The sequence below is a fragment of the Chrysemys picta genome, chromosome 8 (assembly GCF_011386835.1).
Source record: "Chrysemys picta bellii isolate R12L10 chromosome 8, ASM1138683v2, whole genome shotgun sequence".
Taxonomy (NCBI): domain Eukaryota; kingdom Metazoa; phylum Chordata; order Testudines; family Emydidae; genus Chrysemys; species Chrysemys picta.
Window position 1 is genome coordinate 95627964 of NC_088798.1, and position 144179 is coordinate 95772142.

The 144179-nt window shown below is 43.9% G+C and overlaps 3 protein-coding genes across 9 annotated transcripts; 2 read left to right on the plus strand and 1 right to left on the minus strand.

Annotated features, from left to right (window-relative positions):
• Window positions 1-311: 311 nt before the first annotated feature.
• Window positions 312-63457, plus strand: SEPTIN8 (septin 8). 4 transcript variants are annotated; one of them, XM_008171216.4, is made up of 10 exons: window positions 312-866; window positions 31370-31484; window positions 37963-38158; window positions 39586-39772; window positions 51665-51826; window positions 54190-54286; window positions 55538-55706; window positions 55972-56104; window positions 57552-57742; window positions 62016-63457. In XM_008171216.4, the coding sequence occupies exons 1-10, from the start codon at window positions 837-839 to the stop codon at window positions 62017-62019; spliced, it is 1284 nt and encodes a 427-aa protein (XP_008169438.1). In that variant the 5' UTR covers window positions 312-836; the 3' UTR covers window positions 62020-63457. The 4 variants fall into 4 exon arrangements, with proteins under 4 accessions (XP_008169438.1, XP_065411994.1, XP_065411996.1 ...); XM_065555922.1 differs by having other exon boundaries at window positions 39592-39772; XM_065555924.1 differs by lacking the exon at window positions 312-866 and adding an exon at window positions 30515-30822 and having other exon boundaries at window positions 39592-39772.
• An 11253-nt stretch (window positions 63458-74710) lies between these two features.
• Window positions 74711-86755, minus strand: CCNI2 (cyclin I family member 2). Of its 2 annotated transcripts, none has more exons than XM_024107823.3 (7): window positions 86220-86755; window positions 82952-83108; window positions 81664-81798; window positions 80675-80749; window positions 79320-79460; window positions 78041-78271; window positions 74711-77165 (listed from the first exon to the last, which is right to left on the minus strand). In XM_024107823.3, exons 2-7 carry the CDS (start codon window positions 83063-83065, stop codon window positions 76761-76763), a joined length of 1101 nt encoding a protein of 366 aa, XP_023963591.2. In that variant the 5' UTR covers window positions 83066-83108; window positions 86220-86755; the 3' UTR covers window positions 74711-76760. The 2 variants fall into 2 exon arrangements, with proteins under 2 accessions (XP_023963591.2, XP_065411997.1); XM_065555925.1 differs by lacking the exon at window positions 86220-86755 and adding an exon at window positions 84036-84055.
• Window positions 86756-86884: 129 nt separating this feature from the next.
• On the plus strand, window positions 86885-129075 carry KIF3A (kinesin family member 3A). Of its 3 annotated transcripts, XM_024107822.3 has the most exons (18): window positions 92594-92761; window positions 96362-96644; window positions 98071-98215; window positions 98510-98594; window positions 99911-100016; window positions 101138-101277; window positions 101945-102142; window positions 104424-104598; window positions 107022-107123; window positions 111327-111335; window positions 115037-115193; window positions 116308-116488; window positions 118149-118259; window positions 119416-119541; window positions 121436-121489; window positions 122836-122904; window positions 123769-123893; window positions 125218-129075. In XM_024107822.3, the coding sequence occupies exons 1-18, from the start codon at window positions 92756-92758 to the stop codon at window positions 125264-125266; spliced, it is 2121 nt and encodes a 706-aa protein (XP_023963590.1). In that variant the 5' UTR covers window positions 92594-92755; the 3' UTR covers window positions 125267-129075. The 3 variants fall into 3 exon arrangements, with proteins under 3 accessions (XP_065411993.1, XP_023963590.1, XP_008169433.2); XM_065555921.1 differs by lacking the exons at window positions 92594-92761; window positions 111327-111335 and adding an exon at window positions 86885-87067; XM_008171211.4 differs by lacking the exon at window positions 111327-111335.
• Window positions 129076-144179: the final 15104 nt, after the last annotated feature.

Genomic DNA, 144179 nt, shown 5'->3' on the forward strand with positions numbered 1-144179 from the left:
GCCTGGGGCAGCGAACCGCGGCGAGTGGGGGCCGCAATCGGCCGAACCTGTCGAGTCAGCAGGTAAATAAACTGGCCTGGCCTGCTAGGGTGCTTACCCTGGCGAGCCGCGTGCCAAACGTTGCCAACTCCTGCTCTAGAGCACTTCCCCTCTCTGTGATGTGACTGGACTCCTTCACCTCCTGGCGGGCCTGGTTACTCACCTGTTTGCTTCACTGTTACAGCTAAAGTGCCAGAACCTCCTTCGCGCCTCCAGCGGCCCGTGGCAGGAGCACGTTCTCTCCTGGCATGCCCGGGTGGAGCCAACCCTCTGTCACAGCCCGGCACATTCCAGCAAGGAGGGAGGCGGGCAGGGCTCCCTCCGTTCTACCCAGGCTCGCTGGGATTCTCTGCGGCTCCCCAGGGGAAGGTGGCTCTGGGCCCTCGAAGCTCGTGTACTGATGCCACTGGCTGCGCCCAGTACAAAAATTAACCTGTCTCTGGCACGGGGTCCGCAAAGGCGCGGGACTACAACTCCCAGCATCCCCCCACGGGGCGGCACAGCCGCGGCGACCGCAGCCCGGGTGCCCCCCGGCCCCTTTTGCAGAGGAGCTCAGGCTGAAGGGGCGCGGGGGAGGGTGTCTTTGCGGTGGCCCTGAGCCCCCCCTCCCTCGCTGGCTCCCCCCAGGCTGGGGGGGCTGAGGGCGGCTCCCCTTGGCCTCTCCAGCCTGCAAAGGGGAGTTTCCAGGAAGTGGCCATATTGGATTCATTCAGCCGCATCGATCCGGGGAGAAGAGCGGGGCTCCGGCAAGGCAGTTTCCCGGCCAGAGACCCGCACCAGGACCCCCCGCTCCAGCCATGGCTGCCACGGACCTGGAGCGCTTCTGTGTGAGTGCGAAGCCTCGCTCGGCGCTGCCCGGCGGGGCGGGACCGGGCAGGGCGCTGGGGCTCCGGGCAGCTCGCCCCCAGCCCGGGCTGCAGGCGGGGCGGGAGATGATGTGTCACTCGCCGCTTTGTGCCAGGGCGCACGGGAAGTTTGGGGAAGACGCGCTGGAGGCAGCTTCCCCCTGGGGCCGCACCGGCAGCCGCTGCCCGCCTCTGGCCCCGAGGGCGGAGCGCAGCCCGGAGCAGGGCTCAGCTTTCCCTGCACGGAGCTTGCGGCCAGGGGTCCCGGCTCTCCGCCAGCCCCGGGGCGCACAGCCCAGCCCAGCGCGCAGGGACGGTCCCTCTCTCCCGTGCCCAGCAGCGGCTCTCCCAGCGAGCCCAGGCCCTGCGGGCTGGAGGGTTGAGCCCCAGTTTGGGTGTAAAGCCCGGACCCGGGCTGGGCTCTGCTGCAGTAGGATGCTCTGGGACTCGGGCTGCAGGAGGGTCAAGGGGAGGGGGCGGTGACAGCGGGGCGCCTGGCGTTGCTAGTACGCGGGGATCAGGAACTGATCCCCCGTTGGGCTTTCGCTGGGCGTGGGGAGTGCTGAGCTGAAAGAGAGGATCCGGGGCGGGGAGGTGATCAGGATAATGCCTTCAAGAAGAGGGCTTGGGTCTGTGCAGAGCTGGGTATTTGCAGACGTGTTGCAATGTTTAACTCTACAAACCCGAAAGGTTCTTCTGTTGCATTTCGCAAGTTCTGACACAACAAAGGGACAGTCCCGCTGAATTTAGGTGGAAAGTCTCCATCCAGTAATGAAGAGCCAGACACTAGCAGGCTAGAAGGGCAGTCAGATCATTCTGGGCCCAATCCTGCCATTTTACCCTGAGCTCTCTCAGGCTCTGGGGAGAGTCACTCTGATACAATCTCAGGGGGCTGGAGATAGATAAATATCCTTTGTTATTCTGCTCATGGTGTAAAGTACTGCTTGGCATGATTAAGGGTGGCAGAATCATGCCCTATTTGAACTTGTCCTGGGGCAAAATATTTGTAAGTACTATATTCTGTAATTCACATTAAGCACCACACTGCTTCTTGGGCAGTTCCATTTAAATCAACCCCAGGAAGACAAAATCTGGCCTTTAACTTGTGTTGTATATTGTAGTGCTGATTCATTCTTTCTCTGTGTTACTTTTCATTTATCCCTATAAAAAGAATGTTAAATCTCTGTTTCTCCAGCCCCATGAGATGTTGCTGTGTTGTACAGCTATAAATCCTACTCAGTGTTTTCTACAACAAATAATTGTTTTCTTCAGAATAAAAGAAAAAAGCTGATTGTTGAACTCCTGTGCATGCCGTTATCTTATCTAGAATATAGCAAACGTTTGTTTAGTTGGCAGATGTGTTCGGCCCTTGCAAATCCTTAATTGTGTAAATGTTGGCATCTAAACAAGAAAGAAGCAAAGGATATTTCTATAACCAATCTTGTGGGTGCTTCTGGATGATACAATTAATTTACAGTTTGACCTGCACTTTTATAAACAAAATCAGCTATGATTTAGTGTGTGTCTTAATAAGAAGAACAGGAGGACTTGTGGCACCTTAGAGACTAACAAATTTATTAGAGCATAAGCTTTCGTGGACTACAGCCCACTTCTCTAAGGTGCCACAAGTCCTCCTGTTCTTCTTTTTGTGTGTCTTAATGTTAGGTTGGAAGTTTTAGAGAAACATTGCAACATTTCTACAAATACCACTGCAATGTTTTGATGTGCTTGTTTTGAAAGAATAGATTACAGACCTGTAGGGAACAGGTGGGATGTTACATACATAAAATCACAATATAAAGTGTGGGTGTAGGCTCAGAGCCAAATGGCAGATGTTGGTATTGAAGCTTCATTTGATAGATGCAGAAATATACTTCCAGCAAACAAATGGTCACTCTGCAATGGATTTCAGGATGCTCTATACATTTCAGAAGAAAATTTCCATCCAGCCTATTGTATAGTTTCAATGTGTGGTTTGATGCTTAAATGATTCATAAAGATGTTTATAGTTTGTGAATACCATTGTCATGCCAAAAATGCTCGCAGAGGAAGTTGAATACTCATGTGTTCATAGGTATGGATTTATATAGGGATGAGAAAAATAAATAAAGTGAGTTAAGGCCTTGTTTACAATAAGAATTGTTTGGATACCAGTTGTATGTAGATGTCTTGAAACACTGCCAAAGGCTTGCTCTCCATAGCTAATAGTATATTTTACCATAAAGAGTAATTGGCACAAAGAAAAATTAGCCTTGTGCTTGAAGGTGCTTTTTAAAAGAGTACTTATGTTTTATCTTTGTTCTTGAGTCAATGTACAAAGAATATTGTATAATAAATCTGAAACATGACTTAGGTGAGGAATAGAAGGGTGGCAATACATGTTGGATAATTGCTACCAGAAGTTGATCTGACAGAAATCTGTTGGCTTAAAGTTGTTTTTTATTAAAATTGTATTGGAAGGGTACTCTAAATAAACAGGCTGCTGATGTATCTTTCTACCTTTTGAGAACGGAAAATGTCTTCTCCACATTAAATAGCATAGTTCCCTAAACTCACCGTTTTGCATTTTGATGTTGCTAAATAAATGGGGCTGGAAGCGATGGTCATTTGAATTATAGACATGTCAGTTGTGCTAACACAGATAAGTTCCTTCTACTATTTTGTATAGAAAATCCTTTCTACCAAGAGTCTTCAGCTCTGCTTCATTGCTCGGCAACCTGGCATAAAATTTCTCAGCTGGAGAGTGAATTTTTAAAAGTGATACTTGGGCCACAGAGAGAAATTCCCTCTCAATGTAATTGAAAAACTGTAAATTGTTTAAAGTTCACATAATGCAAGTACAGCTTTGTTTTTTAAAATTAGATGTTTCAAGATTTTTTTGTTGTTGTTGAGGGGATGGGGTAGAAGTGGAGAATGGAAACAGAATCATTTACATGGAATGGGGATGTAATTTTTTCCCGTTTGATATTTATGTAAGAATTTCTAGAACGTTAGCTTGCTGTGTATGTGTGACATTAACACTGACCTGGTTTAAAACGAATCAATAATAATTGCAGATAGGATCAAGCTGGAACACCAGATGCAGCACTCACTGAACTTCTGAGAAAACAGGGTTCATACCTGCACTTTGTGGACTGAGCCTTTCTTTAATAATAAATAGTTGACCTTTAGGTAGAGCCAGATTTTCAAAAGAGCTTAGCTCCCATTTAGGCACCTACCTGAAGTGGCTGGATTTTCAGAAGAGATCAGTGCCCAGCAGCTGCCATTGAAAATCTGTTCACTTCCTTTAGGTGCCTGAATGGTAACTGAGCTCTTTGGAAAATCTGGCCCTATCTAAAGGCCAGGGATGCCAGATCAGGTGGTCTCAGTATTGCCCAAGTAGCAGGAGAGAACATTTTATACTCAAAAGAAACAGGGAGGGGAGAACTAAAAATCTCACCGGTGTGGTTTCTAATTTATATTGGAAGAGCCCCGACCCATTTCCTCCCCATGTTGACGGTGGACCTGCCTAGATGCTCTGTTACATGAGACAACACCTATGGGTGATTGTGTGGTTAAAGTGTTGTGTTGTGAGAGCTGAGTCCTACACCCAGCTCTGCTACAGATGTTGTCACCTTGGTGACACACTATGGCACACTTCCTCAACTGTAAAGTTCAGATGATAATAGTTCCCTATTGCTAAGGAGCAATGAGGCTAATTTCTTTCAGAATGACTGTAACGCTCTAAGTCCAGAGTCCTTATTTACACAGTTAGCATGTCCTCAGATATACTGTGAGGAACATCATGGAAAAACCCTATATATATATATAACTAACTTTCAAAAAGCAATCTGATTAAATACTTAGGGATTGTATCATGTAATGGTGCCATCAGTTAGTTGACACTGACACCTTACAATGTTACGACTCTTCAAATTAAGAATCTGTATTAAAAACTCCCCAATTGCATACGTCTCCAATATAGTTCTCCACCATGGCTTAACAGCCCCTTCCAACACAATGAAGTTCCTTTGAAGTAGTACTATTAGAAATAATCAACAAAAACAAGTGAAAAGAAAATTCACCCACAGAAAGCTGCATTTAAGACTGCATTCATTCTAGGCTGCAGAACCACACCACCAGTGCTCAAGAGTGCTTTTGTTCTTGTAAATATAGTGCTTGTAAGAGATGTTGGCTTCACAGCCCTGGAGACTGTAGTCCTCTGTTGATCCACACAACAGTTACAGCACAGGCATTGGCAGCACTAGCTTTCTATCAATGTGCTCCTGCCCTGACCTGGAAGGACCTCCTCTACATAGGGGAGGCTAGTTCAGTCTCTGTGCCCATTACTACCCTGGTGTGTCTATTAACATGGTCAACAAATAAAAACCACCCAGCTGGTTTATGATGTGGATATCTCTCCCCTGGGAATTGGACTGAGACCCGCAGTTCATTTCATATAAATTACCAAATATCCATCAGATGTTACTGAGCTGGAATGCACTTGAACCAACATCCTATACATGAAAGATATTAATTTCATTATCAGTCCCCCAAGCCATCCTGTGCTTAAGAGGTGACACATGTGATTGATTGTATGCTGGCACAGCCACTGGCAGTAGTAAAAGGATGTCGGTATATCTGCTGGGCAGCAGCCAATCACCATGCGCAGGAAATGCGAGACGCAAAGCAGGAGGAGGATAACAGTGGCAGGGAAATGCAATGGGTCTGGAGAGAGTTAAAACAGGTGGGTGGGGAAGAAGTGGGAGAGCAGGCACTGAAGAAAAGGGGTAGAGTAAATGGAGCTCAAAATGGGACAAAATTTGGAGACCCACAATTAAAAATAGTCCCACTCTTTGCAAGGCCTTTGAAAGCCAAAGAGCCTGGCTAATTTCATTTCAACAAGTAACATAGTTTAGGCTAGGTCTACACTAGGGGAGGGGATCGATTTAAGATACGCAAATTCAGCTATGCTATTTGCGTAGCTGAATTCGACGTATCCTATTCAACTTACCCTGCTGTGAGGACGGCGGCAAATCGACCGCTGCGGCTCCCCCGTCGACGGCGCTTACTCCTCCTGACAAGGTTGGAGTACGCGCGTCAATTCTGGGATCGATTTATCCGTCTAGATGAGACGCAATAAATCGATCCTCAAGAGATCAATTTCTACCCACCGATCCGGGCGGGTAGTGTAGACTAGCCCATAGAGTCCGATTAATCCACTAATACATTAATTGGTAGTTGCAAATGCAGTAAGTCACTTTGACCTTAACTCAGGCAGTCATGTGCCCTCACAATGACACATTAGTATGTGTTAGAACCAACGTGTCATGCCTGATATTCAGCCTTAACAGTGAATGTTCGGGCATCTGTTGTCCTGTCAGTCCCCTAGGCCCTGGATTTTGAAAATGTCATCCCTAATCTATATGTGCAAATACTGTGACTGCACAGATTGGGGATTTGTGTATGCTGGAGACCAGTTGGAATAATAACCCAAGCGGCGAAAAGAAAAGAAAAGAAAAACTTGATTGAGTCACCGCCGAATTGCCGCCGAAGACTGAAGCAGAGCGATTGAGCTGCCGCCGCGAGGAGGAACCGAGGGAGTGAAGGCCCCTCCGCCGAATTGCTGCCGCAGACCCGGACGTGCCGCCCCAACAACGGACGGACTGCCGCCCCTTTCTATTAGTCGCCCCAGGCATCTGCTTCCTTCGCTGGTGCCTGGAGCCAGCCCTGATTTGCGCATAGGTATACCTGAGTTGTATATGCGGAAGGGATGGTGGAATTTTTGCTGCTAACCTCATGTGCCAGTTTGATTTTGGCAGACATTTAAGAGAGTCCAGCGATTGTTGCCTGTTGGAAAAACTATGAGCTCTGTTGTATTGTTGCCACCTGTTCATTTGTGTAGCTAATGACCACGAGGAACCACCAGGAAAAACCTTTAAAATATCTCTAAGGTTTCACCAGTATTGGATGAGTCTTGTGGGACTTTCTACATTGCCTTCACTGCTGTTTTTGTTTAAACAGGAGTTTTCTCCATAACAGCTGGTATCCTCCTGCCTACTGCATGTAGTCACTTCACAGTCTGGTGTTTGAGATATCACAGTTCCTCTCCATGAAAAGGATTCTGCTGTCAAACACTGGCTCGTGTGGCCTCACAGAAAGATTTGGGCATGAGGAATAGGCTGAGAATAGAAGGGAGAAAGCCGCATGTATCCAGTTTAGGACTGAACAGTTGCCAATGAAAAGGCCACTGTTGGGGCAATGCAGGCCCCGAACTTAGGTTGGATATTTTTGAAAATAACATTTCAGAAATATTCCCATGACTTAAACAATTCCAGTGAAAATACTTTTTATTTGGATACAAACATTCTCCTGCAGATTTTATAATCCAGCCCATTGCAGCATTTTGCTAGGACTTGGGAGCCCTAGAGAGAAACTGACTAGTCTGTTCTTATTGTCCAACTTGAATGTTTACCTTTGACCTTGTGCTCAGTTTGGAAGAGTGAGATTATTCAAACAGGAACTTCAAAAAGAAGTGAATTTTAAAATTGGTAACAGATCAGGAGACAAGTGCAGCTGCAGATCTGCTACTCTGAATCGGAGTGTGCAGCATATTTCCTTCCATGCACTGGCTAGATCAGGGGTCGGCAACGTTTGGCACGTGGCTCGCCAGGGTAAGCACCCTAGCGGGCTGGGCCAGTTTATTTACCTGCTGACGCGGCAGGTTCGGCCGATCGCGGCCCCCACTGGCCGCGGTTTGCCGTCCCGGGCCAATGGGGGCAGCAGGAAGCGGCGCGGGCGAGGGATGTGCTGGCCGCGGCTTCTTGCCGCCCCCATTGGCCCGGGATGGCGAACCGCGGCCAGTGGGGGCCGCGATCGGCCGAACCTGCCGCGTCAGCAGGTAAATAAACTGGCCCGGCCCGCTAGGGTGCTTACCCTGGCGAGCCGTGTGCCAAACGTTGCCGACTCCTGGCCTAGATCTTCTAGCTGGGGTGTGTACCTGCCTGAGGAGAGAGGATGGGAAATGATCTCCCTCACTGTTCTCCTCCAAGTGAGGTTGGCACTGCTGGCTGCACTTCTGAGCCACAATCTGTCCCCAAGTGGCCTGCACAAGCTCATCCTTCTCTGACCCACAATCTGTCAGGCTACAAAAAAGAGTGTTTTAACTCTATGTTAAACAGATGTCTGCTGGAAAAGTATCAACTTTTTCAAATGCATTGCTGTTTCTGTCAGTGCAAATCCAATGCGTCTCTTCCTCCTGTAATATAGATACGTTACTCCAAGTGGGAGTTCGGAGCTTCTTTTTAAATACGTGTGATCACTGCGAGCTCTGAGGCAGTGGGAGTAAGAACACACGAACTGGAGAATCCTAGAACCACCTGTCCCCGGCATGCCCTCTAGAGAAGCAATAACACATGCAAACCTGAAGAACAACTCTCTCTTTCTGGGACAGGGCCTCTTTTTTGGTTTGTGGCTGTGAGATGTCAGCGAATCTCCAGCATTGTGGGGAGTGGTAATGTTTTGGGAACTACACTATCTTTGGGAAGATTATACCAATGTTATTTCCAGCTACAATCAGGAAAACTGGCCCTCGGTCTTTTCCTCCCACTGTACCTGCTGTTCCTGTTTCCTTCATCTCAAGGTTTGATGTACCCCAGTGGGAACTATGGGTGCCTACCGCCTCTCAGGATCAGGTCATTCCTGTCTGTGGAACTTTCTCTATCATGCCTGTTCTTGTGCTCTTGCAATATTTCTTCCTGATAATCTCCCTACCCCTTTCCCGTGTGCCTCTTTGCTTGGAGTGGGAGAGGAGGAAATGGGACATAGTATGTGAAAAAACAGATTGATTCCTTCTGATTGTGCAATAAATTGAAGGAATCGAGTCTCAGGAAACGGAGAATAGTGCCCCGTTCGTTCAGGGCCAGGATATCTGCACCATATCACTTCCAACTTCATCAGTTGTGCAAGGGAGGAGTGAGAGAGTTTTGATTTGGGAGGCTGGTGGTGAGATTTGGGGGCTTTTAATTTGGACATTGGTCAAAGACATTTGTATTGATTTTTGACTGATAAAATACCTACAGTCATCTAGAATTTGAGTTGGGCCCATCTTAAATAAAACCAATAAAGTCTGAGGCAAAGGGACCCTGAAACAATGGGATGTTGGATAGCAGGAGCGCCCCATGTTATCTTGTAGAACAGCTTGAGAGCTGAGGAACTCGAGGAGAAGGTTCAGGAGAACAGAATCGCCCAAGTCTTGTGTCTAGGCCTTGAAGTCTCCCTTTCAGAAGCTTGCTAGCTGGCATAAATAGCTGTGTAGGCTCTGAAACATGACAGACATTTTTGGGGTGGAGCAAAGAGTGAAGGGGTAGGGGTGACCAATATTCTTTGCAATGATGTTATAGGGAAACATTATTTTCTGGAAAAAATCTGGGTACAGGCCTGTCCCAACAATGGGATCTGTCAAGTTTCTGCCAAATATATTCCCTGTTGTGCTATGAACTCTCTTAAACTCCCAATCTAAATAGGATTCGGGGGAGGGCAGATTTGTCAGTACTTGGATGGGTGACTTTGTTTAGAAGTTGAAATTCCTTATTGTAGCCAAAAAGTGTGTGTCTCACACACATGAAATTTCAGATATGTCAAACAGCTACAGTAGAAGTTCCCATGAACTGTCGTGCCTTAGAACCAGAAACAACACCCCTGCTCTCTCCCACCCATCCGGCTCTGCACTAACTTACTTGGGAGCGGTTGGAGACGCAGGGAAAGATGAGAGAGTTTGTACAGAAGGCGCTCCTAGGTGCGTGGGCATGTTCCCATCCTCTCCTGAGTTCTGACTGAACGATTACTAAATGACGTGTCACAATAAGCCCCTGCTTAATTACCACTGCATTATCTGACCCAGGAAACTTTAAACTGTGGATTCAGTGTGACATGTTCCCCACAACTGAATTCCATTTGCCCTAGGGTGTGCAAGGAACTCATATGCTGCCTTGGAAGTTTGAACTCAAGCTGAACCGTTCAATAGCAATAAAAGAGAGAGATCAAATCAGTCCCCAGAAAAAGGGCCCTTTTAAAAGGTTGTTAAATGATGTGTATTCCAACCAAATGCCCTGGTGAATGAGGGTGGAAAATTGTTGGACTCTAATCCTACCCTTTCTCCCAGCTCACTTCAGGGGTGGGCAAACTTTTTGGCCCGAGGGCCACATCTGGGTATGGAAATTATATGGCGGGCCATGAATGCTCACAAATTGGGGTTTGGGGTGCAGGGGATAAGGGCTCCAGCTGGGGGTGCAGGCTCTAGGATGGGGCTGGGGATGAGGGGTTTGGGGTGTAGGAGGGTGCTCCGGGCTGGGACCAAGGGGTTCAGAGGGTGGGAGGGGGATCAGGGCTGGGGCAGGGGGTTGGGGCATGGGAGGGGGCCAGGGGTGCAGGCTCTGGGGGGCGCTTACCTCAAGCAGCTCCCAGAAGCAGCGGCGTGTCCCCCCCTCCGGCTCCTACACGGAGGCTCAGCCATGCAGCTCTGTGCGCTGCCCAGTCCATAGGTGTCACCCTTGCAGCTCCCATTGGCTGTGGTTCCCTGCCAATGGGATCTGCGAGGGTGGTGCTTGGGGCGGGGGCAGCGTGCGGAGCCCCCTGACTGCCCCATGCATAGGAGCAGGAGAGGGGACATGCTGCTGCTTCTGGGAGCCGCACGGAGGGGGGCAAGCCCTGGACCCGGCTCTCCGGCGGGAGCTCGAGGGCCGGATTAAAATGGCTGGATGTGGCCCCCGGACCATAGTTTGCCCACCTCGGCATACAGTATGGGTTCAGTGGGAGTTTTGCCTGAATAAGAACTGCAAGAATGGGCCCTGAGAGAATATTTCTGCTTTCTCCATCTTCCATAGGCATTATTCTGCAGTATCACAGCTGAAAGGACTATGTTGAATTTCTCTTCTTGTGTTTCACTTTTGCGGTTAGATGCTTTTTGAATTGTATTGACTCTTCAGATTAAAGGTATTTTGCAGCTTTCTAAAGGCCTCAGTTAATAGGATATGTAGTAGTCAGCTTATTAGCCTGATGATTTGATGTAGCTCTTGGAGCCAAGTGGTTATGGTGTATATGTATAGCCTTGCCTTAAAGGTTAGGTTACTTGTCGTCTTCCTGCTATTTGCCATTAAGCATCAAAACACAACATACAGTAGTGGTATTTGGACTGCCTGAATTAGCAGCCAAAGAAAGAATAGTTTATCACTATAGAGAATAATTATATGAATTCAGAGAAATTTGGGCCCGATTTCTAGATGTTTGGGTACAAAATGTTGACATGGCTAAAACAGTTCCAGACTTCCATTCCATATAACCCCTCTGCTTTTTCTCTCCTCATTCCACCACCACAGCCACTTCCTTCCTTCTTCTGCCTATTCATGTATGTCTTCTCCTATTTTATCACTGTTAACTCCACCCTAATGTGTTACGTTTGTGTAGTATTGTCTGACTTTGTATTGTCTGGCAGCTTTGATAAGCTGTCATTGCATAATTCTATTGGGATAACATATGAAACACGAGGTATTTCGAAACACATACAAGCTGTAAATCATTTACCTTTTTGTACTTTTCATTGTCTTTCTTTATGAAAATCGATAGAAAATGAAACTCACTAACACACAGAGGATTGTCCATTGGCTGGAAATGGAAATTTCTTGGAGATACCACGCGTTGGATTGTTGTGTCATGAGAACTGGAAACTAAACACACTGATGACCAGAATTAATTGGCTCTCTTAAGAGTAACCCCCTACCAAAATCCCTTTCTGCCTTGCCTAAAAAAAAGTATTGAATGATGGAATTCATTATAAATAGGCAAGGAATTCTGGAAACATATGCAGGAATTAGCCATGTTTATTTTAAATAGTAACTAAAACAAATAATCTTGGTGGCAAATATCCAGCATACAGAGTAGAGCAGCTGGATAATTACATAGTATGAATCAGAGTTATCTTCTCCTCTTTCGATGACACTTCCTAAAAAATACCATTAACCTTTACCAAATCATTATGTGGTGTAGAATTGCCCACTAATATCTCTTTGAGGTTGTGGGGCAAACTTCTGCTTTCGGTTTGTCCAACAGTCATTCATGTTACTATGGGTGGAACTTGGCAGTGTCTCTCATTCACTTGCAGACCCATTGCTCAAAGTAAGGAAAGAGGATGGTTGGGAGGGAAATGTGGTGTAGTGGTTAGACCAGGGGACTGCAAGCCAGCACTGCTACTGCCCTGTTGTGTGACCTTGGGAAAGTCACTTACTGTGTCTAACTTGAGAGGGAGAGGAGAGGGAGAGGGGAGGGGGAGGGCAGAGATAATGCTTATCCCCTTGCATAGGGTTGTGAGGGTTAATTAACTAAGGAGCTGTGTAAATACTATCTAAAAGACAAAAACTGAGGGTAATTTACTAGTTGGCTTGGCGTGGATATTTTTTTAAATAAGGAACTGAGGAAGAAGTATCTGTTCTAACTTTTGCCTTCTCAGTAAGAGGTTAGTTCATGGGGGAATGGAATTCTTATGCAGCTGAAGTGCTGAACTTTCTCATCCCTTCAAGGAAATGTCTTTCATTTTTGGTTCCATAGTTTCCTTCTGTTTCCACTGTTGTTCTTCATTCTCAAAGGCAAAGTTTGTATTTGCAAAAGACTTTCTATGTGGAGCGCCTGGCTTGCTCATTCAGAGCCTGAATATATAGCTTATGGGTCCAAATACCAGATAAAACAAGAAAACACAGTGGTATGTTTTAGTTTTGCTTTTAACATGGGAGAGGCATCTGAGCACAGCTCTTTATGACATGATAGATATTGTATGCAGTGTGACGTAGCTGTGTTGGTTGCAGGATATTAGAGAGAGATGGTGGGTGAGGTAATATATTTGATTGGACCAAATTCTGTTGGTGAGAGAGATACGCTTTCGAGCTTACACAGAACTCAAAAAACATGTCTCTCTCACCAACAGAAGTTAGTCCAATAAAATATATTATCCACAAATATCTATCATGAGGTATCTTCTTTCTTCAGTGCACACAGATGTCTCTAATAAATGGGGTTACAGGTGTACTTTGGGACCGAACCAAGGTCTGTTGTGTCAATGGGCATCTTTCCACTGACTTCAGTAAGCTTTGGGAGACAATATGTTCTGTGGTTCTTGCTTTCCTGAGTTGGTGTTCTGGGGCTCTGGGCCTGCTTGTGTCCCCATTGAAGACCATTAGAATTCTGCCACTGACTTAGCAGAAATAGGATTGTGCTCATTGTATGGGAAAGTTTAAATTAAAAACCAAGGCCCCCACCTTTTTGATAACTATTTAGAAAATAAAAGAAGCCTTCATGAGAACATATCTATTCAGATGAGGTTTTGCAAAACTTGTTTTTACCCCCATATCTGAAGCTTGAGCTGACTGTTTCCTATAGATTGTGTTGCTCTACGTGGTTTTGTCTTTAAATCTTAAACTGAATATTGTGGGGGCGTTTTCTTAGCATGTTTAAATGTTGTGTTCCTGAAACTGGATATTCTTTCCACTTATAGTTGGCCCAATAAAAGATGGGAGAGGCATCTGAGCGCAGCTTTATATGTCATGGTAGATATTGTATGCAGTGTTGTAGCCGTGTCAGTCCCAGGATATTAGAGTGACACGGTGGATGAGGTAATATCTTTTATTGGACCAACTTCTGTTCTCACCACCTTGTCTCTCTAGCACAGTGTTTCTCAAACTGGGATCGCCGCTTGTGTAGGGAAAGCCCCTGGCGGGCCGGGCCGGTTTGTTTACCTGCCCCGTCCGCAGGTCCGGCCGATCGTGGCTCCCACTGGCCACGGTTCACTGCTCCAGGCCAATGGGAGCTGCTGGAAGTGGCAGCCAAGTCCCGCAGCAGCGCTTTGAAGTGCGAGTGTGGTCGTGGCGCCAGACTCTACCTCCCTGAGGGGATTAGCTGGGGCACTGTTTACACTGGCACTTTACAGGGCTGTAACTTGCTGCGCTCAGGGGGGTGTTTTTTTCACACCCCTGAGCGAGAAAGTTGCAGCGCTGTAAAGTGCCAGTGTAGCCATAGCCTAAGTCCCTCGGCCCGCGCCGCTTCCAGCAGCTCCCATTGGCCTGGAGCAGTGAACCGCGGCCAGTGGGAGCTGCGATCGGCCAGACCTGAGGACGGGGCAGGTAAACAAACCGGCCTGGCCCGCCAGGGGCTTTCCCTGCACAAGTGGCGTCCCGAGTTTGAGAAACACTGCTCTAGCATCACTGACAGGCAGCCCAGATACGGCATTTTTTTCGACGCTCATGTGTGGCGCAGTCTTCTGGGTGTTCAGTGGCAATGACAAAACGTATGTCTAATCCTCCTTTAATTAATGTGATTAGACCTTGCAAACATAGAAACTGAATGGCTAAGAGATTAGAAAGCAAATTTCCATATGTTTTTTATCAGTTAAAAGGCTTAAAGGGGAATATAAGGCAGAGCTGGTCAGTTCATTTGTAGAAAGCTGAACTGGTGCTGTATTTGTAGGTAGTGTTTGTTCTTAGATGGATGTACAGTATATAAGCTGAGATGGGCAGCAATGTATACCGTAGCTGAAGTTTTACCTGGCACAATAAATGTTGCTTATAAAAAAAAATTAAACCCCCCCCCCGATGGTGATGCAAAGCAAATAGCAATCCACATAATTCTGTGAAGAGCTGCTCTGGGGGTGAAAGGCTGGTTAAGCGCAATGGGAAACAGTAGAAGTGTGGGTATATAATACAACTGTTTGCTTCCAAGAGCTGAGGAAAGCGCTCTGGTGTGCAGGCATATAGAAATTGCTCAGTTTTTGGTTTGCTATTTAAATATTGTTACAAGGTGGCGTGAGAAATCACACCACCATTTAGGCAAAGGGGAGCAATTTGGGAGTTTTGTTTGCGTAAGAAGTGCAAAATTAGTCCTTAAATGGAGTTCTGTTTGTTAAATGAGCCTGATAACAACACTTACATAGCTGGGTGACCCTAGAAATCAAACCCAGGACCCTGGATTTAAACATACGGAAAACAGAGCCCTTTATTTCCTTGGGAGGTGCCTGGCTAGGGTAGTCCAGGATCAGGGACCTATGGTATAGGAAGGGCAGTGTGAAAAATAAACAACAATGGACTGATTTGCAAAGACGTTGAACACCTGCAGCTCCCAATGACTTCCATGGGCTTTGGGGTTGCTATGAACCTCTGAAAATCAGCCCACAAACGTTCAGGGTGGGCGCAGTTTGTTTTCAACTTTTGCTAGTGTCACTTTATGAGCAGAGGAGGATCCAAACTCTGACTTTTCTTGCCTCTGCAATTTTAAGTCACCGTGTTTAATTTTATTTAACATAGATTTTGTTGTTCTGTGTTTGGTTTCTTTGATGACATTTGGTGCCAAGTCTGGGCATCTTGAAGCTTGGAGAGACATTGAATAATGGCATGAGTGTTCTGTGAAATTCTTGACATTCTTAAGAAAAGGGTTAAAATGGAAGAGTGAGGCTGGGTAGGGATTATTTTTCCTGTGTGTGATTTTTAATTCTGGAGAGTGCAGTGCAGGCCCGGAGCTTCGTTGCAGGCTTTGTTGTCGTGAGTTCTGCGCAACGGGAATCAAGCAAGATAGTCTCTTTTGTACGAAGAAATGCTATGGCTGTGATGTCAAAACTCAAATGTGAAATCTGCAGTGCTTATTTTGGAGCGTGCTTGTGGGCCTCAGTGGAGAAGGAAATGCAAATACGCTGTACGGTGCTGAGAACTTCGATGCAGGATAGTAAATGTCACCAGGGTAACACCAACACTGAACTGGTAAGGAAGAGGTCTCGCAGAGCTGCCTAGAGGAGCCAGCTGTTAATATAGGGCCAGATCACCCCCTGCCCTCCCTGAGTTTCTCCATGTGTGGTTCTGAACCCCTCTCTGTGGAAGGCGGGGGGATCAGTACCTCCATGGCAGCATTCCCTTGTCTCTCTTGGCTGGACCCTGCGGAGGGCTCTTGTCGCAGTCTGGGGGCCTTGTGAGGGCAGAGGGACATAGTTGGGGTGAGCAGAAGGGAACAGAGTTTACATCCTCTCTTCCCCTGTCCTGTGGAGGATGTCCAGGAGTGGATGGTGTATGCCGGTTTCATACCTCTCGCCTTGCCAAGGCCATTTGTGAGAGAAGCCAAAAAGGAACGACACCAATAAATTATTAATCCAGGAAGCTTAAAATTCAGCCAGATCTGTTCCTTTAGTGTAACTGGCTCTCTCCTTAGCTTCTGTGTCATGATCCTTCATTTCTGATGTCAGTAATTTTCCACAATGAAAGTGAGTAGGGGCGGGGGGGCATTCAATTTGTGTGGGCCACAGGCAATTTGGGAGTGAAATGTGTGACATCCTGTCAAATGAGGTGCACTTGAGAGGGATGCCTAGTGTTGAGCAGCTCTTTCATAGCCACAGACACATTGCACAAATAACCATGTTTAAACATTGTTGTGGGCCAGCTGTTTAAGAACATGGTTTCTGGCCTGTTTGGACCAAAACAAAAAAAGAAGGAAGAAGAAAGAAAGAAAGAAAAGTCCCTGTTAGGAAACTGTGTGTTAAACCTGGTAGAGCCTTTCTGCAGTGTGCCAGCTCTGCTGATTTTATCATGTCCCATGATATTTGGTGGTGTTTCATAAATCACCAGCTTCTGGAGTCAGATGATTAGGTGAGAATCTCTGTTTTTATATGATTGAAAAGTAAGTTTCTAACCTTCATGGTTGCAAAAAAAAGCTTGAAAATTTGACCCCTTCAGGTTCAAAATCAGAAGACCAGTCCAAGGAAGGAAACCAAAATTTATTATTTTCAGAACCTCATTATTTTAGTCAATGTCCTGATTTGTAGGGCCTGACTCCTGATTTTCAAACGTTTGTGGTCGGCGATACTGCTTATGTGAGTAGCTCTGTTAAGGAGGGCTCCCAGAATGAACCTGATGATGAGCTGATGATGCCTTGCCTTGGCTGACATATTTTACCACCATGTCGACTAGATCTGTTCAGGGCTAGACAGCACAATTTATAAAACTCTGGGGGCCCAGTTGTATGCTAGTTCCTCCCATGGTGGGAGAATGTCACCGAACCTTCAGCACAGGCACACCCTGAAAACATAAAGAGCAGAGAACAGCAGATACAAAGACATGCTTTCCTCTCTGCTAGCCACATAACCCAGCCAACTCTGTGCTGAGGCGAAAGAGAGAAACTCAAATGCAGCAGACTGCAATCATCATACAAATAATGAATACAAACCCCACGTTTAAATGCTCTTATTGACCCGTTGGACTTTTTCCTTTGCTTTGAAATACCAGGCCCTGATTCAACAAAACACAAAGATATGCTTATGTCCTACTGACTTCAGTGACTCTTCGGTGGGTGCTTAAGTGCTTAGCTGAATTGGGGCCCAGTTGAGACTCAGGGCAGGTCTTCACTACAGGGGGGGTCGATTTAAGATACGCAAATTCAGCTACGCGAATAGAGTAGCTGAATTCAACCTATCGGAGCCGACTTACAACGCTGTGAGGACGGCGGCAAAATCGACCTCCGCAGCTCCCCGTCGACAGCGCTTACTCCCATCTCCGCTGGTGGAGTAAGAGCGTCGATTCGGGGATCGATTGTCGCGTCCCGACGAGACACGATAATTCGATCCCCGAGAGATCGATTTCTACCCGCTGATTCAGGCGGGTAGTGTAGACCTAGCCTCAATATCACCTGCATGGCTATTAGATGTTACAGTTTTTTAGCATCACAATGGTCAGGGAGTCTCCTCTCTTCTGTCTAGCTTTGTATCATCAATATCTCATCATATGGTGAATGTTAATGCTGAGCATTCTGCTCATCAAGCCACAGCTAACCGTGCTATGATTATCAACTGCCTCTATAAGAGTATGGATAGTTTACCTAAACCCTGCACGGATACTTGCTGTGCTGTCTGCCTCAGCACCTCTTAGCCATCATTAACCTATCCTGAGCTATGATTTTACTACCTCTTTGATGCTACTATTCTCTAACTAGCGTTTTTACATAACGTCAAACTTGCTTGAGAGCACGGTAATATATTATTTAATAGTGCTCAGCACATGGGTTCAGGGAAGGTAAGATTTGAATCTGTAAAAAAAATCCTGGGTCTGTTGTGAATTTTAGTCTGAGCATTGCCAGTATCATAAAAGTGCTCCTGAAAGGTCAGACAGTGGCTTTGCCATTACTCCTCCTAATCTGCCAGGCCCAGTTAAAGAAGCTTTACTCCGTGAAAGTCTGCGGTACCTGCTGCGCAGCCCCTGAAAAGTGTCAGTTGCTGGGTGGTCTATTTAATAACATAAGAAAGGATTTAGTAAAGTGAAAGATGTAGGATCAGAATGGTGGAAACTTGAAAGAAAATCATCTGGCATATTATTGATATAGAAACTAGCATTAACTTTGAAACATTCCTGGTTGGAGCCAGGGGCTGGCACTAGGAGACCTGTGTTTTATTTCTGACACTGACTCCCTGTGCAACCTTAGACAAATCACTCAACCAACCTATGCCTCGGTTTCCCCATCTATAAAGTGAGAATAATAACATCTCTGTCTCTGTAAAGCACTTGGAGATAGTCAGAGGAAAGGGCCCTATGTGACGGACGGTCTGATCTGGTTGTGGGCTCTCAGTGCCTCCCAGGATCATGCCTTCCATGTACGGTAGTATTGTTGTAGTTATATTAGGGTTTGTATCCTGTGTAGGCTGCAGTCGTTAGAGGACAACATGATTTCTCGCTCTTGCACAGGTCTGACATCCAAACCAGCAGGGAGCTGTGTGGTCCAGATACACATTGTGGGTGGTGCGAAGGACAGACAGACAAAGGCAATGAGTAAGCCTCTGAGACTGCCTCACCCTGCCCACTTACCTGTCAAAAGGTTAGCCAAGTTATTCTGCGTAATCTTCTCCCCCCCCCCCCCCCTTAGTCATAATTAAGATTCCTTTGGACGAGCCTGAATTACTGCAGAGCTGCAGCAGGAATGAGTAATTTCCCCGTGCCATTCATTTTTCATTCAGGAGACAAGTGAATAACATCTTAATCAATGCCATTGACTTTTGCATTAATCAGAGTGTTTGATGCATGTACCATTGTGCCAGGGAGCGGAGAACGAGAAGGTAAAGAAGGGGTGGGCAAACTTTTTGGCCTGAGGGCCGCATCGGGTTTCGTGAATTATATGGAGGGACGGTTAGGAAAGGGGGTTGTGGCCCGGCCCCCACCTCCTATCTGCCCCCCCCCCCAGGGACTCCTGCCACATCCAACCCCCCTTGTTCCCTGACAGCCCCTTCAGGAGCCCTTCCCCATCCACACACACCCTGCTCCCTGTCCCCGGACCCCCGCTGCCCCATCCAACTCCTCTTCTCATTCCTGACTGCCCCCCCGGGACCCCTGCCCCATCCAACCACCCCTTCTCCCTGTCCCCTGACTGCCCCCTGCCGCCCCATCCAATCCCCGTTCCTTCCTGACTGCCCCCCCAGGACCCCTGCCCCCATTCAATCCCCTGTTCCCTCCCCGACCGCCTCAACCCCTATCCACACCCCTGCCCCCTGACCACCCCCCGAACTCCCCTGCCCTCTATCCACTCCCCCGCTCCCTGCCCCTTTACCGTGCTGCCTGGAGCGCTGGTGGCGCTACAGCCGTGCAGCCCTGCTGGAGTCGGGCCACACCACCACCACGCAGCACAGAGCTGCACTGCCCCAGGAGCTCACAGCCCTGCTGCCCAGAGCATTGCGCCGGCGGCGGAGCAAGCAAGCTGAGGCTGCGGGGGAGGGGGAACAGCAGGGGAGGGGCTGGGGCTAGCGTCCGGGGCTAGGAGCTCGGGGGCTGGGCAGGACGGTCCCGTGGGCCGGATGTGGCCCGCAGGCCGTGGTTTGCCCACCTCTGAGGTAAAATCATTTGCTTTGTGATTAATAAGAGGCCTGATCCTGCCATCTGCTGAACATCCTCCACTCCCTGCGAGGACCAGTTGTGCTGAGAGGATTCAGAACCTCACAGGTTTGGCCCCAGAAATGGCACCTGAGGGATATTTTGTATATAAAAATATAACTTCCCTCCTTCTTTTCATCTCACGTTTTTGAATAACTGAGGGCTGGGAACTGCAATCTGTCTCCTTAACATTAGTTTCTCCTTGTATCCTGTTCACACTGTAGTTTGGTTAGACTGTAAACTCTTTGCTCCATCTGTTCGCTATGTGTTTTGTACAGTGCTTGCAACAAGGGGCCATGATCCCTGACTGCCCCCCCTCCCCCCCGGGTGCTACTGTAATACAAAAGAACAAACCTCATAATACATTTGATGTTACGGGGTACTGATGAGTGCTGGGCTAACGATACCAATTTTATAGCTTACCCAAGCTACAAAATTCAGCTCCTGGTGTGATTGTGTTTGAATCCGGGCTCTTGGGCTGCTTGCTGGCTCTAAGGGCCAAATTCTGCACTATGCACATGTAACTCTTACCTACTTCCCTAGGACCGACGGCGCTCTGTAAATGAAAACATATTCTGTCCATGAGAGTTTCCGAGCTGGAGAAGCCCTTCAATGCAACGCAGTGACTGTGTGGGGTTGGCTTCCATTGTTTTACTGAAGAAAGCAGTAAACAGACAGGCTCAGAGATGCAAGCTTTAAACATGGCTGTCAGTGAAACTTGTCACAGTTTCCTGGCATTGAAACTAGAGGACTCCGTTCCAGTCCAACCATTCGTCCTCCCAATTATCGGATTAGCTCTTGGAATGCTGCAGTCTCAACCGTGTTCTAATTAGGGTTGCCAGCCCTCCAGGATTGGCCTGGAGTCTCCAGGAATTAAAGATTAATCTTTAATTAAAGATTATGTCATGGGTTTAAATCTCCAGGAAAACGTCCAACCAAAATTGGCAACCTTAGTTCTAATTAGACACCTTGGCTGGAGTTAAGGCGGTCAGCGATTTTATTCTGATTTTTATTCTTCCAAGCCATGACGACACTGCAGGGAGTGTTCTCAAGGGCTGGGCTCATTGGTGGTGAACCCTGTACCTGTTAAATTTACAATCTGGGACTTTCTTAAAATAAAGCCATTTTTATTTATTATGAAAAAGAACCATTTTTTTTTTTTTTGGTTATGCCTTTGCCTGGGTAAACTGCCTGCTATTTGTCTTTGTTTCACATGCTTTAGTTTGCCGTAGAAGGGGAGGGAGGGAAGTTTTAGAAACAAGAAAGTGCCACATTTATATAATCCCTTAGGGTCCAAGCCCAACAGTTCTCACTCCTGTGGTGTTTTGCCTGAGTAACAGCTGCAGGATTTAGATATTAGGTCTTGATCCTCAAAACTTTACTTGCAAGTTGCTCATGTGTTTGCCAGAGTAGGGACTAAGATTTTAAAGAACATATTGGGCATCAGACTTAAACAAATAAATTGGGCATGTGGCACCTGCTTATTTTTTGCTTTGAGCTGCCGCATTAAGAAAAAAACAAAATCGTTTAAAAGTGTCAGGGTTGTTGCCTGTTAAAAACACAAGGGTCAGTTGTCAGACAGCATTTCTCATTAAAATGAGGTTAAGATTAAAACTGGCAGTTGGCAAAGACCAGATTTTTAGGTCAAGTAAAGCAGGAGGACTTTTTCAGGTGAGTCTCTGCTGATAGTCCCTTTTGAGTACTGCCCTGCACACACTGCCACCTGCATTTCTGAGAACCCACGGGTCAGATCCACGGCAGGCATAAGACAGCACGAGTCCTTTCTTCGCCAGAGGCCTGCTGGGGAAATGGTACATGCGAGAGGAAGCAGAGTTAGTCTGATGTTGGCGTTCCCTATAAAGTGCACCTGTTGCAGTGAAAAGAATCTTCTTGGGAGTAGGGGCTGGAAAATGGGATGATGGAGTTTGAAATTGCAGGAAAACTACATCTGACTTCATTAAAGGGCCACAACCAAACTGGCTGCTGCTATTTTTTCTCTTTGTTCCTTTATTACCTTTTCCTGCTAGCTGAGGCGTGTTAGTATGTCGAATGTCTGATGCCCACCCCTTCGTTCAAAAGCTTCCTGGTTTGGTCCCTCTGACCTTTTTCTGGTGCAGCCTCTCCTTGGGCACTTTCTGTTTTGAAAAAGGACAAAATGTTCACCTTCCATTAATGATATGGTTTCTGGCCAGTTGGTGACTGTAGAGAGCAGAGGCTACATCCTACGAGGTGCTGAAGGCCCTCAGCTCCTAAAATGGTAGTGGAAATCAACACCTCATAGAATTGGACCCTTTGGGCTTTGAAAATAGCCCTGCTAAGGTTGTTCCTTGAAGGCCACCTTCCTACACTCCTTGCTCCTCTATAGGCCCCTGAATGCAGCTGGTCACATGCATGCAGCTCACCTGTACAGCAGTGCAGGCTCAGGTAGTTGCACATCAACCCAATCTTGCATTTGCTTGGCTTCCATGATACTTCTCTCAGCGCAAGAGCGCATGCGTCTCACTCTGAGGAAGTTGCTGATGGATGCCTCGCACCTCCTGAGAAGCAGGGAGATTTCAGGTGAGCAGGAGAAAGAGGAGGGAGAATGCAAGAAAAAAATATATGAGGGAAAAAGAGAGGAATGGTTGGGTGGCGGGCAAAAGGAGAGATGGTGGCAGATGTCCAAGGGAACGGCATCCAGGACATGAGTAGGAAGAGGCTGTGTCAGGAAAATGTGAGGAGCTACTGCCTTATAGCAACACCTGCTTTCTGTTGTCAGTGATTTGTTCCTCTTGGGTGTAAAGAGCAAATCACACCACAAACATAACAGAAGGGAACCACACAGGCAAAATGGGGTCCAAATAGCTGTGTCTGCTGACTATATACAGTGTATAAGGCCTGGCTACACATGCACGCTGCTGCACCAGTGGCTTCTGAGGCCTTGGCTACACTTACCGGCAAGTTCGACGGCTGGAAATCGAACTTCTGGGTTCGACTTATCGCGTCTAGTCTGGACGCGATAAGTCGAACCCGGAAGTGCTCGCCGTCGACTGCGGTACTCCAGCTCGCCGAGAGGAGTACCGCGGAGTCGACGGGGGAGCCTGCCTGCCGAGTGTGGACCAAGGTAAGTTTGAACTAATTCGAAATAAGGTACTTCGAACTTCAGCTACGTTATTCACGTAGCTGAAGTTGCGTACCTTAGTTCGAATTAGGGGGGGTAGTGTAGACCAAGCCTGAGACATAGAAGACAGTGGGGACTAGTAGACGGCTTGCAAACTATTTAAGGGAATACTGCTGAATTCTGATACACTACACCTCCCCACACCCAACTGTATTTACTTTAGAGTGTAGTCTCTGTTTTGTAGTAAAATACTTATCACCTTTTCCACTCTATTCTTAAAGAAATCTTAGCTCTCCTTAGGGTATGTCTACACTGCGAAGTTGTCCAAAACTTTTGTCTTTCATGGGTACTTCCCTCCCCCCTCCCCCCCCCCGGAAAGACAAAAGTTTTGCCGATGCAAGTGGCAGTGTGAATGTGGCTTTGTTGGTAGGAGCACTCTCCTGCCGACAAAGCTAACGCCGCTTGTGGGGCTGGATGTATTTTGTCGACAAAAGTGTCAACAAAGTACTGACAAAGAGCGTTTACACATGCTGACTTTTAGCAACAAGGCTGTGTGGACACAGCCTTGTTGCTAAAAGCTGCGTGGGGTAGACAAGCCCTCAAAGACTGTTTGAATCCATTGGATTAAGGCTTTGATGTCTTGTTGGTGGGGGCATGGATGCACCTAAAGTAGTAGTTAAAAGTGTGACTCTATTCCTCCTTCTCCCCTGTGTCCCCTTTTGTAGCCTTCAAAAGTCAGTAGGTGTGATCTTCTAGTTGCAAGACGTGCTGGGGGAGGATGTGTTATAATCAAGGCAAATGTATGAATGTCAGTTTGTATATGACCAGACCTGAAGAGCTCTGGGGAGCTCAAAAGCTTGTGTCTTGCAGCAACAGAAGTTGGTCCAATAAAAGGTATTACCTCACCCACAGTGTGTATGTGAGGCATATAACTGCTCAGATGGCTGAGCGAGTGGATACTGGTTTGAAATGGTATATTTCTCGGCCTGTCTTGATCAGTTATCCCTAGTGTTTTGCAAATTTATTGTTATTAATGGTTTTATTTATACTGCCAAAAATTTGCTTGGTACTTCACCTGTGGGGTCCTTGTCCTGACGACCAAACAACCAAAACATAGGAAGAAATCCATTTCCTTCTGGCCAGTGGTTGGTGTCATGAAGTTTCCTCTGGCATCCTCAGCCACAGCATTATGAAACTAATGCTGTCTGTTTGTGCAGTTTAAATGGTATACTGTGCAGCTCACTCAGAGATTCTCTGGCACAATTGACTTAGTTAAAATATTTATAGGACTGTGGAGCTGTTAATGAATTTGATCCCGATCTTCTGATAATTCTTTCGTTCCCCACCAAATCATAGGTTCTTAATACAAATAAGCCTTTAATGTCCCTGTTAAAACTCCAAATAATATCTCAAGGCATAGAAAATCTTCAAAGAGCACATTCGAAGGCTCTGAGTAAAATGCCGATGGCAGCCTCTCATTGGGGCACTAAGTGACTGGGAGGATGTTATTTAACACTGCCAGCCTTTCATTGGGGGAGTCGGTGTATTGCAGAGCTGTAGTAAGTGAATAATTACCATGTTGCAAAGCTTACAAAAAGTATTTTTTCTCATCTAAGAGGAACAGGCTAAAGCCTCAGAATTATTCACAGACTCACTGCAAGCTGATTGGGATGTGAATAAATTGGAGGAAGGGTCTCCATAGCCCCAGGAAGGCCTGGCTTGTCAGAAGTGGGAAAACTTATCTGGACCTCTCCCTGCACAGCCTCTTCCGTATATTTGTGAATGAAAGTAGTAATTCTCCTTAGCTGCTGTTGGTACCAAAGAACAGAAGCATTACAGAAGATGCGGCGGCTTGGATAGTCAAATGGGACTAACGATTTGAGTAAGAGCTGCGGGATCAGGGCCTGATTTCCTTCCGTGTAGGCTACCAATGACACCGTAGCTATTACAGTTTAAATATCTAACTTTACTCTTTTATACTGTCTATTTCCATTTTCCATTGCAGTGAAAACAGGCTAGTCAGTTTCACGTCCGCTCTTCTGCATTAGCTCAATTCTGCATTGTCTGGGTTGCAGACCTGGCAGGGGGCTACTCTGAAATAAAATACGGTTTCCACTGGATTTAAAAACGGCCAAGGAAACATTTTTATTCGTCTTTTTGGCTTCTGTAAAAGCTCTGTTGCCTCCTTACTATTTGTCACCTCTATTAGTTGTCACACCTACAATTTAGACTGTAAACTCTTTGGGGTAGGGGTTGTGTATTTCTTCTGTGAAGCACCTAGACACCTTTGGTCACTGTTCGATCATCTGTGTTCACTTTCAAGCTGATGGGACCCACCTTTATTACTGTTAGAACTGCATTAATGGGTCATTGAGATTACCTGGTAGTGTGGTGAAAGCAGATGTGTTGAAGACTGTACATTTGAAATCTAGCCATCTTAAAAAAGAGATACAAATAGTTTCAGGTACTGTACTAGTCATGGTACTTTGATAATCAGTTTCCTATATTTAAAAAAAAGTCTTCCTCTCCTTTGTTGTTTATATGAAAGATCTATCCAAACAACAAGAGAAACTGACTATACAGGGAAACTGATTCTAGACAAAGAGCTGTGAAGAGCACAAAGTTAGCAAACTGGAAAAAATACAGAAAAATATTCCTTTTTCTCTAATCTCTGTCCTTTATATTAATTTTTGTTGGTACTTCTCTCTCTCACACACACACTAAATATATTTCAGCTGAAGTGTGATTTTTTTATTTTTTATTTTTTTTAAACTGGTGGTTGAGTTACCTTTCCAATCAAAGCCACTGGAGGCTTGCCATAGAAAAATCGAACAAATCACCAGCCCTTGCCATACTGTTAATGCCTCCTAGGTAGCTGCAGCAGTGGGACTATGGTAGGATAACAGTAATGCAATGTTTCAGAGTGGTAGCCGTGTTAGTCTGTATCAGCAATGCAATGGTTGTTTTCTTTCCTAGTAGATTCAGCTGACTTCTGCTTTGCCTACAGTGGCAACGGGATCTTGGATTTGGATCAGATTATGTCACCATTGAGAAAAATAAAAAGAGAAAAACAACAACATCACAACAATACTGGACACATTTTTGCCATTGACTGTATTTTTAACCTCACCATCAGTTTAGAGATTCGGTGTTTTAACAGGGCATGTGCAATGCACCTCCTTTCTTGACACATACTGTCCTGCAACTAAACATTACAAAGAGAAGCAAAAGAAAAGCCGTTGGGGATTTGGCTTTTCTCCTTCCCTTTCCTGAGCATGATTTAGTTTTTGATTTAGCTTGGCCTTGCTAGAGCCTGCTTTAAAATCAGTCCTAGTGATGCCAGCTGTTGCCTAGGAACATGTCTCAAGTCTTTTGGGGGCATTCTTATTCTAATCATAGCTCTCAGGCAGCCTTGTTTATTTCCTTTCCAGACAGTGGTGATTATGGAAAGCATCTTAAACTTCTGGTGTATGTTTTTGGTTAGGCTTGGTTGACCCCCCCCCCCCCCCCCCCACGTGGCCATAACAGTCCATTTTCTGTGGAAGCAATATGCTTTCCTGCCACATTGTCTCTGCATCAGAGTGACTCTACCTGATAATATCTTGCCCTGTGTGACCAAGTCGGGGGAGGATTCTCTCTAAGGGATGTGGATAGGGGGAAAGGGAAGCCAGCTTTGAGAGGCTGGAGTGAATGTGGGTGGAAGCCTCAAGGAGTTCTTTAGCTGTCCAGATGGTGCTTTTGCTAGTCCCTGTCACAGTGTGTTCCTTGTAAGAAGCAAGAGGAAAAGAGAGAGAGCAAACACTAGGACAAAACGTAAACAGCAATTTGAGGAAGGCGCAGAAAGGGGGCAGGGGAGAGGAAATGTGTAATTTTTCTTTAAAAATTTTTGTGCATTAATTTTGTGCTTATGAAAATGGACCAAGAACAACTGGCCAAGCACAGTGCAGGCAGATGGTGGGCAAGCTCCGGACTATCAATATATCCCATGCCTGGGAACAGCGGCCCCTGCCTGCCAATGCATTTCAGGCTTGAGGTGCCTGTCTAGGGCTACCCTACAGAGTTAGGTTGACGTAAGGGTCTACCTACAACATTGCTCCCGCCGATGTAAGTCGCCCACTACACCGACCTAATAACTCCACCTCCACGAGAGGCATAGCGCTTAGGTTGACATAATTAGGGTGACACAGTAGCTGTGTAGACACTGCGTTACTTACATCGCCTGTTGGCTGTCAGCTCTGTGCGGGGCTCACAGCTGGAGACCCACTGCTCTTCGGCTGATGTCGTGGGGTATACACTTACAGAGTTTTATATATAATATATAAAAAATAGAGAGACCTATCTCATAGATCTGGAGGGGACCTCGAAAGGTCATCGAGTCCAGTCCCCTGCCTTCACTAGGCAAGACCAAGTACTGATTTTGCCCCAGATCCCTAAGTGGCCCCCTCAAGGATTGAACTCACAACCCTGGGTTTAGCAGGCCAATGCTCAAACCACTGAGCTATCCCTCCACCTAACTCCATAGTGTAGACGAGGCCTTGACAGGCAGCTCAGGCCTGAAATGCATTGGCAGGCAGGGGGTTCTCAGGTATGGGATGTATTCCCGCTAGACCGTCTTTGGGCCAAGACTACAAATCATGCCGAAATGTGATGGGAGGGTTGAGACCTCTCCTTACTCCTGCTGTTAGGAGTTGAACCAGTGTCTTCTGGAGTGAGAGCTGAGTATGCTAATGTACTGCAGCACCCAGCTCCGTGACATGGCTAGAAATGAAGTGACATGGAAAGAGATGGGGAGTCCTTGTGGCCCCTTAGATACTAACAAATTTATTTGGGCATAAGCTTTCGTGGGCTAGAACCCACTTCATCAGATGCATGGAGTGAAAAATACAGGAGCAGTTATAAATACATGAAAGGACGGGAGTTGCCTTACCAAGTGTGAGGTCAGACTAACAAGACAATTCAAGTAACAGCAGGATACCAAGGGAGGAAAAATAACTTTTGAAGTGGTAATGAGAGTGGCCCATCTCACACCTTCTTGTCTATTGTCTGAAATGGGCCACTCTCATTACCACTTCAAAAGTTATTTTTCCTCCCTTGGTATCCTGCTGTTACTTGAATTGTCTTGTTAGACTGACCTCACACTTGGTAAAACACCCCCATCCTTTCATGTATTTATACCTGCTCCTCTATTTTCCACTCCATGCATCTGATGAAGTGGGTTCTAGCCCACGAAAGCTTATGCCCAAATAAATATGTTAGTCTCTAAGGTGCCACAAGGACTCCTTGTTTTTTTTGCTGATACAGACTAACTCGGCTACCCCTCTGAAACCTGTCACCATGGAAAGAGATGCAAAGTAAGAACTGTAAAATAAGCCAAAGGCCTGAAAGATTAGACTAGTATAATCTCTGACTAGCCTGGCCAATTAGTGGAGGAAAGAAGGGGAAGTTCAACACCTGCGTACAATGTGTTTATAGGCCAAGTGACCATGGCTTAGAGCAGGGGTCGGCAACGTTTGGCACGCGGCTCGCCAGGGTAAGCACCCTAGCGGGCCGGGCCATTTTATTTACCTGCTGACTTGACAGGTTCGGCCGATTGCGGCCCCCCACTCGCCGCGGTTCGCTGTCCCGGGCCAATGGGGGCGGCGGGAAGCGGCGCGGGCGAGGGATGTGCTGGCCGCGGCTTCCTGCCGCCCCCATTGGCCCGGGATGGCGAACCGCGGCCAGTGGGGGCTGCAATCGGCCGAACCTGCCACGTCAGCAGGTAAATAAACTGGCCCGACCCGCTAGGGTGCTTACCCTGGTGAGCCGCGTGCCAAATGTTGCCGACCCCTGGCTTAGAGAGAACATGATTTATTTCTGAATGCAGGTCCTGGTTTAGTTGATAAACAATGGGAAATGGTGTCTAAGCACTTGACCACATTTGAGTCTGAATAGACACCATCTCTCTCGAAGGGGATTTTTTTGGTGATGGCTTCTTCCTCGTTGTTTGGTGAGAACAATCAATACTGATAGATTAAACAGGAATTGATTGCAGGAGAACAAACGATTATGGTCAGATTGTCTTTCTGCTCCAGGGAGAGCATTTTGATAATTTTCGTCTGAAAGACAGTAACAAAAACAGATCAACACCCACAGAAAAGAAGGTTCAGTGTCTTATTTCAAATGTGGTAGCTGCCCTCAGCCATTCAAAAGTTCCTCTTGTAATTAAAAGTCTTTTTTAAATAAAGAAAATATTTATTTATTCTTCCCAAGGCAGGACTGAAGACAACTTTGACTTGAGGTGAAATTAAACAAGTTAATCTTTTGTTTAGGAATCTTGCTCTCACAGAGAGAATGAATTTCAAGTTACTGCTTTTAGAACTTTCCCCTCCCTCATGGGAATATATTTTAAAACATGACAGCCTATTAACTTTATTCTAAGTGCATGGCTTCTGTCGTCTGGCTATGTTACACACTGGAACATCAGGGCAGAGTAGTGGGGGATGGGAACAGGAGCAGAAAAACCTGATCAGAAAAACTTTTCCGCCCTGTGCTTGTAATTTAAAAAATAAATGCTGCATTTAAATACACTTCTACCCCAATATAACACTGTCCTCGGGAGCCAAAAAATCTTACCGCGTTATAGGTGAAACTGTGTTATATTGAACTTGCTTTGATCCGCCGGAACGCGTAGCCCCCCACCCTCCTCCCGTAGCACTGCTTTACCACGTTATATCGGGTCGCGTTATATCGGGGTAGAGGTGTATGTCACAACAGCAAATGTGTAATTCCACAAAGGAAATGTTAGGATGAAACTGAATAAGCAGTACCCTAAAATAACATTTCTGGACATTTGCTTCTCCATTAGGTCTAACTGCTTTTAGAGGCAACTTGAAAATGAAAAGAAAAACCAGTTTGTAAATTCAGTGGTCTGCTCAGTTGGTTTTGGTAGTATTATTTGGCTGTGTGGAGACAAGGTGAAAGTTGATTGTAAATCTAAACATATATATATACAAAATAAACACTTTGCAACAGTTCTATTCTGAATCACTTGAACTAAGGATACTGGATGCAATTTCCCATGTCCATTGATTCTAGTGGAATCAATGTCCCATAGATTTTTAAGGCCAGAAGGCACCATTAGATCATCTAGACTGACCTCCTGTGTAACACAGGGCACAGAACTGCACCCCCTTACTCCTGTATTGAGCCCAATAACTATTCTGCTTATCCCAGGGCTGAGTTCAGCCCTTTTATGTACTTTCCTAACTAGTAACAGTGGTTCTGGATTTTCAATTGAGACAATTTTCTTTTTTCCTTTTTCTGTATGCAGTGGCAGGCAGTGTCTGTGCTAAGTCTCTGTGTCCTTGTTATGCATTCCATTGGATGCCTTTGGCAGGCAGAGAGGTAAACTTTGCAAGGTGAATAGAACTGCAAGCATGTTTGTCAATTTCTGGGACTGATAGGCTTAAGCTACTAGGAAAGATAATAATCCTGTAGAGTCCCTGGGCCAAATTCAGCCCCCGTGAAAACAAATGCTAGTTTATTGAAGCCTGGAGCTGATTGGTTATGCCATCAGGAGTTTGGCCTGTGTCTTCTGCTGGGCTGATGACTTTCTTGCTTGTGTGTATTTACTCAGACCCCCCGGGCACAGTAGAGTAAAATCCACAAAGAGTAGAATGTGCATCCCTGCTGGAGCAGACTGGAGGCTTCATGCCTTTCTGTCTGTCTGTGATTTATTGAGAGAGACATTTTATGACTCTGAGTTATTTCCTCCTGTGTCGATCCTATTTATTTATTTCTAAACAAACCTTCCAGTGAAAGTGACCAGCTTCTTCTTCCACTTGGGGAGGAAGGAGACAGATGGGATTGTAAGGTGTATGCATGGGGGGATGGTGGGAGAGACAGGAACAGCTGAAGAAGAAGAGGAACTGGTGTGGTCACAGATGGTGAGGTGAGAGGGTTCATTTGCCTCCCCTTGTAACACGTACCCCTGGAAGTGTGATTGAACAAAGCTGCTTACGGCAAAGCCAAAGGAAAAAGATCAAGGGCTGTGAAGGCGCTCCAGACTAGCTCTGACATAATTCAGTGCAGGAACCTCTCAGAACATAAAAGGGGGAGGGAAGTGATCGAAAAACATGGGAAGATGGTTTTTTCCTGCTTTATTCTCCACAAGCTGGACGCAGCTGAATCTTGCCCTGACTTTTTCTTCCAGAGTGGCTCAGCAGTTTAGTGTGCTGTCTCTTTAAGATAATTCCCTGTTAAGATTAGATTTTTTTTTCTACTGATGCTTGGCTATAATTACTAGTATGTCTGGAATGTGGATATCAAAACATAATAAACCTCTGTGCGGGTAGAGTTAGGATTACCTCAGTGACTCGGAAACACGCGCTGCCTCGAGTACGATGGTAACGTTTCTTGTGATTTTTATTCCTTAGCCCTTGTGCTATTGACTCTCTTTTAATGCGCTCTGGCTAAATTGACTCTGTTTGCTTTAACAGAATGAAGAGAAGCGGAATCTTTCCCTGGGGGGCCATGTTGGATTTGATAGTCTCCCAGATCAGCTTGTCAGCAAATCTGTCACACAAGGATTCAGCTTCAACATCCTCTGTGTGGGTAAGCAGAGTTTACCATAGACTAGGGAAATTCTTAGTAGTAGTAATACAATAAATAATAATCTAGTAGCACATCAGATCCATGGATGTCGGAGCACGTCACAAAGAGAGATAAGTATCATTACTGGAATTTTACATGGAAAATGCAAAGAAGTTAAGGCCAAAATTGTTCAGTTCCCTGCTCTGTCACAAACTCACTGTGTGACCTTGGGCAAACCACATAGGCCTAAATTTTCACAAGTGCTAGCTTATTCTGTAGGCCCAATTTTAGATGCCACTGATCTGCTTTTCATAAGCTCTGAGCACCTTCAGCTGTGTTCAATATCAGTTGGAGTTGTGGGTGTTCTGCCAATGGCCTATCATGCACTAGGCACTCGAAATAAGTGGGCACTTTCGGAAAGATTTGTCCTTAAATGACTTTCCGAAGGTGTAACAACAAGTCTGTAGTAGATCTGGGAATAGTGTAAACCACTGGTAAGTGTGTGTTACGGGTTCCCCTCAAAATAGATCTCCAGCGTTAAAGCTCTCTAGCTGGGGCTGTAATGGACTCTCATCCTCTTCAGTTGTAGTTGTAGCAGCTCTGGAGATCCCTAATTCAGTCCCGAGTGTGTTGGCCAAGGTGGCAGCCATTTCAATAGCACTCAGAAGTCCAGACTGCCGTTAACATAATGTTGTATTTTATTGTTTCATGAGGGAAACCGTGTTCCTCTTCGTAAAGATAGTTGAAGGGTTTTTTTCTGTTGAAATATTCCACATATATAGAGCTGGGCAGGGATTATTATGATTTATTTATAATATTAATAATTTTATTTATTATTAAACTTTTTGGGGCAATAAATGCCAGTTCATCTAACCTGAAACTTTTTGTGGGAAAGGTTTTGATGAATTTTTCAACTCAAAACATATTTTTCAAAAGTTCCAAAAATGTCGACATTTTTTCTAATGAAAAATTCCAGTTTTCCGGTTCAAAGCAACCTTTTGTTTTGAAATTTAAGCTAATTAGATTTTTAAAAGCGGTTGAAATTGAAATGAAATATTTTTTTAAAAATCAAACAAAACGCTTCAATTGGCCAAAACTGGGTTTTTCTTTTTGGGGATTTTTTTGGATTGTTGGTCCACAAAAGTTTTTGATACTTTGACCTTTCAACCAAATGTGGGACAGGAAGATCTTTCAAATTCTCAAAAATGTTCAAAAGATGGAAAAAAAATTTTTTTCCAGCCCATCCCTAAGCATGGGTTGTTTTAGCTGCAGCCAGATCACGATGGGAGGACAAACGGAATTAGCTTCTGTACCTGAGCTGATGTGGGACATATGTAGGGCCCTACCAAATTCATGGCCATGAAAAATGTGTCATGGAAGGTGAAATCTGGTCTCCCCCGGTGAAATCTGGTCTTTTGTGTGCTTTTACCCTATACCATACAGATTTCACGGGGGAGACCGGTGCTTTTCAAACTGGGAGTCCTGATCCAAAAGAGGGTGAGGGGTCACAAGGTTATTTTAGGGGGGTCATGGTATTGCCACCCTTACTTCTGCGCTGCCTTCAGAGCTGGGCGGCTGGCGGCTGTTGGCCAGGCACCCAGCTCTGAAGGCAGCACCCCACCAGCACCAGCACAGAAGTAGGGGTGGCAATACCATACCATGCCACCCTTACTTCTGCACTTCTGCCTTCAGAGCTGGGCAGCTGGAGAGGGGCGGCTGATGACTGAGGGCCCAGCTCTGAAAGCAGCAGCGCAGAAGTAAGGGTGGCAATATCATATTATGCCATTCTTACTTCTGCGCTGCTGCTGGCGGCGGCTCTGCCTTCAGAGCTGGGCTCCCGGCCTGCAGCCACCACGCTCCAGCTACCCAGCTCTGAAGGCAGTGCTGCCGCTAGTAGCAGCGCAGAAATAAGAGTAGCAATACCGCAACCCCCTACAATAACTTGTGGACCCCCCCACACTCCTTTTTGGGTCAGGACCCCTACAATTACAACACCATGACATTTCACATTTAAATATCTGAAATAATGACATTTTTAAAATCCTATGACTGTGAAATTGAACAAAATGGACCATGAATTTGGTAGGGCCTTAGACGTATGGATTTGAGGATGGGGAAATGAAGTGGCTGATAGGCTTAAGAATCACTATCACTACAGCTAGAAATAGTAATTCTTTATAGCTGAGCTGGGTCCAGATTGGAACTTTCACAGAATTTGGGGGTGGGTGAATCCAGAGTTTTGAATTGGGTCCATTTCTGTCCCCAAAGAAAGATGGAATTTCCTGTTTGCCTTCAGCATAAAACAGTTATCTCTAAGCATGCTGGCCGGTTGCTAGAGAACAGATCTTACAATAATCTCATTATAATTTTACTTTTTCCCTTTCAATTTGTGCATGATTCTAGTAGCTGATGCCACACAGACTGCTTGAAGCCAGTCCTTTCTGGTGATGCCTGGGGGTGCTGGCTTGCAGATGATTTTTTTGTTTGTTTGCTTGGCATGCTTTTATTTTAGGCTTAAAGTACTGCAACCTGCAATAACAGTTGAAATGCTTTTGGGGGCAGAGACTTCTTCCCAGCACTGGCTCTGGACCAGTGATCAAGGCAGGGGAAGTGATATTTTCAATATCTGAAATGTGTTCCAAGATCTCTTCCTGCCCAGACTGGATACAGCTTTACATAGAGTGGGCAGTGGAATACTTCCTTTATTCTGATCCTGACCCCTTTAGGAACTCCCTAGCTACACTTTTTTTTTTTCTTTCATACCCAAACCCCAAGTAAACAGCATTGCTTGTACCCAGAGTTTAACATCAAGCAAGGATGTTACCCTGGGCTTTGTAATGTCATTCTTCAAATGCAGTGTGCCAGCAGCAGAAGACCGTGCATTTGTAATCGCCACATTTATTTTTTGAGGGGGGAAGAGGTCAGACTAGATGATTCAGTGGCCTCTTCTGGCCTTTAAATCTATGAAACAGTGGGAGAGATCATCAAATTTCCTATAGTTCCCTGGCAAAGAGAGAAGAACCCAATTACAGCTGTTGACTGCTATTACAAATTCTTCCTCCCAGTCCTGACCCAGCCTGGACAGGAGAATGCTGGGAGAAAGTCAATGCTTCCTGACAGACTTTGGATAGGTCAGCCCTGAGCTTTCCAAATGACTTCCCTGCCGGATGGGTTTGGATCATCAGTTGGTTTTTGTCTCCTTCACATGGCATTTAGTCATTGTTGGGGGATCCAGTATTTGGCTCTCCACCATTCTATCTACAGTACAAATATTCCACGCAGAATTTGTTCTCCAAGGTGGGAACAGAAGGGTTCCAGAACCTGCTAGGTCTAAAATAAAAACCTTGTATCAGTCTTAGGTGCCTCTGTAGTCTAGCAGCTTGCCAGTTATCCCATTCTCCCATAACCACGTCCGTTCAACTCAGCTGATCGGTGCACCTTAGACTTTCTTTATCAGTTCCAAAAGACGATGGCCAGGAAGGGGCATGCCTAGTAAAGTTAAAATGGTGGCCCGTCAATGCTGAAAATGTAGCACTAAGGTTTATCCATTCTGTCTTGTACAGTTTGCCTTGGTGTGTGGGCAGTGCATGTGATCATTATTCATCTGGGGAAGCTGGCCTGGGAGAGACCCTCAACTTTCCTTTATTAATTTTCTTAGTTTTATAGTCTTCTTCCCACTGAGCCTGCCTCTGGTGTCCCCATTTGACTTCACATTCCATCCCTCTGCTTATCTAAATTATTCAACTTGGCAGAGATTTCTTCTAGCTCTTCCTGCACAGATGATGCATTAGGAGAGGGGGATGATGCTAAACCAACGGATCCCTGCTGCCTTGCTCCTGGGCAACGCTCAGCCAAGACTGTACAGCAATATGGCACTTGGTATGTGGCCTGCAAGACCAAAATATGTGACATTGGTTTAACTGCCCCCATCCCCAGCCCCAAACAAATGTCTGTTAGTCTTGCTTTACCTTTGTCACAAACCATGCTAACGTGGTTTGGAGCGTGTGAATAAGGGCAACAACGCAATGTTGGGGGAGGGGAAAATGACTACGTAAGCTCTGTACATCAAGAGATCTATAGGAGGAAACCATCTCTACAGCTTAGGCGTTCCACCCTCTCTGGATTCTATCACCAGATCTCCCCAGCCAGCTGAGGCTTTTGTTAACTCATATTTCAAAACATTCCAGCCCCTCTTTGCATTTGGGCAGCTCATCTCTCCTTCAGAAGTTTGCCTGGGTGGCTTCAGATCGGCACCTGAGGCAACTTTTCTTTTGCTTATCTCCTTGTGATTCCAACTTGGCTGGTTCTGCTTGATGTGTGGCCTCGCAGCCACTCTCGCGCCATGCAGCACCATTTCCTGCTCTCTGTAACGTGCAGCCTGGGAATATTTTGGAAGATTTATTTATACCAAGCCAGATCTAAGGAGTGTTTTAAGCCTTTTGAATGGGATTTGCATTGGATTCTCAATAAATAAAACACCCAAGCAGTGTTTCCCTTTTTCCTTGTTTCAATGCTGCATGCATTTGCCTGCTGATCAGCACGTACTGATACCCTGTGCGTCAGAGTGGGGCGTTTTCCAGCATGTCGTGCTCAAACCCACACTTTTGTTCATCACACCCCTAATGAAGAACTCATGGTGCCTCTGATCTTCACCCTCGAGATGGCTCGATGGGGGGCAGCAGCTAGGAAAGCAGAGCAGGCAGAGGGGCCATGATATGCAGTCTGATATGCAGTCTGGCTGGGCAAAGGCAGACCTGCAGCCATAGACCAGCCATGCACAACAGAGGAACAGATGTGTTTGCTGACAGGTTAAGCTGACTTAGCAGGTCCACTTCTGTGAAGGGAAGGGGGCTAAGGGTTTCTGTGCAGTGGGAGCTCTACAAACCTTTGACCCTTATTAATGGCACATTGGGGATGAAAGGATTAAGAGTATAGTTGAGGAACAAGTCGTTTTAAAGCCTCTGGGCATTTGTTAGGTTGATCTGGCTTTGATTGGAGACTTAAAGAAAGGGTTTGTAGAGTGGTTGCATAGTAAGAGTTCTTAATACTTAGCTAGCAGCATTTACTACTGTAAAATGACCAGAAACCATCTCTAGTATTAACAGGCCTGGTTTCCATACTTAGGGCATGTCTGCACTTGAGCTTCAGGTGTAAATTTCAGCTCTGGTAGCCATACACATACTAGCTTTGATCGAGCTAGTGTGCTAAAAATAGAACTGTAGCTTCTGAGGCAGGAGGGGCTAGTGGCCTAAGTAAGTACCTAGGGTCCCAGGCAGGGTTGTCCTCGGGGCGTCTGGCCTGTCCTGCCATTTGTGCCGCCACGGCTACGCTTCTATTTTTAGCATGTTAGCTGGATGAAAGCTAGCACGTGTATGTCTACCTGAGTTGGAAACTACACCTCCAAGATGTACCCATAGAAGCCTGAGCTCCAGGGCGCCTTCTGTGCACACGCTCACTGCATGCACATGTAGGTCAGGGAGTTAGGCATGCACTTGCAAGACAGTCGCTTAGCTGATTGTGCGCGCTCACAAACTCTCCATTCCCACAGGCACGCTCAGGAAGTGCTGATTGACAAACAGGCAGCACAGGACTAAATAAAAAGCAACTGAGGTTGCTCTGACCACCCCGGATTCTCAATCCTGGCCTCTTCCTCCCACATTCTGGGCCAGATTCACCACTTGGGACTCACGTGCTGTTACTCCAAGGAGGGATTTTGCCCTGTCTGCTAAAAAAAATTACATATTCCTCTGTTTCATAAATGGTCAAAATCTGAAATCCTGGGAGGGTGGAAATAGTCTTTTGTCTCACAGAGGGAGAACACGCTTGCCCCGCTTGTGCAAATCCCCAAAGAGAGACAAGTGACAAGGCCAAACAAAGGAAGCCGAAAGCCAAATACATTGGGCAGTGCTAAAACACACACGAAAAACCTCACTATGAGAAAAAGAGAATCTGAAGACTTAAGCAGACATTTCATGTAGTTCTGCCACAGATCCACGGAACGTAGATCACACTGCACTGACTTGCATTGTTAACTGTTTTAAGTACCTGGAGCTATTGCTTTGTGAGTACATTGTAAAAGGTGTGAAAAAATTGAGCCAAGTACAATGTAATTCGTGAATAGAAGCATTTGAGTTGAAGAATCAATCAGAACTGAATGTCCTGTAAGTTGTTGTATTCTTCCTAACTTTCATCATTTTAGCCTCTAAATCTGGGTTGGAGACAGCAGAGGGTTCTGGTTACGTTTGCGTTAATTTTGTTTGCATGTGCTGTGAGATCTTCAGATGAAAAGTGATACAGAAGCAACGTGCTAAATAAGATTAAGAATCGGAGGCCTTTGGGAATAGGGCAGTAGGAACATCACAATGATTATACCTCTCTGAACTTGGGGGAGTTGCAGTAACCTCTCACAGTTTAATTTTTGTTCTGCTCTGTAATTAATTTACTCTGAAGTCCCTTTACGAATTCCACTCTGCAATGAATGGTGACCCTTCCTTCCTAGGTGAAACAGGCATCGGGAAATCCACACTAATGAACACACTTTTCAATACCACCTTTGAGACGGAGGAGGCCAGTCACTACGAGAATGCAGTTCGCTTACGACCGCGTACCTATGACCTGCAGGAGAGCAACGTGCACCTGAAACTGACAATCGTGGATGCAGTGGGGTTTGGAGACCAGATAAATAAAGATGAAAGGCAGGTCACATGCCATCTAGTCGCCATTTCTGCACCAGCCTCTAGTGTTCTAACATATGTCATTCTCCCTGCAATGTTACAGCCAGAGCCTCTGTTCCTGGGCACCCAATTTTCCCATTTGGATTATGAGGTGTCTTGATTATGGCCGCATTAGACTGAAGAGGGCAGGGATGAGCCGCTGTAATAAGTATGGGAGAATGCTAGAGGGAGTTTGGCTAAGGAGAGAGGGTGAGGTTAGTGAGGCAGTGAAAACTGTAACGTGTTGTGAGTTGTCTTAAAGAATCCAGTGTAATCCTGCTGACTTGTTTGCTTAATTCAGTGAAAGACACACCAACCGTTTCTTAGGAGACCTGCTGAGGAGCGGTTCTTTCCTCCAGGCTTGTTGAAGAAGCTGTTAACCTCTTCTTCTTTCGTAGCGTTGGGCCAGGTTCTGCCACCCTTACTCAGGCCGAGTCCTTTTATTAGTGATGGTGAGGGGTTTGTTGTGTTATCACTCCATCCATCCAAAATGTATTACTCAGGGGCGCTCACTCACATCATGAGTCAGAAAGATACTGGATTAGTGGGGAACCTACAGAACTGTGTCTTAAACCAAAGATCTATTTAACTCACTCAAAAACTCACCGAGCCAAATCCTGAGGGATGCTGACCACCTGCAGCTCCTTTTGAAGTCAATGGGAATTGCAGATGCTCAGCACATCTCAGGTTTCATCCCATTGTCTTTAGCAGGGACTAATAGTCTCTTCCCTTTCAGATGGCTTGGTTAGCTAACCCGTAAACTCTTACAAATCTAATTAAAAAACCCAACCAACTGTGGAATAGTTGGAATTGTCCATGATGACAATGATCAGTTTGTGATATTGGTTCCTCCCACCCACTCCCATTTAACTGCTCATCCACCTTGTTTGGATCAAGTGACCTTTGCAGGAGGTCAGACTAGATGATCATGATGGTCCCTTCTGGCCTTAAAGTCTATGAGTCTAAGTCCCTGTAAGACGTCTTGCAATAATTTCAATTGGCCTCCTTTCAAAGTAGTTATAATCTGCCATGGCTATCCAGTGGTAAAGGCTGTTCAGGGTTCCTCGATTCTCCTCTTTGTATTGCTATGCTACTACATCGAGATACTTTACACCTGAAATCTGGTCAAAGCTTGATGTATGGAAGTTGTCTGCTTTCCATATTTCAGTTCCACCAGCATTAATCCCTTTTGTGCTGCAACAGAGTCTCTGAAAATACCATACGCCTTTTGATTAGAAGTTGCTCGTGTGAATGTAACATTCTGCATGTTACCAGTGAAGGGCTAAAAATTTTTATGCTTCTTTGTAAATGGTTTTAAAATAATGGGTCTGAGAGAATGCATGATAACTTTAAACTGTCAACTGCATTTAAACTTCAGCATTCTTGTTGCTAATAGCATCTGTTTTTAGTTACAGGCCAGTAGTTGATTACATTGACACGCAGTTTGAAAACTACTTGCAAGAAGAGCTGAAAATCCGTCGTTCTCTCTTTAATTATCATGACACAAGAATCCATGTCTGCCTTTACTTCATCACTCCAACTGGGCACTCGCTCAAATCCTTAGATCTGGTAACGATGAAGAAGCTGGATAGCAAGGTAAGGCGTTTAAGGCAAGCATCCACTCTTCAATGTATGCTTTCAGTTAGATGTAAAGCAATATTAATGCATAACATCTTCCATACATGGGTCTCAAACCACTTCTCAGACATCAACTGATGAATTCTCATAACAGCTCTGTGAGCTAGGTTGGTTAAAGCACAGATCTGCCTGATCAGTGACTTCATATAGATGGTTTCATGGGGTTCTGTGTTCATTTCTTCTCAGTAGCTTCCATATAAAATTTGCTCCTTTTGCAAAAAAAAACTAGACATTTGTTTGAAAATGTCTCTTTCAAGTTTTTCTGCAGCACCCATCACTGTAATAACTTTGCTTGGGATCTGAAAGTCAAGCTGGGCTGTTTCTGGCTCATCATCTCTTGTGAAAACAAGGGAGTCTTCAGCTGAAACTTATAATAATAATATATGGAGAGATACCCATCTCCTAAAACTGGAAGGGACCCTGAAAGGTTATTGAGTCCAGCCCCCTGCCTTCACTAGCAGGGACCAAGTATGATTTTTGCCCCAGGCTCCTAAGTGGCCCCCTCAAGGACTGAACTCACAACCCTGGGTTTAGCAGGCCAATGCTCAACCCACTGAGCTATCCCTCCCCCAGTTAACTATTGTTGTTTTTGGGGGAAGGGGAGGAGAGAGGAGGTTTGCTGATAGGCAAGCCAGGATAGGCTCCAGCTCGCTGTCCCACAGCTGTGTTGTAGGAACTGCAGTGCTACCTGTATTGTCCTGTCAGTAGTGATAACGGGCAAAAAGCAGTAAAAATTGAGACTTCTTCCTAAGGGTAACAGATTTTGCCTTTGGATATACAGATGGAGCAATTGTTGAGGAAAAATGTTTTTACGTATGGACTTGACTTACCACAGCTGCACTTTAGAATTGTCCCTATATTCACATTGGAAAAGTAAGTCAAAGAGGATAAGTGACTTGCTCTAGATCAAACAACAAATCAGGGGCAGGAACAGAACCTACGTGTCTCAGTGGTCTAATTCCTGTATCATATTGCCTTTTCAAAGTATGGTAAGGTCAATAACCTAGCAAGGTCATAGGAATCCAAAAAAGTAGGTCTGTTTATAGTCTAGCTAGTGGTTACATCTATATTTCGTTACATAGGTCCTCAAGCAGTCACTCCCTTAGGTGGCAACTGGTCATGTGATTCGTTACATGACATTCATGCAGCTTAAAGTTATTTAAGGCTTCTTGACACGCTTTCCACTTGGTCAGCATGCTGTGAGAAAGTTGGAAGCAGGCTCGAAAGGTCATTGATGTCTTATTCAGCTTGCTTTTTTAATAAAAAGTGATTTCCTTGTCTTGAAGAATATTTAACACTTAGGATGCCAATCCCTTTTCTCAATCACCAGCTAAATGTCTATAGCTACCTGTATGCAGTGTAGTTGTAGTGTTGGTCCCAGGATATTAGAGAGACAAGGTGGGTGAGGTAATATCTTTTATTGGACCTTCAGAACACAACTGATTTCCTCCATAAACTCCGCTACATTAACAACCTCCCTCAGAACACCATCCTTGCCACCATGGATGTCACTTCCCTAAACACTAACATCCCTCACAATAGCTGCTTGCCTCAAATATCTACAAGACAATAGACAACCCTCAGAGATCCACCCCAAACACATTGTCAAACTCATCCATTTCATCCTCACCCACAATAGCAACAAATGCTTTATCTGAATCATGGCAACAGCCGTGGGTACGAGGATGATTCCCCAATATGCCAACCTCTTCATGGGCCACCTTGAAGAAGAATTTCTGGACAAATGCACCATGAAACCAATGATATATCTGAGATCCACTGATGATATTTTCGTCATCTGGACAGACGATTTAAACACTCTCATAGATTTCCACCAGAACTTCAACAATCTACACCCCTCCATTAAACTCTCTCTGGAACACTCCCACACAATCATCAACTTCCTGGACACCGTAATCAGCTCTAATAATGGAATCCAACAGACAAACTTATACAAGAAACCCACAGATCACCGCACATACCTTCATAGATCCAGTAACCACCCCAAACACACGAAGAAATCTGTTATTTAAAGCCAAACACTCAGATACTACAGAATATGATCCAAGGAGAAAGTCCGGGATATACACCTTCACGCACTTAAAACTGCCTTCACCAACGAGGGACACTTCACTAGAGAAGTAGTTCACATCCTGAAACGGGCCACTCAAATACCCTGAGACAACCTGCTTCAATACAGAAATAACGCCCCCTCTGACAGCACACCCCTCCCCTGTCACCCCACAGTGGAATCTACGTGGTGTATCATCAAACTACAACCCATACTTGCTGGGGACCTCGTCCTGAAAGAAATCTTTCCTGAACCCCCACTTCCGGTCTTCAGATACCCCCCCCCCAACCTTTCCAAAGCATCATCAGAAGCAAGTTCCCCACAGACCAAGACTCATCAACTCAAAGCTGCACCAGACTGTGCCAGAACAACAGATACAAAACCTGCAGACATATCTCTGCTGCTACAATGATCAACACCCCCACACAACACACCTTATAAGATCCATGGGTCTGACAGACTTATCACAACATGTGGCATACCTCATCCAATGCGCTAACTGCCCCAGTAACAACTATGTGGGTGAAACCAGACAGTCACTACGCTCTCAAATATACTCACATAGGAAAATGATAAAAGACACACAAAAAAACCACCCTTGCACCTGTGGGTGAACAACTTTTCACAAAGCAATCACTCTAAGTCCTACCAGTCCTCATCCTCAAAGGAAACCTGCACAACACTTTCAAAAGATGAGCCCAGGAGCTTAAATTCATAATTGTGCTAGACACTAAAAATCATCGACTGAATAGATAAACACTGGATGCATGGCTTATTACAACAATCTGTAACCCACTAACCCCTCTTTTTTGTCCTATGACTGCAGAGGTCACTTTACCTTGAATGGGGCCCTCCCTGGCCCAGACACTGACCCCTCCCCCCCCCCCCAGAGGCCAGCCATGCAGGGCAGGTGCAAGGATATTTTGCGCCCTAGGCGCAACTTCCACCTTGCGCCCCCCCTGGCCCCACCCCCAGCCCTGCCCAACTCCGCCCCCTCCCTGCCCCTTTGGATCCCTCCCCAAATCCCCGCCCTGGCCCCGCCTCTTCCCCAAGCGCGCGCGTTCCTCCTCCTCCCCCTGGCCCCTCAAGGCCCCGCCCCTGCCCTGACTCCGCCCCTCCCTGCCCCCATTGGAACCCTCCCCAAATCCCTGCCCTGGCCCCACCTCTTCCCCAAGTGCGCGCGTTCCTCCTCCCCCCTTCCTCCCAGGCTTGCCGTGTGAATCAGCTATTTCGCGGTGCAAGTGCTGGGAGGGAGGGGGAAGAAGCAGGATGCAGCGTCCCGCTCAGGGGAGGAGGCGAAGGTGAGCTGGGTCAGGGAGCTACCAGAGTCCGCGCTGCTTTTTGGCGCCCCCAAATCTTGGCTCCCTAGGCAGCCGCCTAGTTTGCCTAATAGTTACACTGGCCCTGCAGCCATGGCACCCTCCACCCCCAGACACTCGCACCCCCCAGAGGCAGCTGCAGGGACCCCCCCCGCCAGGGATCCAGAGGGAGAAACAGCCTGATGCCATGTCCCGGGCTTGCACAGAGTTTCCTACGTGCGCTGCCTCCTTCCTTCAGGGTGTGCTGAGAACTGCAGCTGCTGGGAACGCCCCCATTGTCTTCTGTTTGCGAGCTGGGCTCTGCTGGGTCCAGAGGCCCCTAGTGGCAGCCAACATCTCTGCAGCCCATTTCAGTGGGGGGGGGTGAAAGGAAATTCTGTGCGCACAACATTAATTTCTGCAAAATTTTGCATTGCGCAGGAGTAAACTAGAGCATGGACTCTGCAGTAACCAGGGTCCCTCTGAATCACTTTTAAGGTCCACTCTCCAACCCAACCTCTGTCCAAAGGTGGCTGTGATGCACTTTCCTGGATGGCAGACATTTACTGGCAGACATTTACTGGAAAGAAGATTGAAGATGTCTGTGTCCCACGCTAGCCCCAGCAGCTGGCTCCATTTTATTTGGCACCGCTTACTGGCTTCCACCTTGTGATTGCCTTGCTTGTAACTGTAGGTGCTGGAATGAGGGGTACTGGGGGTGCTGCTGTACCCGCTGGCTTGAAGTGGTTTCCATCATATATAGGGTTTACAGTTCGGTTCAATGGCTCTCAGCACCCCCACTATACAAATTGTTCCAGCACCCCGGAGTTGCTGTTACATTAATATCACAGGGCATCTGAAAACTTTCCTCTAATAAACTCTGCCTCCTGGTGTGATGCCAGCATTACGTGTTCTCTAAAGTATGTTTGCAAGAATGCCCATGTGTGATTTCCCTGGCGTTCTTTGTGGTGGTGGTGATGGTCCCACCACGCTTTTATATTCCTTTCCTCGTGCATTTCCTTCCCTTAACGTCTCCTGCTGCCTTTTTAAATTGGCCCTTGTGTAAGGGGGCTTTAGGCCCCTTACTGAAACTTAGCTTTTTTTGTTGGCCCTCTCCCAATATCAGGAGAAAGGGGAAGGGCCGAAGAGGAGTCAGAATCCTGAGATTGACAGGTCCCCAGAGCCAATGGGGAGAGGCCAGCCCTCCCAAGTCAGCCAGCTGGCCACCTAGGCAGGTCCTTGTTTATAATTGCTGTTTAATAAATTGTATGTGGTTAAAACTCAATAGTAGTAATCACTGGGCAGAGAAGTGGACAGTGAGGAGAGAGTACTCCAGGACAGAGCCTAGGGTAGCTCCACTCTAATTTCCGATGATGAAACTGGGGGTTGAGCCCCACACGGATCCTGGGTCCCGCCTTCTTGGGGTTAAAAGGACTCTGCTGCATGGGAGAGAGAAAGAGGAGTCCTCGCAGTCAGGCAGGCATCCAGGTAAAGGGAGTTGGGCCGGGGATTCCAACGGGGTAGTATAGAAGCCAGGAAAAATTATAGCGGGAGCATTCCCCTGCTTCCGCTAGGATCATACCAAAATTAATCATTTGTAATTGAGCGTATATAAGAAGTATTTTTTTTCAAGTTGGCTAAGCCACTTGGCTAAACCACCCTGACATGGTTCCATTGCATTGCCTCCCGAAGCCTTCAGACAGTGATTGTATTGCATGGAATGATTACCTAGACTTACGCAGTGTCTTTAGATGACTAGGAAAGGGGAGACTGGTGAGCTTTCTTCTGTTGAATCCAGGCCTGTATAGATATTTTGCTTTTCACCACCACCTTCCATCCAAGGATCCCAAAGCGCTTTACAAGCTTGGATTAATTTAGCCTCTCAACACTCTCCTGGTAGGCTGGTCAATGTTGTCATCCCCATTTTGCAATTGAGGAATCAGAAAGACTAAGGCTATGCCTACACTATGCAGCTTTGAGCGACACGGCTGTGCGCACGCAGAGTAGCTGCTGCTTGTCGGCAGGAGAGAGCTCTCCTGCCGACAAAAAAATTCCACCCTCAACGAATGGCAGCAGCTTTGTCGGCTGTTCACACCAGTGCTTTTTGTCAGTAAAACTTTCGTCATTCGGGGGGGGGGGGGTGAGGTGGTTTTTTGTTTTTTTTTTAACACCCCTGAACAACAAAAGTTTTCCTTATGACGTTCCAGTGTAGACAAAGCCTAAGGGTTCAGTCACAACAGGTGTTGACATCAGTGAGGTCTTCTGAGGATCAAGTTCAAGGTCAGAAGTCTACTGAGTCCCAGTCCTGCCCCTTATCCACTAGACCATCCTCCTCTCTCTCATATGGTTTGGTTCCTACGTTGGCTTGAGTTCTAAGACTTGTTTAGCAAGGGGCTTGGGGTTTTTTGGTAGGAATCTGATTGTTATACCTCTGCTGTACCATATTAGCAGGCTGAGGTCAGGTCTTGGGTATACAGTTTTGATTCCCTATGTTGATTTTAATAATGTGTCTTGCTCTAAGTACTGAATTTTCAAGATTCCTCTAGGGCTAAGGTTTTTTTTGCATGAAGTCTTCCATCATGCCGTAATACCGCATTTGTTCTGCAGCTGAGCTCACGGCCAGCTGTTGTCTACTGTATCTAATTACTTCCAGGCAGCCAGAAACATCTTCAAAGCTGGATTTTAGGTAAATAGTAGATGACTGGATGTCTGTTAAACAAGAAGAGGCATATTTGAATTGAAATGTGTCTAGCTTTTCCCTTGGTGCGAGTAGAGAAATAAGAAAAGAACTTTAAAAAAAAAATCATCTCCCTGTGGCACAGATAAACACGCTGAGTTATTCATTTAAAGTGCCGTTCTGCCCTAGAAAGTGACTCTGTAAAACTGGCATCCTGGGGCTCCATATTTATCATCGCTCCATGATTTCCCAATCAACTTGCTCCGTTTACAAGATAAAGCTAACTGCTTGCCCTACCTGAGTTCAGAGATCCCAGATGGACTCTTTATTACTTGCATGTCATCGCCCGTCAGAGGGGTTCTGCAGGCCAATTGATGCCCTTAGTTGTTTCTGTGCATTCCCAGACTCTGCTGTCAGTGACACCTGTACCACTCCATTGCCGTCAGTGAGGATCCACAGGCGTAACTGGAACTTGGGGAATGGTTTGATTGATGGTGCACAAGCTAAAATAGAATCCAGCTGTGTTGACTCTCCGGTGCTAACAGGAGTGTGAAAAGAAGTAAAAATTAAAACATATTAATTTGTATTGATTTACAGAACGGAGGACTAAGAAGGTGCAGTTTTCTACAGTCCCTTTTCAGGGTGCAATGGCACTTTAATGAAAACTAAATTCAAAGGTGCAGGAGTTTTGCTCTCTGCAGAATGTGTTTGAAGCAACCCTCACTAGCCAGCCCTGTTTGGTGTCCGGTAGTTTACTGCTGCTTATTCAGTACTATACTTTATGGCCTCCTAGGCCTTGGTTTTATTACACTGGAGCAACCCAGTGCTGTGGAAGGGCAAAGTGGGCGGGATCATTCGGGTGACCTCCAGGATACAGAATAATGTGAGATACCATTGGAGCTGGGGAAGAATATTCACCTCCCTTATTTTGTTGGGGGTGAGGAGAGAGGCAACAATTACTGCTTCGCTCTGGGATCCTATTTGACCAAGGGCTGGCCCTCTATTGCAAGGTTTTTAAATAGGGTGCTTTTAGCCCTTTTATTCCAAAGCTTTAACATTGTAGAATGAGCCAATGATATCTGAGTGAAGGCTGCATCCTTTTTAGGAATTCTGAATACACAGTAAATACCTGGATCACATCAGAAAGGGGCATGAAGGGGATTACCATTAGATTTCAGAAAGCTTTACTTCTGAGGCCTGGCAAGTAGGGGTTTGATCAGAACGAATCAGTAAGTGCTGCCCTAACATATAATCACTCCTTCTCACAGACTGTGCAGAGGTTAGAGCAGCAGCATGAGAACACAGGGAACCTTGTATCCTATTCCCAGCTCGGCCAATGACTGTAGACACTTGTAACCTGATTTTCCCGAGGTGCTGAGCACCCATCAATTTTGTTGGGAGCTGAAAACCAGAAACTCCTGTGCCTCAGTTTCTCTGTCTTTAAAATGGGGATAACACTTCCCTACCCCACATAGGTTCTATGAGGCTCAATTATTGTTTGTAAATCACTGTGGAATCCTTGAATGAAAACCCTGTGTATGTGCAAAGCATTATTAGTGTTGTGTTGTAGGGTCTACTCAGGGAGTGGAAGGATAAACCTCTTTCTGTTTCAGCCGTGTTCGCTTTGTTGAGAGGGCTTGTGCTGGTTATAAACTTAGGAGTGAGATGAGACTTTGGCTCTGACTCCTAGCTAAACTATATGTCAGTCGATTGGGGCTGTGTCCTTCACGCTGCAAGTAGATACATGAAGGCCATTGTAAGAGGAATGATGTACATTGGTGGGTGGATCAAGCTCAACAGCACTTGAAACCCCATTTGTTTTGTTGTTGTTTTTGATTTATTAGACTTTTTCAATCTTTTTTATACAACAAACCGAACAAATTCTAGAAGCCAGCATATAAAGCAAGTACAAAAGAATTATCCATCAGAAAAGACCAAGATATTTTACACAGCCATGGATTCCTCTGTGCATTAATAGCAGTATTCCCGGGACAGGGGTTCTTATGACACATATCAAAACAAAAAAATAATAAAATTAAGGAAATCAAAGTCAAAAGGGTAGGGGAAGGGTGTAGTAGACAAAGAGGAGAGGGGATGAGGAGAGTGTGTGCAGGGGTTACCTCCTGCTTTTCATCCAGGCCTCCTATATAGATCGTTAGTTGACAAGTTCTCGGAAAGTGAAACCCAGTTTGAAGGAGGTGACATAATCATTGTAACAGGACACTTTCTGATACCTTCCTGATGCAGTCTTTTTCTTTCTTTTTTTTTTTTTTTAAACAGCTGTACATATTTTTGCCAGGTGTCAGGAAAAGTTGGAATAATCCAAGACTAATTCAACTGAAACACCATTATCTTTTTGCTGTTAGCTAATTGCTGGCATTCATATTTGTTTTGGCTGCTGATTGTTGGACGTATCATCTATTTAAAAAGCCTCTTGGATCTTAAATTGTGGAGCAGAGGATTCTCCTTGATTTGCCTTTTCAAGGCAAACAGAATCTGATCAGCGGGGATTAGAACCAAATCCTAGGAGCCTTGGCCTGCACTTTATCTGAGCAGTGCAAGGGCCCAGGAAAATACCAGGGGAAACAGCTGTTAACACAATCTCTGCTTCCTCATCCCCACTGGAAGGGCATACCAAACTGTGTGGGGCCCTTTGCCTCCTGCATTGTTATAGGTAGAAGGCTGAACTTAGCTAATGTTGTTAGAAGGAGGACCTGTTGTCTCTGGCTGCGTGGTCAGATTATACCATTTAATACTAATAAAGACAATTGAGGCAAATTGATTCCTGTTTTGGGTTTCAATTGTTCTAATCCTTCATTAGCTGCTATGGGACATAGTGTCAGAGAGAGTCCCAGGTTCTGATCCTTTCTCTGGAGGATTTGGGTTGTTGAGAAGAGGGTATGTTGGGAAACAGGATGATTAAATTGTTCAAAAATGGAATGACTAAACAATGTTTCTAAAAGCACAAGCCCTGCTGAACTGTCAGCACAAACTCCCGGAAATGCTGGAAGGTGCAAAACCGCATGCAGTCTGCCCTGGGCTTTCCTCCCAAGGTTGTTCATTCTTCCACACAGGTAAATGGGCCTTATACCAGACCTGGAGAGACCACCACTGGGAGTCCTGGGTCTACTCAGTCCTTTCTGTCTCTGCTCAGATGGTTAACAAGATAGCCCGTTGTGATGTTGTTGTTTTTTCACAAGAAGGACATTTGGCCCCTGGCAACTGGAACAAGACAGACAGACTACTTTCCAGGCTATCTGTCTGTCTTAGTTATTTATATGGCCCCTGTTGCCATAGTTTCTGAATTATATGTTTATCCTTTCAACACTGCTGCGAAGTGGGGAAGTGCTGTTATCCCATTCTATAGATGGGGCTCTGAGGCACAAAAAGAATAAGGGCTTGTCTATACAAGGACACTCAGGAAAGTTAATCTTTATTAACTAATGGTATGAATTTAACGTGGATTAGTTAAACCTTTGGAAATGAATTAAGCTCAATTGAACTAAAGGCACTCTAATTCTGAATCAGTGTGTCCCCACAAGGGTTTAATGTGGTTTAACTAACCCACCTTGGCAGTTAACTCGGATTAACTTTCCTGCAGCTATGTCTTCACTAGAAGTGCTGCTTCAGGAACAGGTTCTCCTGTTGCTGTAGTTAATCCATCTCCCCAAGAGAATTCTTCCACCAACCTAGCGCTGTCTACACTGGGGTTTAGTTTGGCTTAACTACGTCATATCCTTGAGTGATGTAGCTGGATCAACCTAAGTATTTAGTGTTGCCCTGGCCTTAGTGTACACAAGCCCTAAGTGACTTTCCCGTGATCACGCAGGAAATCTGTAGTAGAGCAGAGAATTAACCTGGGACTTGGGAGAATCAGGTTCATCAGCCTAACCACTGGACTGTCCTGCCTAACCTCTGGTTCTAGTCAGGAGAAGCTTGGGACTGAGTTGCAAAGATCTCATAGGACAGGACTGAGGTATGTAGTAGGAGCTGGGCAGGAGAATTTGCCAGAGTCCAGCTGTTTGTTTACTTTCATGAGTAGAAACGTCACTCACAAAAGCCTAATATGGGAAAATATCATTATGGGGCAGCTAGCGAATTGGGTCACTTTTTTTAATCCAATAAGTGGTCTCCTTTTCTACCAGAGAGCTAAGTAGGAGATGACATGAAAGCTGTGGAAAGCCACCTAGCGAGCTACAAAGAGATTCAGAGCTGGGAGAGCAGCCTCGTTTATTTTAATGGGTGTCAATAGACAGACCAAGCGACAGTTTTGAATTCCAACCTCTAGGTCAAAAATACGGGAAGTAGAAAAACATTAGGTGACAGATCAGACTTTCCCTTAATTTGTCTGGAGTCTGGTGTTTCCCTGTTTGGAGTATGGAACCAGTACAGAATTTTTCAGTGGTGGTTTTTAACATGGAATTTGGCATTTCTGGGCAGAGGGAAATTATTTAAAAGCACTTGCTGAAAAGAGTCCCGTTCCCCAGGAACCACTTGCCATTCACCACCATCAGCTACCACCTCCTGCATCCCAGGGGACACAGACAGATCTGTAAACTGATTTTCCCTACCCCCATGACTCCAGCTGCCTTCAGACTCCGTGCTGTCTAGCTTCAGACACACAGCACCTCCAAGGGTGGCCTATAAAAGCCCCAGACACCACAAATCACTCACAACTTGCTGCCTTTCCTTGTGCCAGGTCCCCCAGAGAGAAAGCAAAGCCTGTTTTCTCATTTCCCCCAATACTCCCCTTCCTCCCCCGTAGTGCTCTCTCCTTCACCAACCCTCCAGAGGGAGGACAAGAGAGGACTTTCCACCCTAACCCCAACACTGCCTTGTGTAGCAGGCTTCCCAGCTCTGCACAGCGTTAGATGATAGTGAAATGGCTTCCTGCCTGAGAAATGTCAAAACGGCCCTAGGTTTTGCTAGATTGGGCTACACAGTGAATGTGAATGACTTTCTTTCCCTGGGGAGGTTAGCGTAGCTGGGGGAAATGGCTTTGCAGAACCCAGAGTGAAATAACTGTACAGTGTTTGTTTTGGGTCTGAGCTGCTGATGTGAAAACACTGTTAAGTAACGCCAAGCGTAAGAAAACTGGCACTTCACAGCTGGGTGTCGTTTCCCAGTCGCTCACTTAATCTGCAGGACACACACATAGTGTGGCACTCAAGGAGAGTTTTAACAAGCGTTAAAATAAATTGCTGCAAAGATTCTGACAGCAAGTCTCTGCTCTTCCCCCATTGAATCACGCTGTCTCATTTCACACTATCTGTAACATTTCAGGGATGAAATGGCCTAAACAAGACAATAGTGAAGCGCAAAAGTATCCGCTTTATTGATCATGGCTGCACCTACAGGAACTACCGATGTCCTGTCCCAGCGCTCACTGGGCTAAGGCTAAAACCAGGAAAAGAGTCTCTGAAGATAACGTCTTGTCTGATTTTTTTTTTTGCTTGTTACAGAGGGTTTGATCTACTCATTGTCCACATTAATCATAGGGCACTTGTCCTTTAGCTTCTCTAGAAGTTACTGTTGCAGAAAACATAAGTTAGATGGTGGCATCCTACACCATCCAGTGCTTAACTGTACTGGTGCTGCTGCCTGTCTTATTACATGCAAAGTGTAACGTGTGGCATATTAAGAAATTTAAAGGGGCCGTCCAGGTGGCACAGCTATTCTGAGGGTCAGTGCCATAGCGGCTCTAAATCCATCAATATGCTGCTCAGTCAGGGACAATGATTGGCTGCTGCTCCCAGATCTGCCCTATAATGATTCTCCTGGTTTCTCCCCTACTCCCACTATAGGTGAATATTATCCCCATCATCGCCAAAGCAGACACCATTTCCAAGAGTGAGCTGCACAAGTTTAAGATAAAGATAATGAGTGAGCTGGTCAGTAACGGAGTGCAGATCTATCAGTTCCCCACGGATGACGAAGCTGTCGCAGAGATCAACTCCGTAATGAATGTGAGTAATGCTGCTTATTGCCTTTCCTCTGAATATTGTAACAAAGGAAACCGCTGGACAACGACACATTTTAAAGTGGGTCCTCAAGGGGGTTGTGTGGATACTAGATCTGTTTTAAAGATGAGCAGTGCATCTGACAGAGGCCTAAGGCTATTGCTAAAGAGAGGAAGAGACGTTATTTTGTTTGTGCCTTTTTTAAACCTCACTACAGGAATTTAATTAAAGTGTGACTGTTACTTAATCTCATACAGCTCTTATGAGAGGCCATGTTCTGCTCTAAAATAGATTGCATGCTGATATTTCAAGGCTGGGTTTGCAGCAAGTCGAAATATGTTTTGCAATTTTTGTTTTTGTTTTTTAAATGTTTAGAAAAAAATAGAAATTTTCTGACTTTAGGGATGAGAAAACAGAAAAGTATTCAGTTTTTGAAGTTTGGGGTTTTTTCCCATCCTTTTTCAGAAGCAAAATGAAAAAAGGAGAAAATGGAGAAGAGTTGGAGGGAGAGGAGAAAAACTGAAATGTTTTTGAGTTTTAATTTTTTGTTGAAGACTCAATAGATTTTGAAACAGGAAACTTTGTGCCGAAATTGTTCATCTCCTCTTTTTTTTTTTTTTTAAGATCACTTTTCATGGCGGGGAGGGGAAGCTTTTTAAGGCCAAATTCAGCCCTGGTTTAAGTGAGTGTGAGTCTTGCTAATTTCCATGAATTGGGCTATCTGGAATCTGAATTGTGCTTTTGAATAGAGTTGTTTGACATTTTTCATCTGAAATAGTTTGTTTGGGGGTTTTTAAACCAAAATAGGCTTTTTCCACAGTGAATTTCCATTTTTTATTAAATGTTTTGGTTTCTCACCAAAAAAAACCCAAAAATGGAAATGGGGGAGGGGGTTTCTAGCAACCAAAAACTGAAAAAATTGGGCAAAAATTTGCAATAAAACAAAAAATGTTTGCCCCATTGGTTGAAATATTTTGGGTTTTGGTTACTGTTTTTTTTTTTTTTTTTTTTTTTTTTTTTGGACAAAAAACTGAAAAATGCAGAAAAAAGTTGATGAAAATTAAAATTCTTTTTCTTTTGTCAAAATTGTTCATGGGGAGAGGAAGAGGGAACATTTCCCCATGAGTTCTACTTTTGAGTCTACTTCCGCCTATTAATGAAGGACCTCTGTTAGCCCCTCCCCATTGAAATCCCTGGGAAGCAGACCAAGATTGCAGTATGTTTAACAGCGTGGTGAACTCTGGATACTGGCTGTAACGGGGAGCATAATACCTACCCGCATCTGGTTACCACTATAATACCTAGCTCCTAGTGTTTTCTGTGCTCCTTATTCCAGCAAAGCTCCCATTGACTATTGAGAGCTTTGCCGGCTGACCAGCAGGTAATCGAACCAGTCTTGTATCTGTCACAGTAAAACCCTGCATGTGCTGGTGTTTGGGGAAGATCAGCTGGGTGGTCATTCTGTACTGGTAATTGCCATAACTTATTGCAGCGTGACTTTCCAACCTCCAGCATTAGTGCCACGACAGAGGAGAGAAGCGGTGATGTGAGGAGAGTAGTGAGAGTGTAACACATGTTCTCTAATTGATATTTGCCTTGGGATGGGACAGAGCGACTGACAGTGCCTGTAGCTCTCTATGTAAGGGCTGTCCAACGAACACTGTGTTCTCAACCAATGCCCTCCTTTACTGCACTTACAAAGCTGATGATGTCGTCTTGCTGCCATGTTCCCTAAATGTGTTGTGATTTTTCCCCCCCCGCCCTCGCTCTTGGACACCATGTCTCTAATAACTAAACCAGCATGTGATGTGTCCTGCAAACGCCCCATCCTGTGCCTTCATGTGAGCTGCTGTGCAAATCACCACTAACAAATGTCTTTGTTTGTATGTTCTTCAAAGAAGGCATTGTCCCACCCTCTGTGTGCAGACAGAGCTTAGCACATTGGGGATGCTACAGCAGTAAGAACAATCTAGCAGGGAGGGGCCTCTACTTGCTAGCCGTGGAAGCCAGTGATGCTTTATGTGTTGGGAACAGCTGTAGTTTGGAAGTAACTGTCCAGGGCATTAATAAAATCTCTCTCTAACTGACTCAGTGCCAAAGCCGGTACCTGAACCTGCTGTGCCATGCTCTGGCTCCAAGCCGCACTGCACGGCTCCATGGCAAGCAGGTGTTGGGCACGCAGGGTGCCCTGTGCCGTTTCAGAGTGGAGATTGTTTTCACGCTGAGTAACGAAGATTCTGTGCTTGAGATAAATGATTTTGAAGCAGATTTTGTGCCTGGCTAGAAGAAGCTCATGGTAGCTTTGTAAGACTGATGCCGGTGAGAGATTCTAGCGTGTGCACTGAATCCCTGGGCTGATTCTGTTTCAGGCTCATCTGCCCTTTGCTGTTGTTGGCAGCACGGAGGAGGTGAAAGTTGGAAACAAGCTGGTGAGAGCTCGGCAGTACCCTTGGGGGGTGGTGCAAGGTAAGGAAGTCAACAGCCGGGCACGTTTCAGAGCTGTGAAGCCCCTTGGCGTGTGTGTGTGCTCACGCTCTCTCCTGCGCGTCTTTCTTCTATCACCGTGTCAGAGTGTGGGTGCCAGGGCAAGAGACCCGAGGACTCTGTATCACCATTCAGGGCTCATTTGTTGAATCAAGTTATCAGGTGCTTGAACCCTGCCTGAAGGTGCAGTGTGGTTACGGCTGGGTCATACAGGCAGGTGCATTCCCTTTGCTCCAACCAGGCTGGAGCAGGGTTCTAAACAGAGAGAGCTAAGCTCTGGGTCAGAGAGGTTCCAGCTGGGAAAACCCTAGGAGCAGCCAATTATAGGGTGAAAGCTTAGACTGAAGTTTATGATGAGCTATTGTAACCAATGCAACTCAAGCCTTGGAAGGAGGGTTGGCTTTATACAGTGTGTTGGAGCTCTTCTCAGAGCAGGGTGGGAACTTCAGCTGCTCCTGAGGGTCTTTCTGCTTCTCTCTCTCTTCCAGTGATCCTCCCAGCAACTGTGGCTCTGTGCTGAATGTCTAGGTGGGGGACTGTAACCCTCCCAAGCTTGTTCAGGTGCTTCGGAGGCATTCACTCAGTGCTGTGCTGGGATGATTAGACCAGTACGAGTGCCCTCCCTCGAGCGCTGCTCCTCCTTTCGGAGCCCCTCTCAAAACGCGTGCTGGGCAGTCTGGGCAGGATCTTTCACCTGAGCCCCATGCCGTCGAAGTAACAGCTCAGAACGGCACATAAAATCCAGGAAATATACATTTCCCTTCAACCCGGTTCTATTTCCTTTTTTCCTTGAGTGGGGCAGAGTCCTGGTGACAGAACTGCTCCCACACACCTTTGTGCACATGGCCCATCATCCTTCTATGACACCCATTTCCGTGGCTATCAGTGTATGGAAGGCACCAAGTCCCATAGGTCCTCTCATAGGTCCGCCATTAATTCCTTTTGTGCTCATGACCCTTGTTCTTGGAAATGCTGTCCTAGCCCTAAAACCTTGCACCCTGGTAAAGAGCAGTCTCCTGCCTAGGCAGATGCTTCTGAAACGGAAAGGCCCTGCTTCTGCAATGCTCTCCTGTTGGAAAGCTTCGCTCGTTGCACCAAAGGTACACATTCCCTGAGAGAGGATCTCGCTGGGTTTAATCTGTCCTGCCTTATCCTTGCAATCCTCCCTTCCCCTCAATCCTCCCCCCCCCGCCCCCCCGTATTTGCTGAATTTCTTCCCTTCTGTTTAATCAGTCGAGAATGAAAGTCATTGTGACTTTGTGAAACTGCGAGAAATGCTGATTCGAGTCAACATGGAAGATCTTCGGGAACAGACCCACACCCGCCACTATGAGCTGTACCGACGGTGCAAGCTGGAGGAGATGGGGTTCAAGGACACAGATCCTGACAGCCAGCCATTCAGGTGAGTGACCCTCATCTCCCCAATCCATTTCCAGTAGTGATCCTGCAAACCTTCCATCAGCTAGAATCCCCTTGGGCAGAGAACTTGCAACATCAGGCCACTAGACTGAGACCTGCTAACATTGATTTTGAACCTCTCTGCTGCTTGAGATATTTTTCTCTTTTTTCCCTTCTCCGTCCCCTCTGCCTTCAAGCAATTTAGACGGGCATAGCCTTGCTAGTCACTATTGAATAATACTGTAGTGTCTCATTTGCTTTTTATCTAGCCTTCAAGAAACCTATGAGACCAAAAGAAAAGAGTTCCTTGGTGAACTGCAGAAGAAAGAGGAAGAAATGAGGCAAATGTTTGTTAACAAAGTCAAGGAGACTGAATCAGAACTGAAAGAGAAGGAAAGAGAGGTGGGTATATCAGAGACCTGCGAGATGAGCCCAAACCACACGTTCAGCTCTGAGGTCCAGATGTGGATGAAGTGTGAGCACTTGAAAGCTGTGAGCTGAACACAGTGAGCAGAGTAACGTAACAGTCTCCCCAAGTAGCATATCCCAGCACCTGAGGATGGGTCTCAAATATACGCAGTGGTATCTAGCTAGATGCTCACGTGGGCCCCATCACCGTGGGATCTGGACACCTCACAAACGTTAATGAATTTATCCCCGCAATAGCCCGGCATGGTAGGGAATTATTCCCCCTGTACAGCTCAGAGAGAGAGGCACAGAGGATGACATTTTGAAAACTACCTAAGGGTATGTCCACACAGCATTTTGGAGCAAGCGGGAGTGAGTGGGAGCTCAGGCTCTGAAACCTAGGGAGTAGGCCAGAGATTCTCAAACTGGGGGGGTCGCTCAGGGAGTCATGAGGTTATTATGTGAGGGTCCTGAGCTTTCAGCCTCTACCCGCAAACCCCGCTTCACCTCCAGTATTTATAATAGTGTTAAATATTTAAAAATGTGGTTTTGATTTATAAGGGGGGGTCGCACTCAGAGGCTTGCTGTGTGAAAGGGGTCACCAATAGAAAACTCTGAGAACTGCTGGAGTAGGCGGACTTCATTGCCCAAGCTCCAGTTCAAGTTGCAGCTGCACAGTGCTGTCTGTACAACTATTTTTAGAACACTAGTGCAAGCGCGGCTAGCCGGAGCCTGTTGACCCAGGCTGCGGGGGCTCACTCCAAAATGCTGTGTAGACATACCCTAAGTGACTTAAAAGCGTAAGTCCCATTGAATGTCAGTGGGGGCTTAGATTCTTCTGGAAATGTTATTCGCTGTGCCTCCCTCCTCCCCATTCTGTACAACGGGTATAATTGCGCAAGTCTCAGTGAGGTCATAGGCTCCTAAGCCACTTTGATGCTTCTGAAAATTAAGGCTTCTCAGAGGAGCTGGGCACCCACAGCTCCGGTTGGTACCAACGGGGGCTGTGAAAATCAGGCACTTACTATCATGACTAAGATCCCAGACGAAGCCTGTGGTAGAGCTGGGAACTGAACCACGATCTTTTGAGTCCTAATCCAGTGCCCTGGCCCTAAGACCTCCTTCCCCTCTTGCTGTTCTACATTAGAATGAGCGGCGAGAAAGAGCGATTGGGACAGACAATGTTGAGTTTGTCCCGTTGTCTTGCCCTTTACATACAAAGGCTAGTAATATGCAAGGAACAGGTAGTTTAGGCCCCTGTCTTGCAGAGAGAGCGGCAATTTCAGCCCCTCAGTCCTGTGTTGAAGCTCTGTGACCCCAGTGGGACTCTGCACAGCAGCAAGAGCCTGTGATTGCTGCTCCTTGGGGAGAAGTGTGGCCTGGGGCAGTAGCCCAGCAGACGGTCATGGAGGCGATGCTCATGGAGTCTGTCTTCTACCAGCTACACGAAAAGTTTGAGCATTTAAAGAGGATACATCAGGAAGAGAAGAGGAAGGTGGAGGAGAAGAGGAGAGAGCTGGAGGAGGAGATGAACGCCTTCAACAAGCGGAAACTAGCAGTCGAAACCCTGCAGTCTCAGTCCTTGCAAGCTACTTCGCAGCAGCCACTGAAGAAGGATAAAGACAAGAAAAAGTAAGCGGTTTAACTTAAACCTTTTCCAGCCATTCAAAACATTTTATCCTTTCAACAACGTGGTCATTTTAGACAGAAACAAACACAATAAAACACCACGCGAATGAAGCTGTAAAGCTAGTAAATTAAAGGGGATTTTAAATCTTAAGCCAGCATCCTTCCGATCCTCCTGAAAGGGTCCGGTTACATCTGCCCCCATAGAAGCCTTGGCGACTGGAGAGGAAATGGACCCGTCCCTTTTCAGGCTTGTTAAGAATGAGAGAGTCAGGTGACATTTATGCCCACCTCCTCGATGGCCAGTTCAAGAGACTGGCTTAGTCTGTTTAGCCTAGGGAAATGAGTTGTCTCTCTTTCCCAGGAGAGGGAAGAGGAGGATTCCAGAACAACCAAATAGTGCAGTGTCCTTCAGGCCTGCCCTCAGGCAGTGCAATAACATTATTGTGAGCTGCAGGGTTTGGGGCTGTGTCTGTAGGATGCTGAAGGGCTGTTGGCTTTGCTGGACAGTAAAGAGATTAAAAAAAAAAGGGGGGCACCTAAAAATGAAGGGAAGGTAGGAATGCATCATGGCCCCTTGGGTCTTGTTCCTGCCTATTTGGAATCACTGACCTTTAGATATGAGGAAGATTTTTCTTCTACCCTATGGGCCAGACTCTGGTACCTCTGTGACTGGCCTCTTAGGCATTCCCACTGAGTTCAGCGGTAGTGCTTCTGGAGTAAGGTGCTCATCAGTGAGAATAATAGTTTTCAGAATATATGCGAGTGACAGGGGAAAAGAGAAAACAAGTGAAACAAATGGTCTGCTCCTACTCCCATTGAAGTCCGTCTTCAATGAGTGCAGGATTGGGAACAAAATGGAAAAGGGGTCACCCTAGAAACTGCTATACTTCTCCTCTGTTCTAACATCTTACGCTGTTTTCTCCTGCACAGAGGAACTTAAATATTCTCTTTATGTTCCATAAGATTAAGAGCAAGCTGGTGGTAACAGTAACTGGTAATTTTGACGATGGAAAGAAAAAGATCAGGTGTATTATTTAATGTGTTTACTGTGGATTAACATTTTCCTGGTGTGGTAAAAACCAATTCTGGTTCTGTCCTGCGTGCTTTGTGCACATCCTACCGGCAGCTAGAATCCAAGCGCTGATTATAAAATATTATATTATAACGAAAGGATCGCCCATTCAAATGTAGCGCAAATTAAGGCCCACATGCTTGTGCATCTCTGAGATCTTTGGGCTAAATTTATTTCAAGCCTTCAAATGTCAGCAGTGATTTTGCATGAAAATGATTGAATAATGTCATGGGGCTTTTTAGACAAAAGACAATGGGCCTAATTCTGGCCTCAGTTCCACATGTGTAAACTGAAACTAACGTAAGAGAGATCAGAATCTGGCCCTGCCCTTACAGTATAAAGAATCTTTAAGACCAGAATGACTTGATACTCTGCCCTTGGATATAGTGAGTATAGTCCATGGCTGAATAGCCGCCTTTGTTGCAGCTCTGAGTTTTGCATAATGTGCTGTACATCTTGTGACTGGAGGATGCTACTAAATGGAGTTCAGGCCGTCACAGCTTAGTGTGTTGATTTGATGACATAGCCTTCAGTACCTGGGAGTTATAATTAATCATCCTTAGCAGTACACAATGTGGCCTTGTTGACCACCTCTGCTCAAGAGCTGTATCGATACAGGAATAACAGGTTGAGTTGCATCTTGTCCTGATTGTGTGAGTCAATGCAATAGAAGAGGATGCTGCAGATAAAGAGGGAGGTACATTAAACTCTGAGGGGGAGTTTGCAGGCCTGCCTAATGTTTAACGAGCACCCAAATTCATGGGTGCATTTAAAATAAACATTTAAATCCTGGGTGACTTGGCATTTGCCTCAGCTTCTCTCTCTAATAATTTTGCAGTGTTTAATATTTCATTTAAAAAAAACACAAACATGCTCATTTACATATACTTTATGACTTAATTTATTTGAATTTGGGATGTGCGCTAATTGCAGCAGCAGTAGTATTGGTGGCCACACTCTGGGCAGGCAGAAGCCAGACGGGTTCGCATCTCAGCCATGATGCATTATCTAGCTCTCCATTTAGAAATAGATCTCAAAGGCGTCATTATTTAACAGTCGATCTGAGATGTGATGTGAAACACCCTCGTCATTAGCACGTGACTGAATAGTCTGAGTTTTGCCACTGTCATTACAAGTCAGTAATGGGACTGTGTAAAAATGACGACAGATTAACAGAGTAAGAATCTGACTGAAAAAATTACAGACTATTTATTCTGGCTGACGTAAGTACTTCTGAATGCACTGGTGGGAGACTGAGCTGGATTCTTTTGTGGTTTGTGCATCGAGCGGTTTGTTAAATAAGTTCCAGTTGTGGGGTCTTTAGTACTAACCGGGACTGAAAAACCAGAAAGATTCTATCTTGAGTCTCAGATTCTGGGTTCAGTTTGGCATTTTGAGAAATATCACCTTTTTTTAACTTGACACCTGCTACAGAAGTCATTGTGAGACAATAAATATGGGGGCAAGTCCCAGAATGCTATTTGTACAGAATAGCAAAATGTTTTCTGCTTAAGCAGGATTGCGTGGTACAGAACGTAAGAATCTTGAGCTGGAAAAAGTTCCATTCCCCATTGCCTGCCAACGCTCTGACTTTTTAAATATGTTGTCTGGAATAGTATTTCCATCCCTTTTTTTGTAATACCATTATTGCATATCCGTGTGGAGACAGGAGGGAGTGTGGGAGAGCATTATGTAGTCTTTTGTCTCAACCCAACCCACCCAGCTCTGCCCCTATGGGGAATGTTATAATTACAGCTGGTCAGCAATTTTTCACCAAAAAATGCTGATTTGTCAAAACTTGTTGGGAAAAACATTTTGAAATTGTTGAAACATCCCCTTTTGACATTATTTAAATGAATTTTTTTGTTTTTTTGGGTCAAAATGACTTTTCCTTTCACAATTTAACTTAATTTATGCTAAACAGGTTTTTTTTAAAAGAGAAAAAGTTGAACTTGAAATGAAATGTTTTGATTGACCCAAAGAAAAACATTTTTTTTTGTTGATTTCTCAGTTCATGAAAATTTGTGATTGATTTTTTTTCATCCCGATTTGGGATGGGAAAAAATTTCAAGATCTCCTGGAATGGAAAAAACGGTGTCCTGTCCAGCCCCAGTTATAATATGCTTAGTAGTAATCTAAGTAAACTTTGTCCAAGAGGACTAGGAGATTTAGCCACACAAGACCCATTGGAATTAGCGGGAGCTGTGTGTTTAAATTCCTGATTATCCAGTGTCTTTAATTTGGGATGTGTCACCAAAAGCTCAACTAGCAAAGTGCTGGAATCCTGATAGCTTTTAACTGTGCTAACAGTGACCTCTGGTGGATACTACTGAAAACATGTTTTGATGCCTCTTCCTGATTGGGCTGTTGGGTTGTGTGTGGAACACTTCAGTCAGGCTGACACTCTATAAAGCTGAATCTGTAGTTTGTACAGAGCAGTATCATTCACACAAGAGACCTGGGTTGGATTTGCGGAGTCTGGATTCCTGCTCTCTTAACTGGCAAAGGCTGACGATCCAGTTCTATTATTCTGCACTTGTGCAGTCATTTACACCAGTGAAAAGAGAGAGTAAAATGCCACCAACTCATAATGGTAGTGTTTTACACTCACTGACTACCCAAGCTGCAGGCATTGGGAAATCAGGACCCGAGAATGCCACAAAGGTAGCCCTGAAGGATGCTTCCTCAGCCCATTTGGTGGATGTAGGAGTGGCGTCTGAACAGAGGACCATCCGCCTGTTCTTGAACAGATAGATGTTCTGTGGGCCTCTGAGAGCGGGAGATAAGTAAGCCCAGGGAGAAAGAATGGGGGAGACAGAGTAGAAATCCTTGGCGGAAATGCTTTACTAATTCTGTTTCACTGAAGTGCTTGTAAGATGGCTCGTTAAATCTGACATTTGGTTTTAAATTTCGATAGAGTTAATTTTTTTCATAGCTTTGATTAGTAAAATCAGAAATCGGGGATTAAGGATTGCAGATAATCAAATAAAATGTTTCAACAGGGAGGTTGGCTTTCACAAATGCAGTTGTTAACCAGCTTATGCTTTCATACCACCTTTAGTTTAGGACGCATTTAGATAGTCCTGAAATGCAAGATCTGTGGTCTCTCTTCTTCATTGTATATGTTTTCACTAGAGTTTGCTTTTGTTTAATTTCCATAACATTAATCCATGCTGTTTTTGTTTATGTTTTTGTTTCTTTCAGTTAATCGCACACAGGCCAAGAGTGGACTTTGTACTTTCATGTGTTAAGTTGCTTGAGTTTCCTACCTTGTGTTACTTCTGTCATAACATTGTGTGAGTGGACCAAAGTGAAAGAGAAAATGAGCCTCTTCAGTGTTTACAGTGTAACAATTTATTGTTATCTGTACAGGACTTATGAATAGTTTTTAAGGAAGTAAATGTCATACTGTGTAAATTTTCTGACACAAAGTCAACTAATCCTGAAAATGAGCAGGCTTGTTTTGTTTCAGACCTGATGGGCAAACATCCACTTGTAAAGTGACCATAATTGTTTTATAAGAACTAATGTTACTAATTGATAGTTACTTTACAGATTACATTAATTTTTAATGCTTAATGGGACTCCTGATTTGATTTTTTTCTACATTTGTTATAAGGAGTGTGAAGAACACACTTTTATTTTTCTAACAAAAGTCACAACTTGAATAAGTTTAGAATTGAAGAAAAAAAAAACACTTGGAATTTCCTAACAAGGCCTAAGTGCTCTAGGCTGAGTAACCTACTCTCAGGTCATTTTTTAAAAAAAACCCTAATTTCTCTAAACACTTTGTGCCGTGCATAATATAAAGAGAGTGGCAATACAAGTCCTACGACAACATTTTGATTTATCTTTATTGCTAACGTGGAACATTTAAATAGGAAGATTTTCCTTTCCTTAGGGTTTGTTATATTATGTGGAACGATGGGATTTTTGTAACTCCACTTGTAACTTAACCAGTGTGTTTTGCTATCGAGATGTTTGATCATTCATCTTGAACTTATAAATTGTTTCCAGTGTAAAAAATGTACCCATAAACAGATGTGTAATGAATACAAGTAGCCTGATCCTAAGCAGGGCTATGTACCCCCAAGTCCCATTAGTCCCCTCCTCTCACAAATTTTTCTCTTTAACACTGTTTTGATATTTGGAAACCATTGTTTAGCCCACAGGGCTGTATAGGGAACTACACTACTATTTCAGGCAGCGGCCAGTGGCCCAATCTTTCCATGATGTAGGCAAGGCAACTGGTGAATATGGGTGTGTTAGGTAGATTGTACCTTTTTCATGTAGACATGGTTTGTCTTCGCTAAAAATAGTTGGGCTAAAAGAAAACAAATATTTGATACTAGCTCCCACTTAGTGCCTTTAGAGTTTTGGTTAACTGTTTCAGCAAACACTGGCTAATTAGGTGTTGATTGTGAGCATGTCCATTTTATTTAGCATTCATTTCTTCTAATCATTTTTAGAGATCTCTTAGTCTTTAAACAACCGTGCTGGCAAATTCCTCATTTGACTTTTAAATAATGGTGTATAGCCTTGTAATCTGAGCCTTTAGCAGGTCTGTTCAGAGGTAGCATTTAGCTGTATTGTATACTGAGGTTCTTCAACTTGCATATCCTGATAAAGCAGCTTTTTTAATACATGCTCAGGTGTTGAAATATTTTTCTTACAGATGTTGGCCTTTTATATGAATATATTGAAAATCATGTCACAGTATTACTTGATATTTGTAAGTAAGAACCTCATGAAAATTATACAGGTACTTTTAAAGACAGGCCATTTTAAAAAGAAAGAGAGTTAATAGTGAGTATTAACACTTATTCAGGACTTTGCTGAGATCTGACCATTTAATTTTAAGGCTGTGCCTCTTTAAACTAAATATATTGTAAAGAATAACTGTCAAATGTTGAGGGTTAATATGTTTTTTAGAATAGATGCTCAAAGAATATAGCATATTGTTACATACACGACAATCCTAGCACATGATTTGCTGAAAATAGTCATGTGGCAAATTAGTAGAAAATCATGGTATTCTTAATCATGTGAGAAGTTCCATAAAGATCAGTGGACTAATCACATGAGTAAAGCAATAGATTCTGGTTTATATTATTTTACCTTCTCAAAGGCCAACAGTACTGAGAGTTGGAATAAAGTTAACTAATTAGATCACACATGCAAATGAATGCATTACGATTGGCTTTTCAGTCAGTAGTTTTCTCCTGATCTCATGCTGCAGCCAACAAGATCATCTATGCAAATATTTTCTTCCTGATTGGCTCATCAGCGATCAGAATACTTTTATTCCTAGAGCTGTAACTATTGTTTCCTTAATATGTTAGTTAAAAATAATAATAATAATAATAATGATAAAAATAAAAGCTTAATATCCATGGCCATAAGAGAGATTTCCAGATATTTCTGAAGACATTCAGAATGTATGTAACGACATATTAATTATTAATTATTATTATTATATATACGTTGACTTCATGTTGTGGTAAACATCCTTGTCCTTTTAGTTAAATACTGACCTCAGCTTTCCCTTGGTCATTATTAACCTCTTGAATTGATAGACCATAATATTCTCCCCCAACAGAAGTCAATATATGCTTCTTCTTTTGTTAGTACTTGATTTTTCATTTTTGCCCGAGACCAAATTTAAATGTTTGGTGCATTAAGCTAGTTATGTACTTGCTTTTTATTTAACAAGTTATCAATATAATGTGACACTAATCTCACTCCAAGCTGAAGATTTACCTCTTGTGTTGTAGGCTAGAAGAAAATAAAGATTGCTTCAGAAATTATACCCGAAATGAGCAATCCAATTAGAATATTTTTCCTGGTTATTTTTTTAACATACATCTCTAAAATGTTGGCATTAATGGAAAAGTTATCCATTTTCTATCATTTAAACACCCATTACCATGTATTGTTTCTGCTTTTTAAGTTAAAATGTATTTTGGATGTCTCTTAATTTTATAAACTTTTTATGTGTGCATGGAGCAGATTCTACACAGAAGTGGTTACTGGGTTTTTTTGTTTTTAATTTGGCAAGAACATGGAGACATTTGTGGGACTGCTCTTTTGTAAAGTTAACATGCTTCTCAGAAAGTGTTGCATTCATTCACTTTGTCATTCATACTGTTTTTTGCCTTTCAATTATTTCTGTTCACTTTGTACTTATTTCTTTTATTAAATCTCACATTTATTTTGAGTTTTGTGGTGTCGTTTATTTGACAGTACTTTTCTAAAACTTCGGTCCTCTAATAGCATCCTAATGAAATAACAGTTTAATTATTGCAAGCTTACCCAAATACAGTATTTGTTTTCTGTTATGACTTTTAATCATAGAATATCAAGGTTGGAAGGGACCTCAGGAGGTCATGTAGTCCAATCCCCAGATAGATTTTTACCCCAGTTCCTTAAATGGCTCCCACAAGGATTGAACTCACAACCCTGGGTTTAGTAGGCCAATGCTCAAACCATTGAGCTATCCCTCCCCTCCTGAATTGGGCTCTTGATGAAATAAAAATAGCTAACTAGTAAATGTATCATATGGTGTACAAAAAGAGATTCTTTTCAATCTTGGGGAAAATTCTTAATTATCAACTTAAGTTTCTCTCCTGTTGGGCAAATGATGCTTTTCAAGATGCTTATAAGCAGTCTTTCACTGTGTAATTCTCTAAGAATAGGTCTATCAGATGTTTCTCTGATATAAAGTTGGCCAAACTCTCACTACAGGATCTCCATGAAAAGGTGGGGGATCTAGTCTTCTACTAAACACTTCCTCTCAATGTTAATGGAAGCTACATACATTTATACAGGGGCACAATGTGCCCTTAGTTCACTCAGCAACCCTAGAAAACAAATGCACAAAATTATTTTGGAGAGACTTGCTAATTAAAAATCTAACTGGAGTCCTTTTCTGAATGTATCTTCCATGGGACCCTGCTAACTCTTAAATCAAGTATAACTTGAGGAATTAGCGTCTCGGTCTGTTTGTCCTAAGCTACTGGACTCAGAAATTATGGTTGGACTTAATAAGTAACAACCTTAATTCCAGCCTCAGGCAGAATTTGACCTTAACATGCGACACTTGCTCCTGTTGTGTTTTTGGCCAAAGCTGTTCTGACCTTTAAAAATAAAAAGTGTTCCATAATAATTGGTGCTTTGGGGATTTGAATGGATATGAGTGAAAGAAGGAAGGTGTGTGCTGTGTGCAGATGACCATTGACCAACCTTTGATGGCCTTGATGATACTATTGCAATCCGGCCTGGGAGCCCAGCCTGGATCATAGAGTTAGGAATTGTTAAGTGTTGGAGTTATTCAAATTAGATGAGTACACTTCCCACAGAATCCCAAGCAGATGGAAGTGGCAGCAAATGTGACTTAATCACATCCTAAACTGGAATTTAAAGGAACTTTGCCCTATAAAGTCTCTGTGTAAAGAGGGTGACGGAAGAGGGTACATAGTTCTTTGGTAGCTGCACTGGTAATAATTAACGGTGAACACTTTGTGACCTGGTAAAATATTTCTCAGGGTGGCTTCTCTCTCCTACAGAAGTAATCTTTACAATAATATTTTGCATTTCTATACCATCTTTGAAGGATTTCAAAGCTTTTTTATAAACATTAGTGAATGTTAAGCCTCACTACACCCAGATGAGGTAAGTATCATCTGCAGTTTAGAGATTGGGGAAGATAGAAAACAAGAGATCAAGCAACTGGTCCCTAGGGTCACACAGCAAACCTATATCTGGCTCTGCAGCAAAACCCAGATTTCTTGCCTCCCAGTTTTGTGATATTTAAGAGGGAGGTTTGTGTAGTGGTTAAGTGTATAGAGTCTCTAAGGCACAGACAGGTTTGGCCTCTTGGTATTTAATCTTAGAAAATTGTTTTTTCATTGATCTAGCTAGTCTCCAGAGGTCCTCCATTATGGTTAAACTTGAGTACAAGAGAGACGGGCTCCACTTTCCTTCTGTCTCTGTGGGATATCTTTATTTTGGAGATTTTTTTCAGTGTAATGATGGTCACATTTCTCCAGCATTACCAGTTGATTTAAAAATCCCAGTTCCAATATGAAATCTTCCGCAAATATGTCACCGTTCAAGTCAGGTGTGCCTTGTGCATGCCTAGCGCTGCATGTTACCAGCCTATGTGCAACTTTAGGTTTTGTGCTACTTTGACCTTTTGTGCTCTCTACACTTGATGCAATTTACCTGCAACTTAAATATTGACTCTCTCTTGTTCTTTCTGTAGCTTTTTTAGTCTTCCCAGTGCCTGCTCCATAACATCAGGAAGACATGTTAATTAGAAGATTTATTAAGGCCAAAACATCTCATGCAGAAGAAATTAATTGGTGCTTTCACCTTTATGCTTGCAATATATTGCACAGAAGAGGGTATATAGCAAGGACTAAGACATACTGTATCTTTTGATTTGGACAAGTTCTCTTGAACAGGTTTCTTGATAAATGAAATCTAAGATACTCACTAAAAGATAAATGGCTAATTACGGCTAATGCATGACAAGCACTAAAACCAAGATACTAATCATCTCTGGGGTTAAGAACCCATACAAAGTAATCATAAACATTTACACTGTTAAAGTTTCCAAGTAGCAGAGGAACTGACTTGGTGTGTTAGCATGAATCAGATTTTCAGCTTGCTGCTTAAGCTACCATTGTACAGTAATGGGATTTTGATTTGTTCCTCTTAATTTGATTTTTTGACTGTAATTAGAGAAGTTTCTAATGTCCTTAACATATCAGCCGGATTCTAATATTTCTTAGCAATAACTACTTTGTATAGTTTTTTTTAATGTAGATTATCAGTGAAAACTTTTATAGCCAAAAGAATCCCTTTATTTGTTCAATTTTCCCAATGATAACACATGTGCCTCATATTTAAAAATCCTCTCCTAAAACGTCCTCTGTCCCCAATTTCTGTGCTTGCACCCGTTTCTTCAGTTCCAGGTAATATTGGATTGCAATTCCAGAATCCTTCTCTATCTGCAAATAATCTATTGATGTGTTGAGTGATAATGGAACAATTTTAAAGGACAACTAAATGTAATTACGGTAGTTAACGGTGGGGATTAGTTTTCTGCACTAGGGCCTAAAGCTAGAAATCTGAAAAATTTAGGGTTCAGGGTTGTAGGTTATATGTTTCTGCCAGAGGGCCTCTTCCCCTAAAAGCAAATACTGTTAAAAGACTACACTTTCTCTGCACCAAACCAAATGTATAGAAATACGCAGAAGCCCATTTTTTATTTCTGTTTAAAAACATGCATAAACTAGTTACAGGAATAATCTTCATTGTACCAAAGGTAGGTTTAATAAAAAGCTGAATTGTGAAATGAATATATACTCTTAAAGTGTACTTTGTAGTAAACCTAAATATGTTCAGTGAAAAAATGAAGCCATGTGTCCCAATTCATAACCTTAGCCATAAATCTAGTTCCCTTTACCCTGTTGGTCTCTTTCAAAATAGATAAGAATAAAAACCTGATAGAAGCAGAGTTGGGGCTAACAGGGAGCTGGTTACAGCTCCCTGATTCTCTCTCTCTCTCTGGGGTGCAGGTTTTCAGCAACATTGGTGCTGCTCTAAACTTTCCTAGCTATACACCAGATGGAGATAGCCAGAGCACATCCTGTTCTGGCCACTATCCCTGCCCCAACACATGCCCTGCAGTAGGGCTGTGAGGGGGTGGGGGCAGGAGCTAGCTATGCTGGCCCTGTGCCTGCTGAGGGCTCCCTTCATCTGAAGGCAGTCCCTGGCACGTGTCTCGAGGGAGGTTTCCACTCTCTTTGTAGCGCTTGAATGGTGCAAAGAGCCAAGTGGAGCCAGTGAGCTGGCCCACAGGATGGAAAGAAACGTAGCTTTCTGTGATCTCCACAATGTGCCAAATCTTGGAGTCTGTCACGAAGCGCCCATTGAACAGAATGGGCCCAGAATTTGGATTAATGAGCAAACGTGTGTGTACATATTGAGACAGGGATAGTGCATGTGTGCTGCCTGCTCCAGAGAGGGCTCAGAGTTCTCATTGTCACGACATGCACTGAATGCTCCCATCACCAGAGCATTGGGTGCCTTTTACATACACTCGATCACAGAGATACATTTACTGAAAGTCACAGGCACATACCCTGGACTCCCCAGCAATGACCCAAGCAAACTCCCTGAGGTACCAGATCCTGGGCAGTATCTGCTGGGAGACTTACTGTAAGGTGAATCTCAACTCCTACAGTCAGTAAAAAAGAAGACGAAAAACCTAGGCAAACGCATGCCTCTTGCATTGCCTACCATTGTCTGCTCCTGCTCACGTAACAGTCAATAGCAAAATGCCCATGCATGCCAATGGGAGCGGGATTGGGGCCAAGAAGTGGCCAGATTCTGAGTATTTATTTATTTTTCAGTGACGGTGAATTCAGAGCTGGCAGCCTGCCTAAGATTGCCCCTCTCACTGTCTCATTTGGGTCCTACCCTGGGGGTGACAGTCTGTGTCCCTGCCTGCAACGGAACACGTTTTACCTGGCCTTTTACTATATTTTAAATATAAATGGATGGGTTGTTGGTTTTTTTAAGACAGAGTAACTCTGTAGACAAGTCTTGAAATAAAGATGGAGCCCTTGCAAAGGTAAATTAATCCTGATAGTCTCATAGCTAGACAGATGGATTGAAAGTGAATACTATTGAAAAGGCTTGCATCTGAAGAAGTGAGGTTCTTACCCATGAAAGCTTATGCTCCCAATACTTCTGTTAGTCTTAAAGGTGCCACAGGACCCTCTGTTGCTTTTTACTATTGAAAAGTCTGTGTAATTCTTGTTGGGAGGCCATGACTACATCTTTCAAGAAGAAGAATGTAGTTATAATAACTACAAGCCTAGCAGAGAAAAACACTATGGGAGACCTGCTGAAAACTCCTAGAGGGTGCTGCAGTACCAAAAGCAGATGATGAAGGGTCCTCTTCTGCATTGTTAGAATACAGAACATTGAACCACGTGCCCCATTATGTTACTGAACTAAAAAGCAGTGAAGACAAGTTAAAAAGAATTGCATAGACAGGCCAACAAAACTAATCTAAAACTGATGTAGAAGGAAACATTTTGTATAAAGTATAATTACCGTATGGAAGATGCTGTCTATTAAGACAAAAGAGCATAGTAGGGTTCAAAAAAGGATTAGGAGTTTATACGATATTGTCAATTATACTAAGTAGGGTAAAATTTATAAGTAATATCAACCCCCCATGCTTCAAAACAAAAGCCAACCACTAACTCTCTGGCATTTGGGAGAAGACTTTTTTCACAGGTATGTTGCTGCATAATTTTCTACTTTGAGGTTTTTCACCTTCTCTTGAAGCATTGGGATTGGTCACAGTTGTAGACCGGATATGGGACTAAATGTTATGATTGTTCTTATGTTGCTGTTATTAAAGGGGGAAAGTATTAGCCCATTGTAGCCATGTACTTTTGCTTCAAGTTTCAGCACATCTGTTCCTTTCAGAAACCTGTGTAAGGGCAAAAGAATTTTGAATCTCAAATCTTTCTTCTTTATTGCTCTGCTTCTGGATCTCTTCTTTGTCTGACCACAGGAGTTTCCAAATATGTGTAACTGTAAATTACCTTCTCTTTTAGATTAACTGCACGACGTGTGCAGCAAGTAGTGATCAAAGGTTGGAATATTATATGAAATGCCCTGATGCTAGTGGATACGGGTCCATAGCAAAGCATCTTTACATTTAGATCTGATTGTTTGTAATATGCTTTATTAACTGTGGTATATAGCCAATCTCTGTGGCACACATTTAATGAAGGAGAAACGTGACCACATTGATGGGAAACTGTTTCACTCTGTATGCATGTGCTTCTACGTTCAGTTCATGTTCAAGTTTTGATTCTGATTCTGAATCTCAAACTGCTTGGAAGGCAACAGTATCTGAAGGATTTATCAGGAAACGGCTTACAGGCTAACCAGTGCCACAAATTACTGATAGTAGATGATTTCCTATGTTATGGCACGTCTGTGTAAAAGGTACTTGTTACTGTATGTTTAGGTGTGCGGGAGGTCTGACCAGGGTAAGGCAAGAGGCAAAGATGACCCCATCTTTGATAGTTGATGTTCATTATCCAGGATTTTAATTAACCACCAGGCTGCCTTGGCATAGGTACTGCCTATATCCATCTCTATGGAACTCACTTACAACTGTCCAGATGCACTTTGGACAGTTGTTTGTTTTTAACTGGTGTGGAGGTGTGCATATTTGAATATTTTAGTATTAAAAAAAACCTTTTCCTAATACAAGAAATTTCAGAATTAAATGAAAGAACAGGAGTACTTGTGGCACCTTAGAGACTAACAAAATTATTTGAGCATAAGCTTTCGTGGGCTACAGCCCACTTCTTCGGATGCATTAAATGAGTTACCTAATGCAAAAATCAGCTTAGAATGGTTTGCGTTAGGCATTTATCACACCTTCAGACATTGACCTATTTTGCAGTGTGCAGAAGTTGGGACGTGTCATTAGTTGCGCATTGAAGGCTTACAACAAAAACAAACCTCACCCCTCCAGTTGAATGCTATCCTTGTTATGCTTTCTGCTCTCTCAATCTGCTGGAGAACGGCCGTGGTTTAGTTCTTAGGGCTTGTCTACACTGCGACATTGTCAACCAAAATTTTTTCTTTCACGGGTACTTAAAAAAGCCCCCCCCCTCCTCCCGCAGAAGACAAAAGTTTTGCCGACGTAAGTGGTAGTGTGAACGCGGCTTTATCGGCAGGAGCGCCGCTCGTGGGGTGGAAGTATTTGTCAGCAAAAGTGCCGATAAAATACCGACAGAGCGTTTACACATGCTGACTTTTAGTGACAAAGCTGTGTCGACACAGCCTTGTCGCTAAAAGCTGCCTAGTGTAGACAAGCCCTTAGTGTGCCCTTAAATGCTGTTTCACACCAGGAAAAATTGCCTGCTAAATACACCATTCAAAAGAAGAGGGTGTGCCCACAGGACTGAAAAACTCCATTCTGTCTCTCTCCCAAGACCAGTTGGAAACAGGACCTTTCTGATCACATAGTGAAAGTGTTTTGGCTCATTTTCCCATATGACTCAATTGTTGTGGTTTGATGTTAGCTGAGGGATTGAACCTTAATGTGAATGACCAGTGGCCAAGCTCATCCCACAATGATGCATTAATGTCTGGGTGTGAATGGAAAGCAACTCAATTTCCAAAATCCCAAACTGCCTTTCCCTTGTCCAGGGCAGGATAAAGCCGCCGAGCCTTGGTTTGAACGTTTGAAGGAGGCTAAATCCGAAACAATTTGTGTTTTGCTCAGACTTGAGGGGTGAGAGCGGATCCACGCCTCTTCCCTTACTGGACAAGGTGCTCTGTCCTGCTGCGCTATGTTGCTCTTTGGGAATATTCTATAATTAGTCTCTGGCATTTCTTTACAAGGACTGTCGATGTGGAAACCCAGGCTAGGCCACCCATACAGACTATCAGCAAAGGGATCCAGAATCAACCGTGGTATACTCCCCCCACCCCCCCACAGTCTGCCCCCCAAATTCTCCGTTTCCCTAATTACAGAATTAAGTGGTAATAACATACCTAAGGGCTCAGGAAGAGTTTTTTCCCACCACCAAAACTTCACCCTGTATTAAAATAGAGAGAAAATACCCCTGAAGCCAGATTCTGCTCTCAGTTATCCCAGTGTAAATCAGGAGTAACTCTGCTGAAGTCAATAGAGCTGCCGTGGGGTAGGAGAGAAGAAAACCAGGCCCTTCTCTCACATGCTATGTTGCAATAATATTCTGCATCCAGATCTCTCCTGGTGTGACACATTGGCATAGGAGAACATTCCACTAAAGAACAAACCACTCCCTCCACAAACGAGTGTCATTAATTATGATCCTCACAGCGCTCTGTGAGATAGAGAAATCAGTATTTTATCCCCAGCTCCCAAATAAGGAAACAGACACAAAAGTTCAGCAACTTTCCCAAGATCACACGGTCGTCAGTCAGTCAGTAGCACCGCCAGAATTAGACATGAGGTGTTCCTGATTCTCTGTCCTATGCTCAGTCTTACAGCCCAAGCTGCTTCTCTGCTAGAAACATGTGTTACTGGCTGTTTTGGGTTAGCAGAAGCTTTGATAGTCTTGGGTAAGCACCACTGAATATACATTTTCCCCATAGGTTATGAAGCCTATGTCTGGCTTTACACAGGTATAAATATGCACATGCCAATCCTCCTCTGGCAAAATAGTGGTCCTGCCAAAATCACCAGACCTTCACAAGCCAGTGCAGAGCTGTCTGAATCAGTACAATTCTGCCCAGGAGCAATGGCAGGTATAACCTCTATAATAAAGTGGTTCTTTAATCTGATAATGATACCCAACAGTTTAGCCATAGCTGCTATTGCCGCAATGATTTGGCAACGGAATACACTGATGTCCTTCATAATACTGTGAAGAGAGACCAGGGCAAATCTTGCTTGGAATAAGTGTAATCTGTGCTTGATGTGGACTTGTACCAAAAAAAAAAAAGGGGGGGGGGCGCGGCGGTGGCAAAAGGAAAAATACTGATCCATGAAATTGAATTTGGCAACATGATTCTAAATTCTGGTATTACTGATCCTTAGGATGCTTGACTAAACAGTATACACAACCTTCCCATGCTGATTAGTTGCTCAGTCAATAAGGGAAGAGGTGCTAACAAGCCCAGACTGTGTTCTCTTACAAGTGTGGAAATTTACATGCATGGCATAACAGCAAAGATAATACTGTCTTCCTTAGCGCTCGGGTCAGACCATTACAGCAGGTCTTCTGTTCTTAAAAGAACAGCAAGTATGTCTGAGTGACGTATCGTGGAGTTTTATAAGTTCTAATGCAGGGGTCGGCAACGTTCGGCACGCGGCTCGCCAGGGTAAGCACCCTAGCGGGCCGGGCCAGTTTATTTATCTGCTGACGCGGCAGGTTCGGCCGATCGCGGCCCCCACTCGCCGCAGTTCGTCGTCCCGGACCAATGGGGGCGGCGGGAAGCCGCGGCCAGCACATCCCTTGCCCGCGCCGCTTCCCACCACCCCCATTGGACCAGGACGGCGAACCCCGGCAAGTGGGGGCCTCGATCAGCCGAACCTGCCGCGTCAGCAGGTAAATAAACTGGCCCGGCCTGCCAGGGTGCTTACCCTGGCGAGGCGCGTGCCGAACGTTGCCGACCCCTGCTCTAATGGATGATCTTGACGTAGATAACATAGCCATGTCTAGCTGACAAGTGACATTTTGTTTGTCGGTTGAGGCTGTGCAGAAGTCTAACAAGCACATTTATGATACAGCTGTAACATTAGAATACGTGTTTGGGAGGTGATGCATGCTCCTAAAGGGACAGAGCTGCCAGAATACCTTAGTTGCAATGGGCACTCTTTGATGATTTTGCTGTTCACTTTTAGTGTCAAGTCATGCTCCTAATTTGGGAAATGGTGACATCTGTGAATAGGCTTTTCAGTGTGAGTTTGCCTTTTAGAATGAAGAAACCGTATACAAAGTGGGATAAGTGCCATGGACCAGGGTACAGAGAGGTTAAAATTTGGCTGTGTTCAGTAGTGTAGGATGAATTGTCCAGCTGAGAGTCAAGAAACTACCCACAAGCTCAAAGCTAGACAGGAGGGAAGATGTGCAATGTGTCTGAGTGTTTTAGGCCCAGTTACAGCTGTGCCACTGCTACTGAGGATGCATAACAAACAGCATAGAAAATGAAATGGCCTTGGGACCAAACTGTCCTTTGACAAACACCCCCTCAACCCTGTTGCCTTTAAGGGGATTGCATGGAGTCGCATCAGGGCAGATTCTGGCCCTATTCCGATTTTATTACATTCTTAACCTTAAGGAACACACTCAGAAAACCAGAACATAGATTACAGTTTATTTAATGAAAACTACAAAAGATCATTTGCCTCTTTAAAAGTCAGGCAGTCAAGTCACAGTTTGTGATAGAAAAGGAAGGTGCTGCTTTTTTTTTTTGTTCTTTCTTTTTTTGGTCCTACCACAAAATGAAAACATTCCTATGCTACTTAGGCAGGATTAATAAATAACATTCCAAGTCCCTCCATAAACTAGCCCTCAAGATGCGTGGAAAGGCTTGTAAACGGTTTTCTCTTCTGGTACAGTGCATCGTTTTTAAATTCCCATTTCAACACTTATTTACTACATCCTTGCAATCAGACAGACTTGCAAACCACCCTGCTCAATCTGTAAGGAGGGCTGTGGTTTAAACTAGTATAAAGCGCAGCATTCACAGTTTGTGGTAGCCCTTGCTTTGCCGTACAACTTCATCATGTGTTCCAATGGTTGTCCAAATGCACTCAGACTCACATCTCTCACTTGCATTTATTCATCAACTCGCTATAATATTTTTTTGGTACATTTAGCACCATATTTTTGCAGTTTAAAAGAAATTTAGCTTACACACCCGCGCATGCACGCGCACACACACACACACACACACACACAAAGCTGACCTTACCACGGTGCTTACGCAGTCAACGTTTTAACAGAACATTTCTAAAACTAAATCTGTTAATTCAGCCACTAACAGCTTTGAGCCTGCCCAGCATAGCTGCAGGAGATGCTTCACATAAGCACAAGGTAAAAAGAGATGAGCAGGACAAGGATTGCCAAGAAACCTCATCCTTCATTAAGGAGAATGTTGCTGCAAGGCTTGAATGAGGCTTGGGTAAACCCTCTAGTAGTATGAGGATGGCACTGACATCCAGGTCTCTGCTTAGCCCCACCCCATTTTTACCCTCAAGCAACTCTGGGGCCCTCACTCTGATGAGTTATGCCTGATGCTTAGCCCTACCTGCGCTCAGACAAAGGCACGCAACTAGCTTTCATACTGGGCCACAACTTGCAGGATCAAGGCCTAATCTGTTTTCCTTACAGTATTGTTCTGATTACACTTTCAAATTAGTATACCAAAAAAAAAATTTTTTTCACTTAAAAGTGCTGGCCCCCATTTTAAATAAAAAAGTAACAATCACTCTTTCAGGACTCATCCTTTAAAACATTTGCCAGGCTGCTTTAAAACTGTTACAAACTACAGAAGTCAGTTTAACTGCCTCACTGTGGAAATTAGTAGTTAAGGCAAAGAACCAAATGTTTTTTAAAATATATAAATTGTCAAAGAAAAGTTAAAAAAAATAAAAAGACAGTTTGCATGCTACAATATGAACAAAATTCAATTGCACCACATAATCTGTGAAGATCTGATGCAAAACCCACTGGAGTCTTCCCGTTGGTTGCAATGGAATCTGGATCAGTCCCTAAAAGCTTGATTCTGAAAGGTGCCAGAGCACTCAGAGCATTTTTTGAGTTCAAGATCAGCCCTTAAGTAACATTTCCTACACAGAGGCTTAGGCTGTTCTCATGACACATTTTTGTTCACTGTTAAATCAGAAGTTTGGTCCCACCTAGGAATATTTCAGTAGACCTAATGGTCCATGCAATGAGTGCTCCCTTCCCCACAAGGCAACTCACCTACAGCTGTTCATATTATGGAAACAGCTCGTAGAGGAGAACAATGTTATAGTCTGGAAGGGCTGAAGTCACAATGCATGCTGGGAGAGAGCCTAAATAATAGCTGCCCAAGGAATGTGGTTCCATCAGTTCCTCCAAGTGCAGTGTGAAGCCCCATCTGCTGAATTTAGATCCCTGAGTTGTATGACTTCAGCTATCCATAGCTGTGGAGGTTTTTACCCAGCTTTATGCTCAGATCATACAAAAATGGTGGGGAAGTAGCAAACATTGTTTTAGGACACACTGAAAAGGCGGCAAATTAATGTTTTTGGCATTGCTCTATCCAAAACAAGGAATGCTTTCATTTGACAGCATCTAGCATTCCATTCATCGGACCTATTGGCAACTGCATTTGCTAGTTCCTAGCCAATTATGACCTCCTCTAGTTAATTTCAGGTGGCTGTAATGGAGGACAAGGGGAACTACTTTCTCTTTGCCTCAGATTATTGCATGAGCCAGCGATGCTGACCCTTCCACCTTCTGGGACACCATCCTCATTGTATAGGTGCCTGAATCCATCATAGAATTCATCTGTCTCCATGCTGTCTTCATTAATTTTGACGGAAGTAGGTGTGAAAGTTGCTGGAAGTGGCTGACTCACAATGACCCTTGAACTAATTTGACTTGAATTCTTCCATTCAGAATAATAGTAGGGTAACTTTCCCTCGGGATGAGCTCGGATGGCGTGGTTGGCAGGATTAAAGATGTAAACAGCATTGGATGGTTGTAAATGTATTAGCTGCTGATCCACAAGCTCTTTACAATGGATGAATTTGGTGCTACTAACCTGTAATGAAAGATACAGAACTGTTTTTCTCTAGTTTGTTAAATGATTCTGTCCTCTGGTCAAAGCTTTAATTGATGTGCAATTCTAAGGAAGCTCAGTGAAAGGAAAAAAAACCCATAATTTTCCAGTATCCAAGACTTATAATAATAGCTTAGCATTTATAGAGCTTCTCCTCAGTAGCTCTCAAAACATTTTACAAACGGTGGGTGAAAATTATTATCCCAATGTTACTGATGAGAAAACTAGGATGTAGGGGGTTCAGTCACTGATGAGCCCAAGGTCACATGATGAGCAAACGGCAAAGTTAAAAACAGATTCTAGGTTTTTTGACTCCCATACTACCTCCATACTCACTGCACATGTTCTTAATGAGCACATGCGTGTCCTGTAAATCAGAGAAAATGTCTCCATTTCAGGACAAACCGAAATGCCCAGGAGGTAGGGTGTGGCCTTCATCTAGCCATATCTTCAAAAGACTGTTTTTAGCTGAAGTAAACGCACTGACAGATCCTGGCATTCCTAAATCATATAAACGGGCAGATTTTCAATCCTGCTCAGCACCCAGCAGTTCCCATTGAGAACTCTGGAGAACCTCCTCCTCTCCGAGAGCAAATTGGGTCTAATGTGATCAACCCATCTTTCACAATACAAGACCCCCGTAACAAAATGCAGTGTGCTCTCTCCTCCAGGAGTACCTAACTCCCATTAACATTAAGGGGGTTGGTATCAAAGGGAGAACAGACTCTGACATATACATGCACTCCTGAGAAGTACATTAAAAACGTGCAATGTTGGTTGTAAATACACCGCAAGCTTTATTCATTTATCTGTGCGCTGGCCTCAAATTTGTGGTTTGAGGCCATTTTGACTCCTACCTGTGCTTTTTTTAGCAGATCAGTAATAACAGGAAACCAATCAGGAGTCAGCCTCTCCAACTCTAAGGTGATGATCACCAAAGCCAATGTGGAGCCCTTAAACTGCAGTAGTTGGTGGCATGCCATACAGTGCTGTAGCTGTTTGGTCAAGAACGCAACATGGCGGGAAGGATTCATCTGAGGCAGCCCATTTAGTAGATGGGGCCAGTTGGACATCACCATGGCATGGAACTGGAGAGAAGATAAATATATACATACATATATATAAACAAAAATAGCAGAGGTCAACAGTGAACTTTGTACGTTTCATATGTTATTGACCAGAAGTGCAAACTAATTTCAATCCACATCAGGAAGTGTAGAAATATTTTCCCTGTTACCATGTGTTACTTGGTTTGTGTTGTACTTGCCAACCATCAAACTGTTTTAAAGCTTATAATGAATGTAAAAGGTCTGTGTTTTCTAACAAATTCTGAAGTCACTGCATTATCCTGACTACCAACAAAAGACAAGTGGTATTCAGGCCAGCAGATAGGAGTAAATTCAGTTGTCATGCTTTTGTTTCCTCAGTAAATTCATAGTCCAAGCACCTGGCTATGATAGGTGGTTTTCAAACAATCAGCAGCTTAATGTGGTTTAAATATCCATCCATTACTATAAAAAGAGAGCCCAGGGTATGTTCATTTCATGTGATTTTTGCCTTATAAACACATGATCATTTATTTAAGAAAAGTGTAATTGTTTCTATGAAGTGTTTAGCAAATAATGTGACTAAGTGCCAGATCAGTATGGTCTAATTGCCCAAAACTGGGGTCAAGTTTCAGTGGGGGCAAGAGATGGTTTGAGAGGACCTGTGTGTGAAATGTAGCAAAAATTCCGACAGCTTTCTATGTACAGTATTAATAGAATGGAAATAGTTCGAAATATTTTTGCAGTGTGTATTTAAAAAAATAAAAATGGAGTGTAGTTGTGCAGTACAGGAAACTTTTTAAAGTCCATTTTAGTTGTCCTTTAAAAATGGGGGTCTGGTTGAATAATTTTTAAACAAAAATTAAAGGTTTTGAATAGCAGTATGTTTAAAAGAAATTGACATTTTTCACTGTAACATTCTACAAAAGACTTGCAGATAGCTAAGACTGTGTGGCTTAAAAGTCACTGTGGAAGGGGTGTGTGTGAGCGCACGTGCATATGTGTTTTCTAGTCTTATTTGGTAAAAGAGCTGTTTCCTTAAACGAGAAACAAAACTAGTTTAGACTTTTGCAAAATTCTTAGTGCTTACAATGTTTAAGAAATCCATAGGTGTCGCTGTGTAAAGATCCCAGTGAAGCTTATCTAGTATAATTCTTTCCATTCTCAAAATCTCAGCTGGAGAGCATTTACAACCACTCCGCACTGCAAGCTTCTTCACTGATGGTATTACCTGTGAAAATTGAAAATAATAATAATAAAGAAGCCACCTTACTACACAACGTTGTGTGCGACCTTTTTTGTCTGTGCGTGCAAAGGGATCTGATTAACACACAGCTGCCTTGAGGAGCCAAGAATTGTTTAAATTCAGGTTACCCGATTTCTAAATACCTCCTGACAACACCAAGAGGGAATGTGACCCTGTTGAATATGAAATTAGAGATTCAAGAGCACTGCTTCCCCAGCCTTATTATTTTGCTGTCGTGACGGTCTCTCTGAAGCCTCCTGCTAGCCTGTTTCTTGGTGCTTTTTCTTTATTTGTGGTTCTCTTATTTCCTGTGGCCAATGACTCAACTTCTCCTGTCTACTGGGAAAATATTGCAAAGCACAGCCTTACGGTATGTATTGTGTGAAGGCTTATATGCATCTCTGCAGAGCATTTCAAGGATGCTGACGTGTTCAAGGAGAAACACACTTCTGACTCTAGCATTTACAATACCGAGTTCTTCTATTTCATGACCTTTAGAAAGGCCTTGAGCCCAGAGCTCTTCTCCTTTCATTACAGTTTGAAAAAGAAAAGCTTTGGCCACATTTAGATAACGAAGAGGGGAGGATGCAGTCTACGTTCTTCAAAGGCAATTTTGAGCTATTATTACAAGCTTTCAATTTTTTTTTAACTCTAAATTTGAAAAGCAACTAGTTCAAAATGGTTTACATGATTTTTGAGGTGTGCTTTCAAAATGCTGCAAGAGGTTTTAGCCACATGATTATAACTGGGTAATTATCTCTCAGAGATACTCTCATATCCAGGTGAGCAGTTGCTGATTTAAATGTTTAATGAATGGACTGGGAACCAACCCATGTTTGAGTTATCTGCCCCAAACCACAGGGACTTAATTGGATGGAAGTCGAGCCACATCTTCTACCCTCAGGAAAATACATACCTTCTAACCTTGCTTTGAAGAACTATTACCCTGTCTTGGCTTCTTTAATCTCTCAATTTCCCATCATAGCAGCACAAGTGAAGGACAGAGCTTTAATAATATACATCTTTCATTCAAGGGACTCATGAAACTTTCCAAATGATGGTTAAGCAATATCAAGACAAGTGTTATTGTTATTAGCTAACCAAAGGACAGAGAGGATAAATTGGTAAAAGCCTGGAAACGTGAATGACTCAAGAATGACCAGAAGCTGATTTACTGTATTTAAATAAAATATACAGACCTCATCTTCTTCGTTGGTTTTTGCTGCAAGGACGAGGCAGGTAATTGCTATGCACCGAAGGTATTTTACTTGTGCCTGAAGGGGAAAGAGCAAAACACTGAGCATAGAAGACAACGTTCTAGATGAAAATAAACAATGGTCATTCAGATAGAGAGGCCCAAATCTTCACCTTTAGTTTGCATTAAACCTGCTTTGACCTAAATTGTAGTTTCTATTAGTAAAAGATAATTTTATGCTCAAACAAAGCAAAGACATGAAAAATTACAATGGAATGAATCCCCTCCTGAGCGCAGGTATCACGGCATTCCGTACTTAGCTCATGCAATACAGTCAGCCCTAAGCTGCAGTGCTACCAGTCACAATGTGATGATTCCATTTATCTATTGTAAATTGATGGGTACTGAATACTAGGCTTGAACTTTTGGCTGATACAAATTGGGGCAGGGATAGCTCAGTGGTTTGAGCATTGGCCTGCTAAACCCAGAGTCATGAGCTCAATCCTTGAGGGGGCCATTTAGGGCAAAGATCTGTCTGGGGATTGGCCCTGCTTTGAGCAGGGGGTTGGACTAGATGACCTCCTGAGGTTCCTTTCAACCCTGATATTCAATGGGAAATTTGCCATTGATTCCAAGGACAGAGCGATCGGGCCCGTAGTTTGTGTAAAATAGCAGTGAAAAGTAGTTGCACGAACCCAAAGGCTTCATGTTTATAACTACATTTGGACTATAATTCAGGGGAAATCCCTCTTTAGGACAGCACTCAAGTATGTGCTTAAATGAAGCTCCTGCTTATGTCCTACTGACTTAAAGTTTATCACGTGCCAGGGACTTGATTGCTATCTGAGTTCTGGGCTTTCTAGAGTTCACTATCGGAGTGATTCCAAATACCTCCAGTCCAGCTACATTTGTAACTGAATCCTAATTAGATATTCGCGGCAGACCTAGTTAATAATAAAATCATAAAAGAAAGCTTCCAAAGAGAATCTCTACCTTTACTGATGCCAATAACCGGTTAAGAATGTTGATAGCCAAGGCAAATGTTTCAGAGTAAAATTGGAACTGGGAGCTTAATTCTGCAATCCAGAGAACTGCTTTCTCATAATGTGATGGAGAGAGATCTGTGCCCTGAAATGGAGGAAGAAAGTTAAAACACAATTGGTGGTTTGTTAAACAACACACTTACTTTGGAGGAATAGAATTTAAAATCCATCCGTTTAAATGCTCTAATCAACAGCTCAGTTATACTCTTAGTCCAACAGTAGAGATCATCTTGAGGGTTTGAGCTGATTTTTTACATCTACGGGTTCTTTGTGCAGCTCCTTGTCTCAAATTTGCTCCACCCCTGGACTGGATAGAAGCCAAGTTTGCTACCATATGGCACATGCTTTAAAACCTATCTACCTACTCAGGCTTTTCTTGTGAGGACGTGTTCCAAGGGGAGGACAGAGTATAAGTCTTGTTGACGTACTATTGTCAGTGATTTATGGTATGCATTTAAATGTTAATGTAAAAGCAACTAGAGCTGTGTGATAGGCACACAGTATAAATTAGGGGATGATTCAGATAATAATATCCACCATTAACTTGTATTATATTGATCTCAAATTATCCATTCAGATGATAGTGCCCGGTTCATTAATAAAATAAATAATAATACCTTGCACTTATATAGCACTTCCATTACATTGTGAGGAGAAGGGACCTAGCCTGAAATGCTTTTCAAGGGCAATTTTGCACTTTGATCTCAAAGCACTTTACAAATGTGGTAAGCATTATTATCCCCATATGACAGACAGAAAAACTGAGCAAGGTTAAGTGGCTTCCCAAGGTAACAGAGTGAGCCAATGGCAGAGCCAAGAAGAGAATTTAGTTTCCTGACTCCTAACCACTAGATCGCAGATCATCCCCTCTTACTCTCATCTGAGTGAAATTGGGGGGTGGGGAATAAAAAGTGACCAAGCACTGTAGATTTTAGGATTACTTACGTATAGGACCATTGATTTAACCCAAATAAACACACTCCCCTGTCATCCGATTGCTACTCCCAGGTTCCCATTTATGCAAGGATATTCTCTGGATTTTATTTTGGATCAACTGTGTTTTAGACATTGTGCATCTTGTTATACTAAATTGAAACCTGGACAGACACACATCCCAATCCTGGTATCTAGTCCATATGTGATGTAGATATGTGGATCAGATAGCAGAGTTGGGGCTGTATTTTGCAGAAAACCTTCTGGAACACTAATGCATTTCCAAAGAGAAGAGGAAAGAATACCTTCAGTGTGAAATTCCAAAAAACTGGCACCTTCCAATTCCTGGCCTCTCTTATTAGGGCATTCTCTAGTAGGAACGGAAATCTCTGACTCTCAGAAGATCCGGTACACTTCATAGCAACGAGTGGGTGGGCCAGTTTCCCAGGTAGGCACAGCTATCTAAACCAAGGAAAACTGAAGCATTATAAAACATCACAACTCCTTAAAACTATATGAGGATTTTTTTCATAGTGGCTTCTTCAACTTTAAAATGTTGAGAACTAACTAAAGAATGTCCCTGCTATTTGTCTGTTGCCCAAAGCTGTTAAGAGATAGGACCCAGTCTTGCTTTCATGCCAGTTCATGACAGTTTTGTCATTAACTTCCATGGAAGCAGAAACAGATCCATGATGAAAGAAACCTCAGACAACTGAACAATTATGCAGCCGAGAGCTTTTCTTCATGGGCTGCATAAATACAGTACTTGCAGTAGCCTTCTAATGGAGGACTACCTACTACTGGGCTCACACGCTCTGTAAATAAAATTAGGTTCCTAACTAGCTTTAAAAAAAAAAAAATCTATTAACTGCTACATTAAAGGTTTTGGAAAACAGAGGCCTAGAGTTCTAGTTTAAGGTAAACAGGTTCAACATCCTTTTTTGCTTTTTTCACACAAAACCTAAGATGAACAAAATTATTTTCAATGGGGTTTTATAATTCCAGGGGGAAAAGTTATGCTTAAAACAAGATAAAACTTTGATTGCAGTGTTTGGAATCTAAACTTTACAGTCTGGTGCTAGTGACTGAGAATCAGAAATGACACTGGTGAGTCTGTTTCCATTAGTCAAACAGAAAGCAATGCAAAGATGCAAACAAACAGCCAAGCTGATGAAAAATAAACTAGATTTTAAAAATTCCATTGGTTGTTTTAATCTTGGATGTTATTAGTAACACAGGTAAGGAAATCTGATTGTTAAAAATAAAATTTTAAACTAATAGCATTGCTTTAGAAAAATCACCACCTCTAACCAATCAAAACAGTTACACTTGTGAATCAAGAAATGTGAACTTCATTGACAAGCTGAAATTAAAGATTTTAATGCTTACATTTCAGTGCCACTTGAGAAGCTGAAAGAAAAGAGCATGAGCATGGACATAGCGTTTCACCTGTGAAACAGGACCCAGGGTTGATTTTTACTAATTTTAAGTTCTCGACTTCTTTTCTTTATTATAAAGCCCTGTGGACTCTGCCTTCCTCCTCTTTGCTTCCCAGAAGCTCTTATCACTATTTTCAGCAGCTCCGTTAAGTATTCAAAGCCTCCACGAACCTTCTGGAAACTACTCTACATTTCCAAAGCTGAAACTCCATGAAATGTTTTTCCCCTCCCCCGCTAAAGGCAAAAATAATGCACATGACTTTGGCTTTAATTGGTACTGGGTGCAAAAGAGCATCAGAACAGAAAGCCCCAAAAGTTAACCAAAGGGAGAGTTTGAAACAAGAACTGAAGCCAATGCAACCAAAGGGAAACTGTCAGGCCACTTTCTGATACACGCTGATATATCCCTGTTCCTGGTTTAAAAAATAAAATAAAAACTATTTAAAATTAAATAGAAGCAATTCTTAATACAGAAAAATGAATACTGGCAATATAAGTAACTATACTTCCCAAAATACTGTATGTGCAAACTTGGCCCTCCAAGTGATTAACGGAACGGATCTCTCACGTCTTACATTTACAAATGATTCTTATTGAAACCCATTTGCAATCTTCTGTTTTTCTCGAAGCACCGCATTCTTTAAAATTACATGTTACTGAGGAATCCTGCCACAGCAGGGGAATGGATCAAATGATTCAACAGTTCATTTCCTTCTCTTGTCTCTGGCTCCTTTGTTCCCACAAAGAGGTGCAGCTGGCAACATTTACCCAAATGGTGCATGAGAATAAGGGAGCTACATTTCAGGCATACCATCCTCTGCACAGGCTGACAGCAGGATGATGGGGTTAGGGAAGCAGGCCACAATCGTGGATCTCCAGGCACCCTGATGATGCAGAGCCAATCATAGGGACATGTTGTCACACATGGTGCCCCATTCCCTGAGTGGACTAAACCTTGAATCTCGAAGCAGCAGCAATAAGGTAAGTTTTGCTTATTTCTTTTTTAAACAGAAAGAAGATGGAAGCAGTGGGAGATTGATATGGTAGGGGGGAAGGGTGGGTGACAGGGGTAAAGATTGAAGAAATTAGCATCCCTAGGAAATTCTCACCTCTCTAAACATTTATGAGCCTAGCCAGGGTCTGGAGGGAGATATCAGTCTCCAGCTGTGGGCCTCATGTAGTGTTGCCATGGCTAGCAGCCACTGCCTGTACCGTGCTACCTCCTCCCTCCGAAAACACTCAGAGCAGGGATAGCTTTAGAGCAGCATTAACAACTCCCCCAGTTTTAACTTGGATATCAGCCGTGGGAAGGGTGGGAATACACACCACAAAGTGCGTCCGTTCGCTCGCCCCTGCCCATTTCCCCACCTTCGTCACATATTGGCCCAAAGCCCCATTTATATGACAACCCACTCAGGGGGGCTGGTTGTCACAGAGTGTTATGGTGTAGGGTGGAGGGGGGGGGGTCTCTCTGTAACTGGGTGAAACCCGTGGACTGTCCATGATTTTGACCTGGTGCCAGGGATGCCCTTAGGCCCTTTCTTCACTTGACTTCTCATTGTGCTTTATCTCCCTTGTAGAGCTGATGGGAGCAAAAACTCCTGGCTCCCTGGAGTTGTCTGTTTCTCGCTCTCTTTTTTGTAATGCTGTAAAGGCACCAGAAGGAAGGGGTGGAGGGGGATTGACTGTTGGATCCCAGTGTGAACACAGCTGGGCCAGGGTTTCCTCTTTCCCCCTCCCCCCCGGTTCCCAGGCCCTTATGTTGGGAGAAGAATCAGAGCCCCCGCTGGGTAACTTCTATCTGGATGCAGGATTCAGCACCCACAAAATAACCAGGCTTGAGGGGTAGAGGGCAGGAGCAAGGCAGGCGGCGACTCCACCATCCCTCTTTCGTTTTCATTTCGGAAACAAAAGGGAGGGCGATCATGTGATGGGCTGGCAACTAACTGCACAAGTAACCAAATCACCGGTTCTGGGAGCCGGGGAGCGGCTGCCCCACGTCAGAAATCTCGGGGATCGAGGTGGGGGCTGGGATCAAAGTCAGGGTACCAGCGCTGGGTGGGTACCCGGGGGTTGGGGGGTGGGGAGTCCCGCCGAGATCTACGCCCATGCCCGCCCCTTCCCCGGTTCTCACCTCCCTGGATCGGCCGCTGCGGGTCTCCTGGATCGCGCTGGCAGGGCATTGGGGAGCCGCCTGCACGGTGGGGTTCAGCCCTTCACTCCGCCGCTTCCCCTCCCATTGTGTCCCGTCCCGGCCGTGGCTGCGGCAGCCTCCGCTCCAGGAAATGGCTCAGCCTGTGCAGGCAGAGGGGGGCTCCCCGGACCATGCTAGAGGGGGCTGCTGACCCCCGCACAGCCAGCGGGGAAGACAGCCCTGCCCTGGCCCGCAGGACGAGGCGCTGGCCGGGAGACCTAGAGGGGGGAATCGCTCTGTTGACAGGCTCCGGAGTCTGCGCAGCGCCCGGGACTGTCCCTCTGATCGCGCCAGGCTCCGCCTCTCCCCTGCCGGGTCCCGGGGGTGCCGAGCCCAGCAGCAGGAGGACAGCTCCCCCTCCCGGGGGCTACGTGAGCATCAGCATGGAGCAGCCAGCAGCTCCCCGCCCGCACGCACGCACGCACGCAACTCCTCCTGCCCTGCAGCCCTGAGAACCAGCCCGCCCGGCTGGAGGCGGGACCCGGTGTCAGCCTGGCGGCAGCCTCTGCATCTCGGACTGTCCCAGCTACCCTGGGGGCTTTCTGCACCCGCTGTATCCGGGCCAGCGTGGCCGTCTGCCACTCACAAGCCTTTGGTTGGCTCTCGAGAGTTGCAGTGGCAAGGATTCCTCTGCTGAAGCCCGGGTACACATTTAACTAGCGGGCAAGACTAGCAACAAGTAAACGCGTTTGCAGTCTGGAGCGTGATCTGAGTCGTGCCACTGATACTCGGGGACGGGTCATAAAAATGAAGCACATGTGGAAGTGTTTGGCGGATTGGGGACCTAAGTGAGTGTCTATATTTAATGTTACGTGTTACATATTTAATAACTGTTATTCTGTTACTGACCATACCTTCTGTTATGTTAAACTGGTAACACATTTAAACATGGCATTTTATTCTCACTATTTATGGTCTTTCTGTTTTGTGTTTTACTCAGTCTGGAAAATAAAAACAGACTCCTCCACTTCCACTTTTGTTAATAGTTTCTGGTTCTCAATCTCATCACTAGCATAGCGGGCTCTAGCCTCTAGGGTACATACCCTGTCATCAGGTGCAGATGTCTTTCTTGACAAAATACGAGTTATATGTTGGTGGGTGTTTTGTTTTAAACCTAGTGGATATTTAGGCTATGTAATTCCTTAACTTGGTTATACCATAAATATCCAAAGAGGAAGACAAAATCGTGTCGTAGCTGTTCACAACCTGAGTTATCCAGTGTAGCAGCCAGGGTCCTGCTCCAATCACTAAGACAATCCACTTCAATATATAGCCACCAAAAGAGCTGAGTAAAGGTTGTGATATGAACGGTATTATCTAGGGCTGCTTGACAGATCAAGCATGAGAACTCTGCCTCTGTCGGTTCCCTGCCACCCATACGTATGTATTTCTTTCTGCCTCCTTCTACCTGTTTCAAATTGTCATTGTTTTTCCTAGGGCAGCCACCATATTGTGATCACAGCTGATCATAGAGTGACATGACACTTTAAGGAGCTTACATGGAAGAGGAGTCTACACAGGGGCTTGATCCGATTCCCACTGAAGTCAAAGGCCTTATCTACACTTGTGGCACCGTGTAGGGTACACACCACACTGAAAGGCTGGTTGCATCCACACTCACTGTGATAAGAACAGGAGTACTTGTGGCACCTTAGAGACGAACACATTTATTTGAGCATAAGCTTTCGTGGGCTACAGCCCACTTCATCAGATGCAGAGAATGGAACATATAGTAAGGAGATATATATATATATATATATACACATACAGAGAACAAGAAAAGGTGGGAGTTGCCCTACTAACTCTAAGAGGCTAATTAATTAAGATGAATTAATTACACTGTGATGTGTGGCTACAAGCTGCAGGGAAAGGCTCTGGTAGAGAAGAAGCAGCCGGGAAAGGCTCTGGCAGTGGGGAGCTGCTGGAGACTTTCCCTGGTGCCTTCCTCCTGCAAGAGCCTTTCTCTGCTGCCAGAGTCTTTCACTGCAGTGAGGAAAGGCTCTGGCAGTGGAGGGACAGCGGGACACTACACTGCTAAAGGTCGCAGTGTAGATGTGGGATACACTGGCTGGACGTTTAGAGAGCCGTGTAGGGTACATACCCATGGGTTCTGGCATGTCTACTCACCTAAGGACTGCCTCACTGTCTACACTGCAATTTATACCCGTGCTAACTGGACATACAATGTCCATACTCTACAACTGCCGCGAGTGTAGACCGACCCAAAGGGAAGCTTTCTTTTTACTTCAGTGGGCTTTGCATCAGGCCCCATAAAGAGTGTCATGCAGTTGTAGAATATCACAGCTCAAGTATCACTGGGCTGCAACACCTTAAAAATTGGAACACTTCTTTGATACCACTATAATCATAGACACCTGGCCTGGAACATTTGGCCTCAGCCACTACCTCAAGATCGATTCTCAAACACACACAGAATTAACAAAATCAGAGCCCAAACCTGCTTCCATTGAAGCCAATGGAAGTCTTGATATTAACTTCAAAAGGCCAGGATTTGACTGGTGGGGCCAAACAATTAATGGATTTAATAGGAATTGGGCAAAAATTGGCCCACACTAAGTTCATCTGAGAAGTTGTACAAAGAACTTCATTAAGCAAGCTTTGTCAATGACATTTTATTATGAAAATACAATAGTATCAATTTAAATGCCCTTCTGAATGCACTGCAAGGCTTGCCTGTTCTCCCAGGCTTTTAAAAAGGGGGAAGGATTATGAGGGTACAGATGAGTTCAAGGGAGGTGAAGAGCTAGGTATTGTTTTTTTGTTAGATTTGAAATTAGGCGAATGTTTCTAACCAACAGCCTTCCAAGGGGAGCAGTGAGGACAAAAAAATCTAACTGGCTTCCAAGACTGATCTTGATAAGTTTATGGAGAGGATGGTATGATGGAACTGCCTACAATGGCATGTGACTCATTGGCGACTGCCAGAAGCAAAAATCTCCAAGAGCTGGAGATGGAACATTATATGGGGTGGGCTCTGAGTTACTACAGATAATTCTTTCCCAGGTATCTGCCTGGAGGGTCTTGCCCACATGCTCAGGGTCTAACAGATAGCCATATTTGGGGTCAGGAAGGAATTTCCCCCCAGGTCAGATTGGCAAAGACCATGGGTTTTTTTTGCCTTCCTCTGCAGAATGGGTCATTGGTAGGTTTAAACTAGTGTAAATGTTGAATTCTCTGTAACGTGTCTTTAAACCATGATTTGAGGACTTCAGTAACTCAGCCAGAATTTGGGGGTCTATTTCAGGAGTGGGTGAAGTTCTGTGGCCTGCAATGTGCAGGAGGTCAAGCTAGATGATCATGATGGTCCCTTCTGACCTTAAAGTCTATGAGTCATTCTCAATGTACATGCAGCCCAAGCCTTTGATGGCCATATATTAAAAATCCCACCCCAAAATAAATTCCAGTAAACTCACGGTGTAGACCAATGGTTTTCAACCTTTTTTCATTTGCAGATCCCTAAACATTTTCTAATGGAGGTGTGGACTCCTTTGGAAATCTTAGTCTGCAGACCCCCAGGGGTCTGTGGACCACAGGTTGAAAATCACTGTTCTATGGTAACGACAATCTTTCACGGACCCCTTAGACATAGTCTTCAGACCCCCATGGGACCATAGATTGAAAACTATTGTGGTAGTGACTAAAATGTTGTGTTATACGAATGGAAAATATGTTCAGTAAAAAAGAAAGAAAAGCTAAGACCTATATCATAATAAATATTTTAAATTAATTCCTACACATTCAGGGTCAAATTGTATCACTTTTACTTGAATTGGGTAATACCTCATTCCACAAGTAGACCAGCTGATTTCAAAGTTCCACTCAGTATGAGTAAGGGTGGCTGAATCTGTCCATTAGCTACCATAGGGCCAGATCGTGCTTTCATTGAGGCCAGTTGAAGTTTTGGCAGAGGAAGAAATGCAAGACTGGGCTACAATTCCTATCTTTTCTTCCTTTAGAGTATCTCCAGAATCTGTCCCTTCCTCTTTCCTTTCCTTGCATTGAATACTGCCTTGACTACAACAACTTCCTTCAGAGTCCTTCTCTGGTGTACCCCTGTGCAATTTCTCCTATAGCTCCAGCCAAAATGCAGCTGCTTGGGGCAGTTTCCCTACCTGCTACTCAAGGATGATAGGAATTGGATCTTTGCCCTGGCTTCTCATAAGACAATCCAAGCGTCTCTTCTTCGCTTTCGTAGCTCTATAGAACTGCTATTGACTTTCTCTCCTCCTACACTCCCTCCTGCTCCTTTTGTTCCACCCAAGCTTCTTCCCTGAGTGCTTCCCCTGTCTTTTTCCTCCACGCCTAATTTTGGATTCTTTCATGCAGCACTTTCATATGGAGTAGACCCCCAGCTAATATATGCCATGCCCTTTCAAAGCCCCAGCTGCTCCGTGGAGACATGCACACACCGTTCTGTCTGTTTTACTGTATGTGAACCTCTTCTTGCCTGTAAGTTATGAACTCTTGGAGGGGAGGGCTAAATGTCTCCATTAGGATTCTTTGCACACTGTAAAGTGCTATGTACCATTGTGGCACTATGTACATACTGAAAAATAGCTGTGAAGAGATTGTTTTACTTGTTCTCACCTTTTTGACTCACTTTTGACACCGCCTATAGGTCTGAGGAAATGGTACACATACCTGTAGTTATGTGTAAGTTCCCATGCATACGCCACATGATAATTGCTAGTTGTATAATACTATATTAGGTGTCTAACCCATCCTCTTATTAAAAACTTAATCTTGACTCCTGCCATATTTCCACTTTCTCTTATAACCTGAAGGCAAATGTGCACAGTTGCTAAATGTTACAGACCTCACCTTCTTTCTTCTGATATTGATGTTTTTTGTAGATGTATGCAATCACAGGCCGAGTCTCCCCATCTATACTTCTTCCCCTCTCCGTGGCTGCCCATTGTAACTGTAAATGGTGGTCCCTGTAGTTATACCTGGTGTAGTTCTACTAGTACTCAGCAGATGGTACAGGACTCCAAGACCTTACACAGGCGATTTGCTTTGCAGGGAATGTGGGAAAAACTCCCTATGGATTTTGGGGGAAGGATGGGAGGAGACTGGAGAAGAATCAGATCCATTTCTTTATGTGGAATTAGGAGCTGTGGGGTAAAACCACAACAGGGTTTTGCTGTTTTACAGTTACTGTGCAGCTTATGAGGGAATAATTTCGTCCCAGCCCCCAGTACTCAGGATGTACATGCTAAAACCAGGATTTGGTCCTCCGTATAAAAATACTGTGTTCTCGTTTTTCACAGTGGCCCCCTTAAGAGAAAATTGGTCTCAATGTTTGCTCACCTTACTCATGTGAGTAAGCTCCCACTAAAGTCAATGAGAGTATTTCTGTGAGGAAGGAGACCAGGCTTGATTTTGTGCTGCGCAAACATGAAGGCACTCAGCACCTTGCAGGACCAGACCCTTTCACTGTGTTACGTAATAACTGCTTCCCATCACTACATGTAATAGTGTCACCATCATTACAACAGAGCCTTCTACCAAATAAACTAATAGCTCGACTATGGTGAACCCTAACGTCTACAGTCACTGGGCCAGGTTCTCTGCTGTAGCAGAGATCAGCACCTTGCAGCGGAGAGGAGGCCATCAGAGAATTGGTTATTGTCATGCCACCACCCTGGTTAGAGCAACTTGGGATCTTGCTCTGACCTGGGCCAGCTGGCAAAAGTCCGGCAAAGAGGCCACCTGTCAGGTCAGAATAGCCAGAATCTAGCACTTCTCCAACCAGGCCTGTCCCTGGGTCAGGAGGCTGAGGTAGAAGCTAGTTGTATAGACCAGTGAATCCTCAGATGGCCAGATAATACCAGATTCCGGTCCCTTTGCTGGAGTCTGTGTGGGTGTATGGCGAACACCTGAACTGAGCAGACTGCAGGATCAGCTCCTAAACTGGCCAGAGCACGTTGAGCTCTCTGGATGAGAAGCCCTAGATCAGTGCTAATGATTAGTTAATTAGCATTAATTATTATTAATGATGCAAGATGGTGACAACACGAGCTGTTCCATGATGCTGTTTTTGCGACCCGCTTCCACTCTGGGCTACGCCCGGCCCGGCCCAGCCCGGCCCGCAACCTCAACAGCCCCAAACCCCGCGGAGCATCGGGCGCGGCTGCTGCAGTGAGGCCGCTTCGCCCAGCCCCTGCCTCACCCCTCATTGGCTGGAGCCCTGCACCAATGGCTGCGCGGCGAGTAGATGTGCCCCTCCCTATCCCCAAGCCCATTGGTTGAGCGGCCTCCGCATGGCACAGGGGTTAGCTGAGCGCCCCGTCACTCGCGCGTGGAGGTGGGGCCAGGAGGAGCAGGCGTCGCGGCTCTAGCGCCCCTGTTATTGTTACACTGTATCGGGTTCGGGGTTACACTGAGCCCGCCCTTCCCCCTCGGGCGGAGAAGCTGGGTGCGGACCGGAGCCGCCCCGCAGGGACTCGCTCAGGATGCCGGTGAGGATCCAGAGCCGGCCCGCGGTCCCGCCTTTCCCATCGCTACGGAGCGTTGTGCCGTTGCTAGGGTGGCGCTGGGCCTGGGAGCAGCGGGGAGCCTGGGCCGGCTATGGAGGGGGGTGTGGAGTGCGGGGTACAGGGGGGCCTTGGGCCGGGGAGGGGTCAGAGGTGAGGGGCTTGGCATGGGGGATGCAGTGCGGGGTACAGGGGGGCCTTGGGCCGGGGAGGGGTCTGAGGTGAGGGGCTTGGCATGGGGGGTGGAGTGTGGGGTACAGGAGGGCCTTGGGCCGGGGAGAGGTCTGAGGTGAGGGGCTTGGCATGGGGGGGTGGAGTGTGGGGTACAGGGGGGCCTTGGGCCGGGGAGGAGGGGTCTGAGGTGAGGGGCTTGGCATGGGGGGGGTGGAGTGTGGGGTACAGGGGAGGCCTTGGGCCGGGGAGGAGCGGTCTGAGGTGAGGGGCTTGGCATTGGAGCATGGAGTACAGGAGCAGGTCTGAGATCATGGGCCTTGCATTGAGAGATGGAGTGCAAGGTACGGGAGGGCCTAGGCTAAGAGTGGTGCCCACTCGGAGGTGAAGGATGCAGAGAGGCCCTGGTAAAGTGCTTGGCTCTGGGTAGCATGTGTAGGATGCCCTAGGCTCACAGTGCAGGAAGGCTCTGGAGCCCTTAGGTTGGGGTACTAGGCCTAGAGTTCACAGTGTAGGCAGGTGCTGGTCAGGTGTAGCAGGGATGGTGCTGGCCTGGGCTGTTGCTGAGTACTGGGATCTGAGAGAAGGGAGGGGCAGAGAAGTGCCAGACAAAGTTGGTGGTTGCAATTTGACACAGGGAAGCTTAAATCATGTGCATTTATAAGTAGGCAAGATGCTCTTATAATGGATACGCCTGGTGGGTGGTGGAAGCTCTGGGCAATAGCCTACTATTGCTTAGAATAATATTCTATTTCCTCCATGCCAACAACTGCTGTTTAGTATATTGTATGGTTTTGACCAATTCTTCTGTATGCAAACAAATCTCACAGGTCAATGCATAAATTGGTCATTGCAAGGTTCAGAAAGAGAATTTCTTCCACACCTCAAATAGATTGTTGTACAATGAAAGTGTAGAGATTTTTCACACCTTCTTCTGGAGCATTGGGTAGTGCTAGATACTAGGTTTCTTGAGTGAGTGGTTTGTATCTAGTATGGCAAATACTATATTCCTTTACTGGATTGCAGAACATGCATATTTCAATTTATTATAGATAATAACACGCTGTTGTGCCTCCTGTGGTCTCTACATTATTCACTAAGTCATCCTGAGTATCGTGCATATTTATTACGATCAGCCTGAGCTTGTAATGGTGATAAGGCTATTTTTTTTTAAGGTAATATGCTTCCTAGGTCCAAAATACTTGCCTTACCAAAAGCACCTGTCAATGAGTATTGGAATTGGTGCCCTATGTACTGTCTGATGCATGCCCCGCAACTTATTTTTCTTCATATGGTGAAATCTCAAGTAGTCACGGAATTTTTTTTTTTAATGTTAAGGAGCTAGAGAGTTCAAGGAATTTCAAAGTACATGATATTCAGTGTAGCAGAGAACTACTGATCTGCAGTCCTTACCATTGTCTAATAGTAAAGGTTCACTTAAATAATGAGGTTTCTCCTTGTGACTGGATTGCAGACAGAGGACCTGCAATTTTTTAGCCTTGTTGATTCTGTCTATACTCAAAGCCTTTACTTTTAGAATCCTCTGCTGACTCTGAACTGCCAAATATAATGTAAAATAACTGTTACATTTGCTCACCCTGTGGCTCTTACTAGGTTTAGTCTTTGGTGATAAGATTTTTGATGTCTAATTTACTTATAAATTACCTATAAATTAGAAAATCACCTTAGCATGTGAGCTTGTTATAAGTATTTCAGAGTAGAAATAGAAATCTTTCTCTTCCCAACTTATAGGAGAAATAGCACGATCAATATATAGGGATTTTTTTTTTAATGCTCTGTCTACATGTTGTGTTCTGATGTGAGTATGCTTACTTCAGAATGCTGAGTTTATTTGTCATTCTTATCTCTTGTGGAAATGATCTCCGTAGGCTAAGTTCAACTGCTGGGAAAGCCCTGGGAAAGCCGTGTCTCTCACCCTTCCTTATTGGTTAGTGATTTCATTGTTCCAATGGAATATAACAGTAACCAATTTAACAATCTGTGGGCAGATGCCCTTGCCTGAGTGGGGAGTGTTATACAAGAAGAAAGTTCTTTTAAAGCTATTTCCTTTTCCTCAGTCTTACCGGGTTCAGCTTTAGCCAGTTCTACATCTGAGTGCTGATCGCCAGCGTTATTTAACTAGTTCTCCTAATGGCTTCATAAAGAGTAATGGGAGAAGGGACAGGGTCTTGTGGAGTGATGTAGGTGAGGTCTTTGGAGATGGAGGAACTGTTGCCCGTTATGACCCACTTACTTTGTAGGCCATATCAGGGAGTATCTCTTGCTTTTGGGGCCCCTAGGTTTGTGGTGCTGGTTCTATGATGGAACGGTAACTGATCACCCATTCAACAGGATGAGTATATGTACTTCTCTTGTCTGGGGGCTGGAGGAGCTCATCTACCAGCGGAACAAATGCTGCCTCAGTAGTGCTTTAGCCTAAAGCTTGACAACAATCCAGAATATTGGCTGCTGACTGGTAGCAAAAAAACAAACAAACCCCACTCTCCAAAGGCTAACATCCTGATTAGCTTGCTTAGCAAAAGTTAGGTGCAGGCTGGTAGTTAGCAACCTCTGTAGTATCCAGTGATAGGGTTTTTAGTACTGACTGGGAAACTGTAAGTGTTAAGATGAGTGATAGATGTCTTTCATCAGCAATGTTCAATCTCAAAGTGTGTAACTGTTGGCTTACAATTCATATTTTGAAATTCTTGATGGCAGAATAGAAAACTTATATGTATTTTAAGAGTATATAAAAGACACAGCACCCCTAATATGGTCCCCCAAGTTGCACTTGAAGTAGAACTGAATGAAATGTGTATATGGACTTTTTGCAAATATTCACTTCAAAAGAAATTTGTTTGATTGTGTTCATGACCCTTCTGTATTTGAATTCTAGGAATGTTCAAGCTTTCATGTGTTATTAGTTGCAAAATGTGAATTTTAGCTTGACTGTTCAAAATCAAATGTTTAACAGTATATTTGATTGTAAAATCTGCAGTTTGTGTTCATTACTTACTTACATCTTTCAATCAGGGAATAAAAACAATCTCAATGTAACTAAGCAGTACAGTGCACATGTTTTCAAATAACAAATATTTTCAACAAAGTGTGCAAACAAAGAATCACTCGACATTCACAAATCTTGAATGACTAATAAATTTGAATTTCACAACCCCTGTACAATTTGTGAACAGAAAAAGGTTAATTTAATCAAATTAGTTCTTTATTGCACTTTATTTTCTTAGCCCCAATTGTAAATCAGTCCTGTTCTGAACACTTAGGCCCCTGATCCTGCAAAGACTTGCACGTACTTAAATATATGCAATGGAATTATTCAGTGTGTACACTTAAGGACATCTGTAAGTCTTACACTGTAACACATGAAGATGTTTATTTTGTTTTTCATGTATGTAGATCAACAAATCTGAGAAGCCGGACAAGCCTGAGAGCTGTGATAATGTCAAGGTTGTCGTCCGATGCCGACCTTTCAATGAAAGAGAGAAAGTAATGTGCTACAAGATGGCAGTTAATGTTGATGAAATGAGGGGAACCATTACTGTTCATAAAACAGACTCTTCCAATGAACCTCCAAAGACATTTACATTTGATACAGTTTTTGGACCAGAGAGTAAACAGCTTGATGTCTATAACTTAACTGCGAGACCAATTATTGACTCTGTTCTGGAAGGATACAATGGTAAGTCCCTTATTGTCCTAAAAATTAAGGATCCCTTATGCTGTCAAAATTCCATCTGATTTTAGTAGGAGTTTATCTGAAGAAAGACTACTGTTACTAGCACCATATTATTCATATAGTTAACTGTAACCTCATTTTACTTAAAATAGAATGTCCAATAAGGGTATTCACAATTCTGAGTTCCCTGTTGCCAGTGGTTGTGCTTTTATAATTAGTAACATATAATTATCAGTTACATTGTGAGCATCAGGTATTGGCAAGGTTAGTGGGCCAAACTTCTCAACTACTTTCTATTTGTAAAGGATTTGCATTTTATTTATCTTTTTAACCTACCCGGATTCTTGAGTGCTTTTCTTCTTGTAAAATATCCGTTGCCCTGCATGTGTCAGCAACTCTGCAGTAACAACTTGGCATGTATGTATAATGGAAGAAAAATGTTATAAATAATAGTAAGTTGCAAAGATTTTAAAGATCTAGGTGAAATACTTAATTTGTATTGGGGTAAATGTAGATGTAAAATATAGGAGGTTCCCTGAAGTTTAAATGCTAAAGCAAAAGCTTTGTTAAGGCTGTGTGTAAAGTATCCAGATATTAGAACAGAATTAATTATCTGTTTTTGGCCAGGGTTTTTTTGTAACTGCAACAAAGCATAAACCTGACTTAGGAGCCAAACTTATTTTTGCAGTACTTGGGTCCATGATTCTGGTAAGTCTTTCTGATACAAATGAAGGAGGAAGTTCCATGCCTCACAGATTGGTGATGTAATCCAAATTATAACTGAGTCTGAAAATCTGTATTCTGGTTTGTGCTATGCCCATATGTGGCCTATGCTGAATCAATTTGAGGCTGCTACAACTGTGGTTGAGGGAATGCTGATACCCACCCATGGGAAGTGGCCCTGAGGCAGGCTGACACCACTTTATAGCCAGTTACCCTTTTAAAAAAAAACGTATGTTTCTGCCTTATGCTTGTCTTAACAGGTTTGTACGTATTCTGGAACATGAGCTATGCTTGTATAGTTAATTACTCTTCTTTGCCTTTGTACAAGACAAAGATTGAAATATTCTACTTTTTAAATTGAAAGGAAATGTGCCTGAACGAAGAGTCATGCATTCTACATTTGCATATTTGTTCTCCCTGTTAATAGAATACGTTATTGATTGGCCTAGCTCTGATGGCTTGTGAGAGACATTCCTAGAGCAATTGTGCTTGATTGAAATAACACATGAGTCATTTGTGGGAGTGCAGCCGTGTTTGCAAAGACTGTACAACACTTGCACAATATACAGGCCTAGAGGAAATGTATTGGAAAAGCTGGTCAGTTCTAACTCATTGTTACTGGTGGTTTTGGTAGTGCCAAGGTAATGATTAAAAACTGCCACCTTTGGTATTACGATTCATTATATATATTTTTCTTGTACTGCAGGCACCATATTTGCATATGGACAGACTGGCACAGGCAAAACTTTTACCATGGAAGGTGTACGAGCTGTTCCTGAACTTAGAGGAATCATCCCCAATTCATTTGCCCATATATTTGGTCACATTGCAAAGGCAGAGGGGGACACAAGGTGAACTAATTTTCTTCCTTTGCATCATCCCCATCCTTGAGACAAGGAATAGATTGAAGCACAAGCTTTCAAAGATCTTGGGTAAAATCCTGACCCCATTAAAGTCAATGGGAGTTTTGCCATTGACTTCATTGTGGGCCAGGATTTCACCTCTTGTGCTTAAGCACTTCTTTGTTTATGGATCAGTAAGCTGTCAGTTTATATTAGTACTCTGCATATTTTCTTTGTACACTGAGATCAAAACAGTTACATTTAACAAATATTTCAGTTTACAAATGTCATTTTTAATCTTAGATTTTTGGTTCGAGTGTCTTACTTGGAAATTTACAATGAAGAAGTGCGTGATCTTCTTGGAAAAGACCAGACACAGAGGCTAGAGGTGAGGATGGAGTGTTTTGAATTACTGACATTTTAAAGGAACAAATTGTCTCTTCAAGAAGAACTGAGTATTAAAAGAACAGACAGACCTTGGAGGGGAAGAAAAGTTTTCTTTAGCATCAAAGGTGACCTTTTGCCACTATCAATATTTTGCCTTTTCTCATTTTTTCCTTCTCACTTAACCTTGAGTCTAATAATGTAACATTATTTCCCTCACACTCTAGACTAATTCCCCTTAGGAGAATCTGGGGAAGAATAGCTGAAAATATTCAAAATAGGATACAAAAACATATTCTATTCAGCACCTGTATTGCTGTCAAATGAACTCAGTGGCTGAAGCGCCTTTGTCCTTTACACTGGTGCTTTCCCTAGGATTCCTTCAGGGAACTTCTCCTACTTTTATGGCAAGCTTTCTCACAATCTTATGATCATCCCAAAGACTTTTGGGAGCTCCCTGACAGAATGTAAAACGCGCAGTGAGTTATGAACCTGTTATAAGAGCAACAGTTTGCGGGGTGGTATATTTACTCTCTGGTTCTAGACCAGTGGTTTTCAACCTTTTTTTCTTTTGCAGCCCCTAAAAAATTTCAAATGGAGGTTGGACACCTTTGGAAATCTTAGACAGTCTTCGGATCCCAAGGGGTCCAGCAACCATGGTTTGAAAACCACTGTTCTGTGGTAACGACAACCTTTCACAGCCCTCTTCGACATAGTCTGTGGACCCCCGGGCTCTAAACCATGGCTCTTTAGCTGACTTCATAACAACTCTTCCCAGGGCTAGAGGAAAAGATGTGGACATCTGTACAGAATAGGAATGTGGCATGTGGGGTGCACTCTTCAGATATTGTAGCAATGCTTTGAAACCTTTGTCTGTTTGAAGTACTTCTCTTGAGAAAAGAAATAAGAGATGGACAAGCGAGCTTTTTATTTGTTAAATACATCAGAAATTCCCAGTGGTTCCTGGGGCCAGGAAACAGTTGATTAGACTGAGTGCTTTCTCTGCCTCTGAATGTGCTATTGCCTACTCCCCTCTCTGAACCCCTCTTTACGATCTCTCTGGAGATTTGAGGCTTCCTCCTGATTGGTGTTCCCTCCATTTGATTTGCCTTGGCAGAAGAATCAGTAAAGGCTACAACACTCTTGATCCATAGGCTTGTATGGTTCTGATAAGTCCTGAAACTATGCTTCTAGAAATAGAAGTACACTAGTGCATTATGTTATGATAACTGGTATATGTGAATCCTACAGAAAACAACTTCCAAAAATAATCTCTGTGCACCTCCTGGAAGTGCTCAAGCAAATCTGTTTCTTGTTTAGGTTAAAGAGAGACCTGATGTGGGAGTTTATATTAAAGATCTTTCAGCTTATGTTGTAAACAATGCAGATGATATGGACAGAATCATGACACTAGGCCACAAAAACCGTAAGTAGTACTCGGGTTTTAAACTCTTGTCCAGAGCAGTTTAGTGTAGCACTATGCCTTGCCATGTAGACAGCTGACTTTGAGACCAATAGCACTCTCAGCTGAGCAGAGAGGGGTGTCTCCTTGCTAAGTCCTGTGATTCAGGAGCAGCCAACGAAGGTAGGACAGACCCTATACGGCAGCTTTTCTTGGCGGGAAGGTTTGTTTCAATGTGGAGTCTTGATGGTGCTATAGTTGAGGGTGTGAGAGTGGGGCTTGAAAGTGCTGTAACTGAGGTGGTGAGAATACAGCAAAGCAAAAGAGGGAACCACTGGGGCTCCTAGTTGGTCTTGAACTTGCCCATTCATTCTCCTTTTCTTCCTCTCACCTTTGCCAAGGTGAACAAGCATTAGACCAGTGTTGTACTCTGTAGTGATGTAAACTGGTGATGCGATTGCATGTTTTCTCGGAGCAACAAACAGTTCATTTCAACATCTAGGACATACTTTCTGAATGAAGTGTTATAGGTTAATATACAAATCAAGCAAGTGTTAATGACTGTCACTGCCACTACATTGAAAACTGCAATATTTTACTACTCGTAAAATACAACTCAATCAGCAAGGATTAATGGTCTGACCCTATTGGGTACTGAGCATCATCTGTCTTAGATTTGCAGTCTTTGCTGAGTCAGTTGTATTTTCCAGAGTAGATGAATGGGTGTGAGGCTGCCTAGTGCCTTTTGGGATTGGGCCTTGAAAGGCATATGCAGGGATACAACTAGAAAACCTCTGCTTGTCTTTCAAATGATTGCATGTCCAGACTGAAGATGAATGCTGCAAATTTCAAGCACCAGAAAACAATCCTTCACCACAGGGTCTGAGGGGGAGATGAATCACATTTATTAGCAGCATCAGAAACCCTGCAAAATGTTGGGTGTTATAGCTGAGATAATTATTCCACACTAGTTATTAAGTAGTATCATTTTCAGAAGTAAACAACAAATGTATTCAACTGTTTTAAGTAAGATTACAATCTCTGTAAATTATAACTGCTTTGTGGTGTCTTTGTTTTCAGAGTAGGGGCTGTTTTACCATATAGTTCATTGTTAATTCTGATGTTTTTGGGTCTCTTAACTAAAGGTTCTGTTGGTGCCACTAATATGAATGAGCACAGCTCCCGTTCCCATGCCATCTTCACTATTACCATTGAGTGCAGCGAGAAGGGTGTTGATGGAAACATGCATGTTCGTATGGGCAAGCTGCACCTTGTAGATCTAGCTGTAAGTAGTAACGTACAGATCTAACAAAATGCTAGTTGTGGATGGTTACTGATTGTTATGCTGGACCCTTAACAAGACAGGTGAAAGGCACTGCCCCTCCTTCAAAGAGCTTACAACGTAAGGCCCAGATCCAGTAAGAGTTTTTGTGGGGACAGACTGCTGTGAAACCCCACTTAAATCAATGCAATTCTGCCTGAATGCAAAGGTCAGCCTATGTGAAATAAATTGCAGGATTGGGGACTTCCTTAGACATGCATAATTTTCCCAGTGGAGGGGATGGCCGAGGGAGGACAAGGGTACAATAATCAGATTTTTGAGGTTACTCAAGTGTGTTATGTGCATCTAGATGGTTCCATTACATTCATTCTTGTGAAAGTGTGATTGTTTATAAGTTACTAGATGTTTCTTTTCCCTCATATTCATTGATTGGGGGAAGCAGGAGATCATATTTAAAAACTTACCAGTGGGGTGTTATGCAGTGTTGTGTATTAGCTACAGTTTGTTTTTCTAAAATAAATTTTTGTATATGAGAATGGTACGTTCCATTTTTCCAGATATGTCGTTTTGCTGTGCACTGTTCAGTGCTACCATGAGTCTGAACATTCTATTAAGATCTGCTTGACCCTGTTCTTTCATCCTCTAAATGCCTGTGTATTCCTTTTGCCAGGGGTCAGAAAGGCAGACAAAAACTGGAGCCACTGGGCAACGACTAAAGGAAGCCACAAAAATTAACCTTTCGCTTTCCACTCTTGGGAATGTTATTTCTGCACTGGTGGATGGCAAGAGTACTCATGTACCCTATCGTAACTCGAAATTGACTCGACTTCTTCAGGATTCCCTGGGGGGTAACTCAAAAACCATGATGGTAAGAATGGGATACACCAAAGTTCAATGTCCCAGTAACCTGGTTTATATCTTTAAGGTGGAATTGAAGTACAATTCTCATGGGAATAGTCTGACATTGGTATTTATCTCTTTTATTTCAGGACTGTGCTCTTTCATCGATGCATAGAAATGTAGGGCAGGAAGGGATCTTGAGAGGTCATTTAGTCCAACCCCTATGCTGAGGCAGGACAAAGAACCTAGAGCATCCCTGATACGTGTCTGGGCAACCTGTTCTTAAAATCCTCCAATGATGGTGCTTCAACAAGCTCCCTTGGAAGCCTGCTCTGGTGCTTACCATTCTTATAGTTAGAAAGTTTTCTGTAATATCTAATCTAAATCTCCCTTGCTGCAGGTTTAGCCCATTACTTCTTGTTCTACTTTTAGTGGACATGGAGAACAATTGCTCACCATCCTCTTCATAAAGCCCTTCACATATCTGAGACTTCTTTCGCGCTCCCCCCACCCCCGTTTTCTTTTCTCAAGACTAAACATGCCCAGTTTTAACTTTTCCTCATAGGTAGGGCCCTACCAAATTCATGGTCCATTTTGGTCAATTTCATGATCATAAGATTTAAAAAATGATAAATTTCATGATTTCAGCTATTTAAATCTGAAATTTTAGGGTGTTGAGAGGGTAGGTGTCCTGACCCAAAAAGGAGTTGGGGGCGGGGGGAGAGGGGAGGGTTGCAAGGTTACTGTGTGTGTGTGTGGGGGGGGGGGTTGCAGTACTGCTACCCTAACTTCTGTGCCACTGCTGGCAGCGGTGCTGCTTTCAGAGCTGGGCAGCTGGAGAGAGGGAGCTGCTAGCTAGGGGAGCCCAGTTCTGAAAGCAGAGCCACTGCCAGCAGTGCAGAATTAAGGATGGCACGGGATGGCATTGCCACCCTTACTTCTGCGCTGCTACTGGCAGGGTGCTGCCTTCAGAACTGGGTGCCTGGCCAACAGCCGCCGCCCTCCAGCTCTGAAGGCAGTGCAGAAATAAAGATTTCAATACTGCGACCTCTCCCTAAAATAACCTTGTGACCCTCCCGCAACTCCATTTTGGGTCAGGACCTCCAATTTGAGAAATGCAGGTCTCTTAAGTTCCCACTAAGCCACACAGCAGCCTATTAAACGCTGCACAGGTGCTCAGGGTTGCGGCGGGGAGAGATGCCCCGGGCCGGGCCCAGCCCAGCCCCAGACCTGTTGTGGCCAGGGCAGAAGCGCATATCCTGCTGCCCTGGCCCCAGAGCTGCCGTGGGGAGAGGTGTCTCTCCCCTCAAGCCCAGGTGCTGCTGTGGCAAGAGAGGGCTGGGGGGAGTCCTCTCTTCCCGCTGTAGCCCCAGGGCAGCCTGTACCCCAAATCCCTCATCACTGGCCCCACCCCAGAGCCCGCACCCCCAGCCAGAGCCCTCACCTCCCACCCTCATACCACAACCCTCTGTCCCAACCCTGAGCCCGCACTCTGAGCCCCCTCCCACACTCCGAACCTTTCGGCCCCACCCTCGCCACATTAATTTTGTTTTATGCACCAATATGGAGGTGATGTGTGACACATCACCTCCATATTCATGCACATAAAATTCATTCCTCCTATGCGTGGGAAAAATTAGAGGGAACGCCGCTGGTCTCCCCCATGAAATCTGTATAGTATAGAGTAAAAGCACACAAAAGACCAGATTTCACGGGGTGAGACCAGATTTCATGGTCCATGATGCATTTTTCATGGCTGTGAACTTGGTAGGGCCCTACTCATAGGTCAGGTTTTCTGAATCTTTTGTCATTTTCTGTACCTCTTCTCTGGAATTTCTCCAATTTGGCACATCTTTCTTAAAATGTGGCACCCAAACTGGATCCAGTATTCCAACTGAGGCCTCATCAGTGCCTCATAAAGCAGTACAATTACCTCCTGTGTCTCTCATATACAACAGTCCTGTTAACATACTCTCATACTGTACAGCTTTTAGCCTTACCTTTATCTGAATATAAAATTATCACTTCATGGACATGGGAGGCTATAGACCAGCACAAGAGTACCCAGACATATAGGGTCAAATGGAAGCTGTGCTTGTGCATCCCAAGGCAGGGCCTAGTTCATAATCTGGAGGCAGCAAAAAAGTACAGTTTGCAGGCAGAAAACTACAGTAAGGGATTTGCAGAACAGGGCGTGGGTCTGCTTTTACATTTCCTGGTCTTGCAATTACTTGTATTTGTGTCATTCAAGCTTTTACATGCTGCTAAATCCCATATACACAAATAACTCCTTTTTTTGTATGTAACAGTGTGCAAATATTGGTCCGGCAGACTATAATTATGATGAGACTATCAGCACACTAAGATATGCCAACCGTGCCAAAAACATCAAGAATAAGGCCAGAATTAATGAAGATCCCAAGGATGCCTTGCTTCGTCAGTTTCAAAAAGAAATTGAAGAACTTAAAAAAAAGCTGGAGGAAGGTAACTTCCCTTGTTCCTAATAATGTTCTCTGTACCTTTAGGTTATTCTGTTCCTGTATGACACGTCTCCTTTTTAAAGACTTACCATGGTATGCTTTTCAGGAGTTTTGGAATAACATCTGAAGTTCCCATGCTTTTAAATATGAATTTTAGTTATATTAGTCTCAAGTAAAGAAAATAAACCCAAAGATCACCCATAAATAGAAATAGATGGCATGCATGTAATTCTATGCTGAATGCAAGTTAGAGCTTTTCTTCAGTTAAGTACTGGATTTGTCCACTAGATGGTATTTAGAGCTAACATAAGATAGCAGACGTCATCATTTCTTTTCTCTTTGGTTTAGGTTTGGATGTGACCTATATATAATTGAAATGTACTAATTTTAAAAGTCTCATTCATGTTACGTTAATGACAAATAGGTGTCACGCTGGGGACAAGTGCAAATTGGGGTTTTAAAAAGCAAAATGACAAAGGGTTAAATCTTCTCCTTCTAGCCGAAAAAAGTGCGTGGGAGGGAAACAAGTGTCTCTGAAACTCTCAAACTGAACTTGTGGAGATGGCTTTTAAGTCTCTTTATAAAGAATAAGGGTGTAAAGCTACAAAACCATATGGTTCCACAGGCTCTGTGAGCAACTGAACCCTGCACATCCCACAAATGAGAATCAGCCTCTTCCTAGGTGGGGTCCTTGGCAGCATATAGCTTTGTTCCCTCAGGCTATGATTCCATTGGTTTATACGGCCACATGAGTAACCTACCGACTGTGGATAAGGGAGAAGGCACAGAGAAGGAGATTTCCACTTGGAAATCTTTTCAATCCGAGAGAGACATGGAAAGTACAGCAGTGTTCCCACACCCTGTTCTTAACTCCTTATTTCAATCCCTGTTGAGTCCCTTTGCTAATTTTGAGCCCCGCACTGCAGAATAAATGCCTTGCAAATGGAAGTCTGATTAAAGCGTACGGCTGAGAACCAAACACTGAAACTCATGGATGTAAGGATGCAGCTGTGCTACTCTTCTGAACTTTAAAATGTAATTAAGTGCAAGGGTTCTGACAGACTTTGTTTTCAAATTCAAGTTGAATAATTAAAAACACAAAGGCATACTGTGATTACAGCAGAGAGCCATCTTTTCAGAAAACAATTGAGACACTCTGGACATTTTAAAAAAAACATTTATATGGCATAATGCTTAAAGTGTAAATATTTATTCCTAATGAACACAGTAGCTGTTAGAGAGCTTATTCCTTCACTCTCCCACTTCCCTGGTCCTTCTCGCATGAACAGAGAGCAACAATACCCAAAGTCTGAAGGTGCAAACAATTCGATGTTTATTGGGGTGAACTTCCAGCAAGCTTAAATCCAAGTTCCTTTTTCCTTATTTTCGAATCCCAACTTACTTCCTGTTTGCCCCTAATTTATATAGTAATATTCAGAGCTATACCTTAACCAATCATTCTACTAAAATTTACCTAACCAATCCTAACATAGTGTAACATGATTAGCTAACCAATTATATCTCACCACCTTAATTAGTTTACACCCTGCAAAATTAATTATACAGCAGACAGAAAGAATCACCGAACCAGACAGAGACATGCAAATAAACATACAAAACAATACAGAAGTGAGGATTTCACAACTACATCTATAAAGACATAAGGGTTTCCCAGCTGTGTCTATGAATAAGTGAGTTCTTACCAGACAGAAAACTAGCAAACTAAATTTCCTTTTACATCTTCTAGGCTTTTTCCTTTCTCTGGAGGTGATAGATCGAACCACCTTCCTAACAGCCCCAGATTGCCTTATTTCAGTATGACTAAACAGTGCCTCGGACTGTCACAGTGAGAGAAGGCCCTTACACAGATTCTTTCTTTTATACCTCTATAACTAGCTAAGTAATAAACATAGACCTAAATTCTTAAAGTATAGGCCTTTACAGACAGGCTTGAATATCTATATCCTAACGGTAGCCATTTTTCTCTGTATTTCAAATTTCATCTAAAGTGTTTAGAAGTAAAATAATACCTCATTGAAGAATCGTAGCATAATAATGCTTAGCACTCGTGCTTTACAAACACTGCAATATTAGACTCCAATCGCAAACTTTCTGAAATACATAATTACAGGTAGAATTTTGGTATGTCAGCGTATTTTGGAACTGGACTCTCAGCCTTACTGAGATTGCTGGTTTCATATTTATCTGTTTTTATACACTGAAAAAGAAACATGTACCTATTACATAAGTAAACAAATGGAAAAACCCAGATCACCCCCAAATCTGCATTGCCTGTACAGTCATTTAGTCCCTACTGCCAAGACACTGTGCAGATAAAATTGAAGGTAGACAAAATGCTACTGTTACAATTAATTATGTGATCTGCTGTAAAAGAGAATGCCTTGGAAACATATATTTGTGTTTTAGGGGAAGAGATATCTGGCTCTGATATCAGTGGTTCTGAAGATGAAGATGAAGAAGAAGATGGGGAGCTTGGAGAGGATGGGGAAAAGCGTAAAAAACGAAGGGGTAAGGTGTCAGCATGTTCCAATTCTCTCTTCCTTTGTCGTCGAAGTATCCAGAAATATCTTTGCATAAAGGAATCAGTTTGCAAATTTGCATAAGTATGAACTTTAACTGAGACTGTAGTAAAGTTGTAGTGGCCGCTGCAATTATCATGCCTCCTGTAGAAACTAAGCCATTTGAAGCAGTCAATCTAGCTAGACTGCTATACCTTTATATAGCATCTGCTTCCACTTGGGTAGTTTTGCTTGTAGTAACATTCTCTTACGTGGTGGTTCCCTGATTACAGCAGGGTGGCCGCGTATGGTTTGTTACTGTGTGCATGTCTATGAGATTGGTAGCAAACACACACAACAGAACTGCCTCTGGGATATGGAGTTGTGGGGAGGGAGTAGGGTTGCCAATTTTGCTTGGACTTATCCTGAAGGTTTCATCACGTGACATAATCTTTAATTAAAGATTAATCTTTGAATCCTGGAGACTCCAGGACAATCCTGGAGGGTTGGCAATCCTAGGAGGGGAGAGTCCAACAATCTGCCCCAGGGAGACAGATCAGTTTTTAGAAAAAAACCAGGAAACTTAGTGTCTTTGTCTAATAAAAGCCTGCTGTGTATTTGGAAGAGATGAAGGAACTTCCATTGACTTCTCTTTGCTGGGAGAAGAGACTGTAGGCCTGGGCTCTAATATTACAAGCTAAATTCATCCTGTTTGCTAAACTATTTTAGTGCTCAGACTTCTTTCCTGTCCGAAGAGTAGAATGCGTTTAAACAGAATTCCAGACTTAACGCTGGAAGGAATCTGTTACATTTGACTTCACTCTCATTGGTGTCACAAATTGTCTGTTTTCTTCAGAGGGGCCCCAAGCTCAAATGCCAGTTTTAACTAACCTTTTTATGTTAAAGGTTTACACAGATGTAAAAACTGCATCTTGCCACAGTGAACTCCCCGAACTCTGTCCTGAGCCTAAATTCTGCAGCTTTCTCTACAATCTGTTTCATTGTTGATGTTTAATGAGGCCTCGGTCACATTATTGATTATCAGTATTGCAACATAATTATATTAAATCTACAATATGATGTCTGTTTTAAACAAGTCCTTTCAAGCTTATGTGGGATTGTTTTTGATGGGTAATGTTCATGTTACAGCTGTTCGTCATGTTCAGTCAAATTGCTGCTAGTGCTGTGAACATGGTTACCTGGTGTGTTTTTAAAAATCCACAAGTTGCCTTTCTGTTTTGTTCACATGTTTTCAATTGGTTGGATGATATTATATTTACATGTACTCTACTTGATGTTCATAGTGGATTGTTAGCCCACAAGGGCAAAAAGTAGAATTGTTATAATTTGTCTTCACCCCCAGAGATATTTCTGTAATTGTACTGAAGTTCTGCTCTCAAGTTAACTGGTGCAAATCCAGAAGGTTATCTGAGTTCAGAATTTAGCTCAAAGTGAAGTAATATGCCCTTCATTGCTAAGCATTATAAATCTTCAACATATGCCAGTTCAGAGGATTGTATGGTGCTGAGAATCTCCTGTCAATTAAGATTAATTGATTCTAGAAATTCATTGCATATACCATTGTTTAATAGGTCTATAGCCTAGCTCTTTTCTCTTGTGCTAGGCTCATTTCTTGTGGCAAAAAAGCTGACCACCACTACTTATGTTGGTGCTTTAAACTAGTAGATTCAAGTGTTCTCTTCAGATTTGGTTACCTTAGTGAACTGAGCAACAGGCTTCTTTTTAGTAACTGCCCTTTTGCAGGCAGGTATTATGGCCCTTTATAGGACAAATCCTGTTTGGATTCACGTATCTGATAACATAATGAATGGTGCATAATTTTCATAGTCTGTAGAATTAAAGTGAAAATAGGCATGTGGGTCACTTTCCATTTTGAGCAATTACAACAAATAAAATATCTAGGCATATTGGGTTTCATACTAGACATGGTCAGGCTGGTTGTTTGCTGAAATATGGTTGTTCTGTAGCATACATTTTAGAGTATGAAATGGTGGCTCTATAGGACTGAATCTAAGAGGGATCCAAGCAAATGCTTCCAAACATAAGTATTACTTTGCCTTTTCAAACCAATTTGCTGGTTCTTCTGGGTTTCTTTGGATTTCTTTCCTTTGGAACTAATTTTTAGCTGCGTGTTTCTTCATATTCTTGTTTCTTCTTTCCTGGGTTTTCCGTGGGTCTTACTTCTTTGTTTTCCAGGCAGTAGCAGCAGCAGTAGTTCAGACTCCACATGCTCTGTCATAGAGAAACCTCTGGATAAGTCCTTCACTAGTGAGTGGGAGCTCTTAAGTCATTTAACAAAGCTTTGGCCTTTCCATAACCTGTGCACTCCATTTTGTAAATGCCACACTGCTCCCTGCCACTTTTTTATTTAAGAGAAAAATGTGGATTTATAAATTGGCTAAAGCATGCTTTTCTTTTGCTGCTTCCAAGCTTTAAACAATTGTTCAACGTGCAACTTAGCTTAATGTTTGAGACTATGTAAGGCAAGTTAGTGTTTTGTTCAAGCTAACTGTAAAGAGAGGGGGAAATAGGATGGAAAATCCAATTCCAGTTTTTGTTTCATTGGCTTCCTTCTCTATTAAGACATTGGCAGAGAACAAATCAGTGGAACAATCAAAATCCTACTTTAGATTTATAATCTGGAAAGGGGGCTAGATAGTATTTGATTAATTCACAGTCCTTTGATCTGAAGAGATCTGGATTCAGATCTTTAAGGGTGCAAGTAAAAGTGACTTGTCTATTGTGGAAAGATATCCATGTCTCTCTCAATCATCATTTGCTTGGGCATCATTATCATTCTTTGTTCAGAGAAGGGGCCAATAGTCTGGATGAAGAAACTATTAGCTTAGTTGCCCCTGGCTCTAGGCAGGGCTTTTGGTCCCCTTATAAACACTAGAATTAATTAATTAGTGATGGCTGTTTTACTCAAAATACTCTTTAAAAGCCCTAATTCCAGGTTGGTGGAACTTTCTAATACTAGTTTGTAGCTTACTTCTGCAAGCCTGAGTCACACTTTTCCCCTTTCTTAGGCAGAGAGAGGCTGATAGTTCAAGGTGTTGATATCTAGTTATATCTAAAAGGGAGAGCTCCTTAGTTTCTAAACTGTTCATTTATTGGTGGTATTAACATTTTTCCACCAATAGTAAAATACAAAATCCCATTTACTTGTCACAGTCAAGAAGGCTTGAAATGTACAAACCCTCTAGTGGTTTACATTATTGGAGGCATTGAAGTGCATTTGCTTTTCCAAACTTGCTTTTAACCAGAATATTTGGATGTGGGCAATTCACTTAATGGCAAGTTGTCCACTGAAATACTTACTTGGGGACCACTCCACCTCCTATCAGTAGGTGAAGAGACTCCGATTTACTATGGTGGAAGTTGGCTCAGGCCGTCAGTGGTAGAATGAACACTACTTGTTCTACAGTCAAAATAGTAGTTGTCCTCATATGTTGTGTCGATCTTTTGCATGTTGTCTTCCTTCTGCATTATCCTTCTTTTTTTTTTTTTTTCCCTGTTTCATTCTGATCACACCTGCTTGAATAACCAAAATTGGCCATATACCTCCATGGAAGCATCAGTTACTGCAAATTAACCTACTAATATACTGTTTAATTGAACATAGAAATCTTGTGTTGAAATCCCGTATGTGCAGTTGGTCATATAAAACAAATAATTGACTTGGAAATCTCGCTAAAATGCAAAGCAAGCTTTCTTTCTGTGTGCTAAGGTTTTACAGGTAATGTAAAAAAAATTGGCTACCTTGAAAACATAACTCTGTCTTACATTAGGGTGGTAGATGCCCTCTTGGATGTTTCTTAGGGCATGATCTTTGCGGCAGGCTCGTAATGTCATATATAGAATCTGCATTATATTGAACTGAATAGGAGAATGCCAGAATGGGTTGAAGATTAATCTGAATACTCAAAAAATATATCCTTTGGTTCAGAAAATGTACTCTGGCCAACCATAAAATCATAACGCAAATATTTGCTTTAATGGCTTCTTATTTCTCAATGATTATTCTGCTGATTTTTTTTCTGTCTGTAGATGCAGATTTACATTAATCCTTTTACTGATACTGATGATCTTTATCACAAAACAATCAAGCAGTAATGTTTTTCTTTTTCCTCCCTTTTTTATGCATATGCTGCCTATCTGCGATTTGCTTACTACTTCCTCTTAATGCAAGATCAAGCAGGTTGGTGTGATTGATTTGTGATTGATATAGTACAGATACAGAGCTTGTAAAGGGTCTTGCTGCTCAATCTAACTTTCACTCTTTAAAATTGAGAAGACCTAAGAATGTGTTTTGACAGGTAAGGATCCTTCATGCACCTGTCCCTGACCTTTTTGCTTAAAGATTTCTCTATATAGAATTTCACAGAAAGCTCAAACTTCTAAAGCATATTGCCCAAAGCTTGGTCAACCAAAATACTGGGGCTGTGAACCTACATGTTACTGCTTCTTACCATCTGGCCAACAGGAGAAGCAAATGGAATCTAAACCAAATTATTTTAATTGTCGTATTCCTGAATTACTGTCACATATCCTGCCACGAAATTATATACTACACCCAGATACCTACATAATTCCCCCCCCCCCCATTTCTGGTGTGTGTGTATATTTAAAATAGGGCTGTTGATTAATTGCAGTTAACTCACGCGATTAACTCAAAAAAATTAATCGTGATTAAAAAAATTAATCGCAGTTTTAATTGCACTGTTAAACAATAGAGTACCAATTGAAATTTATTAAATATTTTGGATGTTTTTCTACATTTTCAAATACATTGTATTCTTGTTGTAATTGAAATCAAAGTGTATATTATTTTTGGATTACAAATATTTGCACTGTAAAAATGATAAAAGAGATTGTATTTTTCAGTTCACCTCATACAAATACTGTAATGCAATCTCTGTCGTGAAAGTGCAACTTACAAATGTAGATTTTTTTTTTGTTACATAACTGCACTCAAAAACGAAACAGTGTAAAACTTCAGAGCCTACAAGTCCTCTCAGTCCTACTTGTTCAGCCAATCGTTAAGACAAGTTTGCTTACATTTACAAGCGATAATGCTGCCCTCTTCTTTCTTTCTTCACCAGAAAGTGAGAATAGGCATTTGCAAGGCACTTTTGTAGCTGGCGTTGCAAGGTATTTACGTGCCAGATATGCTAAGCAATCGTATGGCCCTTCATGCTTCGGCCACCATTCCAGAGGACATGGTTCCATGCTGATGACGCTTGTTTAAAAAAAAAAAGTGTTAATTAAATTTGTGACGGAACTCCTTGGGGGAGAATTGTATGTCCTCTGCTCTGTTTTACCCACATTCTGCCATGTATTTCATGTTATAGCCGTCTTGGATGATGACCCAGCACATGTTCATTTTAAGAACACTTTCACTGTAGATTTCACAAAATGCAAAGAAGGTACCAATGTGAGATTTCTAACCGACCCAAGGTTTAAGAATCTGAAGTGCTTTCCAAAATCTTAGAGGGACAAGGTGTGGAGCATGCTTTCAGAAGTCTTAAAAGAGCAACACTCCGATGCGGAAACTAGAGAACCACCAAAAAAGAAAATCAACCTTCTGCTGGTGAGATCTGACTCGGATGATGAAAATGAACATGCATTGGTCTGCACTGCTTTGGATTGGTATTGAGCAGAACCCGTCCTCAGCATGGACGTATGTCCAGTGGAATGGTGATTGAAGCATGAAGGGACATACGAATCTTTAGCGTATCTAGCACGTAATTACCTCGCGGCGCCAGCTACAACAGTGCCATGCAAATGTCTGTTCTTACTTTCAGGTGATATTGTAAACAAGAAGCGGGCAGCATTATCTCCTGCAAATGTAAACAAACTTCTTTGTCTTAGCGACTGGCTAAATAAGAAGTAGGACCGAGTCGACTTGCAGGTCTAAAATTTTACATTCTTTTATTTTCGAATGCAGTTTTATGTACATATTTCTACATTCATAACTTCAACTTTCATGATAGAGATTGCACTACAGTACTTGTATTGGATGAATTGAAAAATACTATTTATTTTGTTTTTTTACAGTGCAAATACTTGTAATCAAAAATAAATATAAAGTGAGCACTGTACACTTTTTATTCTGTGTAATTGAAATCAATATATTTGAAAATGTAGAAAACATCCAAAAATATTTAAATAAATGGTATTCTATTATTGTTTAACAGATTCATTTTTTTAATCGCTTGACAGCCCTAATTTAAAAATAAATAAGGTGACGTTTCAGTGTCTTTACGAAAGTTGTGTGTGCGCGCGCGCAGAGGACAGCCTTTTACTGAACAATAATGTTTGGCAGGGTATTTTATGGGGTTTTTTCTTGGTTTTTTTTCCCCCCTGCAGTGGTGGTAAATTGTTGCTATTGGATTTTCATACATTTAAGTTAGGTTTTTTTGGTCTAGATTTTGTTAGAATGTGGCTGGGAAAGATCAAAACAAGGTAAATGGTATTTTCCACACAATAAACGTTCTAGAAATCTAAATTAGCTTGGTATCTTGCTATCCTCTCTGCCACCACTCGTGCAATTAATCTGAAACCTGTTCATGTTCACATGCATTGATATATTGTGCACTATTGGAATTAAGATCTTTGCAATCCAAAGTTATTTTTCAACTAACGTTGATTTCTGAGATTTGGAGGATGATTTATAGGAGCCATTCTCCTCCTTCTAGAATTCTGAATTATTTGCAGATGACCTTTTAGGGTTACGGAACTCAGGCTGAATACCAGTTAGCTGCTCAAGTTACCTCCATCGTAATCACAGAGGTGTAGGTGTAAAAAATTGGTTTGGTTTTTATTTTTTACCAGTGGCCAAATCTTGAAAGTACTACCTTATAGACCATCACAAATCCCACCACCCCAGAATCTCTGAATAGACACTGCTACAAAGGCAATCTGAGTCCATAAGCTGTTGTCCATCCCTTATCTGCTGTTATCTAATAGGGCTCTTCTGCATTTCTCTGCACATTGTAGTTCTTCACTGTGGACAATAGAGTCTTATAAGATCTTACTGCTAACTTTCGCAGTGACACTCCATAGGGAATGCAATACAGAAGGGTACCTTGGAGAAAATTTCTTTGTGTAAATTTTTGGAAAGTAGAATTTTGAACTTGGCTTTAGAACTCAACTCTTCTAACAGACTACAAAAAGAAACATTAAAGTGTAATCACTTCTCTTTATAATTAGATGCTAAAGTTTGCTTAAAAAATAAACTCTGGATTGAACTGTGCAGACTAACTTTTCATTATCCCTTTAAAGAAATTTAGGTTTCAAACTTCTGGCTCTTTTTAAGATGGCAGTCTTTCACAAGGATTTTATTCTTTTTTTACATTTGATTTTAGAACTATACACTAACATTAGCATAATATTTCTTTGTGTCCAGCGGCAATAAATAGCAAAAACAGAGCTTGAGTGGCTTGTAAATGTCACTATATCTCCAAGATGGAACTAGTCTAGTGTGCACATAACTCTTCATATAAGTCAATTACTATTTTTCTTCTTGCCCAATTTCCAAAGTGCCACTGCATGGCTTTGTTGAAGTCATGGTCTTAATAACAAAGCTACACTAAAACCTTTGGTATAAAAGTTGCCTGTGTTGGACAGTGATGTGAATCAAGCTGGTTTCCTGACAGAATTGGGAAGCATCACCAGCATCTATTAAATATCCATTAACACTGAATAGTACTATTATAAACTCCAGTAGCTGCAGAGATACAGCAGAACTATATATTGCCATTGAAATCTTTTTATTTAACTTTTGTTGAAAATCACTGTTAATTTGAAATCTGATGACAAGATAGAAATCTTCACTGTAATAAGACAGTTTTATTTTTGCCCTCAAATAATTCATACTTAATCTGAATCTTTTCAAAGGCAAGAAGAAAGTTTCCCCAGATAAAATGGTAGAGATGCAAGCCAAGATTGACGAAGAGAGAAAAGCACTTGAAACCAAGCTTGACATGGAAGAGGAAGAGAGAAACAAAGCCAGGGCTGAACTGGAGAAGAGAGAGAAAGATCTGCTCAAAGCCCAGTTAGTATTTCATCATAAGAACATTTTTTTTTTTTTTTTTTTTTTTTTTTTTTTACAATTCAGTAATCCGATCTAATTGGGGATGTGTGATTGGTGGAAATTAAAATGAATTGATTGATTAAATCAGTGATGCACAAAATGAATGCTCTCACGTCCTGCCATTAAAGCAAATGTTTCCTGTGTAGATTAGAGCCGGTCAGAAAATCCAATTTAAAAAAAAACAAAACTGCATTTTTTAAAATTGTTTTTCAAAATTTCAGCCAGCCATAGAGAGAGATTTAAAAAAAAAAAAAGCATCCAAATTTGAAATACTAAGAACCATCATAACAGCCTTTACTGCCATACAGTTTAATGAGATTGAAGTGCTTGATTCTGGGCACAGAACTTATCTTGATGTGGAAAGACTGATCCAGGCTGGAGCTGGAAAGTGACCTGTGAGTTCTCACAGGGCCTCGGGGCAGAGCATAAGGCAAGCAGGTGGATGAGGCACATGGCTGGTGGGACAAGGGCTGGAGAGGTAATGGACTTGCGTGTTAAGCCTCCATGATCCCCACTTGTCTTCCCTTGGCCTCCATTTGTGATTATTTTCTCCTCTCCCTGCCACCAAGGCCCTGAGGTAATCAGCTGCTGCTGCCACCGCTTATTCTCTCTCCTCCTGGGTCTCCATGCTGCCTGGGCCCCAGCAGAGGGAGCACTGAAAGTAGAGGAGGAGACAGTCTCCCTGATCTTGGTGCCCCAGCAGCCCCTAGTGAAAGGGAGGATTTGCAGCAGGAGAGACTGTTCTCTGTCAGCTACCCTGTTTGACTTTAGCTGCAACTCTTTCCAGTGAGTTGTATTTTCTTATTCTTACAATCTCAAAAGTAAGATGAGTGTTCAGGCTAGGGTGACCAGATGTCCCGATTTTATAGGGACAGTCCCGATTTTTGGGTCTTTTTCTTATATAGGCTTCTATTACCCCCCACCCCCTGTCCCGATTTTTCACATTTGCTGTCTGGTCACCCTAGTTCAGGCCCCCTCCTGCCCACAGGCCAGGCCCATTGTTCAGGCCAGGCCCCACCACTAGAGAGAGCCTGGAATACGTGGTCTTCCACTCCTTGTCTCTCTCTCATATCAGACAGGAACACCAGTCGCTGCTGGAGAAGTTATCAGCTCTGGAGAAGAAGGTGATTGTGGGAGGTGTGGACTTGCTGGCAAAAGCTGAGGAGCAGGAGAAACTTCTAGAGGAATCTAACATGGAGCTTGAAGAGCGAAGGAAAAGAGCCGAGCAGCTTCGCAAAGAGCTTGAGGAAAAAGAGGTTTGATCAGCTTTCTTATTGTAGTGCTGATAATTTTAACAGACAGGACTGATTGTGCTCACCTTCCATTGCCTCTCCCCAGGGCCGGCTCTAGGTTTTTTGCCTCCCCAAGCAAAAAATTTTTTGGCTGCTCCCCACTCCCCACCTGCATCCCCTGCCACCCCAGCCCTGGGCTCTCTTCCCCTCGCACCCTCTGCCGCCCTAGCCCTGGGCTTCCCCCCCCCAAAAGTGACCTCCTCATTCACCCCGTTTACACTTGCAGTGGGGATCAAACCGTGTCTCCTATTTTTATTTCACTTTAGTATAAATCTCGCCCCCACCCGTCCCCCGCAACATCATCTTTAGTGCTCCAAATGCATATGGAAGGCATAGGGACTTACCCCTCTCCTCCTCCACCCTCCTCCATGAGTACATCACACCCCGCTTCTCTGCCAGTGTAGAGCCCCCAAGCACCCCCACACCCGCTCCTCTGCCTGACCCCTCTTTACTAGATCCCCATCCCTTTCCGGGTACAAGGTTTGAGGGTTATCAGGAGGGTTGCAGGAGAAGAGGTGCAGGAGAAGGGGGAGGTGTGGGAGGAGAGGGCTCGGGGAGGGTTCAAGGGGAGAGATGCGGGTGAAGGGAGAGTACAAGGGGAAGGGGTTCGGCGAAGGAGCGACGTGGGGAGGTACAAGTGAAGAGGCTGTGAGCGGGATGGGGAGTGCAAGGGCTGAGAGCGGCAGGCGCTGACAGCTGCTTCCCCAGCCCCGTGCAGGCAGAGCTGAGAGGATGGACACTGACTTCCAGGTGCCCAAGCCGCAGGGTTCCCCCGGCGGGGCAGTATGCCCCGCTCAGAGCCAGGCTCTGTCTCTCCCCGCCCCTGGCACTGTGGGGGCCCAGGGAAAGCAGCGCGGAGCTGAGGTGGGGGAGGTGCGCGGCGGGCTGGGTCCGGGGGCAGGAGGGGGCAGCTCCCTGGCAGCTCGGGCTGCCCAGCCACTCGCCCTATCAGCGCGCGAGCCGGGATCCACATCCCCTGCTCAGCCCGGTGGTGCCCTGCACAGCCCACTCGGGCGGGAAAACGCCGCGCCGCCCTGGGGAGACTCAGAGCAGCAGCGGTGGTGGCAGCAGGACCCCTCTTTGCATTCGGGCCCCGCATCCCTCCCTCCCCAGCTCCTCACACACTCCGGGAGCCCCTCTCGCCGCCGCAGCCCGGGCTCGGCTCCAGGGGAAGATGCTCTGGCTCTCCAGCGGCAGGGCTCTGGCCAGAGCTGGCTCCCGGCTTTTTGCCACCCCAAGCGGGAAAAAAAAAAGAGGGCCAGAATGCCGCCCCTTGGAAAGTGCCGCCCCAAGCACATGCTTGGAGTGCTAGTGCCTAGAGCCGGCCCTGCCTCTCTCAGCCTTGTGCGCCCACTTGATATGGAAGCTATGCAGGAGCTGGTGCCAGCATTCCTAGAGACTGACACCTGAAATGGGTAGGCAGTGCTCTGGTACGGAAGTCTGTGCAAGGACTAGCTTTATAGCAGCGAGTAAAAGTGGGGCGTGTGTGTGAGACAGATCGGTGTAGGCAGAGCCGGCACTTCACTTACGCCAAGTAGTTTCTCCTCTGGTTATACCACAGCCAAATGCTTCTCTGACAATAGTAAATTGTGTTTTGTCTTTTGTTTTTAAATGTTGCAAACAGCAAGAGCGCCTGGACATTGAGGAGAAGTACACCAGCCTGCAGGAGGAGGCACAGGGCAAGACCAAGAAGCTGAAGAAAGTCTGGACAATGCTAATGGCTGCAAAATCAGAGGTCCGTGTCCAAAAGAGTTAGTTTATAAATATAACTAAACAAGTCTGTTTTGGAAATACTGTGGCCTACACTGTGTAACCTTGGAAAAGTTCTTTGCCAGTGTCTTTATAAAGCACCTCTTGGTTGATATGTTTTCAGAGAACTAACTGAACACTGGTAATTTTAGCCTCTGGGGGGGTTACACCTTCAAGCTTTTCTCTGAATCGATGAGGGCTATGGTGACCAGACAGCAAGTGTGAAAAATCAGGGCAGGGGGTAATAAACACCTATATAAGACACCGCCCCAAATATCAGGACTGTCCCTATGAAATCAAGACACCTGGTCACCCTAACGAGGGTGAGAATTTTTTTTCTTTGAAATTAAAGCGGAGGGTCTCATTCATATGACTCTGGGAGCTGGAGCTTTAATAAAACAACCAGTTATCGCTAAACGTTATAAAATCATCAGTTGCCGACACACTCTGCACAATCCCCTGCTCCTGCTTGACTTGAATAGTCTTTATCTTTTCTGTCAAAGTAATGTAATAACTTGACAGAATACGGGATTAATAATTTATCTTAGTTGTAGCGCCTTGAAATTTCACTCTTGTTTGTTTTCCTCTTTCTCTCCTGTGACCTTTCATCTCCATAGCATATTTTTCTCCTTTCTGTAGCTTTTTTACCCTATCCTATCCCTCTGGCCAGGATCCCCTAATCATGTGCCACCTGGCTACCACCTTCTTTCCCTCTCCTGCCAACCTGTGGGAACTCAGAATGTCTATTGGCTGGTGCCTGTAGCCCATGCTGCAGGAGGTCTTCAGGCCGAGAGCTGCTTCCTGCAGCTGCCTGTGGTGCATATGTTGGATAATGGGATTTTCTTTAGGGTGTGCAGGCCCCCTTCCTTGAGCAGGATGTACCTAGACTGCTGTGCTCCTGGTTCCTTCCAACAAGTGCAGAGCGGGGATTTGCAGAAGTCTTGTAGCCAAAAGGTGCCAGTCTGAGCTGGTATGTTTAATTTATCAATTCTTGGTGACAGTTTAGAATAAAAGAATTCATTTTGCCTATGAATTTAAATGGAGATGGCCTTTCATCCTTCCATGAAGAGCAACAACTTTTTAAAAGGCTTTCATGTTTGAACTACTTCTAGCTTCCTGATGGCTTGCTTTATTGTCCATAGATGGCAGATCTGCAACAGGAACATCAGAGAGAGATTGAAGGATTGCTGGAGAATATTCGGCAGCTCAGCAGAGAGCTTCGTCTTCAAATGCTCATCATAGATAACTTCATTCCTCAGGACTACCAGGTAAAGGAAAGGAAGCCTAGTCTTGGATTTGGGGTTTTTAGTAATGTTAGAGACACGCATTGATTCCTTCTGTCCCCATCAGTAGTGGGAGTGGCTCAGCACACCTCATCTCTGTATCCAGTTTGTTAGAGCTAGTAGGTGTTGAATAGCATCGCACAAAAAAATAATGAGCCACATAAGATTCTAACTTACGTATATATTTGTAAAGGAATATTTATAAAACACAGAAAACCTCTAATAAAATGTAATTAGAAGTAAAATCAAGGTTATTAGGTTTGTTTCAGACCAACGCAGTTATACGAACATGCTACCAGGTGCAGCTCTGCCACATTTCCATATTAGTTTTAGATCACTGTCAAAAACCATGAGAATCAGAGACCCCAGATGTGACTGAATCAATCTTTTGAAAATACCAAGAGGGAGGTTTCTGGTGAGCATTACAATTGTTCACTAAGCGGAATGGCTTCACAATCACCTTTCTCCCTGTAGTCTTTATGTAATGCTTTGAAAAGCCTGGTTGAGTATATTGATAAAGTGAAGCAATTATTTGATTATCTGAGGAGGATCCACTTCCTCATCACCCTCTGTCTAAAAGATCTGAAGTGTTTTCTAAAATTGAAGCCATCTCTACAATAGGAAAATATAATTGTAATTGTCCACTGTGGCAGCTTCACCCTGGGACTAAGCAGATTTTGGACAACAGTGGTTACAAATAGCTGGTGGATTGCACCAACAGGGAATTACAGGCCCAAACTCTGCCAACGCATCCCCTAAATATTCATCTTTCACTCTGCTCTTCACAGAAATGAAGATCTCCTGTTGGACCTCCTACTATAAAGAGCATTATTGATTCAGGATGAACAGTTCCCATCAAAAGGGAGTAGGAGTTACATGGCACAAGGCCAGATTATGTAGCCTACCCAAAGGCAAAGTGTTAAAAGTGGTGTAGATCCCCCAAAACAGGGCTATCGGTTCACCACAAGAATATTAATGAAAATTGATCCATTTGCCAGAATGGCTCATGGAATGTTTCAGGACCTGTTTTGGTCTAGGGACAGTTGGATGAAGATGGGGTTAGCAGCAGTATTTGATGTTAAAAGCCACACAACTTGACAGTACCTAGAACTTTCATCTTTCACTTTCTTTGTAGAGCTCTCTTGGCTCCCCAGTATATGATATCCCTGAGATTCATTGTATCTGACATTTTAAATACCTCACACCACCCAGTACAAAACACACAAAGCATTTTTCCTTTGTTTTTATGAATATCACACCTGGACAACTATTTTAATGATATCACCATAACTGGAGACCTGTACATGTGCGGAGTATTCCTACATGCACTGGAACAGGGGATTCAGGGTAAGGGTATGTCTACACTGCAATAAAAGATCCACGGAATGGCCATGGCTGGCCCAGTTCAGCTAACTCAGGCTTGGGCTGTGGGACTAAAAATTGCAGTGTAGATGTTCAGGCTTCAACTGGAGCCCAGGCTCTGAAACCCTACAAGCAGGGTGGGTCTCATAGCCTGGGCTCCAGCCTGAACCCAAACATCTACGCAGCAATTTTTAGCCCCAGTCAATTGACCTAGGCTCTGAGACTTGCTGTTAGAGATTTTTTTTTTATGGCAATGTGGACCTATCCTCATAGGCCATGGCCTTCAGTGTGTGTGTGTGTGTGTGTGTGTGTGTGTGTGTGGTTTTTTAACATGGTGTGGTCATCTACATCAGTGAACTAGCCTTGATTAAATTGACTTGAGGAGGAGCCATGTTTAACAGGGCTTTAATGCTGTTGTTAAATTCACTTTGCCCAGGATCTCTTGGGTGTGCCTTATGGAAGATGTTTTTAGAGTGTATGAAGAGTTAAAATAATTATTTTTCTTATTTCTTCTAAGGAAATGATTGAAAACTATGTTCACTGGAATGAAGACATTGGAGAATGGCAGTTGGTAAGCTTAGTTGATAGATGCAGGTAGCTTCATTAGTGCAATGCAAAGGTTCTCAAGGGGTATTAAATGAAAGTGAGGGTTCTCATGCTAACTCGCCAACCTTAGCTATACAGTTTTCATTGGCTAGTTAGATTGTGCCATAACGGAGAGACAGCGTTACTCTGATAACCTTCATGTCTTCACTTCCTGACTTTTACACTTTAAAACATGTAGCGTTCGTGTCTCTTGCAGTTAATTCTCTGGCTTTCCTAATTCTCTGGCATTCCTAAAGCAAACCAGGATGCAACCCTTTTTCTGCCTAATACTATTAAACTGCAAATTCCAATTTGAAGTTCACCCCTCGTCAGAATAAACGGAGTAGGTGAGGGGATGAGCTGTCCCCTTTGTGGCAACTATTGTTTGGCTGCAGACTGCTTGAAACCTTTTCTAACAGGGCAGAGGTACTTCAGTTAACATACTGTATCATCACAATAGAGCGTCTCTTAAACAAGGGAAATTTAGGACTTGCAGGGAATTGTAATAAGACTACGACTGCAAGATCTCTGTGATGGGTTTGTTACTTATTCCAGATGTTATGGCAGGGGTGGGGTTTTTTTGAGGATTTTGATGTTTCATTGACATGAGCTAATCAAAGCTATTGCAGCTGTCACCAATAATATTACTAGCCATGTTGTGGAACAGAAAGGATCATCTGAAAGCTTATAGAAATATATATTTGTGTGTGTATATATATATTTATCTTGCATCATGCCCGGAAGTCCATTAGACTGGCAAACTGCCCAGGGGAGTAAAAGTTCTAGAGCTGTAAATGCTCAATTTAGCCGCTAGTCCTAGGAAGTTCTGCTTCAGGCATTTCTATAAAGAACATCCCAGCTGCAGTTGAGCAGAAAAAAAAAAGTAAAGATAGAAAAATACATTTTTCAGGGTACTAAGATTATTTGTGAATTTGGGATTGAATTTGACAAAAAAACTGGACAACAAAAATGTTGGAAATGTCAAAATGAACTGTTTTTTGACAATGTTTTGAATCCACATTTCAAGACAAAAAATGTCAAATGTTTTGATTTGACCCAAATTAAAAAATTTTGAATATTTTTTTTTTTGTTTTGGTGAGAAAAAGAAAGAAAAATTGGTTTGAAATGAATGGATTTTTAAAAAATTCTTCACTCAGCTCTAATCCAAGATAATCTTAACTATCATGATGGGTAAAAGGTGCGAAGTGGGTCTTTCATCTCACAAACTCCCACATTAATTGAACTAAGGCTGGAAGAAATATAAACCTACCCAATTGTGAAATCAGTCTTATAATCTAGTTGACTTTGCTAACAGATCTTTCTTTCTTTAAGAAATGTGTTGCATATACAGGGAACAACATGAGAAAACAGACCCCAGTACCAGATAAAAAGGAAAAAGATGTAAGTGTCTCTTCTTAAATATGGATCAAACTGTATAGATCTATAGTGTACAAGCCAATGAATACCCATATGTGGGGCCTTACCAAATTCACGGCCATGAAAAACGCGTCAAGGACAATGAAATATAGTCTCCCCCCATGAAATCTGGTCTTTTGTGTGCTTTTACCCTCTACCATACAGATTTCATGGAGGTGACTAGCGTTGCCCAAATTGGGGTTCCTGACCTGAAAGGGAGTTGCAAGGGGCTCGTGGTATTGCCACCCTTATTTCTGTACTGCCTTCAGAGCTGGGCGGCCAAGGAGCAGTGGCTGTTGGTGAGGCTCCGAGCTCTGAAGGCAGCACCCTGCCAGCAGCTGCGCAGAAGTAAGGGTGGCAATACCATACCCTACCAGGCCATCCTTACTTCTGCGCTGCTGCTGGCAGCGGCTCTGCCTTCAGAGCTGGGCTCCCGGCCAGCAGCCACCGCTCTCCAGCTACCCAGCTCTGAAGACCGTGCCACTGCCAGCAATAGTGCAGAAATAAGGGTAGCAGTATCACAACCCCACCCCCCGCCAATAACCTTGCGACCACCCCACAACTCTTTTTTTTTCGGTCAGAACCCCTACAATTACTGTGAAATTTCAGATGTACATAACTGAAATCATGAAATTTAAAATTTTTAAAATCCTCTGACCATGAAATTGACCAAAATGGACCATGAATTTGGTAGGGCCCTACCCATATGTGCTGCATCTCCTGCTGTAAAACTTTCAAATTCTGATTTTTATAGTCTTTGGTGTTTTGATGAAGCACACTTCTTGGTAAGTGTTCTAGAAGAACATATACTCACAGTTGTAAAATGGATTCTATGTATTCTTTCCCTAGCCCTTCGAGGTGGACCTTTCCCATGTTTATCTAGCTTACACGGAAGAAAGCCTGAGGCAGTCTTTGATGAAGTTAGAGAGGCCGAGGACTTCAAAAGGAAGATCAAGGCCTAAAACTAGTAGACGGTGAGAGTTCTTGTGAAATGGTTTTGTATGTGATTGGGAACGTCCATGTGAAGTATTTTAAGTCCTAACTAAAGGTTTATTTGGGGGATCAGTCCTGTAGGCTGCATTTAGGCATCCCTTTAATTTGAATGTATTACAGCAGGACCCCAGGCCCTTTCAGCAGTGCTGTAATGCATTCCACATAGAAAGTGATTGAACTATAGTGAATGCTGATCAAAATCCATAATACTTGGAAAGCATACTCTATTGATTTAAGGACAATTTTCTGTTGCCGAGATATCAAATTATTAGAGCTGGTTGTGATTTTTTCAAAAATTGACAGTTTCTTTTTTTTCCCCCCTTTTTAAAATAATTTTGAAATTTAAAAAACTAACTTTTCAAACTAAATAGTCTTATATCTGCAGAGAGCTATAAAAAGGGGTATAAGATTTGTGGGGGTACTGAGGTGGTATTTAAATAAAATGGAGAATGGAATTAAATGGAAGACACACATGAATACATGCCTCAACAATGCTAAAATCACTGAAGCCTACACAGAGGAATAGAACATTCCTTAGGTGATATGAGGTAGAGACTCAGTCTGGGTCAAGGTTTGGGAGTTGCTAAGTTTAATTCTGGTTCCAGTTTGGGTTAATTGTACAAAAAGCCCACCAACATTAAGATTGGGAAAGTAACACCACGTCAGCAAATGTAATACATTATCGTTAGTCAAGTTACACATACTGCAGATTTTAAGGTATACTTTTTAACTGACTGTACTGCATGAAGATTTATAGTCAACAGAGAAAACATACTGCACACACTATGTAGTGTTTTATCATGGGAGAGTTGGCTTTGGCAAGAAACATTAACTTTTGGGGCCAAGTTAAGAGGCATAAAGCGGTGTAAATTTGACTCTTAATGACACATAATCAAGCCTAAGTGACTTAGGAAATGGCCTACTTTAACGCCTTCTTAAACGTGTGTGTGTGTGTTGTTCTTGCTACATTCCTCTCCTCTGGCTACTTGATGTGTTTTATGCTAGCATACACTTTGGGAGCCAAATTCACAAGTGCAATGCGAGAATACACATAAGTCACCTGTCCAAATGAGGGTGGTGCTGATGGATGACCAAATATAAACCTAGATAGATTGTATTATCCTTCTAAAATATTAAATATGCTTTTGTTGAGATTTTAGCATATTATTTTTAGAGGCTAGAAACCAAACTTGTGTAAGTGTTAATAGTATATTCTTTAGATTTGGAAAATGCCACCCCTTCCTTTTCTTTGGTAGACTAGTAATGTGTTTTTGTCTTTTTTTTCCACCCCTCCTCTCCAAACAGAAAACGTTCAGCAAAGCCAGGAGCTGTAATTGACTCTCTGCTTCAGTAGGTGTTATGCATTCAGCGTCAGAGTAAAGATTAATGTGTGTTGTGATGCTTTGCTAAAATTCATAGTTCATTAGAAAATATTGAGGAACTGGCACAATTTGACCAGAAGGGGCTACAAAACAATGCCTCATCAGTAAACAAAAATGAACTTGTTTCTCTAATTACCCTTATACTGTATGTTATATTAACATATGTTAAACCAATATATGTGTTGTTGCGAAATTGTCAATGTATTACACCACTCTTTGTGTTGTGCAGGGAAACCATTGGCAGTAACCTTTGTCGAAATGAAATGTATAGAAAGCAAGAACTTTAGATGTGTTTAAATTTTAAAAATATTAGCCCAGTGTGGTAGATAGACCCTGAACTTTAAATCCTGATAACTCTGTTTTATGTCCTGCTTTGTACATAAAGTAGCAACTTATACTGTTGTCCTGTGTTGCACTGTTATATGTTTTCATGTGGTGGGTATAAATCCATGATATAACTCAATCTGAATACTGAGCCCCCTTCCTTGGCTATTTAAATACTCCCTAATTGTAGCTGTTGTTTGAATTTCATACATTAAATGACTAATTGTCTTTCTGTTCCTTTAGTAACTGACATATGTAGACTTACTGTATATTGTTGCATAAAGAGTGACTGTTTTGAAAACCTAAACTGTACAAATTCAAGAACACTGGGCAAGGGACAATGTTTTGTTTAGTTTCAGTGCAAATGAAAACAAAACTGTTTAATTTCATTTTATTTGAAGTGATGTTGTCCTTTTATTTACTGTTTAAATGCACACAGTTGCTAGGCAACAACTCTTTGACTACTTTTTTGAGGGTGGCCATCGCTGAAGAAAATGCAAGAGAATATATTTTACTTTTTTAAAGGCTGCTTTGCACGGTTGCCTTCACTGCGCTCGCACTGGGTGGAGGATGTGTAACTGATCTCTCTGATTGTAACTGAGCCTTGCATTTTTTGTATGAATTGCTCTATTCTCAATATGGATGGAGAAGATAAAATCCTACTATGTTAAAGAGAGTGTCACAAACCCATAATATAGCTCAGGCTAGGTGTTTTCAGAGCTTGTGGCTAGCTTTCTCACCCGTGGCCCCAATATTTTGGGGGCAATGCTCTATTGACTAGTGATGAATTTGGACCCTTTATATTTTAAAATAGAGAGGTGCTTCCTTTACTTCCCATCTCCAGGTAATAGTAACATCTGCACAAAAGTTGGTCCTGTCTACACCCAAGTAGTCTTTTATTTTCCATTACACTTAGAGACAGTAGCTTAATTTCTTCTAAAATCATTATCTCTTGCATTGAGTGGCTGCTGATTTACTAGTTCAGTTGATCCCCCTGAAAACTGTGCTGCTACTAAACATTTAACATTTTAATATATTGCTTTTGTGATCCAGGAGAAATTATTATTCCTTTGTCTTGTGCATATTATGTAACTAGTGCTGGAACACATCAGTTACAGATGTCATAAATCTTCATAAACCCATTGATTATTAATGTCTATAACTTCAGTATAACCTTACAATGTTGCATGGAGTGTAAAAAGCTGTGACTGCGGATGTGAAAAGATGGAATCGCTAAACAAAAGCGTAGCACTGTTCCACTGCAGGTGTAATGCATTCGTTCTGGTGACAAGACTTACAGTTAGTTGAAATATTCTTTCTGTAGTGTGCAAAATATTTTAAAAATGCATCAAAATACCATGTGTTCATGTCCCCTTCTTAGCACTGTGACCAATAGCTGTGTCTTGTGGATCTATATGCAAGTGTAAGATGCACAGTTTGGCAGTTAAAATTTGGTCTCACAAGGACATATTTAACTCTGAAGAATTTCAGTAGCATTCTGGCTAAGCTCTGTTGTCCTTTCTTTTTTAAATATCTATTTCTTTCAATCTGCCCAAATGTCTACACTGCGATTAAACACACGTGGTTGGCCTGTGTCAGCTAACTCCGGCTCGGGGGCTGTAAAATTGCAGTGTAGATGTTTGGGCTTGGGTTGGAATCCAGGCTGTGGGACCCTGCAAGGGGGAATGCTCCAGCCCTAGCCTGAAAATCTGCTCCACAGTTTGACAGCACTGCAGCCCAAACCCTGTGCGACCAAGTCAGCTGACCTGGGCTAGCTGTGGGTGTTTAATTGCAGGGTAGGCATACTCAATGTCTTCACCCAGGAGCAAAACTTACTGTGCTGCGTGGGTTTTTTTAAAAAACAATTGGAACTATTGTTTTTAAGTTTATACAAGATTTAAGTAAAACTTCTAGCAGATTTCTCTTTTTATAGCACAGTATTTAAATAAGAGGGAATTCATCAAGCTCTTTCCCAAAATGAGGTGTATTTGTGTCTCATCTTGAAGAAAAAATTTAAGTATTGGTACATAAATGTATCTTACTGTGAATGTGCAGTAAACTTGATTAAACATCCTATTTTACTTGTATGCTGTCATGCATGCTAAAAAGACTGACGAGAGACCATAATGGCTCAGAAGTCGTTGCTATGGACACAGGCCTGCTCCAGGGGCCGTGCAAGAGAACCTCTGCTGTCGCAAGAAGCCCAAGCTTCATGTGGGCTTCTGGAGCCATGTGGTCAGTGTAGAACTGGGGCCAATGTCAGTAATACAAGATCTGGGGTTCCTCGGTTTTGATGTTAAAAGTTAATACCATTATGACCTTGCTGCAGTAGGATCCAGCAGCTAGGCGAATAAACAATTCCTCCTTAATCAGTGCTTTTAAAAAATGATGTTACCAAATTGTCTGACACACCATTTATGGCACCTTGAAGGTGCCATTGTGAGCCATTCTACCCATACCAAAACATGAAATGATTAACGCTAAAAGTGGATTTGCTGTGGTGGAACAGATCTGTAAAAGACAAGTCCCTGGTAAACAAATGTTACTTGTCCTCTTAACTACCGTTGTACAGCTTTTCTGTCTGTCTGTTTGTTTTTAAAAAAGGAAGCTTCTTGTCATTTCTATCTTTTATACCAATTTGCACATAAAACCAGCATGCTCCATGATAGACTTGCTGGCTGTGATTTGCTGTCACAGCTTTGGCTTTGGAGAACAAAATCGCTTGCTATTAAAAAGGAGAAGCTTGGAAATGAAATACTTTTAAGTAGGTTCAGTTTATATTTATCAAGCTTTGAGAGGTTTGAATGTTTGAGTATGGGCATTATTTTTAAAGTTACTAAATATGCATCTGGACTACAGACTTACCCTGCAGCTCTTGGATTATCTGCAGGCTTGTTCTGTCCATAACTCATTTTAAAATCTTTTTTTAAATTTATGCTTTAGCCAATACAGCTATTCTGGTCTCAGTTCAGTCTTTCCTTAACTCGTGCTGTTTTGTGTGGGCGTGTCTGTCGGTTTTCCTCCCAATTTCCTCTGTTCAGAAGTGTTGGCCTTAACACGGACATTTCCTGGGTCTTTTGTCAGTTTGTTACATTCCTAACACTGCTTTGAATAGAGCATATTTTGCATTTAATTTTTTCCTGGTCCTGGGATTGCTAGAAGAGGGGGTGGGGGCGGGGGGAGAATCTTCCGTAGTGCCTTTCACTAACTTATACTGTAGTCTGCACACTTTAAATTATAGCTATTTCTCTTTAGTTCTGTTTCACCCATTTGTATATAGGCAAGAAATTCTAGTTGTACAATTACTCCCTATTTATTGTTTTGCTAACTTTGTTGGAAGTGTTGTTTCTGATTATTCGTTGTATTTTATGTATAAATTTTATGTTACATTGTACATACCAGTATTGTGTCTACATGGTGCATGTTCTTGCCAAGGAATAAAAATTTGAACTCCTAATGTTTCATCTCTATCACAGTGTGGCTTTTTTCACATAACCCAAGAACCAGAAGTCACCTGATTAAATTAGTAGGCATCAGGTTTAAAACAAACATAAGGAAGTACTACTTCACACAACACACAGTCAGCCTGTAAAAATTGTTGCCATGGAATGTTGTGAAGGCCAAAAGTATAACTGGGTTCAAAAAATAATTTAGATAAGGTCATGCAGGATAGGCCCAACAATGGCTAATAGTCAAGATGTTCAGAGGCGCAACCCCATGCACCAGGTGTCCCTAAACCTCCAATTGGTAGACCCTGGAACCAGGGCCGGCTCCAGCTTTTCTGCTGCCCCAAGCGGCGCAGAAAAAAAAAAAAAAGAGCGGTGGCACTTCTTTGGCGGCAGGTCCTTCACTCCCTCTCTTCCTCTTCCTCTGGAAGAGAGGAAATGAGGGACCTGCCACCGAAGACCCAGATGTGCCACCCGATACCGGACAGAGTACCGCCCCTTTGTATTGGCCACCCCAAGCACCTGCTTCCTATGCTGGTGCCTGGAGCCAGCCCTGGCTGGAACTGGACGATGGGGTGGATCTCTGGAAATCGCCCTGTTCCGTTCATTTCCTCTAAAGTAGGGGTAGTCAATAGGTGGACCGCAGGCCAAATCCTGACCCCCAGATGCTTTTGAATGGACCCTGAAGTCTTTTTATTTATCATCATTATTGCTGGGTTTTTTTTTTAATGTTCTCAGGAATGTGGACCTTGACTATACCTTGGCGAAGAAATTTGGACCTTGACCAAAAATAGTTGACTACTCCTGCTCTAAAGCATCTGACGCTGGCCACTGTCAGAAGACAAAATGCTGAGCTAGATGGACCATTAGTCTGACTCGGTATGACTGTTCTGCTGTGTACACAACTTCTCGTTGACTGATCCTCCCAATGGTCAGTTGAAGGATAGTAGCTAAGGTCACCAATAGAGCTTTGAAATATGATAGCATTTAATCGCACTTCTGGAGCATCTTTCATCCAAGGATCTCAAATGTTTTACCCAGTGTTAATTAAATCAGTCACCCTGTGAGGGAAGTGAGCAATAAGGATCAGAGGTTTTTAAGGTCAGAAGGGATCATCGTGAGCACTGGTCTGATCAACATAAAATTTCACCCAGTGATTCTTGCTTCAAGCCTAAAACTCCTGCTTTTTTTTAAAGACCTCTCACCCACTACTGAAATGTGGCATGCTCTCGAGAGGAACCTAGATACTCTTAAATTGTGTAATGTTGTATGCAGTTGAGGAGCAGAAGTGAAGATTGTGTCCAATTCAAATTCAGGGGACTTTTAACTAGGAAGAATACCTGCCCTAGAATTAGTCCAGAAACTAACATTTAACACCTCTACTTTTAGCTAAAGTGTCATGGAATCTTTAATAACATGTGGTCAGACTATCTAGGCTTTAGCCCAAAAGATGTCTCCTGCAGCAGTGTAGGGCCCCTACTTACACCCTTGGGTGACTCAGAGCCAAGTGCTACCTACTGAATTCCTGCCACAACTTCATGCACCATCTTGGTGTTCTTGGGAAGTCTTCTATTCCACCACTAGGCTGGCTTCATGCTGCTTTGCTTTGAGATCTGACCATACCACGAATGCAATACCTAGTGTTTTCAGATGCAATCTTCCACCTGTGTTGACTGCAGAAAGAGTAAATTGACCATTTAGAGATTTTAGCTTATGCAGAATAGAGTTGCCCTACCTTTTTAAGTGGTGATTCTTGCTGGGCACACGTTACCTCTGCTCTGTCAGCTGCATTGGCTGCCAATTCGTTTCTTGATTTATAGATTAAAGGCAACACTTTCTGTATAGGGACCAGATTTTCAAAATTGATCCTTACCCACCAATCTTTTGGGGAAGCAGCTGGGTGCTGAGTACTCCTGAAAGCTATCCCTAAAGCTCTAAATGGATCCAGCTGTCTTCCTGGGAGACCACTCTCTGACTGGTATGGTAACCCACCCTTGCTAGTAGCCTCACTGCCAGCAGCCATCTTCTGGAATAGTGTTCTCCCCTCAGAAAATTATTCCTTTCAACCCATCCTGCTCTCCCGGGAATGGGGTAGGGGAGCGGCTAGAGTTGGTCATCCCCAGTTTGTAGTATTTATTTGTGTTGTGATTGGATTAGGGGCCCATTGGCCTATGCATTGTGTACACACAACAACAAAAAATAGTCCCTGCATGTAGAAGATGAGATGACAGATTGGGAGCATTTTGAAACTGCTCTTGATTTCAGGTTTTTAAAAATGTGCTCTTGGTGTTAATAACCTACTGACATCCTCTAAACAGTGTGGCGAGGCTGCTGCAAAATTAGCTGAGGTTTTTAGAAGTTAGGTTCCATTTCCTCTGCTGTAAGGAATGACTTATTGACAGACACACAATACTGTGTATTCGAGTGCTTGCCTTTCGCAGAAGAAAATCTTTCATGGGCTCTGCAGGCAATAGATAAAGGGTTTCGATAGATAACTGAGCAGTTCCATTGAGAATACTCTGACTCAGCTGATGTACTAGTTGAGCCCTACTGGAGTACAGGGACTTTCCAAAGCTACTGCATGCTGTGTTTCATCAGAAATCTCCCACACTTTTGCCGAAGTTAAGTGTAACCTGCTGCGTCAGGCATTTTGTTGATGGAAAGACTTGAAACTAAACCCCTGCTCTGAATGCCACAGGAGTCTGGGGGTTTCAGCTCAGACTTCTTGTTCTTGCCCCTTCTGGCCCTCTGGTCTTTCTCCTTTCTTGCCCTTTGCTGCTGCTGTCACAAACTCCTCTTTGAATTGTTGATCGTAGTAAGGTAGGGTGGTGATGGCGCTGCACTGAGCTGAGCACTCAAAGAGGAAATCTGAGGTCTGCTGTATGAAGGACTCTGCAAAATCACCTGTGACCACCTCATGGCTCTAGAATTGATATTGCCCTTTAAAGCACGTAGTCAACTTCTATGTACTTCTGAGCCACTGGCTTGCTATTGCCGGCCTTAGGTTTATGCCATCCCTGTAGCTTGTTCTCATAAGATCATGTTTCTGAACACTGGATTTGCAAAATAGACTCTATGAATATTCTATTCATGGCTTTAACGACTGCTTCCCACCATCCACTTGACTCTCGCGCGCTTTGGATTCTTTCTTGCCCTTTGCCAGCTGAAACCAAACAAGGCTCCTTGTCTTTCCTCCCAGGCTCAATTCCTCCTTTCTCCTTTGCTATCACTAACACCGGCATCTTGTCGTTGGAGTTATAGCTCCTTTTGAAGCATCTGGGCTAGCGCCAATTCTCACTGCTTGCACCACACAATTGTCAAAATCTGATTCTCCTTTTCTGGTGTAACAGTACAACTTGTCAGCCACTGTGCCTTGGTTCCCTCCCTTCTTGATTACCGAAACCACCTTCGTTGTGGTATTCAGCACTCCCTTCCTGTCCTAACAAAACGCAGCCGCTAAATTATCTTCACCCATTGCTCCTCCTACACCGCACCTTCCTTCAAACCCTTCGCAGACTTGCCCTTGTCCACCACATCCAAATTAAACATCTGCTCCTCACCTTGTCCTACTTTCCTTCTCCCTCTCCCAAGTTCATATCTTCCGTTCCTTCAGTGTGCATGTAATAACTTTACAGTTCCAGTGTGAAAGAAACACACTCCTCCCTCAGATCCCTAATAAAGCCCTACACACACACACGCACACATGTGCTTGTCTTTTGTGCTCCAATGTTATGTGTGTGGATGGGGAGCAGAGAAGAGGACAGAAGAAAAAATGCTTAGTCTTTCTCCCAGCGCGTTTTGGCTCTCATATTCCTGTGTTACATAGTCTCTGCCTCATGCATCATACAATCTTTATATCTGTGTCTTCTGATAGAACCAAGTACATTGCTGATGCTCTACCAATGGTTACCAACAAATGTCTCCTATAACATGTCAGCAACATTGATCCCAAACCACTTTATTTTAAGGTTAATTATAAATAATCTTTAATAATAATAATAATATAATACAATGCCACTGTACATTTGTGAACAGGAAATTTTATCCTCTAATTCTACTGTACTTTTCTTTCATTATCCTTTGGGAGAAATCTTTCAGGTTCTCTAGAAAATGTTTCAACTTAATATTGTTGTCTGCCTTCACTGGACAGGGTACCTATAAAGGAAATGTTACATCAGAGATATTAGTACAATTGCTGAGGTACTTAGTTTATGGTGGTGGTTTTAACTGCTAACTGGTGGCAAGAACAAACACCTTTCTTGTGGTTAGACCTGCTTTGAGAAGGCTTTTCTCACATAGTTTGTAGCCAAATGTGGCTTGAATGAAGCAAAATTATGAAAAGTATGTGAATGTATGAATTACTCAGCAGGATTTGCTTGTATCATCCATGACGTGGTGAAAAAAGTCATGCAAGCAGCTAGTCAATAGAAAAACACTGGGTTGAGCTCTGTGTGAGGTTCCCTCAAAAGTGGAAAAATTATGAATGTACTTTTAAAATGTATCCTATTTGAAAACACAGGACCATATTATTTCTAGTAGGGTAGTGCCTCGGAGTCCTAGTCATGGACCAGAATCCAGTTGTGCCAGGTGCTGTATGTACAGAAGCAATTAGGCTTGAGCCAGAGCAAGTGGAGGCCCCTTCCCACCCCTTCTACCTGCATCCCCCCCTCCGGCGAACAGGGTCGGGGTGTGGGAGCTTGCCCTGCTCCACCCACTCGGTGCGCCTGCCCAGGAGTGGAGTCAGAGCACGAGCGCTTGCCGTGCTCCCTGGCAGGAGTGCCAGGCAGGCAGGCAGAATGGGGCGAGCCCCTGTGCCCTGACCCCGCTCCCTGACAGGAGCACTGGGTCGAGTGGGTCAGGGCACAGGAGCACCCATTTTTCTGGGACCCCCCAATTGGCCGGGGCACAGGCCTTCTTGGCCCAGTGGTTAATCTGCCACTGTGTACGTACCCCGGCCAAAAAGGCTGACTCTGATGCAAGGGGGGGAGGGATAACTCAGTGGTTTGAGCATTGGCCTGCTAAACCCAGGGTTGTGAGTTCAATCCTTGAGGGGGCCACTTTGGGATCTGGGGCAAAATCAGTACTTGGTCCCGCTAGTGAAGGCAGGGGGCTGGACTCAATGACCTTTCAAGGTCCCTTCCAGGTCTAGGAGATGGGATATCTCCATTAATTATTATTTATTATAAGGACATTACTCACCTTCTGAATTAGCTGTATTAAATTAACATAAATGGCTTCCATGGGAAACTTGTAGGGATGGCCGCAACGACCATTTTCAACAACCGTTGCAGCTTTGCATAAAATATCAAATGTCTCCTTTTTCTAAAAGAAAAAGAAAAAAGTGTATTCCTCTTCTAGAAACTCTCACCGGATGATCAACATAACTGCACAGCGATAGCAGACTTTATTAATAGCTGATGATCACGGGGCAGATGCAATCCACTTCTGATTCTAAGGGACGGGGGGAAGAAAACTGTACCCTGAACTAAACCCATGAGATGTGAAAAAGTTATGGTTACTTCCTGCTCTTGTTCCTACTCACACTGTGTGTGTATATATGTACCTACAAGTTCTGGTTTCAGCTAGCAGCAGAGAAGGAAGTGCCAACTTTTCAGGAAAAAAAGGCAGTTCTCAACACTCCAGACTAAATAAAATGCCTCCAATCAGTCGCTACATATGTAGAGATTTTCCTTTCTGTAATGAAGAATGTTGAAGTAAAAGCCCTGATTCAGGGGCTCCTGTCTTGCACCAACTCCAAGGGAAGAATAAGCAAGGAGCACTTCCCTATGTCAACTGATGCATAGATCTGATTATGAGATTGAGAACTGAGGACTCCAAGGGGAAAATAGGCAGGCATGGGGACAGCATATACTTTTTAACCTCACTCCCTCCGTATTCCCATCTGTTAAATTGGCATAATACTGCCCAACTCAGAGGGAGGGTTGTGCGTAGTCAGTTAACATTCCTCAAATGCTTTGAATAGGAAAAGTGCTACCTAAGTATTAACTATAAGATTTTTTGGAGGGGGGGGGGAGGAGGGAAGATGCAGTTTAGAAGTAATTGAAGTGTCAGCAGCTATTAGTCCTTTTGACTTTTCTAAACAATTTTAGAAGCCATCCTCTTCCACGGCTGAAAACCAATAGACGCTAGCTGCATCTGAACAGATTCAGACAAAGCTAGAAACACCTTAAAAGAGATGATTTACATTACAGGTGTGTCGATGCAACATCTCTACCCAGAGCCTGATGCGCTTGAAGATCTCACTTGCTACCCTGGTCTGTAAGGCTGTCCTGTTGGACTCTGCTTTCCATAGCCCAGAGCAAATTTAGTCTTTGATGCCAAAGCTTCCATGGTAATGTACTCTTTGGATGTGACTTACCAGGACGAGGGGTGCACAGGTTGGACCTTGGGGTATGTTCACTAAACTTGTAGATGCCATAAACTGGATTAGAAAGAAAGGAATGTTGGTTGTTAGATCATCCTGAATAACTATGACTAGGAGAAAAACATATTGACAATATCAATAAACTCCATGGCAATTGAGTGACCGGTGGTTTCCCGCTGAAGACTAATTTCACCATGCCACTGGTTTTTCAGTGATCATCCCCCATGAAGGGGCCGATGTACAATGCCACTGACCGATAATGAAAACTTTACAAGATCTGTTATAAAACGGTGTGTGTCAAAAGTGAAGCCGCTGGGGAAGGGGACAGGCTCTGGGTGAAATTTCTGCCTCTCCATTACCATTCCTGCCTTTTTACAAACGGGCTGCGAGGCTGATACCTGCATTATGTCCCCCTCCCCAGTACAAACTGCAACCTGCACGGAGACAGCAGGTGGCATGGCAGCCTCTCGCCAGCAGATCCTCCTGCCACTACTGCACACCCCTATTCTGGTGTTCCCAGCATCCAGCGACTCTTCCCCCCGCTCAGTCCCAACATTCCCTTATGTGCCAGTCCAGCTGGAGGCAGCTCAGAGCCACGCTCAGTGGGGCACAAGGTGTGCAGTGCCTGGCTTGTCAGAAGTGGAAGAGGGGTTCAGCAACGAGGAGGGGATTGCCCGTAAGCTCAGGTAGGATCATGAGCTGCCGTGCCGCAGCAGTACAGAACATCACCCGTCTATGAATGCAGGAACTGGAGAGCTAGAGATACTTGACGTAGGCAGCAGTTTTCAGAGGAAAAACAAAAGGCATCTGAGACTTCATTATCTGCTATTAAATCGTTATGTGCTAACTAAACAAGCTTCCTCCAGATAAGTGGGACTAGAGGGATGTTCTGCCTAACCAGAAATAGCAATATAGAATGATATGTGTATGCGAGACACATACACACACACACACAGACAGCTCCAAGAAAAAGGAAGATTCAATTCTTTTTTAGTTTTGCAGTGTGTTCTCTTGTGCCGGCAAAGGTAAAGAGTCTGTAAATCCTTTCAGTTGTTGTAGCCCCAGCAATCCTGTCAGTACCACTGCTCTGTGGGATTGCTCTTCGCGGAAAGCAGCTGAACAGAACGCTTACAAACTTTCTGCTAAATTCTGAAAACCTCCAGGCGGAAGGGTTTTGCCTCAAGAAGGCCTGCAGGCTTCTACCCTTTAGAGTTTAGTGGCCTCGACTCTAACTCAGGAGTTCGCTTCAGTTTTATCTCTAGCAGACTGAGAAACAGAATTGTTCGTCATCAGTATGGTGGAGTGTATTTTTGTCCAGTTCCCTAGCTAAGAGAGGAAACTCTTCAGTTCCACCTGCACTGTTACTGCTACACAAATTGCCTACCATTCTTTGAACAGGGTTTCTTGGTGAAGCCCATAACGACCATATGCTATGCCTGATTTAGGATGATTTATTTTTCTCTTACCTCTGTGTTTGCAAAAATATTCGTCACGTTCATCTCACCACAGGAAACCTTGATCAAGGCAAAAAAAGAGAGAGGAGACATCAGGCTAGACAAACCGATAACCCACACGCTACCCTGGTTTATCCTGGGGTTATCTGCTCTCCTCAAGGAGCCACTGGAGGATGATTTCAGTCTAGTTTGCTTAACAAATTTTTTTGTCTGCCGCTGTCAGCTCAGCTCTTATCCTTACTTCAGCAGTTACAGAACCTGAATAAAGTCTTCTGTCACTCCCTTCCAATAGTGAAAGGATCACTCTTGAGAATTCACATACCTTCTGCTTTGTAATGTTGTCCAGTATCTTGATGATCTCTCTTAAATAGGTGACCCAGCAGATTCTGTGTCTTCCCAGGACTACATGATTGTTGCAGGCTAACAAGCAGAAGCAAGTTAGAATAAATGAAAACCTTACACCCATGTCTGATTATATATTATTCAAATATGTAGCAATTGTGAATCAGGAGGATTTATTTACAATACCTTGCTGTGTGATTCTGGAAAAAAGTGTCACTACTTATAGACGTGAAGTTGCTGAAGCTGCCGGAAAAATACTGAAAATATAAATAGATTTTGTGCACAATTGGCTAAGTCATTACTGTTCATGTGCTTATATCTGCTTCCAGGATATAGATAAAAGGGAAAAATTAGACTTTTGTTTCTAATCTTGCAATTGAATTGATCATAGGAAATTTCCGTCCTGCCGATAACAACTGATAGGAGTCACTTCATGGTATTTGTATGCTGTAATTGCATACAAATAACTAAATTGCAGTTTTTCTAATTTCATTACACCAGGCGATGGATAATTTGATGTTAAGCAAAGTTACAGTCTAGATAAGCCCAAACCAACATCCCATATCTGAACACCCGGAAACACTGGGCCTTCGTCCCAGTTTTGTGGTTTGCAGTGACCTCTAATTACCTTGGTTGTTCTTGCTCCCTCTCTTTAAGGTGAATATTTACACATATTCCTATAAAGCACATTTTTGTTTTTAAATGGTCATTGCATAACATTATCCATCTACAGTGTCTTAAACTGGTGCAAAAAAGACCCTTTAATGGTCACTATAGAAAAAGGCAACGTAGAAAAGGAAGGACATTTACTATTACATTTTTATCTTGCTATGGTCAATGAAAGGTACCCTGATGGGGAAAGAAGCATCCTAGGTACCATGAAAATTGCTGCCACATTTATAATGCTTTTATTGCTTACTTCTATGGGGTAAATGATCAGAACAAAAAAGTGAATGTGATATAATAAAATATAATCCAGGGAAAGACGTGGAGGGCACTAAATCAGGCCCCTACAGACATCTTAAATATTCAGTCACCGACTCAAAAAAAAAAAAAGCAATATCAGGCTATAAAAAACTACTGTTACAGGTAGTTCTATAACTGCAAAGAAAACCTTCTGACTATGAATCACGGCTACATCTCTGAAGGATAAGTTGAAGAGAAGTGCTGGTTGCTCTGTGCATCTCAATGTGGTGTTAATTGCCAAGACTAATGACGGTAGATTAAATATCACCAATGTTAACTTGATCAGTGCTAATTATTTTAGCTAAACAATCTAGCCATTCTGTGATCATTGAATCATGTAGGTCTGGGAAGGATGGCAAGAAGTCACCAAGTCCTGAGCTGAGGCAAGGCCAAGTAAGCCTGCCTTAGGCCTTGTCTACACTACATCGTTTTGGCGACAAGTCAGATTTCATCGACAAAACAGTGGTGGTGTACGCACTGCAATGCTCCTTCCGCCGACAAAACTCTTCTGCTTTGCTGATGAAAACCACCTGGATGAACGCTAGTGACTCATAACTGTTGATAGTGGGCGGGGGCCCAATTTAAAGATTTGGAGGTCGCGTGATCGCCCCATGTGTCGCCTCTGCTGCCCACCCAGTGGTGCTTTACATGCTCCCCTCCACGCTGTCTTCTTCCGCTTCACCCCTTTGCCCCCCCACCATCCCCACTGCTCCTCCAGAAACCCCCGGCAGGGTGTGTCCCTCTCCCAGTACTGTGTGGAGAACCAGCCCCTGGTGGGAGCTCTCAGCACACCTCAAGACGGCCCAACAGGCTCCTTCCTGCCTCTGGCTGGGCCGGCACCCAGGGAAAATCCAAGACTCTCCTGCACAGGAGGTGCCAAGGCAGCCTCGCATGTGCCAGAGCCGCCCAGAGCCCTGCACAGCACCAGTTGGACACTACACAGGCAGGCATGGGGGAGTCTCTCCACCCCTCAGATGTGTGTTGGAGTAGAGCGGGGAAGCTATTTCCAGCACATCTGGCAGGCTCTTAGCGGCCTCTCTCCCCTCCCCCCCCCCCCCCCCGCCAGTCCTTGGTCCTGGCCACAGGGAACACCAGTCGAAAAGGGACAGTGGCGGCTCTGGTCAGCACCACTGACTGGGCCGTTAAAAGTCAGGTCAGCGGCACAGTGGGGCAGTACCTGCCCTGGCTCTGCACAGCTCCCCGGAAGCGGCCGGCATGTCCTTGCAGCCCCTAGGCATAGGAAACCCTGGACGCCCCATCATCTCAGGCATTGGCACTCTGACAGCAGGATTATCTGGCTATTTGGACTCTCTCCTCAGACCCTATGCTACCAGCACTCCCATCTATCTTTGAGACACCACCGACTCGATCTACAACCTATCCTGGAAAATGATCCCTCACTCTCACAGACCTTGGGAGGCAGGCCAGTCCTCGCTTACAGACAACCCCCCAAACTGAAGCAAATACTCACCAGCAACTACACACCACACCACATAAACACCAACCCAGGAACCTATCCCTGTAGCAAACCTCGTTGCCTACTCTGTCCCCGTATCTACTCTGGCAACAGCATCAGAGGACCCAACCACATCAGCCACACCATCAGGGGCTCATTCACCTGCACATCCACTAATGTCATATATGCCATCATGTGCCAGCAGTGCCCCTCTGCCATGTACATTGGCCAAACCGGACAGTCCCTCCGCAAAAGAATAAATGTACACAAATCGGACATCAGGAATGGTAACATACATAAGCCAGTAAGTGAACATTTCAATCTCCCTGGTCATTCTATTACAGATTTAAAAGTCACTATCATTGAACAAAAAAACTTCAGAAACAGACTTCAAAGAGAAACAGCAGAACTAAAATTCATTTGCAAATTCAACACCATTAATCTGGGCTTGAATAGGGACTGGGAGTGGCTGGCTCACTACAGAAGCAGCTTTTCCTCTCCTGGAATTGACACCTCCTCATCTATTATTGGGAGTGGACTACATCCACCCTGATTGAATTGGCCCTGTCAACACTGGTTCTCCACTTGTGAAGTAACTCCCTGCTCTCCATGTGTCAGTATATAATGCCTGCATCTGTAACTTTCACTCTATGCATCCGAGGAAGTGAGGTTTTTACTCACGAAAGCTTATGCCCAAATAAATCTGTTAGTCTTTAAGGTGCCACCAGACTCCTTGTTGTTTTTGTAGGCATAGGAGTGATCAGGGAAGCTCTGCGTGCTGCCCCCCCCCCCCGCCCCTAGTACTGGCTCTGCAGCTCCCATTGGCCAGGAACCGTGGCCAATATGAGCTGCGGGGGCGGTGCCAGCAGGCACAGGCAGCATATGCTGCGCAGAGCTGCCTGGCCACACCTCCGCCTAGTGGCCCCATATGCCGGCCGCTTCCGGGAGCAGCGTGGAGCCAGGGCATGCAGGGAACCTGCCTTAGCCCCACTGCTGCTGACTGGGACCCACCTGAGGTAAGTGCTGCCTGCCCCAGGTTGGAACATCCTCCCAGACCCCGCACTCCCACCTGCACCCCAACCGCCTGCCCCAGGTTGGAACCCACTCCTGCTCCCAGAGCCCGAACTCCACTCCAACCCCTGCCCCACCCATTAGCCCACGCTGAACCCCTTGGCCTCAGCCCCGAGCCCCCTCCTGCACCCCAACCCCCTCATCCCTGGCCACACCCCCAGCTGGAGCCTGCGCCCCAGCCCTGAGCCCGCGCATGCACTCCAAACCCCTTGGCCCCAGCCCGGAGCCCCCTCTTGCATCCCAAACCCGACATCCCTAGCCCCAGCCCGGAGCCCGCACCCCCAGCTGAAGCCTTAACTGCCTCCCATCCCAAAGCCCCTGCCCCAGCCTGGAGCCCCCTCCTGCACCCTGAATCCCTCATTTCTGGCTCCCCACCCAGAGCCTGCACCCCGAGCTGGAGCCCTCACTCCCTTCTACACTCCAACCCCCTGCCCCAGCCCAGTGAAAGTGACTGAGGGTGGGGGAGAGCGAGCAATGGAGCGGGGGGGCTGGAATGAATGGGGGTGGGGCCTCAGAGAAGGGGTGGAACCTCACAGAAGGGGCAGAGCAGGGGTGGGGCAAGGGTGTTCAGTTATGTGCAATTAGAAAGTTGGCACCCCTAACTTCGGTGGGGCTGGAGACAGCGGACAGTAGACTCAATCCCGAGGATCACGTCATGGATGAGGAGGTCAAGTTGGAGAATGATGTGGCTCACATGGCAGGGTCATCCAGTGGCGTGGCGAGTCAGAACCTCTTTTTCCACTCCACTGCCAGCAGTCCATCTCCGACATGCATGCTGCAGGAGAGGAGAGCTCTGGTACGTGATCTTTTTGAGTTGATGCTGCTCAATTATATGCGGTAGAGCTGTGCTCTAGATGTTCTAGTAGTGAGTGAAGGGATAGAAATGTACAAGACTAGCTGTGTTTGAGTGTGCACCACATTCCCTTGTGCACCTAAGCAGTGTGACACAACCATGTGTTAATGCACACCAAGATTTCACAAGAATCCTCCAGGGAGATCACTAGGAAACTTTCCTGGATGTATGCGCCAATCCGCTGCCGAAGGTTCCTTGGCAGAGCTGCTTTGTTCCTTCGCGCAGTGTAGGAAACTTTCCCGCACCACTCAGCAGTCACTTGTGCAGGGACCAAAGTGGCACACAGGCGAGCAGCATAGGGACCGGGTCTGAAGCTGCATGTGTGCAGGAGATGTACTCTTGCATCCTTGCTTACCCTCAGGAGTGAGATATCGGCTTAAATGCCACTCACCTGTGGAAAATGGTGGCAGAATTTACAATATTGTCTCTAGTGACCTGCAGTGATCCGCTTAAAAAAACACCTAGACCCTTTGATCCATCTTGACACCCAACCCTCCCGCCCCCGCCCGGGGTTAACTCACCATGTTTAGGGTGTTCACTGAGATGTATGATTGCCAAGGATAGTGAGAAAGTGATTCGTATGTATGTAAATAAAGGTGTATTTTATTATAATGATTCAATGCTGTGTGCGAACTAACAATCGTGCTTCTGTGTATCGTTTCTTGTGCTTCTGCAGATGTGGCCTTCAAGGGAACCCCTTACACCCCGGCAGGACACCTCTGCTAGATAAGGAAGCCACCAAGGTGGAGCAAGGAGGACATGGTCTGAGAGATGCACCAATCCTCAGAGGCAGGAATAAGCGAATGTAAGGAGTGGAGAGAGCCCCTGAAGGAAAAATTTAAAATAGAAAGAAAGGGACAGAAAGGCGAGTGAGGAGCACATTGTAAAGGGCCAGGAGTGGATGATAAAAGTTATGGAAGAGCAAACAAAGATCTTGAAGTCCCTAATCATGCCCTAGGCAGAATACATGGATGCTCGCCCCACTCCCCACCTCCGCAGCCAATACAGAACTGCTTTCCATGCCCTCCCCAAACTCCTCCCAAACATTCCTTGCAACTTCCCAGAACATCTCGGTACCCCATTCACTCCACCCCTTCGGACAGCTTTCAAAATGATAGCTGGCCTTACACACAGCTATGAGAGCCTACCCTGCCCTGCACTCTTATCTCCCGTCCCACCAAGCCTTTTGTGTGTGTTGTTAATTGATATTTAATAAAAACAAATTATTTGAAAAATAACCAATCTTTATCTGTCTCCTACACATGGGGGTTGCTGCCGGTAGTAATACGTAGTGGCAGTTCAATCCTTTGCTGACTACGAATCCCAGTCAGGAATCATCACAATTTTCATGCATAGCAGTAAGTTAACAAAGCATGGCAGAGTGCTGTATAGAAAGACACATTACTGGTGCTCGTTGTCAAAATGTTGCCTCAAAGCCTCCCTTATTTGAATACCAGCCCCACCCGCCCGTTGGTCCTCTCCAATAACCCTGGTATCTGGCTGCTCAAATTCAGCCGCCAGGTGCTCCATGGTTCACCCTTAACCTCACAAATATTATGGAGTGCACAACAGGCTGCTATGACAATGGGAATATGTTCCTCATTTAGGTCTTACCTGCCATAAAGGCAACGCCAACTCACTTTTAATCTGCCAAGGGCACATTCTACGGTCATTCTGTACCTGCTATTGAAGCGCTCCTTGCTGTTGTCCAGGTTTCCCATGTAAGGCTTCATGAGCCATGGGCGTAAAGGTACGCTGGGTCTTCCAGGATCACTATGGGCATTTCAACATTCCCCTACTGGAATCTTCTTGTCTGTAAAGAATGTCCCTGCTTGGAGCTTTCTGTACAGGCCAGCGTTCCTGAAGACGCGTGCGGCATGCACCTTCCCGGACCACCCCACATTGATGTCAGTGAAACACCCATGGTGAGCCACAAGTGCCTGCAATACCATAGCCAAGTATCCCTTTCCATTGAGGTACTCCATCACAAGACGGTCCGGGGCCAAAATTGGGATATTTGTATGCCATCTCTCACCCTGCCGCAATTAGGGAAACCCGTTGCCGCAAAGCCATTCACTATTTCACACACATTGCCAAGAGGCACAGTCCTTTGTAGCAGGATGTGATTAATGGCCCTGCACACTCGCATTACTGCAGCCTGAATGGTCAACTTCCCAACTCCAAACTGGTTCGCAACCAACCAATAGTAGTCTGGAGTCGCCAACTTCTACACACCAATTGCCATGCGCTTTTCTACCGAGAGGGCAGCTCCCATTTTGGTGTCTTTGCCCCGCAGTGTTGGCATGAGCGCCGCACAAAGTTCCAGGAAGCTGGCGTTCCACATCCGAAAGTTCTGCAGCCACGGCTCATCATTCCAGACTTCTATAACGATGCGATTCCACCACTTAGTGCTTGTTTCCCCAGCCCAAAAGTGATGGGCCACCATGTTCAGCTGCTCCATAAATGCCAAAAGTAAGCTGGTGGTGTTTGTTTCCATGGAACACAGCGGCTTCAGCGTTGGAGCTTGTGATATATTGCATGACCATGCACGATGTGTTCTTAAAAGTGACCACGAGAGGCGTGTGGGC

Coding starts and splice junctions, on each gene's coding strand:
- KIF3A (XM_024107822.3), top strand. Junction 101,278..101,944: donor TGCACCTTGTAGATCTAGCT/GTAAGTAGTAAC, acceptor TCCTTTTGCCAG/GGGTCAGAAAGGCAGACAAA. Junction 119,542..121,435: donor TCATTCCTCAGGACTACCAG/GTAAAGGAAAGG, acceptor ATTTCTTCTAAG/GAAATGATTGAAAACTATGT.
- CCNI2 (XM_024107823.3), bottom strand. CDS start 83,065: ATGAAGTGTACCGGATCTTCTGAGAGTCAGAGATTTCCGTTCCTACTA. Junction 81,799..82,951: donor TTTGGAATTTCACACTGAAG/GTATTCTTTCCT, acceptor CCTCCATTTCAG/GGCACAGATCTCTCTCCATC. Junction 80,750..81,663: donor GGTTATTGGCATCAGTAAAG/GTAGAGATTCTC, acceptor TTTCCCCTTCAG/GCACAAGTAAAATACCTTCG.
- SEPTIN8 (XM_008171216.4), top strand. CDS start 837: ATGGCTGCCACGGACCTGGAGCGCTTCTGT. Junction 867..31,369: donor CGGACCTGGAGCGCTTCTGT/GTGAGTGCGAAG, acceptor TTGCTTTAACAG/AATGAAGAGAAGCGGAATCT. Junction 31,485..37,962: donor CTTCAACATCCTCTGTGTGG/GTAAGCAGAGTT, acceptor CTTCCTTCCTAG/GTGAAACAGGCATCGGGAAA.